Consider the following 144179-nt stretch of genomic DNA (forward strand, 5'->3'; position numbering starts at 1 on the left):
ATACCTGTGTAGCCCCTCCCCCCCCCCCGGATCATCGGAAGCCCAGGGTTGGACCAGACATACCTGTGTAGCCCCTCCCCCCCCCGGATCATCGGAAGCCCAGGATTGGACCAGACATACCTGTGTAGCCCCCCCCCCCCCCCCGGATCATCGGAAGCCCAGGATTGGACCAGACATACCTGTGTAGCCCCGCCCCCCCCCGGGATCATCGGAAGCCCAGGATTGGACCAGACATACCTGTGTAGCCCCTCCCCCCCCCCGGATCATCGAAGCCCAGGATGGACCAGACATACCTGTGTAGCCCCTCCCCCCCCCCGGATCATCGGAAGCCCAGGATTGGACCAGACCTACCTGTGTAGCCCCTCCCCCCCCCCGGATCATCGGAAGCCCAGGATTGGACCAGACATACCTGTGTAGCCCCCCCCCCCCCCCCCGGATCATCGGAAGCCCAGGATTGGACCAGACATACCTGTGTAGCCCCGCCCCCCCCCCCCGGATCATCGGAAGCCCAGGATTGGACCAGACATACCTGTGTAGCCCCCCCCCCCCCCCCCAATCATTATTCCTTGTGGTAATTCCTGTATTCCTCCTCCTCAGGGTTGTGGGCGGGTCCTCTAGTATTTGATGATGTCAGAGTGTGACTGGAGAGGCGGAGACAAGTGTCTCCAGGGAACCAATCACAGCCGGAGTGAGGAATACGGGGAATATTACAGCTCCTCCCCCTCCCCCGAGATTTACCTCAAGTGAGGGGAGGGGCCAACTTCACTGGTATTATTTCTGATGCTTTACTCCTTATAGACACCCCGTTTTATAGACACCCCGCTTTATAGACACCCCGCTTTATAGACACCCCGCTTTATGTACACCCCGTTTTATAGACACCCCGCTTTATAGACACCCCGCTTTATAGACACCCCGCTTTATGTACACCCCGCTTAATAGACACCCCGTTTTATAGACACCCCGCTTTATAGACACCCCTCTTTATAGACACCCCGTTTTATGTACACCCCGTTTTATAGACACCCCGCTTTATAGACACCCCGTTTTATAGACACCCCGCTTTATAGACACCCCGCTTTATAGACACCCCGCTTTATGTACACCCCGCTTTATAGACACCCCGCTTTATGTACACCCCGTTTTATAGACACCCCGTTTTATAGACACCCCGCTTTATAGACACCCCGCTTTATAGACACCCCGCTTTATAGACTCCCCGCTTTATAGACACCCCGCTTTATAGACACCCCGCTTTATGTACACCCCGTTTTATAGACACCCCGTTTTATAGACACCCCACTTTATAGACACCCCGCTTTATAGACTCCCCGCTTTATAGACACCCCGCTTTATAGACACCCCGCTTTATGTACACCCCGCTTTATAGACACCCCGTTTTATAGACACCCCGCTTTATAGACACCCCGCTTTATAGACACCCCGCTTTATAGACACCCCGCTTTATGTACACCCCGCTTTATAGACTCCCCGCTTTATAGACACCCCGTTTTATAGACACCCCGTTTTATAGACTCCCCGTTTATAGACACCCCGCTTTATAGACACCCTGCTTTATAGACACCCCGTTTTATAGACACCCCGTTTTATAGACTCCCCGTTTTATAGACTCCCCGCTTTATAGACACCCCGTTTTATAGACACCCCGTTTTATAGACTCCCCGTTTATAGACACCCCGTTTTATAGACACCCCGCTTTATAGACACCCCGCTTTATAGACACCCCGTTTTATAGACACCCCACTTTATAGACACCCCGCTTTATAGACACCCCGCTTTATAGACTCCCCGCTTTATAGACACCCCGCTTTATAGACTCCCCATTTTATAGACACCCCATTTTATAGACACCCCACTTTATAGACACCCCGTTTTATAGACACCCCATTTTATAGACACCCCATTTTATAGACACCCCGCTTTATAGACACCCCGCTTTATAGACACCCCACTTTATAGACACCCGCTTTATAGACACCCACTTTATAGACACCCCATTTTATAGACACCCCATTTTATAGACACCCCACTTTATAGACACCCCGCTTTATAGACACCCCGCTTTATAGACACCCCATTTTATAGACACCCCGCTTTATAGACACCCCGCTTTATAGACACCCCGCTTTATAGACACCCGCTTTATAGACACCCCGCTTTATAGACACCCACTTTATAGACACCCCATTTTATAGACACCCCACTTTATAGACACCCCACTTTATAGACACCCCGCTTTATAGACACCCCGCTTTATAGACACCCACTTTATAGACACCCCATTTTATAGACACCCCATTTTATAGACACCCCATTTTATAGACACCCCACTTTATAGACACCCCACTTTATAGACACCCCGCTTTATAGACACCCCGCTTTATAGACACCCCGCTTTATAGACACCCCGCTTTATAGACACCCCGCTTTATAGACACCCCGCTTTATAGACACCCCGCTTTATAGACGCCCCGTTTTATAGACACCCCGTTTAGGGACACCCCGCTTTATAGACACCCCGTTTAGGGACACCCCGCTTTATAGACACCCCGTTTTATAGACACCCCACTTTATAGACACCCCACTTTATAGACACCCCGCTTTATAGACACCCCGCTTTATAGACACCCCGTTTTATAGACACCCCGTTTTATAGACACCCCGCTTTATAGACACCCCACTTTATAGACACCCCGCTTTATAGACACCCCGCTTTATAGACACCCCGCTTTATAGACACCCCACTTTATAGACACCCCGTTTTATAGACACCCCGCTTTATAGACACCCCGCTTTATAGACGCCCCGTTTTATAGACACCCCGTTTAGGGACACCCCGCTTTATAGACACCCCGTTTAGGGACACCCCGCTTTATAGACACCCCGTTTTATAGACACCCCACTTTATAGACACCCCACTTTATAGACACCCCGCTTTATAGACACCCCGCTTTATAGACACCCCGTTTTATAGACACCCCGTTTTATAGACACCCCGCTTTATAGACACCCCACTTTATAGACACCCCGCTTTATAGACACCCCGCTTTATAGACACCCCGCTTTATAGACACCCCACTTTATAGACACCCCGTTTTATAGACACCCCGCTTTATAGACACCCCGCTTTATAGACACCCCGCTTTATGTACACCCCGTTTTATAGACACCCCGCTTTATAGACACCCGCTTTATAGACACCCCGCTTTATGTACACCCCGCTTAATAGACACCCCGTTTTATAGACACCCCGCTTTATAGACACCCCTCTTTATAGACACCCCGTTTTATGTACACCCCGTTTTATAGACACCCCGCTTTATAGACACCCCGTTTTATAGACACCCCGCTTTATAGACACCCCGCTTTATAGACACCCCGCTTTATGTACACCCCGCTTTATAGACACCCCGCTTTATAGACACCCCGTTTTATAGACACCCCACTTTATAGACACCCCGCTTTATAGACACCCCGCTTTATAGACACCCCGCTTTATGTACACCCCGTTTTATAGACACCCCGTTTTATAGACACCCCGCTTTATAGACACCCCGCTTTATAGACACCCCGCTTTATAGACTCCCCGCTTTATAGACACCCCGCTTTATAGACACCCCGCTTTATGTACACCCCGTTTTATAGACACCCCGTTTTATAGACACCCCACTTTATAGACACCCCGCTTTATAGACTCCCCGCTTTATAGACACCCCGCTTTATAGACACCCCGCTTTATGTACACCCCGCTTTATAGACACCCCGTTTTATAGACACCCCGCTTTATAGACACCCCGCTTTATAGACACCCCGCTTTATAGACACCCCGCTTTATGTACACCCCGCTTTATAGACTCCCCGCTTTATAGACACCCCGTTTTATAGACTCCCCGTTTATAGACACCCCGCTTTATAGACACCCTGCTTTATAGACACCCCGTTTTATAGACACCCCGTTTTATAGACTCCCCGTTTTATAGACACCCCGTTTTATAGACTCCCCGTTTATAGACACCCCGTTTTATAGACACCCCGCTTTATAGACACCCCGTTTTATAGACACCCCACTTTATAGACACCCCGCTTTATAGACACCCCGCTTTATAGACACCCCGTTTTATAGACTCCCCGTTTATAGACACCCCGCTTTATAGACACCCCGCTTTATAGACACCCCGTTTTATAGACACCCCGTTTTATAGACTCCCCGTTTATAGACACCCCGTTTTATAGACACCCCGCTTTATAGACACCCCGTTTTATAGACACCCCACTTTATAGACACCCCGCTTTATAGACACCCCGCTTTATAGACTCCCCGCTTTATAGACACCCCGCTTTATAGACACCCCGCTTTATAGACTCCCCATTTTATAGACACCCCATTTTATAGACACCCCACTTTATAGACACCCCGTTTTATAGACACCCCATTTTATAGACACCCCATTTTATAGACACCCCGCTTTATAGACACCCCGCTTTATAGACACCCCACTTTATAGACACCCGCTTTATAGACACCCACTTTATAGACACCCCATTTTATAGACACCCCATTTTATAGACACCCCACTTTATAGACACCCCGCTTTATAGACACCCCGCTTTATAGACACCCCATTTTATAGACACCCCGCTTTATAGACACCCCGCTTTATAGACACCCCGCTTTATAGACACCCGCTTTATAGACACCCCGCTTTATAGACACCCACTTTATAGACACCCCATTTTATAGACACCCCACTTTATAGACACCCCACTTTATAGACACCCCACTTTATAGACACCCCGCTTTATAGACACCCCGCTTTATAGACACCCACTTTATAGACACCCCATTTTATAGACACCCCATTTTATAGACACCCCATTTTATAGACACCCCACTTTATAGACACCCCACTTTATAGACACCCGCTTTATAGACACCCCGCTTTATAGACACCCCGTTTTATAGACGCCCCGTTTTATAGACACCCCGTTTAGGGACACCCCGCTTTATAGACACCCCGTTTAGGGACACCCCGCTTTATAGACACCCCGTTTTATAGACACCCCACTTTATAGACACCCCACTTTATAGACACCCCGCTTTATAGACACCCCACTTTATAGACACCCCGCTTTATAGACACCCCGCTTTATAGACACCCCGCTTTATAGACACCCCACTTTATAGACACCCCGTTTTATAGACACCCCGCTTTATAGACACCCCACTTTATAGACACCCCGTTTTATAGACACCCCGTTTTATAGACACCCCGTTTTATAGACACCCCGCTTTATAGACACCCCACTTTATAGACACCCCGCTTTATAGACACCCCGCTTTATAGACACCCCGCTTTATAGACACCCCACTTTATAGACACCCCGTTTTATAGACACCCCGCTTTATAGACTCCCCGTTTTATAGACTCCCCGTTTTATAGACTCCCCGCTTTATAGGCACCCCACTTTATAGACACCCCGCTTTATAGACACCCCACTTTATAGACACCCCGTTTTATAGACACCCCATTTAGGGACACCCCGTTTAGGGACACCCCGCTTTATAGACACCCCGTTTTATAGACACCCCGCTTTATAGACACCCCGCTTTATAGACACCCCGCTTTATAGACACCCCGTTTAGGGACACCCCGCTTTATAGACACCCCGTTTTATAGACACCCCGCTTTATAGACACCCCGCTTTATAGACACCCCGCTTTATAGACACCCCGTTTTATAGACACCCCGCTTTATAGACACCCCGCTTTATAGACACCCCGTTTAGGGACACCCCACTTTATAGACACCCCGCTTTATAGACACCCCGCTTTATAGACACCCCGTTTTATAGACACCCCGCTTTATGTACACCCCGCTTTATAGACACCCCGCTTTATAGACACCCCGTTTAGGGACACCCCGCTTTATAGACACCCCGTTTTATAGACACCCCGCTTTATAGACACCCCGCTTTATAGACACCCCGCTTTATAGCCACCCCGTTTAGGGACACCCCGCTTTATAGACACCCCGTTTTATAGACACCCCACTTTATAGACACCCCACTTTATAGACACCCCGCTTTATAGACACCCCGCTTTATAGACACCCCGCTTTATAGACACCCCGTTTTATAGACACCCCGCTTTATAGACACCCCGCTTTATAGACACCCCGTTTTATAGACACCCCACTTTATAGACACCCCGCTTTAGAGGCACCCCACTTTATAGACACCCCGCTTTATAGACACCCCACTTTATAGACACCCCGTTTTATAGACACCCCGCTTTATAGACCCCCCGCTTTATAGACTCCCCGTTTTATAGACTCCCCGTTTATAGACTCCCCGTTTTATAGACTCCCCGTTTTATAGACACCCCGCTTTATAGGCACCCCACTTTATAGACACCCCGCTTTATAGACACCCCACTTTATAGACACCCCGTTTTATAGACACCCCGCTTTATAGACACCCCGCTTTATAGACTCCCCGTTTTATAGACTCCCCACTTTATAGACACCCCGTTTTATAGACACCCCACTTTATAGACACCCCGCTTTATAGACACCCCACTTTATAGACACCCCGCTTTATAGACACCCCACTTTATAGACACCCCGCTTTATAGACACCCCGCTTTATAGACACCCCGCTTTATAGACTCCCCGTTTTATAGACTCCCTGTTTATAGACTCCCCGTTTTATAGACACCCCACTTTATAGACACCCCGTTTTATAGACACCCCGCTTTATAGACACCCCGCTTTATAGACTCCCCGTTTTATAGACTCCCCGTTTATAGACACCCCGTTTTATAGACACCCCGCTTTATAGACACCCCGCTTTATAGACTCCCCGTTTTATAGACTCCCCGTTTTATGTACACCCCGCTTTATAGACTCCCCGTTTTATAGACACCCCGCTTTATAGACACCCCATTTTATAGACACCCCGCTTTATAGACACCCCGTTTTATAGACACCCCGCTTTATAGACACCCCGCTTTATAGACACCCCGCTTTATAGACACCCCGTTTTATAGACACCCCGCTTTATAGACACCCCGTTTTATAGACACCCCGCTTTATAGACACCCCGCTTTATAGACACCCCGCTTTATAGACACCCCGTTTTATAGACACCCCACTTTATAGACACCCCGCTTTATAGACACCCCGTTTTATAGACACCCCGCTTTATAGACACCCCACTTTATAGACACCCCGTTTTATAGACACCCCGCTTTATAGACACCCCGTTTAGGGACACCCCGTTTAGGGACACCCCGCTTTATAGACACCCCGTTTTATAGACACCCCGCTTTATAGACACCCCGCTTTATAGACACCCCATTTTATAGACACCCCGCTTTATAGACGCCCCGTTTAGGGACACCCCGTTTAGGGACACCCCGCTTTATAGACACCCCGCTTTATAGACACCCCGCTTTATAGACACCCCGCTTTATAGACACCCCACTTTATAGACACCCCGCTTTATAGACACCCCGCTTTATAGACACCCCGCTTTATAGACACCCCACTTTATAGACACCCCGTTTTATAGACACCCCGCTTTATAGACACCCCGTTTAGGGACACCCCGTTTAGGGACACCCCGCTTTATAGACACCCCGCTTTATAGACACCCCGCTTTATAGACACCCCACTTTATAGACACCCCGCTTTATAGACACCCCGTTTTATAGACACCCCAGAAAATATATTGTTACAACATATCTCCTCCATCACACCTGGAAACCCCGATCTCTTCCTTCCGTCACAGAGGAGCCGCAGCAGCCGGCCTCACCCACTCTACCAGAGGAGAAGGAGCCTGGCATACCAGGTACGTCCTCGAATCTTAGATGAAGTATTTTAGGGCTTGTCCCCCTGTTCACAACTGGTCATCTCAACCATTATGCCAGGACTATAACTGGGAGTGGAGGAAGAGCGGGGGCATACCAGGTACGTCCTCGGATCTTAGATTACGTTTTTTAGGGCTTGTCCCCCTGTTCACAACTGGTCGCCTCAACCATTATGCCAGGACTATAACTGTGGGGGTGGAGGAAGAGCGGGGCATACCAGGTACGTCCTCAGATGACTTTTTTTTCTTTAGAGCTTGTCCTCATGTTCACAACTGGTCGCCTCAACTATTATACCAGCACAATAACTGTGGCAGTGGAGAAAGAGCAGGGCATACCAGGTACGTCCTCGGATCTTAGATTAAGTATTTTAGGGCTCCTTCATATTCACAACTGGTCGCCTCAACTATCATATCAGGACAACGGCTGTGGTTTTGTTACAACATATTCCTCTATGATACCTGGAAACCCTGCTGTCACAGAGGAGCTGTAGCAGCCGGCCTCAGCCACTATACCAGGGGAGAAGGAGCAGGGCATACCAGGTACGTCCTCGGATCTTATATTAAATGTTTTAGGACTTTCCCTCATATTCACAACTGGTCATTCTTAACCATTATACCAGCACAATGACTGTGTCTGGGGAGAACAGTGGGACATACCAGGTATGCCCTCTGATTGTAGACTAAGTAGTTTAGGGCTTGTCCTCATAGTCACAACTGGTCGACCCCAAACATATTATACCAGCACAACGACTGGCAGGGGACAAAGCAGGGCATATCAGGTACGTCCTCGGATCTTAGAAGTATTTTAGGGCTTTTTCTTGTGTTCATAACTGGGTCGCCTCAGCCACTATACCAGGACAACGGCTGGCAGGAGACAAAGAGCGGGGCATACCAGGTACGTCCTCGGATCTTAGATGAAGTAGTTTAGATCTTTCCCTCATGTTCACAACTGGTCACCTCAGCCAGCACAACAGTGGTGGCAGAGAAGGAGCCGGGCATACCAGGTACGTCCTCTGATTGTAGACTAAGTAGTTTAGGGCTTGTCCTCATGTTCACAGCTGGTCGACCCCAACCATTATACCAGCACAACAGCTGTGGCAGGGGAGAATGAGCCGGGCATATCGGGTACGTCCTCAGATCTTAAATGAAGTATTTTAGGACTTTCCTTCATATTCACAACTTGTCGGCCTTAACCACTATACCAGCACAGCGGCTGTGGCAAGGGAGAATGGTGGGACATTCCAGGTACGTCCTCTGATTGTGGACTAAGTAGTTTAGGGCTTGTCCTCATGTTCACAGCTGGTCGACCCCAACCATATCATACCAGCACAACGGCTGGCAGGGGACAAAGAGCAGGGCATATCGGGTACGTCCTCGGATCTTAGATGAAGTATTTTAGAGGTTGTCCTCGTGTTCACTCCCAACCATGATACCAGCACAACGGCTGTGGCAGGGGAGAAGGAGCCGGGCATACCAGGTACGTCCTCTGTAGACTAAGTAGTTTAGGGCTTTCCCAAAGTACCGCTACAGGGCAGAGGGAGAGCATGCGAAGAGGGGGAGTCCTAGCAACGTCCTAGCAACAAGGCAGGATGGGATGATGCTGTAGTACGGGTCTATGTTCATTATTGATTTACAAAGAACTATTCCTTATTATAAATCGGACCTTCAGTCGTTTCTTCATCTTTCCATCTATTAAATCTTCTGCCCAGAAAGTCCCTTATACAGCCCACTTCCTGTTTTCCTTATACAGACTACTTCCTGTTTCCTTATACAGCCCGCTTCATGTTTTCTTATACAGACCACTTCCTGTTTCCTTATACAGCCCACTTCCTGTTTTCCTTATACAGCCCACTTCTTGTTTTCCTTATACAGACCGCTTCCTGTTTTCCTTATACAGACCACTTCCTTTTTCCTTATACAGCCCGCTTCATGTTTCCCTTATACAGCCCACTTCCTGTTTTCCTTATACAGCCCACTTCCTGTTTTCCTTATACAGCCCACTTCCTGTTTCCTGTCTGGTCATTAGCCTAGTCTTATGACACCATGCGCAGCTCTCTCTCTCACTCACTCTCCTGAGAGTTTGCCAGGAAGGGATGAGTCATAAGAGGGCCAATGAGAGCTGTAAGGTGTGTCTGTGTAAATCCAGGAAGTGAACAGGCAGCAGCTTCAGCTGCCCACAGTTAAAATGGCTGCCGCCAGACTCGGTGGAGGGAGATTTCTTCAGCCTATTGGGCGAGTCCAGAATCACAGTATATATATATATATAAAATAATACGCAAAGTGTTTGGAGGGAAGCTTCAGAATGGCAAAGATGTTTTTATTACAATTGACGTCAGCAGACTGCAGTTCCTCTTTGTATGTAGAGTGGAACCTTCGGATTACGAGGATAATGCTTGTAATCCAAATCACTTGTATATCAAAGCGAGTTTCCTCATAGAAGTCAATGGAAACAAAGATAATTGGTTCTGCATTGACTTCTATTACATGCAATACTGCATGTGGCCAGAGGTGGGGGGGGGGGCGCCGGAGAGACTTGGAGACCGTTCGGATGCAGCCGGAAACCCTTGGGAAAAGAGTATTTCCAAGCATCTCCGAGCGGCACCGAGTGTCACCAGCGCCCCCCCGCACCTCTGGCCAAATGCGGTACTGCACACTGCAGAGGCTTGAATCCTGCTCGTTTCACAAGGTACACCTGGTCAATTGCAAATTTCTAATCAGCCAATCACACGGCAGCAACTCGATGCATCTAGACGTTGTAAAGACGACTTGCTGAAGTTCAAACTGAGCATCAGAATGGGGAAGAAAGAGGATTTAAGTGGCTTTGAATGTGGTATGGTTGTTGGTGCCGGATGGGCTGTGTGAAGGAACTGCCCATCACCCAGCTCGGGTGCCTCAGTCAAGATACGGCTTCCTCCAGTCTGGAACCAGATATTATAGCTGAATATTGCACCCAAGAATCTAGACGAGACTAGCTTAGGTGCAAACTGGAACTGAGGTTATTATAAATTCACACGGAATATATATACCGTGCACTAGGGTTGTACCGATACCAGTATCGGGACCGATTCCGAGTATTTGCGGGAGTACACGTACTCCCACAAATACCCCCGATACCGAAATAGAATACTTCCCCCCCCCCGCCGCGCCGCGTATAGACACTTCCCCTTGCTCGGGTGAACTGTCCAATCCCGAGCAAGGGGGAGTGTCTATGCGCGGCGCCAAAGACTACAGCTATTCAAATGAAAGCTGTAATGTTCCCCGCCCGTATTAACCAAGCGGGGATGCGGCAGCATGTACGGTAAGGGGGACATGGCTGGATATAAGGGGGACATGGCTGCATATGTGGGGGACATGGCTGGATATAAGGGGGACATGGCTGCATATGGGGGGGACATGGCTGGATATGGGGGGGGACATGGCTGCATATAGGGGGGGACATGGCTGCATATGTGGGGGACATGGCTGCATATGGGGGGACATGGCTGCATATGGGGGGGACATGGCTGGATATGGGGGGAGACATGGCTGGATATGGGGGGGACATGGCTGCATATATGGGGGGACATGGCTGCATATGGGGGGAGACATGGCTGCATATGGGGGGACATGGCTGGATATGGGGGGGACATGGCTGCATATGGGGGGAGACATGGCTGGATATGGGGGGGACATGGCTGCATATGGGGGGGGACATGGCTGGATATGGGGGGGGACATGGCTGCATATGGGGGGGACATGGCTGCATATGGGGGGGGACATGGCTGCATATGTGGGGGGACATGGCTGCATATGGGGGGGACATGGCTGCATATGGGGGGGGACATGGCTGCATTTGTGGGGGGACATGGCTGCATTTGTAGGGACACATTTAAAAAAAAGTATCGGTATTCGGTATCGGCGACTACTTGAAAAAAAGTATCGGTACTTGTACTCAGTCCTAAAAAAGTGGTACCGGGACAACCCTACCGTGCACGATCAGATACGTGATCACATTATCCCAAACAATGCAAACTGTAAACGGGAATATAATAACAAAGCTAAGGAAGAGCCACCTACACATCAATCGAATTCATCGACACAAGCCTGTGCGACTCAGTGCCCACCCAGAGGATGCCAGAGATCCCACCCCCAGCTCAGAGTGTCCGGCCCACCACCCTCAATGCACAAAGTACATTACACATAATCACATGACCTCTCCCGGTTCCCATGTCTTCGTCTTGGTGGCTGTCATGTGACTACATCGGAACGGCTTTGTTGGTGTTCAGCAGTTCTTCTTTTTCCCCCACAATGGTTCCGTCAGAAGGGAAAGGGGTCTCGATATCAATCTCATCTCCAAGAGAGGATCAGACAGACAGAAACAACAGGTGACTCAATAAACAATGGGAGTGCAGACCTAGGAGGCACACAATGGGAGAGACGTACGTAAAAAAAAATAAACACATAACACCTCAATAAATAGACTAGATCAGGAGGCCCGGGGATAAGGAGGCCCCATGATAAGGAGACCCCAGGATCAGGAGGCCCCAGGATCAGGGGGGCCTAGGATCAGGGGGGCCCATGATCAGGCGGGCTTAGGATCAGGAGGCCCAGGGATCAGGGGGGACTAGGATTTAGGAGGCCCCAGGATCAGGGGCCCCAGAATGAGGAGACCCCAGGATCAGGGGGGCCTAGGATTAGGAGGCCCCATGATCAGGAGGCCCCAGGATCAGGGGGCCTAGGATTAGGAGACCCCATGATCAGGAGGCCCCAGGATCAGGGGGCCTAGGATCAGGAGGCCCCAGGATCAGGGGGGCCTAGGATTAGGAGACCCCAGGATCAGGGGCCCCAGAATGAGGAGACCCCAGGATCAGGGGGGCCTAGGATTAGGAGACCCCAGGATCAGGAGGCCCCAGGATGAGGGGGGCCCAGGATCAGGAGGCCCCAGGATCAGGGGGGCCTAGGATCAGGAGGCCCCAGGATCAGGGGGGCCTAGGATTAGGAGACCCCATGATCAGGAGACCCCAGGATCAGGGGCCCCAGAATGAGGAGACCCCAGGATCAGGGGGGCCTAGGATTAGGAGACCCCAGGATCAGGAGGCCCCAGGATCAGAAGGCCCCATGATAAGGAGACCCCAGGATCAGGAGGCCCCAGGATCAGTTTGGGTTGAGATGATCATAGTAACATCTACTCAGAGTCTCACAGTCTAAGACCCCTTTCACACTGAGGAGTTTTTCAGGCGGTAGAGCGCTGCTATACCGCCTGAAAAACTCCTGCCCAGCCTTTCACACTGAGGCGATGCGCTGGCAGGAGAGAAAAAAATCTCCTGCTAGCAGCATCTGAGGAGCGGCGTGTATACCCCTCCTTCCCTTTGAAAACAATGGGAAACCGCGGCAATACGCCTCTGCAGAGGCGCATTGCGGGCGGTATTAACCCTTTATAGGCTGCTAGCGGGGGTTAATACTGCACCGCTAGCGGCCGGATCCCGCGGCAAATCCGACGGTATAGCGCCGCTATACCGCCACCACGGCCCCCGCCCCAGTGTGAAAGGGGCCTTAGGCAGTCATTGCTGGTTTCGGCACAAAGACCCCAATATGTACCCTGGGCCTCGATTCCCAGAGTCTGTGTGTTTCGGGGAGATGATCCAAAGCAAGACGACTTCAAGGGTCCCCCAGTCACACCCCCCCCCAAAAATAGAGCCCCCTTCAAAACCAGGGCCCATGGTAGGCAAGAGGCCCCTGTCCTGGTTGGGTCTGTCACAGGCTGGTCTGAGTATTTCTGGGGTTTTCACACACAACCATCTCTCGGGATTACAAAGAATGGTGGGAAAAGAGAAAATATCCAGTGAGTGGCGGTTGTGTGGAGGAAAATGCCTTGTTGAGGTCAGAGGAGAATGGGCAGATGATAGAAAGACAACAGTAATAAAATAACCACTTGTTACCCCCCCAAGGTATGCAGAATACCATCTCTGAGCGCACAACACACCCAACCTTGAAGCAGATGGGCTACAGCAGCAGAAGACTAGACTCCACACCTAGTTGGAGGCCAGGCTTAGGTTGCCACTCTATTCACTTCTCTAGGACACCTTAGATGTGTGACTTCCAGAGGTTCCCCTTAAGCCCTTGTAGGAGCCAGGACGTTCTCCATCCCCTTGTCCGCACTCTATCAGCAGCTAAGGACGTTCCGTTTGCACCCCCCCTCTCTACTGAGCACCACACCCACCCTTTCTAGGTCAAAGGGAGCGCCTCCGGTGGGCTACTGTGGACGCATCCGCCATCGGCAGTTCCGGACGGTCTGGTGACAATCAGGAGGTCACCCTCATCGCCTGTATCAAAGATCCAACTGAGCTACGGCGCTGCGGGGGTGTGCTGCCGACTCGCGCCGTCCCCTGAGCACATCATCCACAGGAGCCTGCGGGGGTGTGCTGCCGACTCGCACCGCCCCCTGGGCACAGCATCTGCAGGAGCCTGCGGGGGTGTGCTGCCGACTCGCACCGCCCCCTGGGCACAGCATCCGCAGGAGCCTGCGGGGGTGTGCTGCTGACTCGCGCCGCCCCCTGGGCACAGCATCCGCAGGAGCCTGCGGGGGTGTGTTGCCGACTCGCACCGCCCCCTGGGCACAGCATCCGCAGGAGCCTGCGGGGGTGTGCTGCCGACTCGCACCGCCCCCTGGGCACAGCATCCGCAGGAGCCTGCGGGGGTGTGCTGCTGACTCGCGCCGCCCCCTGGGCACAGCATCCGCAGGAGCCTGCGGGGGTGTGCTGCCGACTCGCACCGCCCCCTGAGCACATCATCCGCAGGAGCCTGCGGGGGTGTGCTGCCGACTCGCTCCGCCCCCTGAGCACAGCATCCGCAGCTTTTGGTTGGCGTGGAGGAGAAGCCCCGCCCTCTTTACACCCCAGGAGACACTGCATGCTTCGCCTTCCTCTCTGAAGCCACATAAGGAGACACTTCCATCCACTATTGCAATATTTGGGGGCCACTATCCAGAAATTACATTGGGCCCCCCTTTGCTGAAGACCCGGGACATCTGCAACCAAGGACTCCCCTGCCCCCCACTAGAAGGAACGTTGGGTACCTTACCAGCCCATATTACCAAAGAACTCTTTTCTTAGAGACCCGGGTCTTTTATTTTGGGTACAACCTGTGAATATTATTGGGATTCTGTGTTCTTTGGGGTTGTGGCGCCATGAAACGAGTCGGACGGTAGTATTACACTTTCCTAAGTCACATCCTGTTGATTTTTGGCAACTGCCAAACTTTAACCACTTCCCACCCGGCCTATGGCAGAATGATGGCCGGGTGGTGGTTCAGGTATCCTGACTGGGTGTCATATGACGTCGAGCAGCATAACAGCCGCCGCGTGCCCCGGCGATCAGTGGTGCAGTGTCCGATGGAGGCTCTTTACCACGTGATCAGCCGCGTCCAATCACGGCTGTAACGGAACCCCAAACGGGACAGGGGTTACCGCCATTTAAGATATTCCATTCCGAACCCAAGGTAGCTACCGACACTCCACAATCCGGCGAACGCGACCCATACGGATTCCCCCAGTAACGAGACACACAGCTCTGTTCTCTGGTTCAAAATGAATAGACTCTTTATTGAGAAAATCAGGCTCTTATATACAGTTAGTAACCAAAATGAACAATGACCCAACTCCACCCACATCATCACACAATGAGCCCCAATACACATCTTTCTTGGTAGACATTCTGGCACCATCTCTGACATGATTTACATGAGCTAATTAACTAATCATTCATCCAGACAAGGCTCCCCTCACCTGCTATACAATACACATTCTTTTAGTAGACATCTGGCCTTTAGACTGTCTGTTAACTTGCAATACACACATTTATCATCAATAGACCTTCACACAATACAGGGTCAATTAGCACAACACAACGGAGGACCCTTAGGAGCCATCCTAGATTCATTTACATCACAACAGACAACATTAACACCTAACAGACCCGTGTTAAAGCAATCCAAGATATCATTCCTCAGTCATCCTATGCCCCTAGTGGACATAAGAGTCATCGGGGAAGCTGAAACAGGAGCATCTCATACTTTTGAAGAGCTTCTGGGTCCCTCGGGCCCTCCCCGTTACAACGGCTGATCACGATGTAAACAGGAAGAGCCGTTGATTGGATTTTCCTCACTCGCATATAACAGACATGAGTAGAGGAGAGCCGATCAGCTGCTCTCCTGAAAGGGGGGGTCTGTGCTGATTGTTTATCAGAGCAGCCCCCCTTGGATGCCTGCCCAGGACCACCAGGGATGCCACCTAGACCACCAGGGAAATGCCAATCAGTGCCCATCCCCAATGCCTGCCAGTGCCATCAGCGATGCCTATAAATGCCACATATCAGTGCCCAGCAGTGCCACCTATCAGTGCCACTCATAAGTACCCAATCACTGCAACCATTTAGTGCCTATCAATGTCACCTATCAGTGCCCACCAGTGTCACCCATCAGTGCCGCCTACCAGTGCCCATTGGCGCCACCTCATCAGTGCACATCATCAGTGCTGCCTATCAGTGCCACCTCATCAGTGCACATCGTCAGTGCTGCCTACCAGTGCCTATTGGTGCCACCTCATCAGTGCACATCGTCAGTGCTGCCTATCAGTGCCCATTGGTGCCACCTCATCAGTGCCGCCTTATCAGTGCCCAGCAGTGCCACTCATAAGTACCCAATCACCGCAACCATTTAGTGCCTATCAGTGCCCACCAGTGTCACCCATCAATGCCCATCAGTGCCGCCTATCGGTGCCACCTCATTGGTGCCACCTCATCAGTGCCCATCGTCAGTGCTGCCTATCAGTGCCACCTCATCGGTGCCGCCTTATCAGTGCCCATCAGTGAAGGAGAAAAACTTACTTATTTACAAAATTGTATAACAGAAACAAAAGAAAAAGTTTTTCGGTACTTTTTTTATTTATTCAGCAAAAAATTAAAACCCGCAGAGGTGATCAAATACCACCAAAGGAACGAAATGATAAAATGTCAGTTTGTGTACAGTGTCGTACGACCGCGCAATTGTCATTTAAATCGCGAGTTCACCCGAAAAAAAATAATTTACCCTTAGATTGAGGCTCATTTTGTGAAGGGGAATCGGCTAGTTGTTTTTAAATCGAAGCCGTACTTACCGTTTTAGAGAGCGATCTTCTCCGCCGCTTCCGGTCTTCGGGACTGGGCGTTCCTATCTGATTGACAGGCTTCCGACGGTCGCATCCAGCGCGTCACGAGTAGCCGAAAGAAGCCGAACGTCGGTGCGGCTCTATATGGCGCCTGAGCACCGACGTTCGGCTACTTTCGGAAAATCGTGACGCGCTGGATGCGACTGTCGGAAGCCTGTCAATCAAATAGGAACGCCCAGTCCCGAAGACCGGAAGCGGCGGAGAAGATCGCTCTCTAAAACGGTAAGTACGGCTTCGATTTAAAAACAACTAGCCGATTCCCCTTCACAAAATGAGCCTCCACTTTAAACCTCCACTTTAAACAGCGACAGTGCTGAAAGCTGAAAATTGGCCTGGGCAGGAAGGGGGTGTAAGTGCCCCCCCCCCCCGGTATTGAAGGGGTTAAGTAAAGACTTATTTGATTTCTGTGTCCTAGCTTGGAGTCTGTGGACTAGATTCAGATAGGTTAGCGGATCTTTAGATCAGTAGATACGCCGTCGTAACTCTGAATCCACGCCGTCGTAAATTTAAGTGTATTCTGGAAACCAGATACGCTTTAATTAGGCTAAGATACGAGCGTCGTAAGTCTCCTACGCCGTCATATCTTAGGGTGCAATATTTACGCTGGCCGCTAGGTGGCGCTTCCGTTGAGTTCGGCGTAGAATATGCAAATGACCTAGATACGCCGATTCACGAACGTACGTGCGCCCGTCGCAGTAAAGATACGCCGTTTACGTAAGGTGATTCCCGGCGTAAAGTTAGTCGAACAGATAGCTGGACTAGCCAATGTTAAGTATGGACGTCGTTCCCGCGTCGAAATTTAAAAAATTTACGTCGTTTGCGTAAGTCGTCCGTGATCGGGGCTGGACGTCATTTACGTTCACGTCGAAACCAATACGTCCTTGCGGCGTACTTTGGAGCAATGCACACTGGCATATGTACACGGACGGCGTAAAAACGTCAATCACGTTGGGTCACCAATCATTTACATAAAACACGCCCCCCTCATCCTCATTTGAATTAGGCGCGCTTACGCCGGCCCCCGTTTACGCTACACCGCCGTAACTTAGGAGGCAAGTGCTTTGTGAATACAGCACTTGCCTCTCTGACTTACGTAAATACGATACGCTGCGCCGCCGTAAGAAGGGGCGCAGTTACGTGAATCTAGCCCAATATATTTTGTTCTATCACATTCACCTCTTCCCTCCCCCTTTAGTATTCATTTTATCCACTTTTTTCACACAGGGGTCTATTCACCCAGTCCATGGGTTCTACGTTGTTCCCTCGTTATAGTCAGTAGACCCACCGCGCTTCACCACCACCTATCTCCACAGCGCTTCACCACCACCTATCTCCACAGCGCTTCACCACCACCTATCTCCACCGCGCTTCACCACCACCTATCTATATTTCTTTTCTGTGTAAGGCAGACTATCCAGTGATTGCAGCAGTGCCCCCTAGTGTTCAGTATCGATAGCGCAAGAGTCTCACCACTTTCACATGCTTTACATTATATCACAAGGCATAATAAAATGCTCTTTGTTATAAATCTCTCATTCCAAGTCCCCAACTAACTCCCCCCTTTTGTGTTGGAACCCAATTTACGTAACTTTCTCCTATTGAGTGTGACTAGTACAGATCATAGTGGGGTTCTCGGTCCCCCTATTAGAGACACGGGGGGATCTACACATAAGAGGGTCCAGGGAAGCTGGACAAGGAGCCTCCAGAGCTATCCAGGGCAAGCTGAGCCCCACAAACCCCCCACCCAAAGTGACCCCCGTCACAGCCCCCACCCAAAGTGACCCCTGTCACAGCCCCCCACCCAAACCCCCGTCACAGCCCCCCACCCAAAGTGACCCCCGTCACAGCCCCCCACCCAAACCCCCTTCACTGCCCTCCACACAAACCCCCGTCACAGCCCCCCACCCAAAGTGACCACCGTCACAGCCCCCCACCCAAAGTGACCCCCGTCACAGCCCCCCACCCAAACCCCCGTCACAGCCCCCCACCCAAAGTGACCCCCGTCACAGCCCCCCACCCAAAGTGACCACCGTCACAGCCCCCCACCCAAAGTAACCCCCGTCACAGCCCCCCACCCAAAGTGACCCCCGTCACACAGGTATTGCTGGTCCTCACATCATCTGCTCCAGACAAATCCAATGCCTTGTACCCAGGGAGGGGATTATTATAACCATACTTCATATAACATGACAACCTGGAGAGGCTGGAGAAGGGAGGCCCCAATAACCATTTATGGGAGGCTATAAAATATGGAAATGGAGTATATGCCGTTTATCCCGAAATATGGAAATGGCCCCCCCCCCCGCCCTGGAGGGGGTGTTCCTTGTGTTTTCTACAATCATTAGGGATGTGGTGACTGACAAACATGGCCCGTTTTTCCCAATAACCATTTATGGGAGGCCATAAAATATGGAAATGAAAGCTGTACATAGTCTGTAAAAACCACCATGTATGCAAAACGTATATTGTTGTCACTCCTCAGTATACGTACATCGTATTGTCATGGCTGCGCAGGAGGAGGGGCACCCGGTGTGATGATGACACAATGTGTATAATGTACAGATATCCCCCATCCCTCCTCATCTCCTGTCATTATCACCTCGGACTGTCCGGTATGCTGAGCTCTGCCATCCTCCTCACCCTGCTGTGCCTCCAGCTGGCACCCCCTATACAAGGTACCCTCCCCCTCCTACAAACCAACTCTTTAAAGGGCTTCTGGGTTACTATTTGGTATGGTTTTTAGGATCATTGATACAGGAAATATTGTTGGGTGCATGATGGGATCATGTGATGAGTTCTGTGGGTGACGGGATCATGTGATGAGTTCTGTGGGTTACGGGGGTCATGTGATGAGTTCTGTGGGTGACGGGGGTCACGTGATGAGTTTTGTGGGTGATGGGGGTCATGTGATGAGTTCTGTGGGTGATGGGGGTCATGTGATGAGTTCTGTGAGTTACGGGGGTCATGTGATGAGTTCTGTGGGTGACGGGGGTCATGTGATGAGTTTTGTGGGTGATGGGGATCATGTGATGAGTTCTGTGGGTGATGGGGGTCATGTGATGAGTTCTGTGGGTCATGGGGGTCATGTGATGAGTTCTGTGGGTGACGGGTCATGTGATGAGTTCTGTGGGTGATGGGGGTCATGTGATGAGTTCTGTGGGTGATGAGGGTCATGTGATGAGTTCTGTGGGTGATGGGGGTCATGTGATGAGTTCTGTGGGTGATGGGGGTCATGTGATGAGTTCTGTGGGTGACGGGGGTCATGTGATGAGTTCTGTGGGTGATGAGTTCTGTGGGTGATGGGGGTCATGTGATGAGTTCTGTGGGTGATGGGGGTCATGTGATGAGTTCTGTGGGTGATGGGGGTCATGTGATGAGTTCTGTGGGTGATGGGGGTCATGTGATGAGTTCTGTGGGTGATGGGGGGTCATGTGATGAGTTCTGTGGGTGACGGGGGTCATGTGATGAGTTCTGTGGGTGATGAGTTCTGTGGGTGATGGGGGTCATGTGATGAGTTCTGTGGGTGATGGGGGTCATGTGATGAGTTCTGTGGGTGACGGGGGTCATGTGATGAGTTTTGTGGGTGATGGGGTCATGTGATGAGTTCTGTGGGTGATGGGGTCATGTGATGAGTTATGTGGGTGACGGGGGTCATGTGATGACTTCTGTGGGTGACGGGGGTTATGTAAAGAGTTCTGTGGGTGACGGGGTCATGTGATGAGTTCTGTGGGTGATGGGGTCATGTGATGAGTTCTGTGGGTGATGGGGGTCATGTGATGAGTTCTGTGGGTGACGGGGGTCATGTGATGAGTTCTGTGGGTGATGAGTTCTGTGGGTGATGAGTTCTGTGGGTGATGGGGGTCATGTGATGAGTTCTGTGGGTAATGGGGGTCATGTGATGAGTTCTGTGGGTGATGAGTTCTGTGGGTGATGGGGTCATGTGATGAGTTCTGTGGGTGATGGGGTCATGTGATGAGTTCTGTGGGTGACGAGGGTCATGTGATGAGTTCTGTGGGCGATGGGGGTCATGTGATGAGTTCTGTGGGTGACGGGGTCATGTGATGAGTTCTGTGGGTGACGGGGTCATGTGATGAGTTCTGTGGGTAATGGGGGTCATGTGCTGAGTTCTGTGGGTGATGGGGGTCATGTGATGAGTTCTGTGGGTGATGGGGGTCATGTGATGAGTTCTGTGGGTGACGGGGGTCATGTGATGTGTTCTGTGGGTGATGGGGGGTCATGTGATGAGTTCTGTGGGTGATGGGGGGTCATGTGATGAGTTCTGTGGGTGACGAATGAGAAGAGGACACTGGGGGGAATGAGAAGAGGACACTGGGGGGAATGAGAAGAGGACACCGGAGGGAATGAGAAGAGGACACTGGGGGGAATGAGAAGAGGACACCGGAGGGAATGAGAAGAGGACACTGGGGGGCATGAGAAGAGGACACCGGGGGCAATGAGAAGAGGACACTGGGGGGCATGAGAAGAGGACACTGGAGGGAATGAGCGGTTGGCAGTGGTGGAAGGAATAAGTAACAGATAATAGAGAGAATGAACAGCAACCAAAGAGATTGTAGAGGAATGATCTGCCCCTGGAAGGGTTCTATGTCACCCTGATTGGAGTGGTGTCAGGAGGAAGGGGTGACCCTCCATCAGAGATTGTAGAGGAATGATCTGCCCCTGGAAGGGTTCTGGGTCACCCTGAGTGGAGTGGTGTCAGGAGGAAGAGGTGACCTTTCATCATAGAGATTGTAGAGGAATGATCTGCCCCTGGAAGGGTTCTGGGTCACCCTGAGTGGAGTGGTGTCAGGAGAAATGGGGTGACATTCCATCACAGAGATTGTAGAGGAATGATCTGCCCCTGGAAGGGTTCTGGGTCACCCTGAGCAGAGTGGTGTCAGGAGGAAGGGGTGACCATCCATCATAGAGATTGTAGAGGAATGATCTGCCCCTGGAAGGGTTCTGGGTCACCCTGAGCAGAGTGGTGTCAGGAGGAAGGGGTGACCTTCCATCACAGAGATTGTAGAGGAATGATCTGCCCCTGGAAGGGTTCTATGTCACCCTGAGCGGAGTGGTGTCAGATTGTGGAGGACAATCTGGTGCTACAAGACACTGGCTGGGAGGGAAACAAATACAGTGATCGGTGATAATACTATGCACTGTACTAATGACCCTGGCTGGGAAGGGGATAACATCAAGGGGGGATCTCGGGGTTCACTGTGACCTGACAATGTGCATTGTGGGTAATATGTGTGATGCTTTTACTCACAGATCTGGTTGTGTTTGAATCCTGAGAATGAACTGAATTCTCTTTGCAGGTTCTTCTCTCGTCTCCAACACTTCTGCAGATGACGGAATAAGTGGTGATGGAGATGGTGAGTGTTTTCTATTTCTACACATTCCAGGTTTAGGTGGAAATATCTCGATGTACATTGGGCGGGGCTTCCTCCATTACTGACACGCCCTCTGTAATTCTATTGGTGTTCCTCATTATACCGTCCAATAGGATTCTCAGATCCCCAATACCTTCTCATTGTGTCCCTGAAGAGGCGATCATTGTCCAGGGAGTAATGAGGGGGGGATGGGAGCCTCCGCCTCTCCACCTTCCATCCAGGTCTGATCTGGGATTGATCCCGGAGTTATCTATAGAAAGGAGATCAGGACGTCAGGATAATACGCTGTCCTTTTCCCGTATACTTCTCCGCTAATCCCGCCCCCAGAGCGTACTGATCACATGACCCAACACCTCCAATGAGTGAGCGCTCTGAGATCCTAACCAATCCCCAACAGATGGCTTGGCAGGGGGCAGGCCCCCTAAAATACTCGAGGTCAGCCCAGCTGGGGGCAGTGGAGTTTGAGTCGAAGATGGAGTGTTAGGCTTTTGGTGGCCCTAGATGGAGCCCCTAGTCTGGGGAGGGGGGGGTGACCTCGGGCCTTGGCCGTGTGGGCCAAAACCCTTTCATAAATTTGGACCAAACCTTTAATGAGTGGGCCAAAACCCTTTCATGAATTTGCACCCAAACATCTTCACGATCACCCCCACAAACATAAATTTCCTCTGCAAGACAAAATTCTCCCCAAACGAAAATGTGATTATTGATTTTTTATTTACCCTATTTTTGGTGTTTACTGTGTAATGTAAATTGAATCCAGACTAACTTCTAAGGATCTTTCATTGTGGCTTGTGCTAATTGACCCTGTAATTGCGTGAAGGTCTATTGATGATAATGTGTATTGTAAGTTAACAGACAGCCTAAAGGTCAGGTGTCTGAGTCATCAGCTGTAGTTAATTAGCTCATGTAAATTAGGTCAGGTCCCGGAGCCAGAGTGTCTGCTAAAGAGATGTATTGAGGGGGCTTGTTAGGTAACTATTGTGTGATATTGTGGGTGGAGTTGGGGCATTGTTAATTTGGTCATTGTTCACCTGATTGTGGACGGTCGGTAGCTGCCTTGTGTTCGGGAATGGAATATCCTAAACGGCTTTAACCCCTGTCCCATTTGGAGTGCCGTTACACTACTCTTTGATTAATTTAATTGTTGTGATATACATTTTTGTAATTAATAAAGTCTTTTTGTATTCATCCAAAGTGTTTTGGTATACCCACCTGAGAGAACTATATTCTCTCCTTCTGTATAAAGTGACTTTTATATCAATGGAAGATCAAACCTAACTCTGTGTCTTCTCTTCTCTTATTCTCAGTTCCCGTGGCCCTTCCAGGTAAGGAGCTTCATTATTATTCGTCTATTTATGTTTCCATCATTCCGTAACAGTAATGTCACTTAAAGCAGAACTCCAGCCAAAGTTTTCTTGTTTCTTGGGTGGAGTGTGGAAAGGTAAGTGTCTGTGTGGAGAAGATCCCGGTCTGCTGTCACAGCGAGGATCGGGTGGGTGGGGGATGTTGGACGAGAAGGCCTGGCTCGCAGTCGCCTCTCTAATTCATCCCAAAGGTGTTCTATCGGGGTGAGGTCAGGACTCTGTGCAGGCCAGTCTAGTTCCTCCACCCCAAACTCGCTCCTCCATGTCTTTATGGACCTTGCTATGTGCAATGGTGGGCAAGTCATGTTGGAACAGGAAGGGGCCGTCCCCAAACTCCCCCCACAAAATTGGGAGTATGAAATTGTCCAAAATGTCTTGGTATGCTGACGCCTTAAGAGTTCCCTTCACTGGAGCTAAGGGGCCAAGCCCAACCCCTGAGGAGCCAAACCCAACCCTGAAAAACAATCCCCCATCCCTCCGCCCCACACCATTACACCATGTGTAAAGGGGTGTAATAGCGAGATTTTAGCAGTCTCATATAATGCGTCTCCAGTCTAGGACTGCCCCCTGAATATTATTTGTGGCCCTTTGGTAATGTCAGGGGCCCTCTAGTTCAAGAACTTTGACCACCATTGATATAAATGATCCTCAGATTTTACAACAAATCAGAGGTGTGAACACCAGAAGGGCCTCATTGACAAAAATCATATCTACTATCATGTGACCCCAGTGAGCTGAGATCTGATTGGTTGCTGTGGCTCAGGTCACATGGTACATCCTCATTACTCTGTATAAAGTGACTTTTATAGGAATGGAAGATCAAACCTAACTCTGTGTCTTCTCTTATTCTCAGTGGCCATGGTCCCCCCAGGTAAGGAGCTTCATCATTAGACGTCTTTTTCTGTTTCCATCATTCTGTAACCATAACATGTAACATGGTGGGAAAGGTGAACTTATCCTGTAACTGTGTTGAGTAGTTTCTGTGATTATGTGCCTACTAGGGTGACCACGTGTCCCGGATTGCCCCGGGATAGTCCCGCATTTTGCGTCCCGGGCACCTTCATTCCAGGACAATACAGTGTCCCAGAATGAAACTGATACAGCCACTCCTCGGGCCAATCTGATGCCCCCAAAAAAGGCTGCCACATCACCGCTGTCACGTCACCTGTGGCCAGGTGACAAGTGCACCCAGTTGGGGTCAGGGATGCACCTCAGGGTAGTGAACCCTATAGCCGACTGCTGCTATCAGAGAGGGAGCATGAACCCAAGATCGCCCAGGGCGCGGAGTCTAAGACCCAGCTTTGTGTTCACCAGAGCCTCTAGTGGTGAGGATGGCCTTTGTTGCAGCTGGATCCAGGTCGCGACCCTTGGGATCATCTAGGTCACCCTCCGCAGGGAGAGAGGGGAAGCAGCAAGCAGGACTAACGGAAGTGATGGGTAAGCTGAGGTCAGGGCAAAAGGCAGACAGGGTAACCGAGGGACAGGCAAAAGGTCAAGGGCACAGGCAAACAGGAGAAGTCAGGGATGAGCCAAAAATGTTACACAGGGAGGTAATCGTAAAACACACTGCAGACAGGAACTTAAGCAAACACCACTGTTGAACAGCACTGCAGGCCTGTAGTGCAATGGTTAATATAGACTTCCTGGGATGGCCTGGGTGGGGCCATACAGGAAGAGGAAGTGATAAAAAGGCAGCCAGAAGAGGGTCAGGCCTCTTAAAAGACAGATGGAAACAGGTAAGCTGCCAGACTATTGCATATCCATGACAACCGCTTTACTCACTGACAGTACTTGTCCTGGCCGGGAATGCCTGGAGGAGCACAATCCCCGCCCCCTGCTTGTGATTGGAGAAATCATAAGTCCCACCTCTTGTGTCCTATCACTGTTATGTGATTCGTTACAGCACAAGCTGATTTTTGGGAAGGGGGGTGTCCTTGAATGGTAGTTTGGAAATGTTGTCACCCTAGTGCAGTGGTCTCCAAACTGCGGCCCCGGGGGCCAGATGTGGCCCTTTGCTTGATTTCATCTGGCCCTTGGGGGGCTTTTTTATTTATTGGCACCAATGATAGGGCAGAATTTCTCCCAATGATGGGGCAGAATTCCTCCCAATGACACCAATGATGGGGCAGAATTACTCCCAATGACACCAATGATGGGGCAGTATTCCTCCCAATGATGGGGCAGAATTCCTCCCAGTTATGGGGCAGACTTTCTCCCAATGACACCAATGAAGGGGTCCAATGGCACAAATGATAGGGGATTTTGTACTCCTGATGGCCACAGTCCGTCCCCCTTAAAGTCTGGAGGACAGTAGTCCGGCCCTTTGTTTCATGAATTTGGACCAAACCTTTAATGAGTGGGCCAAAACCCTTTCATGAATTTGCACCCAAACATCTTCACGATCACCCCCACAAACATAAATTTCCTCTGCAAGACAAAATTCTCCCCAAACGAAAATGTGATTATTGATTTTTTATTTACCCTAATTTTGGTGTTTACTGTGTAATGTAAATTGAATCCAGACTAACTTCTAAGGATCTTTCATTGTGGCTTGTGCTAATTGACCCTGTAATTGCGTGAAGGTCTATTTTATTTTTTATCTGTGCCTAAAAAATATATGCCGAAGCATGGGGGCAATCCGCCCCTAATGTTGGGGGCAATCCACCCCTAATGTTAGGGGCAATCCGCCCCTAATGTTAGGGTCAAATCGCCCCTGCGTGAAGGTCTATTGATGATAATGTGTATTGTAAGTTAACAGACAGCCTAAAAGTCAGGTGTCTGAGTCATCAGCTGTAGTTAATTAGCTCATGTGAATTAGGTCAGGTCCCGGAGTCAGGGTGTCTGCTAAAGAGATGTATTGAGGGGGCTCGTTAGGTAACTATTGTGTGATGTTGTGGGTGGAGTTGGGTCATTGTTCATTTGGTTACTGCAGGATCCTAATTGTATATAAGAGCCTGTATTTCTCAATAAAGAGTCAGACCTGTTTGAACTCCATACAGAGCGTCGTCTCGTATTATCCTTATGGGTCCCGTTCACCTGATTGTGGACGGTCGGTAGCTGCCTTGTGTTCAGGAATGGAATATCCTAAACGGCTTTAACCCCTGTCCCATTCGGAGTGCCGTTACACTACTCTTTGATTAATTTAAATTGTTGTGATATACATTTTTGTAATTAATAAAGTCTTTTTGTATTCATCCAAAGTGTTTTGGTATACCCACCTGAGAGAACTATATTCTCTCCTTCTGTATAAAGTGACTTTTATATCAATGGAAGATCAAACCTAACTCTGTGTCTTCTCTTCTCTTATTCTCAGTTCCCGTGGCCCTTCCAGGTAAGGAGCTTCATTATTAGACGTCTATTTATAAAAAGGAGTTAGCATATATTAGGGGAAGACAATTCCTCTCCGAATATAGGGATTTTTGATGTGAGGTGTGTTGCTCTTGGTATCAAAGGTAGGCGCACAAAACACAAGGTTTTTAGTAGTATCAAAAATAATTTAATTATATAAATATAAAATATCATATTTCATACAGTTATTAACATAATGAGATATATATATGGTCAAAACCACAGTTTCATGATAAACAAGGTAAAGGGGAGACAGGTTATTTGAAGGAAAATTGATGCGAGTTTGCCAACTAGTTTCGCACTATGTGTGCTTCATCAGGGCTTGCATAATGTTCCTGTTCCTTTAATACATGTAGTGGTCTGTGTATGACATAAAGGTTCATCATTAATACAGATATAATGCAATAATTTAATATTTTAAACTTTGAAAAAATGTGTGTTTAACACATGTATATACAAAAGGGGTATAATGCGCTTACCACTTCCGTTAAAAAGCTCTGAGAACCGGGCAGAAAGACCTGCCTGAGAGTCAGCAGAGAGGCACTGGATGCAATCAGGAGATTCGTTACTCCACTTGTAATCAATGGAAGCCAGATCCACTTGATTTTGGCAGGTGCGGACAATGAAATGTTTGTGAGGAGTTCAACACACAAAGAAGGAGAAGATACAGATAGCAAATAGTTGTATCTATATCTTTCCTAAAAGCAAGCAAAAAGAAGAAAAAGGATTGAAGTAATAATAAGGAATATTGAAAAATATGTGTATATATATATTTTATATAGATAACAAAAATGTCTATGCATTTAGTAATTATGGAAACGAGTATATCCAATGAAAACTCAATGGAGATGTTACCTCAATAGTAGCAAAGTTAGACTTAATGCTGCCAGATGGATCCAAAGAGGTTCCCAATAGGTTTCCACAAAATTCTATAGGTAAAAAGTAAGTATATATATATATATATCAAAAATTAATAATTATCCTATAAATAAGTAAATGAACACAGTGCCTGTGACTAAATGTCATAGTGAGGCGACTGTCTGTATATGAGGAGATGGAGAGGTAAGGGAAAGTTTTTTACCTTAAGTAGTGATAGAAAGAATATAGTAATGTATCCTGTTATAATCAGGGGATGTAGTGCCTCCGTTGAATTACAATTAAGGGTAAGGGTAAGGATAATTTACAAACTTCCCCAGCAGTATGGGCCTTTCTTAAGCAAACAAGGAAACAAATTGAAAATCTAGTAATCCCTAAAATTTCTGATAACAATTTATCAAGACAGCAACAACAAGCACTTACCCAACTCACTAGCAACAGCGATTTGGTGATAAAACCTTCTGATAAAGGGGGTAATGTAGTTGTAATGACCAAGACTCAGTATATTAGAATGTGTGACAAAATCTTATGTAATGGTAACTGGTATAAAATAATATCGGAAGATGATGTTCCAAAAGCCAGATCCAATTATATTTCTTTGATCTCGTTAGCATTTCAACAAGGTCTAATTGATCAAGACCTTAGGGAATATCTAGAGATTAAGTGGCCCATAACTCCTACGTTTTATTCACTGCCAAAAATACATAAGGACATCAGGGTTCCACCTGGCCGTCCTATCATCTCGGGTATAGGCAGCCATACGGAAACTGCAAGCAAGTATGTCGATATGCAATTGAGACCTCATGTGATGGCATTGCCATCATATCTAAAAGATACATTGGAACTTCTTAAAATAGTGGAAGGTATGAGCGTACCCCCAGGATCAATTTTGGCAGCAATAGACGTGGAGGCCCTCTACTCTAGTATCCCTCATACAAAGGGGATCCAAGTTATTTCTCAATTCTTGCGTGAACAAGATCACAATAACTGGAAACTGTGTAATTTCATTACAACTCTATTGGAGCATATACTGACTAACAATGTTTTTGTTTTTAATGGCTCAACCTACCTCCAGGTACAGGGTGTGGCGATGGGGACTTCTTGTGCCCCATCGTATGCCACCCTGTACCTGGGGGGTTGGGAAAGAGCCATCTTTTCGGATGACTCTGCCGCGATATACCTCCGCCACATTTTACTGTGGCGGAGGTACATCGACGATGTTTTAGTCGTCTGGACTGGTGGCGCGGACCTACTAGGTAAATTTATGGAATATTTATCCATTAATGATTACAATCTAAAATTTACTATCCAGTCAGATACCAAAAGCATCCCTTTCCTCGACCTAACAATCTCGATAAATGATGACGGTACCCTATACACTAACCTGTATAGAAAAGAAACAGCAGGAAATACTATTCTTCACTACTCTAGCTCGCATCCAAGATCTTTGGTGCGAAGCATCCCTTACAGTCAGTACCTAAGACTTCGGCGTAATTGTGCAAAGGAGGAGGATTTTGAAAAAGAGGCATCTGCCCTCTATTCACGACTCCTATTGAGAGGATATAGTAAAAAGGTTCTGAAACAAGCATATATAAAATCTAAGACAAATACTAGAGATGCATTATTATTTAAGCAGAGGGAAAAAGAGCATAACCCGACAACCAAACTCATAACCACATTCAGCTCTGATCAAAACATCTTCCGCCAATTGGTCAATCATAATTGGCATTTTCTTGCCGAAGACCCCATTATCTCAAAATACATCTCCCAGAGACCTGAAATTGTTTATAGGAAATGTAGGTCCATTAAGGACGGCCTTACACACAGTCATCTGGTACCTGATGCTCCGGATCCTCAGGAGCCTGAGATACCAGGTACCTATAAGTGTGGACAATGTGATGTCTGCCCTTGGATTGAGGAAGGAGACGGCTGTTCCCTCCCTAGAGGAGGTTTCCTTAAGTCCAAGAGGCATGCTAATTGTACAACCATAGGCATTGTATATCTTGCTAAATGTCGCTGTGGCGCATTCTATATAGGAAAGACGAAAAGAACCTTTGCGAGAAGAATTAAGGACCACCTTTATTACTTAGACGCGGGACTGCTCTATACTCCTATTTGCAAACATGTAGGCCTGCACCACAGCTATGACCCCTCTTTTATTTCTTTCTTTGCGTTGGAAGTCATTCCCCTACCAGAAAGAGGTGGGGATTTTGACAAAAAAATCCTCCAACGCGAGGCTCGTTGGATTTTTGACCAACGAGCCACATACTCACCAGGGCTCAATACATCTCTGTCATTCAAACCCTTTTTATAGGCAAGCCTATGAGCTATCTATTACTATTCCTCTATATGATAACTGGTTGTCACTGCTTTTGAATCACAGAGATGTCATTTAAAGACCCTGTATATATAATCTATTATCAGTTGCTACATATGGGTCATCAGTAGGTCTGTCTCTATATTGTTCCTGCATATATCCAGTGGATCCTCCGATAGATATATGACTCTTTATCTATTTTGATGGTTCTATTGCTTCGCCCTCTGCGTTTAACTTATATATTTTTGTATTTTTGTATCTATGGTGTTTTGGTTTGTTTTGTTTGGTTCTGCTTTATTTGACCTTGTTCTGCTTCAGTTTGTATTTACTTTGCATCTATTTTGATTATTTCTCTTGCTCTGTCCGGCTGTATGATAAAATAGCTGGACAGCATTAAAATCTCTAACAACTGTTACTATTATGGACACTGCCTCTATCAATTTTCTCCTCAGATTAGGCAATGTAAAAATGAACCCTTATTGGATGTTTAATTGTGAAAAATTAAGAACACACTCTGGTTTGTTTCTCTGGAGTTAAATATACGTTTAATTGTACATGTTTTACTTATTATTCTATATCAAATTATTATTTCCGTTTTCTGAGCTCTGAGCCGTGCGATTCATTATGCAGGGGGCTTCTTGATGCAAAGGGAGGTTGGACTCTACACAAGCGTGGTGCGGCCAATCACAGGTCCCAACACAGGGGGCGCGGTCTCTTAGACGCCTCTTTTTTCCCATCAGCATCATCAGATGGGACGCGCACGCACATCCAGCCAATCGTTCGCCCTTGGCTGGTAAGAGACAGCTAGGTTATGTCTCTCCCCTATGCGCTCCAGCATACGTCATCATGCTGGAGCGCATCACCTGCGTGCGCATTTGTTTTGGGACACGTGAACCGGAGGTGATGCCAGGGGTCAGTCTTGAATCTTTTCACTTCCGGTGGAAATGGGGCTATTTAAGTCAGCGCTGACGATACACATGTCAGACGCTGACTTGGACGGCTGAAGGGAGGACAACACAACTACATGCGAGACGCTAGCATACGGCCTCACTCTTCCTCACGCTGTTACTATCCAGTAAAGGTAATCACTCTCTGATCCAAGGAATTAGTGCTCCACTTAGGCTATTTAGCAACATGCACTATTCTAATACATTAATTTCTCTTCTTTATCTATTTCTTTTTAGAATCTAAGTGGAAATATATAGTACTGTCCTTGGACCACTTTGCTAGTATTACCCTTAATTGTAATTCAACGGAGGCACTACATCCCCTGATTATAACAGGATACATTACTATATTCTTTCTATCACTACTTAAGGTAAAAAACTTTCCCTTACCTCTCCATCTCCTCATATACAGACAGTCGCCTCACTATGACATTTAGTCACAGGCACTGTGTTCATTTACTTATTTATAGGATAATTATTAATTTTTGATATATATATATATATACTTACTTTTTACCTATAGAATGTTGTGGAAACCTATTGGGAACCTCTTTGGATCCATCTGGCAGCATTAAGTCTAACTTTGCTACTATTGAGGTAACATCTCCATTGAGTTTTCATTGGATATACTCTTTTCCATAATTACTAAATGCATAGACATTTTTGTTATCTATATAAAATATATATATACACATATTTTTCAATATTCCTTATTATTACTTCAATCCTTTTTCTTCTTTTTGCTTGCTTTTAGGAAAGATATAGATACAACTATTTGCTATCTGTATCTTCTCCTTCTTTGTGTGTTGAACTCCTCACAAACATTTCATTGTCCGCACCTGCCAAAATCAAGTGGATCTGGCTTCCATTGATTACAAGTGGAGTAACGAATCTCCTGATTGCATCCAGTGCCTCTCTGCTGACTCTCAGGCAGGTCTTTCTGCCCGGTTCTCAGAGCTTTTTAACGGAAGTGGTAAGCGCGTTATACCCCTTTTGTATATACATGTGTTAAACACACTGTGACGGTATCGGTATGATATCCCCGTCAACGTTCCCTTCTTCCCATAACGAAAATCACCCCAATATTCCACGAGGAGGGATATCCCTGGAATCGCCCAGAAAGCCACACATGAGACCAGCTTACTGCTTGAACAACACAGACTTTTATGTTATAACACACAGCTTATATGTCATTTCCAAAACTGTTACAATGACAAATCTCCGCCCCCCTCACACTGGGGCTTCCATACAGATGAGTAGGTAGACACGACGGGGCCGATGCTGAAACACATTTTCTTTAGACAATGACATCAATGACGCTGAGCACTAGCTGTACTGAATACATCAACCAGACCGCTCGACCCCGCATATAGAGAGATAATTACCACAATGAAGCAATCAGAATAATTAACACAAGCCACTTAAACCCAGCTCTCCTTCACACAACACAATAGATCAATTAACCTTTAGAAATAGTGAGGGGACATTAGCACATCAATAACCTGGCTAGCAGGGAGCAGTAAACTGAGACATATAGGCAAATGTATCACAATGGCCCCCCTTTTGCTCCCTGCTCCGGCAAACCCGGTTGGACCTTCCCTGGTCCAGTAGGGTTGACGGGTTCAGAGCTATTAGTCAGAGGTTAACTCCGTTTGGCATGACTGACCTCCCTTGGCAACTGCTTCAGACTCAGGTATGTCACCGGGTCGTCAGATCACACGCCGGTCAGTCCCCAAGTCTTTGTGCGATCTGCAAAGTCACCAGAAGTCAGTGTGAAGACAGCAAATGGGTCTGTGCGCCGCCGTCTAGGTGTCCCGCTATGGGAGGGGCAGGTTATGGCTCTGAAGTGACAATCCCAGGAGATTCATAAAAAGAAAAAAGTTATATTTGTTGAAATGCTGTAGCACTGGTGCTCAGAGTCCGGGGGGGGGGAGGGGAATCAGAGCCCCATAAGGTCAGCCACCCCCTGCTCCCTCCGCAGCCGCCGGTTCTCCTCTTGGAGCTTCTCCAGCTCCATCTCCAGTTCATGCTGCTGTGACCTCAGGTGGTTGTTCTCCTCCTCCATGCGGCTTATGCACTCCTCCAGCTCTATGTACTCACGGATCAGCTCCTGCTTGCTCATGTCCTGCAGGCTCTCCACGTGGTCCTTCATCATCAGGAACTGGGTGGTGGTGTAAGGGGCCACCGGTGGGCCCTTGGCGAACATCTCGGCACGCATCTGGGACGCCCGCTGCGACTCCCTCTCCTCCAGTCGCTTCTTCTCCTCCCAGGTCAGCTTGTTATACGGCTTCCAGGACCTCTTCTTCTTGAAGGGTGGCCGGCGGTGCCTCTTTCTGCCCAGCTCCCTCCAGGGCCCCTCCGGCTCAGGGCTGTCGCCCATGACCAGCTGACAATGGTGTTCCCTGTTGTCCGTAATAACAGATTGTACCATGAGGGCTTCGTAAGGGGTGCCCAATGGTTCTTCCTGACCCAGCTCCTTTGGATCCCAAGCCGAGTCTACACAATGGGCTGCTGCTGGTGGGCGGTACCCAGGTTGAGACCAATTTGACCTGGTGTTGTCATTCATGGGGCAATTATGCTTGAAGTGACCCAACTGTTTGCACCGGAAGCAGCGTTGTTCATTGTCCTCCTGGCGTGGGTAGCGAGGGCTATATGTCATCGGTCTGTTAGGCGGTTGGTATCTAGCGGCTGGTGGGTGTGAGGGCGCCGTTGGTTGTGGGGGTTGTACCCGTGGTGTGACCTGGTTTGTCTTGCGAGTATCCGCATATTCATCCGCCAACTTCGCGGCCTCTGGTAGAGTCATGGGCCTGCGATCTCTCACCCAATCCTTGACGTCCGTCTGGATGTGATTGTAAAATTGCTCCAGGAGCATTAGTTGCAAAATGTCCTCTGCGGTGGTGGCCTGGCTGCTGTTAACCCAGTTAGAGGCCGACAGGGACAGCTGGCATGCCCATTCTGCGTAAGAGTCTTCCGTGGTTTTGCGTGAGTCCCTGAACTTCTGTCGGTGGGACTCTGGGGTTACTGCATAACGAGCCAGGAGCGCTTCTTTAACCCTGGCGTAGCTATGGATATCCTGATCTGGCACGGTCCGGAAAGCATCAGAAGCTTTGCCTGATAGTTTGCCTGACAATATTGCGACCCACTCTCTTCTAGCTATTCGGTGCAGGTTACATTGTCGCTCAAAGTCTGCCAGGTAGTTATCAATCTCACAGTCCTTTTCATCAAAAGCTTTAAAAGCGCTAAACGGAATCTTCCTTGCGTCTGCTGTGCTGTACTCACTGTTCGTAGAAGGTGCGGCTGCTTGTTGGACTGCTGCCAGTTTTAACTGTAGCTCTGCGTCCCTTATTTGTTTATCCTTCTGTAGTTCTGCGTCCCTTATTTCTTTATCCTTCTGTAGCTCCGCGTCTCTTATTTCTTTAGCCTCCTGTAGCTCTGCGTCTCTTATTTCTTTAGCCTTCTGTAGCTCTGCGTTTACTAACATGTCCATCACTTTCAGTACCACATCTGGCGTTGGGTTCGGGCCGAACCACGCTAGCTTCTCTCTCATTAGCTTGTTGGCTGGCGATTCCTCCTCCTGAATCACTGGTGTCTCCATCTCTTGTACTGCTGGCGTTGCTGCAATCCCGTCCTCCTGGTCTAGCTCCATTGATTCTGCCATGATGACCCGCTTGGTTTTGTTGCTAGCAATCCTTCCACGAACTTCCAGTAGTTCTTCCAGTGTCTGCTTGGAATCCGGGTGTGAAGGGGAATAGAAGGGAAAAATCCCACTGCTACCAACCAATTGTGACGGTATCGGTATGATATCCCCGTCAACGTTCCCTTCTTCCCATAACGAAAATCACCCCAATATTCCACGAGGAGGGATATCCCTGGAATCGCCCAGAAAGCCACACATGAGACCAGCTTACTGCTTGAACAACACAGACTTTTATGTTATAACACACAGCTTATATGTCATTTCCAAAACTGTTACAATGACAAATCTCCGCCCCCCTCACACTGGGGCTTCCATACAGATGAGTAGGTAGACACGACGGGGCCGATGCTGAAACACATTTTCTTTAGACAATGACATCAATGACGCTGAGCACTAGCTGTACTGAATACATCAACCAGACCGCTCGACCCCGCATATAGAGAGATAATTACCACAATGAAGCAATCAGAATAATTAACACAAGCCACTTAAACCCAGCTCTCCTTCACACAACACAATAGATCAATTAACCTTTAGAAATAGTGAGGGGACATTAGCACATCAATAACCAGGGAGCAGTAAACTGAGACATATAGGCAAATGTATCACACACACATTTTTTCAAAGTTTAAAATATTAAATTATTGCATTATATCTGTATTAATGATGAACCTTTATGTCATACACAGACCACTACATGTATTAAAGGAACAGGAACATTATGCAAGCCCTGATGAAGCACACATAGTGCGAAACTAGTTGGCAAACTCGCATCAATTTTCCTTCAAATAACCTGTCTCCCCTTTACCTTGTTTATCATGAAACTGTGGTTTTGACCATATATATATCTCATTATGTTAATAACTGTATGAAATATGATATTTTATATTTATATAATTAAATTATTTTTGATACTACTAAAAACCTTGTGTTTTGTGCGCCTACCTTTGATACCAAGAGCAACACACCTCACATCAAAAATCCCTATATTCGGAGAGGAATTGTCTTCCCCTAATATATGCTAACTCCTTTTTATTTTCTACAAACTTTGATGGGATTGTGAGTGACTGTTGCTCGAGAGGAAGTCATTCATTCACTTACACAATTTATCTCTAGACGTCTATTTATGTTTCCATCATTCTGTAACAGAAATGTCACTTAAAGCGGAACTCCAGCCAAAGCCAGATTGCTGTCTGTGTACAGAGGTCTGTGTGTTTGTAAACATGGAACTCTGTGCTGTGATCAGCAGGTATACAGCCAAATTCATTGACTGAAAACCTGCTGACCCGGGAACAGGCGGCGATGTCACCTCGCCTGTAGATGCCCCCCACCCACGTGCAGTAAATGTACCCTGGGTGAGGGGCAAGTGGTTTAAGATAAATGATATCCAACAAAAGTAAAGGAGAAATGTTGAATCCTGAGAATGAACTGAATTCTCTTTGCAGGTTCTTCTCTCGTCTCCAACACATCCGCAGATGATGGAATAAGTGGTGATGGAGATGGTGAGTATTTTCTATTTCTACACATTCCAGGTTTAGGTGGAAATATCTCGATCTACATTGGGCGGGGCTTCCTCCATAACTGTAATTCTATTGGTGTTCCTCATCATACCATCCAATAGGATTCTCTGATCCCCAATACCTTCTCATTGTGTCCCTGGAGAGGAGATCATTGTCCAGGGAGTAATGAGGGGGGGATGGGAGCCTCCACCTCTCCACCTTCCCTCCAGGTCTGATCTGGGATTGATCCCGGAGTTATCTATAGAAAGGAGATCAGGAGGTCAGGATAATACGCTGTCCTTTCCCCGTATACATCTCCGCTAATCCCGCCCCAAGAGAGTACTGATCACATGACCCAACACCTCCAATGAGTGAGCGCTCTGAGATCCTAACCAATCCCCAACAGATGGCTTGGCAGGGGGCAGGCCCCCTAAAATACTCGAGGTCAGCCCAGCTGGGGGCAGTGGAGTTTGAGTGGAAGATGGAGTGTTAGGCTGTTGGTGGCCCTAGATGGAGCCCCTAGTCTTGGGGGGGGGTGACCTCGGTCCTTGGCTCGGGTGTGGAAGGGACCTTGAGCTAATTTATCAGAGTTGCATTAAGACATTGGTGGGCCCAGGGCAAATCTTTTCTGGAGGGGCACCGACCATTTCATGAGTGGGCCAAAACATATACATGAGTGGACCCCAACCCTTTCATGAGCACCCAAAGCCCTTTCATGAATTTGGACTAAACCTTTAATGAGTGGGCCGGAACCCTTTCATGAATTTGGATCAAACCTTTAATGAGTGGGCCGAAACCCTTTCATGAATTTGGACTAAACCTTTAATGAGTGGGCCGAAACCCTTTCATGAATTTGGATCAAACCTTTAATGAGTGGGCCAAAACCCTTTCATGAATTTGCACCCAAACATCTTCACGATCACCCCTACAAACATAAATTTCCTCTGCAAGACAAAATTCTCCCCAAATGAAAATGTGATTATTGATTTTTTATTTACCCTATTTTTGGTGTTTACTGTGTAATGTAAATTGAATCCAGACTAACTTCTAAGGATCTTTCATTGTGGCTTGTGCTAATTGACCCTGTAATTGCGTGAAGGTCTATTGATGATAATGTGTATTGTAAGTTAACAGACAGCCTAAAGGTCAGGTGTCTGAGCCATCAGCTGTAGTTAATTAGCTCATGTAAGTTAGGTCAGGTCCCGGAGTCAGGGTGTCTGCTAAAGAGATGTATTGAGGGGGCTCGTTAGGTAACTATTGTGTAATGTTGTGGGTGGAGTTGGGTCATTGTTCATTTGGTTACTGCAGGATCCTAAATTGTATATAAGAGCCTGTATTTCTCAATAAAGAGTCAGACCTGTTTGAACCCCATACAGAGCGTCGTCTCGTATTATCCTTATGGGTCCCGTTCACCTGATTGTGGACGGTCGGTAGCTGCCTTGTGTTCAGGAATGGAATATCCTAAACGGCTTTAACCCCTGTCCCATTTGGAGTGCCGTTACACTACTCTTTGATTAATTTAATTGTTGTGATATAAATTTTTGTAATCAATAAAGTATTTTTGTATTCATCCAAAGTGTTTTGGTATACCCACCTGAGAGAACTATATTCTCTCCTTCTGTATAAAGTGACTTTTATATCAATGGAAGATCAAACCTAACTCTGTGTCTTCTCTTCTCTTATTCTCAGTTCCCGTGGCCCTTCCAGGTAAGGAGCTTCATTATTAGACGTCTATTTATGTTTCCATCATTCTGTAACAGAAATGTCACTTAAAGCGGAACTCCAGCCAAAGTTTTCTTGTTTTTTGGGTGGAGTGTGGAAAGGTAAGTGTCTGTGTGGAGAAGATCCCGGTCTGCTGTCACAGCGATGATCGGGTGGGTGGGGGATGTTGGACGAGAAGGCCTGGCTCGCAGTCACCTCTGTCACGTACCCGGTAGTGGAGTCCAACGTGCAGGGAGCGGCCTCTCGTAAGCCTCTGACTCAGGAGCCCCTGGTAGAGTAGACAGGGGTCAGGAGTTCAGAGGGACACAAGTGCCTAGTTAGTAAGCTGAGTAGCGGGCTGGATGCGGTAGTAGAAAAGAGGACCGAAGTCCTGGCAGGATACCAACGGCAAGCTGGAGCAGAAGCGTGGCACTCGTGGGACAGGAACGAAGCAGGTGAAGCAGACCGGGTCAAACACAGACGGGCAGATCAGGAGCCAGAACGAAATCCAAGGGGTAGTCAAAGTCTAGGCCGGGTCAGTATAACAGGCGGGCAGAGAACAGAGCAAGGGGCTGAGCAAGTGCGGTGGTCAAATGTAGCTGGGATCAGGGACAGGTGGCAGGCAGGAGTGGTCAGAGGAAGCCGGGTCTGGTAATCAGGATACAAACAGGTACACAGATGCAGGATACTCCAGGGACACACTGTAGACTGGACAGCAAGTTGGTGAGGGATCAGGCTGCTTAAATAGAGAGTTTTGGCGCCAAACAGCATCACTGCGCGCACGTTCCAGCCGCACGTGCAATGTGAGCTGCTGCCGCGCGCACACGCATTCCAATGCGCGCGCCGACGGGCGCCACCACGCACGCACCGGGACTGGACTCTCCTGCCATTGTTACTGCTGGAACGCCTTCCATGACAACCTCTCTAATTCATCCCAAAGGTGTTCTATCGGGGTGAGGTCAGGACTCTGTGCAGGCCAGTCTAGTTCCTCCACCCAAAACTCGCTCCTCCATGTCTTTATGGACCTTGCTATGTGCACTGGTGGGCAGTCATGTTGGAACAGGAAGGGGCCGTCCCCAAACTCCCCCCACAAAATTGGGAGCATGAAATTGTCCAAAATGTCTTGGTATGCTGACGCCTTAAGAGTTCCCTTCACTGGAGCTAAGGGGCCAAGCCCAACCCCTGAGGAGCCAAACCCAACCCTGAAAAACAATCCCCCATCCCTCCGCCCCACACCATTACACCATGTGTAAAGGGGTGTAATAGCGAGATTTTAGCAGTCTCATATAATGCGTCTCCAGTCTAGGACTGCCCCCTGAATATTATGTGTGGCCCTTTGGTGATGTCAGGGGCCCTCTAGTTCAAGAACTTTGACCACCATTGATATAAATGATCCTCAGATTTTACAACAAATCAGAGGTGTGAACACCAGAAGGGCCTCATTGACAAAAATCACATCTACTATCATCTGACCCCAGTGAGCTGTGATCTGATTGGTTGCTGGGGCTCAGGTCACATGGTACATCCTCATTACTCCGTATAAAGTGACTTTTATAGGAATGGAAGATCAAACCTAACTCTGTGTCTTCTCTTATTCTCAGTGGCCATGGTCCCCCCAGGTAAGGAGCTTCATTATTAGACGTCTATTTATGTTTCCATCATTCTGTAACCATAACATGTAACATGGTGGGAAAGGTGAACTTATCCTGTAACTGTGTTGAGTAGTTTCTGTGATTATGTGCCTACTAGGGTGACCACGTGTCCCGGATTGCCCCGGGATAGTCCCGCATTTTGCGGGTCTGTCCCGGGCACCTTCATTCCAGGACAATAGAGTGTCCCAGAAAGAAACTGATACAGCCACTCCTCGGGCCAATCTGATGCCCCCAAAAAAGGCCGCCACATCACCGCTGTCACGTCACCTGTGGCCAGGTGACAAGTGCACCCAGTTGGGGTCAGGGATGCACCTCAGGGTAGTGAACCCAATAGCTGACTGCTGCTATCAGGGAGGGAGCGTGAACCCAAGATCGCCCAGGGCGCGGAGTCTAAGACCCAGCTTTGTGTTCACCAGAGCCTCTAGTGGTGAGGATGGCCTTTGTCGCAGCTGGATCCAGGTCGCGACCCCTGGGATCATATAGGTCACCCTCCGCAGGGAGAGAGGGGAAGCAGCAAGCAGGACTAACGGAAGTGATGGGTAAGCCGAGGTCAGGGCAAAAGGCAGACAGGGTAACCGAGGGACAGGCAAAAGGTCAAGGGCACAGGCAAACAGGAGAAGTCAGGGACGAGCCAAAAATGTTACACAGGGAGGTAATCGTAAAACACACTGCAGACAGGAACTTAAGCAAACAACACTTTTGAACAGCACTGCAGGCCTGTAGTGCAACAGTTAATATAGACTTCCTGGGATGGCCTGGGTGGGGCCATACAGGAAGAGGAAGTGATAAAAAGGCAGCCAGAAGAGGGTCAGGCCTCTTAAAAGACAGATGGAAACAGGTAAGCTGCCAGACTATTGCATATCCATGACAACCGCTTTACTCACTGACAGTACTTGTCCTGGCCGGGAATGCCTGGAGGAGCACAATCCCCGCCCCTTGCTTGTGATTGGAGAAATCATAAGTCCCACCTCTTGTGTCCAATCACTGTGATGTGATTCGTTACAGCACAAGCTGATTTTTGGGAAGGGGGTGTCCTTGAATGGTAGTTTGGAAATGTGGTCACCCTAGTGCAGTGGTCTCCAAACTGCGGCCCGGGGGCCAGATGTGGCCCTTTGCTTGATTTCATCTGTTCCTTGGGGGGCTTTTTTATTCATTGGCACCAATGATAGAGCAGAATTTCTCCCAATGATGGGGCATGATTCCTCCCAATGACACCAATGATGGGGCAGTATTCCTCCCATTGATGGGGCAGAATTCCTCCCAATGATGGGGCAGTATTCCTCCCAATGATGGGGCCGAATTCCTCCCAGTTATGGGGCAGACTTTCTCCCAATGACACCAATGATGGGGTCCAATAGAACAAATGATGGGGTCCAATGACACAAATGATAGGGTATTTTGTCCTCCTGATGGCCACAGTCCGGCCCCCTTAAAGTCTGGAGGACAGTAGTCCGGCCCTTTGTTTCATGAATTTGGACCAAACCTTTAATGAGTGGGCCAAAACCCTTTCATGAATTTGGACCAAACCTTTAATGAGTGGGCCAAAACCCTTTCATGAATTTGGACCAAACCTTTAATGAGTGGGCCAAAACCCTTTCATGAATTTGGACCAAACCTTTAATGAGTGGGCCAAAACCCTTTCTTGAATTTGGACCAAACCTTTAATGAGTGGGCCAAAACCTTTTCTTGAATTTGCACCCAAGCATTTTCACGATCACCCCCACAAACATAAATTTCCTCTGCAAGACAGAATTCTCCCCAAACGAAAATGTGATTATTGATTTTTTATTTACCCTATTTTTGGTGTTTACTGTGTAATGTAAATTGAATCCAGACTAACTTCTAAGGATCTTTCATTGTGGCTTGTGCTAATTGACCCTGTAATTGCGTGAAGGTCTATTTTTTTTATCTGTGCCTAAAAAATATATGCCGAAGCATGGGGGCAATCCGCCCCTAATGTTGGGGGCAATCCACCCCTAATGTTAGGGGCAATCCGCCCCTAATGTTAGGGTCAAATTGCCCCTGCGTGAAGGTCTATTGATGATAATGTGTATTGTAAGTTAACAGACAGCCTAAAGGTCAGGTGTCTGAGTCATCAGCTGTGGTCAATTAGCTCATGTAAATCAGGTCAGGTCCCGGAGTCAGGGTGTCTGCTAAAGAGATGTATTGAGGGGGCTCGTTAGGTAACTATTGTGTGATGTTGTGGGTGGAGTTGGGTCATTGTTCATTTGGTTACTGCAGGATCCTACATTGTATATAAGAGCCTGTATTTCTCAATAAAGAGTCAGACCTGTTTGAACCCCATACAGAGTGTCGTCTCGTATTATCCTTATGGGTCCCGTTCACATGATTGTGGACGGTCGGTAGCTGCCTTGTGTTCGGGAATGGAATATCCTAAACGGCTTTAACCCCTGTCCCATTTGGAGTGCCGTTACACTACTCTTTGATTAATTTAATTGTTGTGATATAAATTTTTGTAATTAATAAAGTCTTTTTGTATTCATCCAAAGTGTTTTGGTATACCCACCTGAGAGAACTATATTCTCTCCTTCTGTATAAAGTGACTTTTATATCAATGGAAGATCAAACCTAACTCTGTGTCTTCTCTTCTCTTATTCTCAGTTCCCGTGGCCCTTCCAGGTAAGGAGCTTCATTATTAGACGTCTATTTATGTTTCCATCATTCTGTAACAGAAATGTCACTTAAAGCGGAACTCCAGCCAAAGTTTTCTTGTTTCTTGGGTGGAGTGTGGAAAGGTAAGTGTCTGTGTGGAGAAGATCCCGGTCTGCTGTCACAGCGAGGATCGGGTGGGTGGGGGATGTTGGACGAGAAGGCCTGGCTCGCAGTCGCCTCTCTAATTCTTCCCAAAGGTGTTCTATCGGGGTGAGGTCAGGACTCTGTGCAGGCCAGTCTAGTTCCTCCACCCCAAACTCGCTCCTCCATGTCTTTATGGACCTTGCTTTGTGCAATGGTGGGCAAGTCATGTTGGAACAGGAAGGGGCCTTCCCCAAACTCCCCCCACAAAATTGGGAGCATGAAATTGTCCAAAATGTCTTGGTGTGCTGATGCCTTAAGAGTTCCCTTCACTGGAGCTAAGGGGCCAAGCCCAACCCCTGAGGAGCCAAACCCAACCCTGAAAAACAACCCCCCACCATAAACCCCCCTCCCTCCCCCCCACACCATTACACCATGTGTAAAGGGGTGTAATAGCGAGATTTCAGCAGTCTCATATAATGCGTCTCCAGTCTAGGACTGCCCCCTGAATATTATGTGTGGCCCTTTGGTGATGTCAGGGGCCCTCTAGTTCAAGAACTTTGACCACCATTGATATAAATGATCCTCAGATTTTACAACAAATCAGAGGTGTGAACACCAGAAGGGCCTCATTGACAAAAATCATATCTACTATCATGTGACCCCAGTGAGCTGAGATCTGATTGGTTGATGGTACATCCTCATTACTCTGTATAAAGTAACTTTTATATCAATGGAAGATCAAACCTAACTCTGTGTCTTCTCTTATTCTCAGTGGCCATGGTCCCCCCAGGTAAGGAGCTTCATTATTAGACGTCTTTTTCTGTTTCCATCATTCTGTAACCATAACACAAGGATCCTCAAACTACGGCCCTCCAGCTGTTGAGGAACTACACATCCCATTAGGCATTGTAAAACTCTGAAATTCACAGACATGACTGGGCATGATGGGAATTGTAGTTTTCTGAACAACTGGAGGGCCGTAGATTGAAGACCCCTGCCATAACATGTAACATGGTGGGAAAGGTGAACTTATCCTGTAACTGTGTTGAGTAGTTTCTGTGATTATGTGCCTACTAGGGTGACCACGTGTCCCGGATTGCCCCGGTATAGTCCCGCATTTTGCAGGTCTGTCCTGGGCACCTTCATTCCAGGAAGATTCAGTGTCCCGGAATGAAACTGACACAGCCATCCCCCGGGCCAATCTGATGCCCCCAAAAAAGGCCACCACATCACCGCTTTACTCACTGACAGTCCTGGCCGGGAATGCCTGGAGGAACACAATCCGCGCCCCTTGCTTGTGATTGGAGAAATCAAGAATCCCGCCTCTTGTGTCCAATCACTGTGATGTGATTCGTTACAGCACAGTGGCGGCTGGTGCTCAAAATCTTTGGGGGGGCGCAAACAAAAAAAATATATATTGCAGCCTCACTATGCCCATCGAACGCAGCCACTGTGTCATCAATTGTCACCACTGTGCCATGCCATCAAACGCAGCCACTGTGTCATCAATTGTCACCACTGTGCCATGCCATCAAACGCAGCCACTGTGCCATCAATTGTCACCACTGTGCCATGCCATCAAACGCAGCCACTGTGCCATCAATTGTCACCACTGTGCCATGCCATCAAACGCAGCCACTGTGCCATCAATTGTCACCACTGTGCCATGCCATCAAACGCAGCCACTGTGCCATCAATTGTCACCACTGTGCCATGCCATCAAACGCAGTCACTGTGCCATCAATTGTCACCACTGTGCCATGCCATCAAACGTAGCCACTGTGCCATCAATTGTCACCACTGTGCCATGCCATCAAACGCAGCCACTGTGCCATCAATTGTCACCACTGTGCCATGCCATCAAACGCAGCCACTGTGCCATCAATTGTCACCACTGTGCCATGCCATCAAACGCAGTCACTGTGCCATCAATTGTCACCACTGTGCCATGCCATCAAACGTAGCCACTGTGCCATCAATTGTCACCACTGTGCCATGCCATCAAACGCAGCCACTGTGCCATCAATTGTCACCACTGTGCCATGCCATCAAACGCAGCCACTGTGCCATCAATTGTTACCACTGTGCCATGCCATCAAACGGAGCCACTGTGCCATCAATTATCACCACTTTGACATTTGTCACCACTGTGCCCTTTAATTGATGCCACTGTGCCCTTTGACGCCACTGTGCCCTTTGTCACCACTGTACCCATTGATGCCTCTGTGCCCATTGTCGCCGCTGTGCCCTGTAAAATGCACTTACCTTTCTGCTTCCACGTCCCTCGATGTCCTCTCCCGCCCTCGATGACGCTTCAGCCAATCAGGTTACCGATAACCAGAATCGGGGAACCTGATTGGCTGAGACGGCCGTCAGTCTTATCCAAGGAACGCACCCCCCGTACTTTCCGAGGATAAGACATCCGGGAGCCGAGGGCTGTACTCAGAAAGCCTATCAGAGCCGCTGGCTCTGATAGGCACTTCCGCACAGCCAACCAGCTGCCGTTATTCAGGTGGTCGGCGCTCAATGTCCGGCCATCTGAATAGACCAGCGGCAGCGGCGACAATAACATACACTCACGCAATTCATGAATGTATGTTATTTGCGAGAGCCAGAGGGGGCGGCGCTCCAGTCAATATTAGTAAAAACGACATTCTTAAATTCTTAAAGGGCCCATTTTTTTTATGACTACAGGAGGGGGGGAAAGCATATCTTATACACAGTAAAAGAGGAGGTGCCTACCTCCGGCTCATATTACTCTGGAAAACACCTGTGACCAGAATCCTAATTAACATGAGCTCATTAACTAATCCCTTTAGACAGCCTAGGCTGACCTTTGAGTTCCTAGCCTGGCCGTCTCCTAAACTACAACACACATTATCATACATATCAACACAGAACTCCTTCATACAATTGCAGGGTCAATTAGCCCAGACAACAATGGGTGACAGAGAAGTCACACTAGTGACATGACCTTGCAGTAATAGCTTCATGCCTGTCTGTCTCTTACCTGGTCTGTGTATCAGCCTTAGGGCTTGCCTTCTCACACCTGCATGGTTAAGTAATCTTCCCACAGTGTGGCTCCACCCCCCGGCCTCAACAGGAACCACTATTTAACACTGTGTTCTCCAAGCCTGCCTTGCCATGCAATATTGTGTGTTTGGTTTCCTGTTCCCTGCTCTACGTTTGTCTCCGTTACCGATCTTGGCGTGTTCCCGACCATCCCGCTGCGCAAACTGTTGGCGCTATATAAATCCTGTATAATAATAAAAATAATAATAATCCCCGCCTGCTTGTGACCCTGACCTTTGGCGCGTTCTCGACTATCCCTGCCTGCTTGTGACCCTTGGCCTTTGGCTTGTTTACCGTTTATCCTTGTCTGCTTGTCGCCCCGACCTTTAGCTTATCCTCCTATAGCCTACCTTGAGCGTGAGCTAGGAGACCCCAGGGGGAGTCAGCTGCAGCGCAGTCCATCCTCACCACTAGAGGCTCTGGTGAACACCAGCTGGCTCTTAGACTTCGCACCCTGGGGAATCTCGCGTTCTAGCTCCCTGTGGGATCCGTGTTGGTGCACCTGCCTTCCTGCACCACCCAGGGTTCCAACCGCAGCAGCCAGCCATAGGGTCCACTATCATAGCAGTGCACTCCTGACCCAATGGCGTGCCGATGTCACCTGGCCTCAGGTGACCTGACACCTAGACTCATTTACATTATAAACTAGGGGATCAATGAATCCACAAACACATTCGGACTGCCGGTAGTAACTAGGGGATCGATGAATCCTCAAACACATGCGGATGTCATCCAAACAGATAAAGTACCGAAAAGGATAAAGACTCACCATACTGAAATTCCGTTGAATGTATACATTTTCTTAATGAAGATAAAACAACGTACAAATTAAGCAAACACCCGTCCACTCGGACTAGAACGCGATGACGTCAGCACGTCTCCTCCTCCCGACGCGCGTTTCGTCACACAAATGACGTCGTCTGGGGCACTTTTGGTGTGTATTTTCACCTTTTAGTTGCGGCTTATTTATTTTTTTCACATATAGCGCGGTATTTTTTTCATTTATAAAATGATTGATCATTGTTTTTAATAAATCAATACATTTTATACTTACTGTATCATTATTGTCTGTTATTTGTTCCAATAAATTATGTACTTTTTTTTTTTACATACTTTACTGTTTTTGGTCCTTCAAAGTCCCATTTTGAGGAATTTTCTTTGTACTAATTTAGAATAGTTTTTCAAATTCAAATAGTTTTCCAATTTCCAAAGAGAATAAAATAAAAGGAATAGAATATATATTTTTTTATTTTTCATTTCTATTCCTTTATTTTCTATTCTATTTTATTCTCCTTGGAAATTGGAAAACTATTCAATTTCGAAAAAGTGTTTGTAAACAATTCGAAACCTATTTATTTTTTTCGCAATTTCGGATGAGTTTAAATTTTTTACTTTTCTAATTTCGGAAATTCAGATACATCCGAATTTCCCAAAAACAGAAAATGCATCCAAAATTTAAATTCGGAACGAAACAAACCGCGCGCGTCTAGTGGGTGAGGGGCAAGTGGTTTAAGATAAATTATAATAAACAAATATAAAGGAGGAATGTTGTGTTTTGGGTGTAAAGATGAATCCTGAGAATCAACTGAATTCTAAATGATTTTCTCTTTGCAGCTCCTCCCGAATTTGACCCGTATGATATTCCACCTGACAACAGTGAGTATCGGATTGTAGACACTTTTCTCTTCTATTTCTACACATTCCAGGTTTAGGTGGAAATATCTCGATGTACATTGGGTGGGGCTTCCTCCATAACTGACACGCCCTCTGTAATTCTATTGGTGTTCCTCATCATATCATCCAATAGGATTCTCAGATCCCCAATACCTTCTCATTGTGTCCCTGGAGAGGAGATCATTATACAGGGAGTAATGTGGGGGGGATGGGAACCTCCACCTCTCCACCTTCCATCCAGGTCTGATCTGGGATTGATCCCGGAGTTATCTATAGAAAGGAGATCAGGAGGTCAGGATAATACGCTGTCCTTTCCCGTATACATCTCCGCTAATCCCACCCCCAGAGCAAACTGATCACATGACCCAACACCTCCAATGAGTGAGCGCTCTGCTTCCACTTCCTGCTCCTCTCTGAACGGAATTGGTTGCTGCCAATGGCTGTAGACTTCTATTGTCCTGATTGGTAGAGGTGAACAGGAGCTGAGAACTGCCCCCGCCGGCTGGTATACACTATATTATATTTATTAGGCTAAAAAATAAGAAATATATATTTTCTTAATTATTTTTTCTTAGTTCTGAACATCAGGAAAGAAAATATATTGTACATATAGAGCATCGTTCATTTCCTAAATACAGTAACTGTAACGTGCTGTTGGAGGAATTCTCCCCCCCTCCCCTCTCACATCTAATATACATATACACATCCCATAATAGCCAAGGCAGACAGACACAATAGAACAATGGAACACAGTCACACCCCATAAAACCCAAGACAGAGCACAGCATAGTATGAGACAATACACAATACATATATATACAGTGGAACCTCGGTTTAAGACTGTAACGGAACGTCCCACACTGCGCTTGAGTACTTCCGTCATATACCGCTTCCTATCAGTCTGGATATAGATATCGGATATTCCAGCTGCTCACAACACACAACGAGACCAGACTTGTTTGTCTGCTGAACATATTGGGCCAGATTCTCGTAGAATCGGCGTTGGCGTAGTGTAAGCCATTTACACTACGCCACCGCAACTTACTGGAGCAAGTGCCGTATTCTCCAAACACTTGCTCCGTAATTTGCGGCGGCGTAGTGTAAATGGCCCAGCGTATGGCCGCGTAATTCAAAGGGGGCGGCTTGTATTCAAATTAAGCGCGCCCCCGTGCCGATTGAACTGCGCATGTGCCGGGCTGAAAAATAGCCCAGTGCGAATGCTCCAGCTTACGACGGAAAACGTCAATGACGCCGACGTGAGCTTCATTGACGTAAAGTCGTTTTCAAGAATGACTTAGGAAAACAACGTAACCGACGGAAAAAGCCGACGCGGACCCGACGCCATACTTAACATGGCTTACGGCGGACTGGCGTAAGGTTACCCCTCATATAGCAGGGGTAACCTTACGCTTACGGAAACGACGTACGCGACGAGTACGCGACGCAAATTCGTTCGGGAATCGGCGTATCAGGCTCATTTGCATAGTCAAATGAGACCTTAAAGTAAACGCTACCTAGCGGCCAGCGTTGTATTGCATTTAGGATCTGACGGTGTAAGTGACTTACACCAGTCGGATCCTAGCCTAATTCCGGAGTATCTTGTTTTGTGAATACAAAACAATGATACGCCGGCGGGAATTTCGAATTACGCCGGTGTATCAGTAGATACACCGGTTTAACTCTTTTGAGAATCTGGCCCGGAGTGTTTAATAGAACCAAGAATACAATCTTATATACAGTTTAAAGAGGAGGTAACCAGAACATAAATTAACATGAGCTAATTAACTAATAGATATGACCTTTCAAGGTAGACGTCACGTCTCTTGGCTCACCTGCTATACAATACACATTATCATAAGTGTAAACACAGGACATCTTCACACAATAGCAGGGTCAATTGGCACAAAGAACTGAGAGATGGCTGGAGGTGAGGACATTAGCATCTAACATTATGAATGAGTCACTCTTAGGCCCCGTACACACGACCAAACATGTATGCTGAAACTGGTCCGCGGGCCAGTTTCAGCATACATGTTCGGTCGTGTGTAGGCACGAGCGGGCCGAATTCCAGCAAACATTTGCCCGCCGGGCCTTTTCCCAGCGGGCAAATATTCCTGGACGTGTTTTAAAACCGTCCGCTGGAATCCTGCCCGCTCGGACATGTACGGTCGTCAGTACAGACCTACCGTACATGTCCGAGCGCCCGCCGTCCCTCGCATGCGTCGAATGACTTTGACGCATGCGTGGAAGCCTTTAAATGGCAGGCCCGCCCACGTCTCCGCGTCATCGCCCTGGCGACGACGCGGACACGCCCCGCGTATTGTTTACGCGCGGACTTCTATACGATGGTTAGTACAGCCATCGTACAGAAGTCCCCGGGGCAGACATGTACGGTGAAAACGGTCCGACGGACCGGTTTCATCGTACATGTTTGCTCGTGTGTACCGGGCCTGACAATTAACCTGTTAAGTTCAGAATCAACAACCAGTAAATATATTTACAGATATCCAGGGATATATTGTGGATAATAATTAAGTAGTCCAAGATATAATTTCTCAGTCATCCTATGCCCCTAGTGGACATAGGATGATTTTAGATATAAGAGGGTCCGAGTCTGTCACAAAGAGTAACTTGGTTTGAGAGCGCTTTGATTTGCGAGCAACTTTTTTTTTTATTCTGACTCGGTTTGCGAGTGTTGACAGTGAGTCCGATTACTACAGATCAGACTGGGGTTCTTGGTTCCCCTGTGCCCCTATTAGAGACACAGGGTGACTTAGACATAGCAGGTGTGACGGGAGGGCCAGTGGAAACCAGAAACCCTTGGAGAGGTTGGGAAACCCTTGTTTCAGCTCCCTGTGCACCTCTTATGTCCATCCTGGCACAGGGTCACTGAGAAAATATGTCTTGGATTACTTAAAATGGGACAAAAATATTTCTCCACAATATCTCCCGGGATAGATGTAAAGACTATTCTTGGTTTGTTTGATTCTGAACTCCACATGTTAGGTGAGAGAGCCGATCACATTGGCCTCTGTACAATGTAGGAGACGGGATGACTCCTGCTGGAGCTCCTGCTATTGTGAGAAGGTGTCCTGTGTTTATACTTATGATAATGTATCAATCTACTGTGTGACGCTCGGTGACAACAAGTCTGACCTGTAGTGACATCCTGATTTATCATAACAATGCCCAGGAGGGCACAGAGTAACATCGGCTGCTTTAAGGGATTAGTTAATTAGCTCATGTTAATTTATGTTTCTGGTCACAGGTGTATTGTTAGAGTAATATGAGCAGGAGGGGGAACCTCCTCTTCTACTGTATATAAGACTTGTATTATGGTGCTAATAAACAGTCCATGTTGAGCAATCAAACGAGTATCGTCTTGTTTGTTGTTGATAGCGGTTGGAATATCTGATATCTATATCCAGACTGGGAAGAAGCCGTGTAAAAGCACTCAAGCGGAGTGTGGGGGACGTTTCGTTACAGCAGGTGCATGTAGAGCTGAAACAAGGGTTGACCACCTCTATTATATAGAAGGTCCTCAGATTATACAACAAATCAGAGCCATGAACACCAGAAGGGCTCATTGACAAAAATCATATCTTCTGTCATGTGACCCCAGTGAGCCGAGATCTGATTGGTTGCTGGGGCTCAGATCACATGGTACATCCTCATTACTCTGTATAAAGTAATATTTATATCAATGGAAGATCAAACCTAACTCTGTGTCCTCTCTTCTCCTTATCAGTGACCATGCTCTATCCAGGTAAGGAGCTTCATTATTAAATATCTTTTTATGTTTCCATCATTCTGTAATCAAAATGTTGCTTGAAGTGGAACTCCAGACATAAAGTTCTTGCTTCTTGGGTGGAGTGTGGAAAGGTAAGTGTCTGTGTAGACTTTCAGTCCTTGTGACACCATATCAGACTTTTATTTTTAATGTGGTGTCACCTGGAGATAATGTGAGGGGAAAATCACCCAGCAGGGACACAATCAGCAATAAAAAACATTTCCTGAGCCTTCCAAAGTTTGTCTGGAGATACACTTTAAAGAGTTGTTATATGCTATGTGTAGGAGGAGCAGTCATGACAGTACCAGAAGAGAAGTCCATGGCCCTCCCGTGCTACCCAACACTGTGATCTCTCTTCCATCATCCTTCAGTACAGCTCTGTGATCTCTTCCATCATCCTCCAGTACAGCTCTGTGATCTCTCCCATCATCCTCCAGTACAGCTCTGTGATCTCTCTTCCATCATCCTCCAGTACAGCTCTGTGATCTCTTCCATCATCCTCCAGTACAGCTCTGTGATCTCTTCTATCATCCTCCAGTACAGCTCTGTGATCTCTCTTCCATCATCCTCCAGTACAGCTCTGTGATCTCTCTTCTATCATCCTCCAGTACAGCTCTGTGATCTCTTCTATCATCCTCCAGTACAGCTCTGTGATCTCTTCCATCATCCTCCAGTACAGCTCTGTGATCTCTCTTCCATCATCCTCCAGTACAGCTCTGTGATCTCTTCTATCATCCTCCAGTACAGCTCTGTGATCTCTCTTCCGTCATCCTCCAGTACAGCTCTGTGATCTCTTCCATCATCCTCCAGTACAGCTCTGTGATCTCTTCTATCATCCTCCAGTACAGCTCTGTGATCTCTCTTCTATCACCCTCCAGTACAGCTCTGTGATCTCTCTTCCATCATCCTCCAGTACAGCTCTGTGATCTCTTCTATCATCCTCCAGTACAGCTCTGTGATCTCTTCCATCATCCTCCAGTACAGCTCTGTGATCTCTCTTCTATCATCCTCCAGTACAGCTCTGTGATCTCTCTTCTATCATCCTCCAGTACAGCTCTGTGATCTCTTCCATCATCCTCCTGTACAGCTCTGTGATCTCTCTTCCATCATCCTCCAATACAGCTCTGTGATCTCTTCCATCATCCTCCAGTACAGCTCTGTGATCTCTTCCATCATCCTCCAGTACAGCTCTGTGATCTCTTCTATCATCCTCCAGTACAGCTCTGTGATCTCTCTTCCATCATCCTCCAGTACAGCTCTGTGATCTCTTCTATCATCCTCCAGTACAGCTCTGTGATCTCTCTTCTATCATCCTTCAGTACAGCTCTGTGATCTCTTCTATCATCCTCCAGTACAGCTCTGTGATCTCTCTTCCATCATCCCCCAGTACAGCTCTGTGATCTCTCTTCCATCATCCTCCAGTACAGCTCTGTGATCTCTTCCATCATCCTCCAGTACAGCTCTGTGATCTCTTCTATCATCCTCCAGTACAGCTCTGTGATCTCTTCCATCATCCTCCAGTACAGCTCTGTGATCTCTTCCATCATCCTCCAGTACAGCTCTGTGATCTCTTCTATCATCCTCCAGTACAGCTCTGTGATCTCTCTTCCATCATCCTCCAGTACAGCTCTGTGATCTCTCTTCTATCATCCTCCAGTACAGCTCTGTGATCTCTCTTCTATCATCCTCCAGTACAGCTCTGTGATCTCTCTTTCATCATCCTCCAGTACAGCTCTGTGATCTCTTCTATCATCCTCCAGTACAGCTCTGTGATCTCTTCTATCATCCTCCAGTACAGCTCTGTGATCTCTTCCATCATCCTCCAGTACAGCTCTGTGATCTCTTCCATCATCCTCCTGTACAGCTCTGTGATCTCTCTTCCATCATCCTCCAATACAGCTCTGTGATCTCTTCTATCATCCTCCAGTACAGCTCTGTGATCTCTTCCATCATCCTCCAGTACAGCTCTGTGATCTCTTCCATCATCCTCCTGTACAGCTCTGTGATCTCTCTTCCATCATCCTCCAATACAGCTCTGTGATCTCTTCCATCATCCTCCAGTACAGCTCTGTGATCTCTTCCATCATCCTCCAGTACAGCTCTGTGATCTCTTCTATCATCCTCCAGTACAGCTCTGTGATCTCTCTTCCATCATCCTCCAGTACAGCTCTGTGATCTCTTCTATCATCCTCCAGTACAGCTCTGTGATCTCTCTTCTATCATCCTCCAGTACAGCTCTGTGATCTCTTCTATCATCCTCCAGTACAGCTCTGTGATCTCTCTTCCATCATCCTCCAGTACAGCTCTGTGATCTCTCTTCCATCATCCTCCAGTACAGCTCTGTGATCTCTTCCATCATCCTCCAGTACAGCTCTGTGATCTCTTCTATCATCCTCCAGTACAGCTCTGTGATCTCTTCCATCATCCTCCAGTACAGCTCTGTGATCTCTTCTATCATCCTCCAGTACAGCTCTGTGATCTCTTCCATCATCCTCCAGTACAGCTCTGTGATCTCTCTTCTATCATCCTCCAGTACAGCTCTGTGATCTCTTCTATCATCCTCCAGTACAGCTATGTGATCTGTCTTCCATCATACTCCAGTACAGCTCTGTGATCTCTCTTCCATCATCCTCCAGTACAGCTCTGTGATCTCTCTTCCATCATCCTCCAGTACAGCTCTGTGATCTCTCTTCCATCATCCTCCAGTACAGCTCTGTGATCTCTCTTCTATCATCCTCCAGTACAGCTCTGTGATCTCTTCTATCATCCTCCAGTACAGCTCTGTGATCTCTTCCATCATCCTCCAGTACAGCTCTGTGATCTCTCTTCTATCACCCTCCAGTACAGCTCTGTGATCTCTCTTCCATCATCCTCCAGTACAGCTCTGTGATCTCTTCTATCATCCTCCAGTACAGCTCTGTGATCTCTTCCATCATCCTCCAGTACAGCTCTGTGATCTCTCTTCTATCATCCTCCAGTACAGCTCTGTGATCTCTCTTCTATCATCCTCCAGTACAGCTCTGTGATCTCTTCCATCATCCTCCTGTACAGCTCTGTGATCTCTCTTCCATCATCCTCCAATACAGCTCTGTGATCTCTTCCATCATCCTCCAGTACAGCTCTGTGATCTCTTCCATCATCCTCCAGTACAGCTCTGTGATCTCTTCTATCATCCTCCAGTACAGCTCTGTGATCTCTCTTCCATCATCCTCCAGTACAGCTCTGTGATCTCTTCTATCATCCTCCAGTACAGCTCTGTGATCTCTCTTCTATCATCCTTCAGTACAGCTCTGTGATCTCTTCTATCATCCTCCAGTACAGCTCTGTGATCTCTCTTCCATCATCCCCCAGTACAGCTCTGTGATCTCTCTTCCATCATCCTCCAGTACAGCTCTGTGATCTCTTCCATCATCCTCCAGTACAGCTCTGTGATCTCTTCTATCATCCTCCAGTACAGCTCTGTGATCTCTTCCATCATCCTCCAGTACAGCTCTGTGATCTCTTCCATCATCCTCCAGTACAGCTCTGTGATCTCTTCTATCATCCTCCAGTACAGCTCTGTGATCTCTCTTCCATCATCCTCCAGTACAGCTCTGTGATCTCTTCTATCATCCTCCAGTACAGCTCTGTGATCTCTCTTCTATCATCCTCCAGTACAGCTCTGTGATCTCTTCTATCATCCTCCAGTACAGCTCTGTGATCTCTCTTCCATCATCCTCCAGTACAGCTCTGTGATCTCTCTTCCATCATCCTCCAGTACAGCTCTGTGATCTCTTCCATCATCCTCCAGTACAGCTCTGTGATCTCTTCTATCATCCTCCAGTACAGCTCTGTGATCTCTTCCATCATCCTCCAGTACAGCTCTGTGATCTCTCTTCTATCATCCTCCAGTACAGCTCTGTGATCTCTTCTATCATCCTCCAGTACAGCTATGTGATCTGTCTTCCATCATACTCCAGTACAGCTCTGTGATCTCTCTTCCATCATCCTCCAGTACAGCTCTGTGATCTCTCTTCCATCATCCTCCAGTACAGCTCTGTGATCTCTCTTCCATCATCCTCCAGTACAGCTCTGTGATCTCTTCTATCATCCTCCAGTACAGCTCTGTGATCTCTTCCATCATCCTCCAGTACAGCTCTGTGATCTCTCTTCTATCATCCTCCAGTACAGCTCTGTGATCTCTCTTCTATCATCCTCCAGTACAGCTCTGTGATCTCTTCTATCATCCTCCAGTACAGCTCTGTGATCTCTCTTCTATCATCCTCCAGTACAGCTCTGTGATCTCTTCCATCATTCTCCAGTACAGCTCTGTGATCCCTTCTATCATCCTCCAGTACAGCTCTGTGATCTCTTCTATCATCCTCCAGTACAGCTCTGTGATCTCTTCTATCATCCTCCAGTACAGCTCTGTGATCTCTTCTATCATCCTCCAGTACAGCTCTGTGATCTCTTCTATCATCCTCCAGTACAGCTCTGATCTCTCTTCTGTCATCCTCCAGTACAGCTCTGATCTCTCTTCCATCATCCTCCAGTACAGCTCTGTGATCTCTCTTCTATCATCCTCCAGTACAGCTCTGTGATCTCTCTTCTATCATCCTCCAGTACAGCTCTGTGATCTCTCTTCTATCATCCTCCAGTACAGCTCTGTGATCTCTTCTATCATCCTCCAGTACAGCTCTGTGATCTCTCTTCCATCATCCTCCTGTACAGCTCTGTGATCTCTCTTCTATCATCATCCAGTACAGCTCTGTGATCTCTTCTATCATCCTCCATTACAGCTCTGTGATCTCTTCTATCATCCTCCAGTACAGCTCTGTGATCTCTTCTATCATCCTCCAGTACAGCTCTGTGATCTCTTCTATCATCCTCCAGTACAGCTCTGATCTCTCTTCTGTCATCCTCCAGTACAGCTCTGATATCTCTTCTATCATCCTCCAGTACAGCTCTGTGATCTCTTCCATCATCCTCCAGTACAGCTCTGTGATCTCTCTTCTATCATCCTCCAGTACAGTTCTGTGATCTCTCTTCATCATCCTCCAGTACAGCTCTGTGATCCCTCTTCCATCATCCTCCAGTACAGCTCTGTGATCTCTTCTATCATCCTCCAGTACAGCTCTGTGATCTCTCTTCTATCATCCTCCAGTACAGCTCTGTGATCTCTCTTCTATCATCCTCCAGTACAGCTCTGTGATCTCTCTTCATCATCCTCCAGTACAGCTCTGTGATCCCTCTTCCATCATCCTCCAGTACAGCTCTGTGATCTCTTCTATCATTCTCCAGTACAGCTCTGTGATCTCTCTTCCATCATCCTCCAGTACAGCTCTGTGATCTCTCTTCCATCATCCTCCAGTACAGCTCTGTGATATCTCTTCTATCATCCTCCAGTACAGCTCTGTGATCTCTTCTATCATCCTCCCGTACAGCTCTGTGATCTCTCTTCCATCATCCTTCAGTACAGCTCTGTGATCTCTTCTATCATCCTCCAGTACAGCTCTGTGATCTCTTCTATCATCCTCCAGTACAGCTGTGATCTCTCTTCTATCATCCTCCAGTACAGCTCTGTGATCTCTCTTCATCATCCTCCAGTACAGCTCTGTGATCCCTCTTCCATCATCCTCCAGTACAGCTCTGTGATCTCTTCTATCATCCTCCAGTACAGCTCTGTGATCTCTTCCATCATCCTCCAGTACAGCTCTGTGATCCCTCTTCCATCATCCTCCAGTACAGCTCTGTGATCTCTTCTATCATCCTCCAGTACAGCTCTGTGATCTCTCTTCCATCATCCTCCAGTACAGCTCTGTGATCTCTCTTCCATCATCCTCCAGTACAGCTCTGTGATCTCTCTTCCATCCTCCAGTACAGCTCTGTGATCTCTCTTCCATCATCCTCCAGTACAGCTCTGTGATCTCTCTTCCATCCTCCAGTACAGCTCTGATCTCTCCTCCATCATCCTCCAGTACAGCTATGTGATCTCTCTTCTATCATCCTCCAGTACAGCTCTGTGATCTCTTCTATCATCCTCCAGTACAGCTCTGTGATCTCTCTTCTATCATCCTCCAGTACAGCTCTGTGATCTCTCTTCTATCATCCTCCAGTACAGCTCTGTGATCTCTTCTATCATCCTCCAGTACAGCTCTGTGATCTCTCTTCCATCATCCTCCTGTACAGCTCTGTGATCTCTCTTCTATCATCCTCCAGTACAACTCTGTGATCTCTCTTCCAGCAGCACTTTATTGTACTCTCACATCAGTCTCTACCATTAGGTATCTCACCATCTAAGTCTCGTCTTCTCTCACCGGCACATTTTGTTTCCAGTTTAGACCGATTGATGGGGCACACTGGCGGCAATTGATGGGGCACACTGGTGGGAATTGATGGGGCACACTGGCGGCAATTGATGGGACACAAAGGCGGCAATTGATGGGGCACACTGGCGGCAATTGATGGGCACACTGGTGGGAATTGATGGGCACACTGGCGGGAATTGATGGGGCACACTGGCGGGAATTGATGGGGCACACTGGCGGCAATTGATGGGCACACTGGTGGGAATTGATGGGGCACACTGGTAGCAATTGATGGGGCACACTGGCGGCAATTGATGGGGCACACTGGCGGCAATTGATGGGGCACACTGGCGGCAATTGATGGGGCACACTGGCGGCAATTGATGGGTACAGTGGCGGCGATTGATGGGGCACACTGGCGGCAATTGATGGGCACACTGGTGGGAATTGATGGGGCACACTGGTAGCAATTGATGGGGCACACTGGCGGCAATTGATGGGGCACACTGGCGGCAATTGATGGGGCACACTGGCGGTTATTGATGGGGCACACTGGCGGTAATTGATGGGGCACACTGGTAGCAATTGATGGGGCACACTGGCGGCAATTGATGGGGCACACTGGTAGCAATTGATGGGGCACACTGGCGGCAATTGATGGGGCACACTGGCGGCAATTGATGGGTACAGTGGCGGCGATTGATGGGGCACACTGGCTGCAATTGATGGGGCACAATGGCGGCAATTGATGGGGCACACTGGCGGCAATTGATGGGGCACACTGGCGGCAATTGATGGGACACAAAGGCGGCAATTGATGAGGCACACTGGCGGCAATTGATGGGTCACACTGGCGGCAATTGATGGGGCACACTGGCAGCAATTGATAGGGCACACTGGCGGCAATTGATGGGTACAGTGGCGGCGATTGATGGGGCACACTGGCGGCAATTGATGGGGCACAATGGCGGCAATTGATGGGGCACACTGGCGGCAATTGATGGGGCACACTGGCGGCAATTGATGGGACACAAAGGCGGCAATTGATGAGGCACACTGGCGGCAATTGATGGGGCACACTGGCGGCAATTGATGGGGCACACTGGCAGCAATTGATGGGGTACACTGGCGGCAATTGATGGGTACAGTGGCGGCGATTGATGGGGCACACTGGCGGCAATTGATGGGGCACACTGGCGGCAATTGATGGGACACACTGACGGTTATTGATGGGGCACACTGGCGGTAATTGATGGGGCACACTGGTAGCAATTGATAGGGCACACTGGCGGCAATTGATGGGGCACACTGGTAGCAATTGATGGGGCACACTGGCGGCAATTGATGGGGCACAGTGGTGGCAATTTATGGGGCACAGTGGCGACAATTGATGGGCACACTGGCTGCAATTGATGGGGCACAGTGGTGACAATTGATGGGCACAGTGGCTGCAATTGATGGGGCACAGTGGTGACAATTGATGGGCACAGTGGCTGTGTTTGATGGGGCACAGTGGCTGCAATTGATGTTTTTTTTTTCAGTTAGTTTGCACCCCCCGAAAATTTTTGAGCACCTCTGGTCTTGGGAATCTGGGAGGAAACCCATGCATGTACAGGGAGAACACGGAAACTCCATGCAGATAGTGTCCTGGTTGGGATTTGAACAAAGGACCTCAGTGCTGGAGGGCAGAAGTGCTAACCACCAAGTCTCCGTGCTTCTCCCTGTGATTTACACTGACATCTATCAGCCACATGTTACACAATTGGCCAGATTCAAGTAGGGCGCCGCATCTTTAAGGCGGCGTAGCGTATCGTATTTATGCTACTCTGCCTTAAGTCAGAGAGGCAAGTGCTGTATTCACAAAGTTCTTGCCTCCTAACTTACGGCGGCGTAGCGTTAATGGGGCCGGCGTAAGCGTGCCTAATTCAAATGAGGATGAGGGGGCGTGTTTTATGTAAATTACTCGTGACCCGACGTGATTGACGTTTTTTACGAATGGCGCATGCGCCGTCCGTGTACATATCCCAGTGTGCATTGCTCCAAAGTATGCCGCAAGGACGTATTGGTTTCGACGTGAACGTAAATTACGTCCAGCCCTATTCACGGACGACTTACGCAAACGGCGTAAAATTTTCAAATTTCGACGCGGGAACGACGGCCATACTTAACATTGGCTAGGCCAGCTATTTGATGGAATAACTGTACGCCAGAAAACGCCTTACGTAAACAGCGTATCTTTACTGCGACGGGCGCACGTACGTTCGTGAATCGGCGTATCTAGGGATTTACATATTCTACGCCGAACTCAACGGAAGCGCCACCTAGTGGCCAGCCTAAATATTGCACCCTAAGATACGACGGCGCAGGCTGTCGTATCTTAGCTAGGTTTAAGTGTATCTCAGTTTGAGAATACACTTAAACTTACGACGGCGCAGATTCAGAGTTACGCCGGCGTAAATCTTTCTGAATCCAGCTAAATATATACAATGTGAGATGACTGTAGTTTGTTTCCGGACACAATGAGAAATTTCTGTGTATTTCCGGTCCTTGTGTTGTATCTGAAGATCCTCACATCCAATGTTCTCACTCAATGATGCTTTTCTATTATGTTCTTGTAGATGACCCTGGGACATCAGATGAGGCAATGGCCAATGGGATTGTAGGTAAATACCTTAAAACGTTTTATGATGAATATGTATCCAATCAGCCTTCATTAAACTCATCTCACATAGCAGGACAAGGAGGTGGAGGCATCTCATTGGCTTACCAGTTTATAATGTGATCTTGGACCTTTGTACATTGGAGGACACAACATCTGGTCTCTGGTATACACTCTGCTCTAGGAAGGACGGACACTGGGGTAACCAAAGGCACAGCTGGTCCTGGTGCCTATAACCCGACAGGTACTGAGTAAGCCCAGGTTGTCCTAATGTCCTCTGGAGGTTGGACTTATTTGTCCAAATTTCCTGCATCAGCACAATGAAGCTGAAGGTTTCCTCACACTCCTCCATGATCATCAATAAACATCTGCTGGTGATGTCATACTGGACTCTCAGGAACGGACATCTGTTGGAGCACTTTATTGCCCTGGCAGCTGTCCAAAAGCCATATCAGTCCGTTATCCAAGCATACAGCCCGACAGACCAGGAAAAGAAGAGGGGGTTGAAGGAGCACCCCCCTCCTTAACTGTACCATGCCATATTCCCTCAACATGGGGGGTGCTTTGCAGAACAGGGGGTTCCTCCAAGCACCTTGTCCCTATGTTGATGGGGACAAGGGCCTCTTCCCCACAACCCTGGCCCAGTGGTTGTGGCTTATTGGAATCTGGAAGCTCCCTTCAACAGCCCCCTATGTGAATGAGTATGGGGCCCCACTTGGTGACCCCGCCCCCATGTTTACCTGTTATTTGAGGAATGAGACGTGCCTGATGACAGGTAGACATGGGCGACATCACCAGGTAAGCTCACCCTCATATTTTCCTGTCATTTGGCTGTGTCCCTCGACAGGACTGATTTTGGCTGGCTTAAATCAGGTTTGATCTCCACCCAGAAATTGGCTACATCAATCACCTTTGCAGGACCTCGCAAATATGCCAAGCATCTCCTTCTAGTCTCCATCCACTATGTCCAGAGCATTCTCCAATGTTCCAGAGAACAGCCTCCCCGAGTCACTCAGCCCTGAACCAAATTCACACCCAAGTCGGGCTCTCAGCCAAGCCAATTTTCCTACACTAACAACTGTAACGGCACCCCAAATACAAAAGGGGTTAAAGCTGTTTAGGATATTCCCTTTCTGAACACAAGGCAGCTACCGACACAGTCAGGTCGAACGAGACCCATAAGAATAATTCCCCCTCAATAACGAGACAAACGCTCTGTCTTGAGGTTTAAGCAGGAAAAGACCCTTTATTGAGAAATACAGGCTCTTATATACAATATAGGATCCTGCAGTAACCACAGGAGATGTGACCCGGATCCACCCACAACATCACACAACAGTTACATAACAAGCCCCCCCAATACACATTATTCTGAGTGTCAATACATCCCTTAGCAGTCAAAATGACTCAGAGACCTGACCTTTGAGTTCCCTAGACTGGCCCGACTCCTAACTTACAATACACATTATCATAAATACACCTTCACACAATACAGGGTCAATTAGCCCAATCCACAATGAGAAGATCTTTAGAAGTTAGTCTGGATTCAATTTACATTACACAGGCAGCCAGGTGGCTGGAGGTGATGACATTAACATCTTTCAATTTACCTGTTAAGTTCAGAATCAAGGTAGTCCCATCTCAGGTAGTCCAAGATATCATTCCTCAGTCATCCTATGCCCCTAGTGGACATAGGACGATTTTAGACATAATAGGGTCCGGGGAAGCTGAAACAAGGGTATCTCATACTTTTTAAGAGCTTTTGGGTGCCACGGGACCTCCCATTACAACAACCAACAACCTATTTACATCTAGCACACTAGAGGGTGCTACACTAATAACAAACATTAGCACTTAAAGAGGAGGTCCAAACAAAAATGGAACCTCCGCTTTTCAGAACCCTCCCCCTCCGGTGTCACATTTGGCACCTTTCAGGGGGGGGGTGCAGATACCTGTATAATACAGGTATTTGCACCCACGTCCGAGCATAGACCCGGTTACGCCACTTCCCGTACCCCCCCATTGTCTTCTGGGAGACACACAGGTCCCAGAAGACAGCAAGGACCATTTCGATTGCGCAGTGCAAGTCGCACATGCACAGTTGGGTTACCAGGCTGTGAATCACTTCCTGATTCCCTTACCAAAGATGGCAGCGGCAGCATCCGAGTACCGCGGGACGAGTCGGCCTCGAGTGCCGACATCGGGGGCACCCAGGACAGGTAAGTGTCCTTTTTTTAAAAGTCAGCAGCTGCAGTATTTGTAGCTGCTGACTTAAAAAAAACAAAAACATTTTGGCGGCCCTCCGCTTTAATATAACTTATTACCTAATGGACGCTCCCGGTGCGGAGGGACTTTGATTTGTTTTCCCTCTCTACCTACAACTATGGGCTGCTTCCCCAGCACCCAATTGTAGCCTCTCGCTCCCAAAGAAAGACTTTGCCACTGCGGGAAGGTTTGTTTCGATATTACCCACATGGATACGGCAAGACAGAAAAAAAAATGTACTTACCAATCTGGTAGGAAAGATCCCACTTCTGACACCAGGAAATCTGTTAGCTATGATGACCATCTGTTGATTCTATCTGTCAATCCGTTTTTCTTATCTATTGCAAATAAAACTGTTAACGGAGTGTTACGATCAGGCGTCAGGCTTGAAGGCCAGTTGCTATAGCGGTTAAAGAGAGGTATACAGACAGTCACACGGGGTCACCTGAGGTGCGGAGTCTCAGGCCCCGTACACACGACCGAGTTTCTCGGCAGAATTCAGCCAGAAACTCGATGGGAGCCGTATTCTGCCAAGGAAACCGGTCGTGTGTACACTTTTGGCCGAGGAACTTGTCGAGCCAAATAGAGAACATGTTCTCTATTTCCTCGTTAGTCAATGGGGAAACTTGGCTCACCGAGATCCTCGGCGGCTTCACAAGGTACTCGACGAGCAAAACGATGTGTTTTGCCCGTCAAGTTTCTCGGACGTGTGTACGGGGCCTAAGCGCTAACTGGTGTTCACCAGAGCTCCTGATGGTGGAGATGGATTTTTCTGCGTGTAAGCACCAGGTTCGCAGTCCTCAGGATCGCCCCACCAGGAGGTGAGCAAGCCGGGGTACAATAGCAGATGAGCAGGTAAGGATCAAACAGAAGCGTGGTCGGTAAACAAGCCAAAAGATCGGTAACGAGTAGTTGCAGGTTGGGATCAGGCAGAAGCGTAGTCGATGAACAAGCCAAGGGTCGATAACGAGCAGTAGAAAATATGGACGGCAGCAGGGAAGACAGGAGCGAGATACAGGCTGGAGATAGCACACTATTCTGGCAAAGAGGAAGTGGCTTATATCAGGAAGTTCGTGGGAGGAGCAAAGAGTTCAAGGTTCAGCTGAAATCAAGGTACAAGGCAGGATTGTCTAAAGGATCTGACAAGGCGCTGTCCAGCATCTCAGATCGCTCAACGAGAAGGTTCATTGCCAGACACAGCTGAGGTCCCCGGGTCAAGTCCAGGTCCTGACAAGGCGTTGTAAAGGAAAACAATGTTTTGGCTAAAATGAATGTGTGCGCGGTAGACAGACAGAATTGTGTAACGATTCTGTTATTAAATTCCTTCATCTATATCACCTCCGGCGTTCTAGTTTCTGTTCTCTCATTCACTTCCTGGTTTGCGGTGCTCGTTCACGTAAGAACTACATTTACCAGTATGCATTGCGGCACACCCAGTAATTCACACCTCCTAGAAGTCTCTAATGGCGCGTACACACAATCGTTTTTCGGGTTCCAAAAAATTACGTTTTTCAGGCTCTAAAAAAAACGATGTTTTTTCTAACCCGATCATTAAAACGACGTTGCCCACACACGATCGTGAAAAAATGCTCTAGCAAAGCGCGGTGACGTACAACACATACAACGGCACTATAAAGGGGAAGTTCCATTCGAATGGCGCCACCCTTGGGGCCGCTTTAGCTGATTCCGTGTTAGTAAAAGGTGATTCGCGCTTTTCTGTCTGTTACAGCGTGATGAATGTGCGATCTCCATTACGAACGCTAGTTTTACCTGAACGAGCGCTCCCGCCTCATAACTTGCTTCTAAGAATGCGCGGATTTTTCACGTCGTAAAAGCCCACACACGACCATTTTTTACAACCCGAAAAACAACATAATTTAAAACATTGTGAAAAAATAGAGCATGTTCGAATTTTTTTTTGGATGTTTTTCAGAACCCCGAAAAATGCTCTGAAGTCGTTTTTAACCACTTAAGCACCGCCTCCTGCACATATACGTCGGCAGAATGGCACGGCTGTCAAAATTGTCCGAAGGGTCAGCCATAATGTCGCAGTCACGAAAAAACTCGCTGATGCGTAGTAAAAAAATTTTTTTTTATAAAAATGCAATGAAACTATCCCCTATTTTGTAAACGCTATACATTTTGCGCAAACCAATTGATAAACGCTTATTGCGATTTTTTTTACCAAAAATAGGTAGAAGAATACCTTTCGGCCTAAACTGAGGAAAAAAAATAATGTTTTATATATTTTTGGGGATATTTATTATAGAGAAAAGTAAAAAATATTGACTTTTTTTCAAAATTGTCGCTCTATTTTTGTTTATAGCACAAAAAATAAAAACCGCAGAGGTGATCAAATACCACAAAAAGAAATCTCTATTTGTGGAAAAAAAGGACACCAATTTTGTTTGGGAGCCACGTCGCATGACCGCGCAATTGTCAGTTAAAGCGACGCAGTGCCGAATGGCAAAAACTGGGCAGGTCCTTTAGCTGCCTAAAGGTCCGGGTCTTAAGTGGTTAATGACATAAAAAAAACGTCATTTTTTAGAACCCGAAAAACGATCGTGTGTACGCGGCATTACACGTAGAGAGCTTCCTGCTGCACAGATGTAGTTCCCAGGTGGGGGCGAGCATGTGACTGACCACCGCAGTAAAGCCTCCCGTCACGGTGGTGAGTTACAATCAGACAAGCAGGAAGTGAACAAAACAGAGAAGAAATAGAGAAACTTCTGAGCAAAAAACAACAATGAGGAAGTGAGAAGAGGAATGTCTGCAGGTAAAGGATGATTATTATAAAAAAACATGTTTTCCTTTACAATCCCTTTAAGGCCTCGTACACACGGGCAAACATGTACGATGAAAACGGTCCGTCGGACCAGTTTCTGCGGACATGTTCGGTCATGTGTAGGGCCGACCGGACAATTTTCCGGCCGACCGGACAGGTTTCCAGCGGACAACTGTTTCTTAGCATGCTAAGAAACATGTCCGCTGGAAGCCTGTCCGCCGGACATGTCCGATGGTCAGTACGACTCATCGGACATGTCCGCTGGCCCGAGAACCCGCGCATCGCGTCAAAGTGATTCGACGCATGCGTGGAAGCATTGAACTTCCGGGTTCGCACACGTCGCCGCGTCATTGTCGCCGTCACGTCGCCGAGTCGTCACCGCGTATTCTGTCTGCGCGGAATTTGGTCTGATGGTGTGTACAGGCATCAGACCAAATGATCCCAGCGGACATGTCCGATGAAAACGGTCCGTGGACCGCTTTCATCGGACATGTTGGGTCGAGGCCTAAGACGTTAAGGCAAGACGTAGCTCACATCCTGACTCCATGATTGTGGGTGGCTAAGCAGGAAATAAAAGCTATGCAAACTTATAAAAGCAACTTTTACAAACCATTGTTAAAGCAGAGGTTCACCCAAAAGTGAACCTCCGCTTTTCGGAACCCCCCCCCCCCCCACCCGGTGTCACATTTGACATCTTTAGGGGGGGTGCAAATACCTGTATAAAACAGGTATTTGCACCACTTCCGGGTATTGACTCCCACGGGAATCCGGCCCCTCCGCGTCACCGACCCCCCCCCCCCCGTTGTGTTCTGGGAAACACTCGGCTCCCAGAACACAACGGGAACCAGTGGAACTGCACAGCGCGACTCGCGCATGCGCAGTAGGGAACCGGGCAGAGAAGCTGCAGCACTTCACTTCCCGATTCCCTTACAGAGGATGTGTTCTACAGAAAAAAAATTGTAGGTGAACCCCCCACTTTAAAGAAGAAGTACTCCAACACCTACCAGCGTGTCTTTTGAATCTGGGAGGAAACCCACACAAGCACAGGGAGGACATGTAAACTCAATACAGATAGTGCCATGGTTGGAATTCAAACTAAGGACCCCAGTGCTGCAAGGCAGAAGTGCTAACCACCAAGTCTCTGTGCTGCTCAATGTGATATACACCGACATCCATCACCACATACTACACAATACATACAAGGTGAGATGTTCTGCCTATTTCCTGTCCGTGTCTTGTATTGTATCCGAAGAACTACACATGCAATATTCTCACTCAATGATGGTTTTCTATTATGTTCTTGTAGCAGAAAATGACTTCATGCAGGAACCAGATATGATCAACTTCATTGAGATCTCAGGTAAAGACATTATTATTCTGTTTCTTATATTATTTTATGATGAATATGTATCCAATCAGCCTTTGGTAAACTCCTCTCACATAGCAGGACAAGGAGGTGGAGGCATCTCATGGGCTTACCAGTTTATAATGTGATCTTGGACCTTTGTACATTGGAGGACACAACATCTGGTCTCTGGTATACACTCTGCTCTAGGAGGACGGACACTGGGGAACCAAAGGCACGGCTGGTCCTGGTGCCTATAACCCGATACATACTGGGTAAGCACAGATTGACCGAATGTCCTCAAGAGAAAATCAAAGGCACGGCTGGTCCTGGTGCCTATAACCCGCCACATGTGCTGAGTAATCCCAGTTTTACCCAATGTCCTCAGGAGGTTAGACTCTAGGAAAATCTGGTCCTGGTGCCTATAACTGACGCATACTGGGTAAGCCCAGGTTAACCGAATGTCCTCAGGAGGTTAGACTCTAGGAAAATCTGGTCCTGGTGCCTATAACTGACACATACTGGGTAAGCACAGGTTGACCGAATGTCCTCAGGAGGTTGGACTTCTCTGTCCAAATTTTCTGGATCAGAACAATGAAGTTAAAGGTTTCTTCACTCTCCTCCATGATCATCGATAAATATCTGCTGGTGGTGCCATACTGGACTCTCAGGAACGCACATCTACTGGAGCGCTTTATTACTCTGGCAGCTGTCCATTCCCAGCTGTGGTAGGGAGCAGTGTGGTGCGCCACATCACATGGCTCCCTTTTTTTGTACAAACTTTATATGACTAAATGTACACTTCTTTTATGACACTGTACAAGAATGCGATGTGCTATGCTGTTGTTCACTGCCACGCGATTCGGTACGGTGGTTATCAAGGTTTCCCTGGTAAGTTTATATGTCCTTCTGTGAAGTTATTACCCTGCTTACCTTTGTGTCATCAGATTTATTCCAACCTCTATATCATTTATGAATAAATTAAACAGGATTGGTCCTTTGGACAGAGCCCCGGGGTATCCCACTTATAACTCCAGACCATTCTGAAGCTATTGATCACCACCCATTGGGCACGCCCCTGTGACCAGTTTTTTTTTCCAGGTACATACACTATCGTCAATGCCAACAGACCTCAATTTGTGGATTAAGCATGTACGGGGTACCGTGTCCAATTCTTTGGTGAAGTCTAGATACACCACGTCCTTTCCTTATCCAGATTACAGCTCACTTCACGGACTTTGGGCTGCAGGAGAACCTTGGCCTGGAGAACTCTTTGTTTATAATGTGTTCTTAGAGCTGGTCACTAATTGCTTGTGCATGTTAGTCCTATGGGTGAGCCGGACTGTCTAAGGAGGTCATTGTTATGATAATAGGACTAGCTCTACTGTGTAAGGTGATCATTGTCTGAAATAATGGGAGTAGTCCTTATCTGATGGTTTTCTGTATAAAGTGGACAGACTAAAGCAGGAGGCCCCAGGATCAGGTTGGTTTGCGCTGATTATATTGACATCTTCTCCGAGTCTTACAGTCTAATACAGTTATTGCTGGTTTGGGCACAAAGGACCCAAATCGGTGTGTTTCGGGGAGACATGGGCCCAAATCCGAAGCAAGGCCTCTCCAGGCACACATCTCCCAAACAGTAGTGTTCCCTTAAAAGCCAGGGCCCATAGTCAGTAGGCAAGAGACCACCCTGCAGTCCCCTCCAAAAGCCCCTGTCCTGGTTGGGTCTGTCACACAATTATTACCGTATATACTCTAGTATAAGCGGACCCAAGTATAAGCCGAGGCACCTCATTTTACCACAAAAAACTGGGAAAACGTATTGACTCAAGTATAAGCCTAGGGTGAGAATGCAGCAGCTACTGTAAGCAGAAAAGAGGGTCAACAATGCCCATTTTCAGCTTCACTGTGCCCATTTGCACGCCTCACTGTCCCCATTGCAACCTCACTGTGCCTATTGCAGCCTTACTGTGCCTATTCTCACTGTGCCCATTGCAGCCTTACTGTGCCCATTCTCACTGTGCCCATTGCAGCCTTACTGTGCCCATTGCAGCCTTACTGTGCCCATTCTCAATGTGCCCATTGCAGTCTTACTGTGCCCATTCTCACTGTGCCCTTTGTAGCCTTACTGTGCCCATTATCACTGTGCCCATTACAGCTTCAGTGTACCTGTATTCTTGACAGGCTGCGGGAATCCATTTTTCAAAAGTCGCGGCTTCCTCCTGGTCCCGTTCTGTTCCTTGATGTTCAGTGTACCTGTCGGGTCGCGGGCATCCATTTTTCAAAAGTCGTGGCTTCCTCCTGATCCATGATAGGCATTGACAACGTGTGTTGGGCTACCGCCTATCACGGAGGTCCTCTCATCCTCGGACATCGGTTTCCCAGCAGACACTGTGTTCGGTGTTCCGCCAATCACGGCCCTTCTTTCATCCTCGGACAAGAGGACGTCCATGATAGGCAGAACACTGAACACAGTGTCTGCTGGGAAAGTCCGACGGTAAGAGAGGACCTCCGTGATAGAACACAGTGTCAAATGCCCATCACGGACCAGGAGGAAGCCGCGACTTTTGAAAAATGGACGCCCGCGACCCGACAAGTACACTGAATCGAGTATAAGCCATGGGGGGTATTTTCAGCCCTAAAAAAAGGGCTAAAAAACTTGGCTTATACTCGAGTATATACGGTACGTTAAAAAAAAAATAGGATTATTTTTACTTATTTCAGCTTTGCATCTCTTGTGGCCTATTTTTGCTGCCCTGATTGCTCTCTTACATTCTTTAGTGCATTCTTTGTAGTGCTGGAATGTTGATGGTGTCCCCTTATATTTTTTAAAGGACAGTTTTTTTTCTTTAATGTGCCTTTTACACTAGAATTTTGCCGCCCAGGTTTAGCCTTAGTTCTTTTATATTTGTTGCCCAATGAAAAACACTGGCTAATGCCAAAGCATATGCCCAGAGATCTGCAGGGCATTTTGATTTGCCTAGTGTCCAACCTTCTAGAGCTGACATATATACCCAGAGGTCTGAAGGGCCTTTTGGTTTAAAAAAAAAAAGGGGGATTAGAGATCACCAGAAAACCTCATTGTAACGGTCATCACCGTTTACGATTTTCCATTCCACCAACCACGACAGCTTATCCGACAATCCAGCCGACAGGACCAATTTCATTTCCCAGAATAACGAGACTTCACACACAGCTCTGTTACTGGTTCCAAAATGAATGAATACTTTTAATGGTTCCTTAGCTTTCTTATATACAGTACAAACATGTTACAGTTAATCAAAGGAACAAAGAACTCTCCACCCCACAACCAGACAGACATTCTGTCTCCGCATTTAGAGGAGGTAATTACTACAGTTAACAAGTCACATTCCACATGTAATCATCAATAGGCTTTTCACACAAAACAGTGTCATTAGCATCTGCAATGAAAGGTCTTTCAGAAGCCAGACTCAATTAACACCTCAAAGTTAGACATCTGACCTTTACAGACTTAATTAGTACAATGGACACAGAATGTAATCACAGCAAGATACTTAAAACATCCCATAATAGCCAGCCAGGCTGTCGCTCAAGCTTCAATCCACATCACCACAGTAGCAGACTTAATTAGCATCTCAACAGTCTATGTTAAGCATTGAAGGGGACATTCTCTTATTGACCTGGTGTGGGTCAGCATGAAATCACCTGTAATATGTCCAGATCTCCTGCAATACATGAATTATCATTTCTCAGCCATCCTATGCCCAAAAGGGGCATAGGATGACCCTAGACCCAAGAGTCATTAGTGACGCTGGCACAGGAGTACCCCCCATCCTTCAAAGGTCTCTGGGTGTCACGGGCCATTCCGTTACACTCATAAAGAAATGTTATGGACTTAAAAAAATCAACTTTATTGAATATGGTAAAATGAATTAGTGTAAAAAAAACTACCACTAACAAAAACATTAACCACTTTCATACCGGGCCTATTCTGACACTTCTCTCCTACATGCAGAAATCATATTTTCTTTTGCTAGAAAATTACTCAGAACCCTAGGGAATAAAATGGCGGTCATTGCAACTTTTTATCTCGCACTATATTTGAGCAAAACATTTTTTACCGCCTTTTTTTGGGGAAAAAATGGTTTTATGAATTAAAAAATAACAAAACATTAAAGTTAGCCCAATTTTTTTGTATAATGTGAAAGATAAAGTTACGCCAAGTAAATAGATACCTAACATGTCACCCTTCAACTTTGCACGCGCTCGTGGAGTGGCGCCAAACTTCGGTACTTAAAAATCCTCATGGGCGATGCTTTAAACATTTTTACTGGTTACATGTTTTGAGTTACAGAGGTGGTCTAGGGCTAGAATTATTGCTCTCGCTCCACATGTGTGGTCTGAACACCGTTTTCATATGTGGGCGGGACTTACATATGAGTTTGCTTCTGTGTGTGAGCTCGAGATACGTCGGCGTAAGTGCTTTGTGAATCCGGGCCATAGTCTATAATATGAAACTTATTCACAGAGACGTATGATCATACAAAATAGCTACATTTATTGGTTGACAAAAATATGAATATTTACATGAAATTTAAAATACCAATTGCGTTACATGAACGACTTGAAAATCAATAAAAATACCCCCAAATTGGGCATGCAGTACACTTGACATGTGTGTCATGATATATTCTCAATGTGGTTCAATAACCTTGTGTAAATGACAATGAAACAGAACGTCTATTTCACACGTCCAACCGTTACTATACTGCAGGTAAGTAAGTGGTTAACAATGTGAAATACATTGGACATTTGTTTTGTCACTAAAATTGGAATTATGCAAAAAGAAAAATATGATGAAAAATGTACTCTTTAGAAAAAAATCTACCAGTTATTGATTAATGGGAATAAATCATAATTGCAAAATATTCAATACTTCAATATTTTAGAGAATAACAATAGATTCAAGATAAAATCAAGAATGACATAATTACCCATTCCAAAATGGCTATTTCCTACTGGCAAGTGAGTTAAAAATTGGCTGCAGTGGCTTTCTACGGATATTCATGGGATAAGAATATGTCTTCATGCATTATGCAAGTGTACCAGAGTGCCCCCTTTCTGTGGGAGTTCGTCTCCCATCAGCCTGAGTCTCCTCCTGCCTCCCTTTTTGAGTTCACGTCCCTCTCTTTTTCTTGCCTTCCTTTCATCTAATTGTCCTCCACTTAAGTACCCCTCCGGACAATAAGACTATAAAGTTTTTACTAAGTTCTGCCCAACCGGTATGTGTCCTTATCTCATAGGTTGGTTGCACATATGGGAGTTACTGTGGTAACCAAAGATTTTCGGGTATGGCGTGCGGTGACCAGATGGAGGGCTGAAGAGCACGCTGGGACGCAACAGCGTTAGGGAGGAATGATGTCACAGGCCCAGAATGCAACGCGTTTCGGTGCATGCGCCGTGAATACTGGGGGATCACAGCGTTCACCTTCATCAAGCTTCATCAAGCTCCAGCCCGCCATCTGGTCACCGCACGCCATACCCGGAAATCTTCGGTGGTTGAACTGGCTCCTGCGCCTCTACATCAGTGGAATACACAGCAGCAACTACTTCAGGGACTTCATCACAGCGGCTGAGATATCGACTGTCTTCTGGACCCTAACTAGATGCCTGTACACTACAACTTCCATGTGAGTGCTTTGATGCTGTCTGCTCATTAAAGTTTAACAGTTTTTTCTAAGTGGCGCCTGTTTTGTTGTTTTCTCTATCTCCTGTTTGATGTAATGTACTAAATGCTGCAAAGTATTTTTTTCAGACAATAACTTCATCTCATATTTTGATGTTTCCAGGTAATGAAACTACGATGAACTCAACCGAATCAATCAAGGTCTACATACTGAAACTAAAGTTTGTAAATGAATTTAAAAAGTATATGAACAGCTGGTGGGTGACGAAGCTTGTTCCCTCCATCTACACCGTGGTTCTCCTCGTGTCTCTTCCTCTCAATATAATGGGGATCATCGTGTTCTTGGTGAAGGTGAAGGTGAAGAAGCCGGCAGTGGTGTATCTGCTGAATCTAGCCGCTGCTGATGTTCTCTTTGTTTGTATTCTTCCTTTCCACATCGTGTACCGATTCTCAGGAAATAACTGGCTATTGGGGGAAGGGATGTGCCGATTTGTCACTGCCGCATATTCCTGTAACATGCGTGGATCCATCCTGCTGATGACGAGTATGAGTCTGGACCGGTTCCTGGCTCTGGTCTACCCGGTCCAGTCCCTTCCCTGGCGCACAATGAGACAAGCCTGGCTGGTGTGTTGCGGCATCTGGGTGATATCGGTGGTCACCACTGTGCCGATTCTCATAGCACAACAAACCCGTCATTTTCCCAGCCTAGATATCACAACTTGTTATGATGTTCAGGATGTCAAAGTGGCTGAAAGGTCTCAGATTTTTGTCTATTTCCCCATTTATATGGCACTTTTATATCTCTTACCTTTAACTATTACCACCTTCTGTTACATTAGAATCATCCGCACTCTCAGCGCACCGAGCATGGGAGGCGCCCAGAAGAGATCCCGAGCCGTCCTCCTGACTGTGGTTGTGTTGTGTGTGTTTGTCCTCTGCTTTGGCCCAGCCAATGTTATTTGGTTCACATTTTTCCTGCAGGTCTCTAATGATGGCGGTAACTTCCTGTACGTCGTCTACATCGTCAGTGTCAGTGTGAGCAGTGTCAGTTGTTGTCTGGATCCTCTGATCTATTACTTTGCGTCCTCACAGTGGCAGGCACACATCTACAGCCTCCTGGGATGTAAGAGAAAACACACATTACTAGAAAACACCACAAACGTGACACTAGAAACCACCTGAAACTCCCAGGCTTATAAACTGAGCTGATAATATTTCCCCCCTCCTGAAGTTACCATAGAGATCAATAGCAGAACCATTGGTCCCTCCATGCATGCCTGGGTGCTAGGTGTAAGCCTAGACTCTGACCTCACCTTCACACATCATATCCAGTCACTGGCTAAATCTTGCCCCCTTAATCTCCATAACACTTCCAAAATCTGCCCCTTTTTTACTAATGACACCACAAAACAGCTTATTCATCTCTTGCCTTGACTACTGCAACTCTCTTTTTCTTGGTCTTCTAGACAGACGACCCCCCCCCCCTTCAGTCTACCATGAATGCTGCTGCTAGATTTATCCGCCTTACTCACTTATCTGTATCTGCTGCCTGACTCTGCCAATTCCTCTATTGGCTTCCAGTAGTCCAGTGTATGAAATGCAAAAAACTAACTATACCTACAAAGTCATCCACAACTCTACCCCCAGCTACATCACCAACCTCATCTCGAGATATCGCCGAATAATCCACTCCACTCTTTCCAAGACCTCTTGCTCTCGAGCTCTCTCTCATCTCCTCCTCCCTTGCTCCCCTCCAGACATCTCCAGACCCCCCCCCCCCATCCCCTGGAACTATGGACTATGTCCAGTCATCTCCTCCCCTGTCTGCCTTTAGGTGATCCTTCAAAAAGTCATTTATTCAGAGAAGCCTTCCCCACCTCCATCTAATGCGGTCGGTATTGACGATGGAAAAATTCCTGATGGGATCTTTTCATCGGATATTCCGACCGTGTGTATGTCCTATTGGACTTTTCCCGTCAGAATTTCCGATGGACGTAGATTGAGAGCAGGTTCTCTATTTTTCCCTCGGAAATTCCGACTGAGTTTTGCCCGTGGCAAAGTCCGGCCTTGTGTACACGGCATAAGAATTGTATGTTGACGACCTCCATCAGTTCATCCCCCACATGTTTTACCTTTTGTACCACCTCTCCCTCCCCTTTAGATTGTAAGCTCCATGATCAAGGTCTTTCTAATCCTCCTGTATTGAACTGTATTGTAATTGTACTATCTCCCTTTTTTATTGAAAAATGCTGTGCAAACCATTGGGTCTATATTCATCCTTGAAGGAAAAAAAGGAAATCCTGGACGGCCGCACACCGTAGAAAGCATCTTTAGTGATAAGATAAAAATAAAATCCAATGCAGTCAATTCATTTACAGGACAAACAGGAGAAGGTCAGCTAACATACATTTGGAGTGGCAATCTTTCTTCTATATACATCGGCCCAGATTCACAAAGCACTTACGCCGACGTATAACAAGTTAGGCCGACGTAAGTGCAAATGTGAGCCGTCGTATCTGTGCGCCAGACCCACATACAGATATGCGCCTAAAACCAGGTAACACCCCGCCGACGTAGCTTTCTTACGCCGGCGTAGGGTGGGCGCACTTTTAGGCTGTGTGCATGGTGCCGCTCCCATTGATTAGCCATTCAAACATGCAAATGAGGGAAATACGGCGATTCACGAACCTGCGTGCGCCCGACGCAGGCTACGCGAGGTGCGCGTAAGTTGTACGTCCGGCGTAAAGTTATTCCCCATAAAGGAGGTGTAACCCGGCAACAGACATGCAAAGGTCTGCACCAGGGAACACAAGCCGGCGTATTTTACGTTGGACGTGTGTCTGGCTGGGCGTAGGTTACGTTCACGTCGTACGCAGTGATTCGGCGTAGTTTAGGCAGTTGTACCGACGTGGTTGTGAGCAGGCGCAGGGGAATGCGTCCACGTCACGGCGCATGCGCAGTTCGTGATAGGTATCTGTCTGGCGCTCGGTCCATCATTTGCATGGGGTCACGCCTCATTTGCATGGGTCACGCCCACTTAAACCTTTGCCGGCGTACGCCTTTGAATCCCACGCCACACTGGCGCAGCGTTGGGAGCACTGGCTTGCTGAATGCATTGCTTGCCTCTCTGTGCTGCGTCGGCGTAATGTGCGCCCACACTCTGTGAATCTGGGCCAATCTGTGTAATAATAATAACTTCATGTCACAAGCCGTAACTCAGTGTGGGGTGAAAAACATCAGACTCTTTATTCAAACACATGTAACAACAGATATACAACTCAGGGACACTCCCCCCAGCCTTGGATTCAGTGCGGGGTAAAATGTCCAATAACAATAGACACACAGGTCAGATGTATTCAAACTTCTCATCAGTAAACAGTGTCATCAGCAGGGAGGGGCTGCCAGAGGAGTCCCGCCCCTTCCACATAGACGTACATCCCATAATATACCTTTCTCCCAAGGCCGACAGAGTCAACAGAACAATGGAATACAACCAAACCCAAAGGGACTCCCATCACAGTGACACTTGTAGGGCTGGTGCTGGGGAACAGTAGGGCAATCGGGGGAAGTAGGGTCCCCGTGACACCTTTTATTAAGAAAAATTATTCATATAAGTTTTACTAATGGTTCAATATTAAGTGCTGACAGTATATACTGGTGGTGTTTTTTTTTATATAACAGTTTTGTTTGTTAGAAATTAGTTTGCAAATAGATGTTTTTTAGAATGTCCATAGACTGTCTTGTTAGAATGTCTTTGGATGGTGTTGTTGTGCAGTGTGTAAAGAGGTTGTCTCCTAATATTGTACAGAGAGACGCTTCACAGTCATGTTCAAGCTTCCAAAACAACAGAAATGAATGTCTCTTGTGATTGTTATTTGTGTTACTTGTGCAAACTCCTCAGTGAATGTCTTAAAATGATATATTTTGGGAATTCATATATTGTAACTGTCCTGGATTAAAGATTAAAACTCTTGGCACATTGACTGTGTCCAACCTCCATGGGTGTGTTCTAATTTCTCTACTTTATCATTTTTACTTTCTAACACTTCTCTTCGAAACTTTCATATCTGATCACTGTGATCAGAGGTTATTCAGCCTTCTTTTGGGGGGTTTTAAGAAACGACCCCCCCCCCCCCCAATAAGAATGTTACACTAAACCTGCAGGTGAATAACCAAGAGCCAAAACCTTCACTAAGTTAAAGAGTGGGATAAATAATAAAGTTGACAGTGCCTCCACCCAGGATAGTGCCTCCACCTAGGACAGGACCCCCACCCAGGACATGGCCTCCACCTAGGACAGGGCCCCCACCCAGGACATGGCCTCCACCCAGGACAGGGTCCCCACCCAGGACAAGATCTCCACTAAGGTCAGGGCCCCCATCCAGGACAAGGCCCCCACCCAGGACAGGATCTCCACCCAGAACAGGAGCTCCACTAAGGTCAGGGCCCCCATCCAGGACAAGCCCCCACCCAGGACATGGCCTCCATCCAGGACCCCCGCCAAGGACAGGGCCTCCACCCAGGTGAGGGGCTCCACCCAGAACAGGGCATCAACCCAGGACAGGACCCCAACCCAGGACAGGACCTCCACCAAGGTCAGGGCCTCCGCCAAAGACAGGGCCCCTGTGAACAGAGGGGATTGCCTTTGTGGGAAATTAATCAGTAATCTAATTAGTCATTGGGGGCAGAAAAACTACTGCAACCAGCATATAACACTAACCATAAGTAAACAGATTTTCACCAGCATAGAAATATCACAAGCTTTATATAAGAAAAGATTAATAATAGTACATACATTAAATGTACAAACAGATATTATCAGCTCCAATAGGAGTCCTGGTGGAATTGTGCCCATATACCTGGGTATATATAGTTATTAATAGGGATACCTCCAGATGAATGTTGCAGCAAAGTCAATGTGCAGGGCCCCCCGGAGGATGATGTGGCATCTGTCCTTGTGTCAGGGACCTGAAGACATTATATGCAGTCATGATGAGATCCTCCAGTGGTTGTCCAACCAGCCTGGAACAGAGCTTCTCACCAGCAGGAACTGTGGTAAGGCACTGGAACTCAGAATCAGCCTATCTACTCAGTCCCTCCTTAATCATTTCTAACCTGACCAGACCTCTAAGTTAATCATACCAACGTGACCCGTGGAAGCCTATTTTGGCTCTAGCCCATGCTGGTAATCGAGACCTAAGCTAAAACTAGCAGACAAATCCCAGACCAGAAGAGACAGGGTTACCTAGAATAATAGGACCTGCATATAAACTCTTTTGTAATTAACAGGTTCACCTACTAATATACTGGAAGACGACCATTACACACATACAGGAGTTATCTGAAACTGTGCATGTGAGATAATAACAATAGGATAGAGATACTCTGTATGTCACAAGGATTTAGATACACACTCAAGAAGTTATGGACAGTTGCAGTTAAAGTTGTTGTAAGGGACATGTTTTTACCTTAATTCCTTTTCTGCATTCAGTCCTCACTGGATTCAGCGCTGTGCCCATCTGTAATGGCTCTCTTCTCTCTCTCCCTGCATTCACAGGACTGGGGCAGCAACAAAAACCATTGGCTCCTGCTGATGACAAACAAATCATGTGAGCAGGGAGTGTGGAGTGGGTGTCAGGGCCTAGTCGCACTGTGTGTGTGTCTATAGATGCACGCAGCCCAGCTTGATAGTAAGCCTGTATGATAGTAAGCCTGTAGGAAGTGGCTGAGTTCTCTTTCTCTTCACTTCCTCCTTCTAGGTTTTCAAAGCCTCTCCATGAGACAGGAAGGGGTAATCCAGGGGTTTACCTGACACTGGGATATCAGCAGTGTAACGGCTACCCAGCTAGTGAGAGGGTATCAGCCGTTGGAGACGTCCTTTTCCCTGGCAAGTTGCTGTATGCAAGTAAAACCGGTATCATCCCATCCACAAGATCCAGAGAGAGAGTCAGGCTCCGCTGTGAAAGGAGCAGATTAATAGTCCCATAGAGTCCCCTTTCAAGAACGAGACAGGGCTGCGTGTTGAAGGGTAAAAAAATATAATTTAATGGTACATTTCTGCTGGTTTATATCTGGTTACAAGCTGTTACAGGAACAATGACAATTTCCGCCCCCCTCACACAGGGGGGCTTCAATACAGATACTTTGAAATAATGTCATCCCCTTAAGCTAATCACTTAATCAGTCTCTAGACACTTCGGCTCCGAGCTATGTTTAACATGACCTGATCAGACACATTCCTTTATCAACAGAATTAAATTAACCTTTAGAACAATACACACTCACAGATAATCCCATCAGCATACACCTGACAGGAGACTGCTTAACTGGTAGTACAATACACAAAAGAGAGTCAATTAGCTGAAGAAGGGGACATTAGAAAAGAGTCACTCTACAATTAACCCTTTGAGCTCAGAATATAATGTGGTAAATCCAATTGTAACAAGTCATGCAGTTCTTTGTATGCCTCACTGCATGATTATTCTAGATGTCCAGGCAGAATACATAGGTCCGTTACACTGCTCCCCTTTTGTGGAACACTCCGGCAGACCCGGATTGATCCTTTTCGGGTCAACTTGGGGATGTCCGGTCTGCTGTTAGGGTAAAAGTTCCATTTGCCGGGATAAACCATCAGCATTGCCATTTGGCTTACCAGGTCGGTAGCTGATGGTGAAGGTGAATAATGGAATTCAGTTCTGGAACAGTCACTTGCTTTGCTCTCTCAATGGCTCCCAAAACCTGTTGCTGATGCTCTTGGGACAGATACGGCACCACCTGGATGCAAATCCCATTTAATCTTTTGACAATTTCCGCCTGTTTGTACATTTCAATGTTCAAGCCACGGGACATCTCATAATACATGACATAGTGTCGTTGCATCTCTGATTTCTCACTGGCCAACTTGTCACATTCCCATTTTAGACTGTGATATTGTGCCGGATCTACAGTACATGTCGGGGAAGGTAGTCTTACCCGGGTCTCAGCAGCAAGCGAGTTGATTCCAGCAACGCGGGTGGTCACGGGACAAGCAGCAGCAGCCGAAGTCAGAGGGCCAATGTTGTTGCCCAGCACAACCTCGGCAGGTAGGTTGTCCATGATACCAACTGTGGTCTTTCCTGACCCGGCCCCCCAGTCTAAGTGCACCCGGGCGGTGGGTATGCGAAATACAGCACCCCCTGCGACCCGGACGGCAACTGTGCGAGTAGACACATTTTCTGGCTTTACCAGATGTTTTTGAATCAGAGTGATAGTAGTCCCAGTGTCTCTTAGGCCTTGTGCTACTTGTCCATTCACCCGTACCTCCTGACGGTGATGCTGACGGTTATCCGGAGAGGCCGCTTGTATTGGGTCTGCCTCATACAAAATTCCCAGACATTCCTCAGGGCCCACCTCGGTCTCCAGGCAGTGGGCCGCAGAGGGACGTGATGGAGTGACTTCTGTGTTGGGTGTTGTGCGTCTCCAGTTGTTATTGGTAGCTCTCAAAGGGCAATAACGAGCAATATGTCCCGTGTCGCTGCAGTGATGGCACGTCACCCTAGGCGAATCCCGGGGGTAGTTGTTAGGCCCCTGAGGACGTGGTGGTCCTGGTGGGACTGGAGCCCGAAACTCTGGGCGTGGGGTGACGGTTGGAGTACGCGGTTCTACCTTATGAACCAGCCGTGTAGTACCCTGGCTTACTTTCCTTGTTTCTGCATACTCATCTGCTAGCCGAGCCGCCTCATTTAAGTTAGCGGGACGGCGATCTCGTACCCAGTCTTGTATGTCTCCGGCCAGGTCTTGGAAGAAATGTTCCATTAGGAACAGCTGCAATACTTCCTCCCCGGTGTTGACCTTGCACCCTTGGACCCAAAGAGATGCCACCCTTTGTAACTGGTTGGCCCATTCCATGTGGGAGTCCACAGCCTTCTTCTTGGACTCCCGGAAGCGACGGCGGTAGGCTTCTGGCGTTACGGCATATCGGGTTAGCAGCGCCTTTTTAACTTGCTGATATTGTAAAATATCCTCTGGAGCGAGAGCCCGAAAGGCTTCATTGGCTTTGCCCGACAATTTCCCCGACAAAATAGTGACCCATTGGTCTGGTGGTACCTGGTGTAGTGAGCACTGCCTCTCAAAATCCGCCAAATATCCATCGATTTCCTCCTCACTTTCTACAAAAGCTTTAAATGCAGTGAACGGTATTTTCTTTCCTGTAGCAGCAGGTGGGGGGGTAGGAACTGCAGGTGTAATGGGCTGTCTCGCTCTTACCAGTTCCAGTTCTTGTCCCCTCTTCGTTTGTATCTCTTCCCTTGCTTCCCGGAACAGCTGGTTGATTAGTTCCACGGACGTTTCTGGATACAAGGATAATCTCCGCTGTACAATCCCAGTAATTACATCTTCCTCGCTGACCAGTGCAAGGGGCTCAGTTCCTAGTAAGTAACTTTAAGTAACCTTACTAGTGCATATTTGTTCATTCATTTAGTTGCAAATCAATTTGCATACACTTTTGCGTATGCAACCCTTTTACTGCTATGTTATTTATGTCTTGTAGCGACTTTTTCAACATTAAATAATTTTGTAAAAATTTCATAACCACGTGTATAGCCCTTCCTTACCTATAGTAGCCCCTTGTTACCTATAGGATACCCATATCTTGAGGCTCCCCATTAGGTATATTTTGTTTTTTGTGCTTATATTTTGGCTACGGTAAAGACCCCTTATTTGGGGGAGAGACTACACAGGTTAGTCGCTACTACATTGTAGCAGTTTATTCTGCATGGGACACACTGCTCTTCCCCTTTTTGTCCAAAAGTGTCCCTTTATGTCAAAAATGGTTTTAGAGCAGCTAGAAAACAGCGATAATAAATTATAATCACTTGCAGAATTGAGCGATAGCGATTTGTGGGGAAATTCGTCATAAAAAAATAAAAGTAATGACAGCGACAATTCTGCAACTGAGCAAATTTCAGTGATTTTGAGTTGATTACATTATTGAATAATTTTTATTAGAATTATATTATTATTTGTTATAATTATTTATTATATTATTGTGACGATATTGGTATGATATCCCCGTCAACGTTCCCTTCTTCCCATAACGAAAATCACCCCAATATTCCACGAGGAGGGATATCCCTGGAATCGCCCAGAAAGCCACACATGAGACAAGCTTACTGCTAGAACAAGACACTTTAATGACACAAAAACTCAGCTTATATGTGGTTACAGCCTGTTAGGAACGCCCCCCTCACACAGTGGGGTTTCCCATACAGATTATAGGAGACAAGTCGGAGCCGACCATGCAAACACGTTTCTTTAGATAAAGACATCAGTGGAGTTAATTAATACACTGAATCAATCAGAATAATTAACATACTACTTCTCTAATCATTTAGCCTGATGATACAATACACATCTTTTAAGGGTAAACACAGATCTTCTTCACACAACACAATAGATCAATTAACCTTTAGAATAGTGAGGGGACATTAGCACTTCAATAACCTGTCAGAGGAATGAATCACACATGAAATTCCTTTCTACCTCTACCCATATGGCTAGCAGGGAGCAGTAAACTGAGACATATAGGCAAATGTATCACAATGGCCCCCCTTTTGCTACCTGCTCCGGCAAACCCGGTTGGACCTTCCCTGGTCCAGTAGGGTTGACGGGTTCAGAGCTTTTAGTCCGAGGTTAACTCCGTTTGGCATGACTGACCTCCCTTGACAACTGCTTCAGACTCAGGTATGTCACCGGGTCGTCAGATCACACGCCGGTCAGTCCCCAAGTCTTTGTGCGATCTGCAAAGTCACCAGAAGTCAGTGTGAAGACAGCGAATGGGTCTGTGCGCCGCCGCCTAGGTGTCCCGCTATGGGAGGGGGCAGGTTATGGCTCTGAAGTGACAATCACAGGAGATTCATAAAAAGAAAAAGTTATATTTGTTGAAATGCTGTAGCACTGGTGCTCAGAGTCTGGGGGGGGGGGGAGAGGGGACTCAGAGCCCCATAAGGTCAGCCACCCCCTGCTCCCTCCGCAGCCGCCGGTTCTCCTCTTTGAGCTTCTCCAGCTCCATCTCCAGTTCATGGAGCCTGGGGGGGTCAGCCCGCTGTGACCTCAGGTGTTTGTTCTCCTCCTCCATGCGGCTTATGCACTCCTCCAGCTCTATGTACTCACGGATCAGATCCTGCTTGCTCATGTCCTGCAGGCTTTCCACGTGGTCCTTCATCATCAGGAACTGGGTGGTGGTGTAAGGGGCCACCGGTGGGCCCTTGGCGAACATCTCGGCCCGCATCTGGGGCGCCCGCTGCGATTCCATCTCCTCCAGTCGCTTCTTCTCCTCCCAGGTCCGCTGGTTATATGACTTCCAGGACCTCTTCTTCTTGGAGGGTAGCTGGCGGTGCCTCTTTCTGCCCAGCTCCCTCCAAGGCCCCTCCGGCTCATGGCTGTCGCCCATGACCAGCTGACAATGGTGTTCCCTGTTGTCCGTAATAACAGATTGTACCATGAGGGCTTCGTAAGGGGTGCCCAATGGTTCTTCCTGACCCAGCTCCTGGGGATCCCAAGCCGAGTCTACACAATGGGCTGCTGCTGGTGGGCGGTACCCAGGTTGAGACCAATTTGACCTGGTGTTGTCGTTCATGGGGCAATTCTGCTTGAAGTGACCCAACTGTTTGCACCGGAAGCAGCGTTGTTCGTTGTCCTCCTGGCGTGGGTAGCGAGGGCTATATGTCATCGGTCTGTTAGGCGGTTGGTATCTAGCGGCTGGTGGGTGTGAGGGCGCCGTTGGTTGTGGGGGTTGTACCCGTGGTGTGACCTGGTTTGTCTTGCGAGTATCCGCATATTCATCCGCCAACTTCGCGGCCTCTGGTAGAGTCATGGGCCTGCGATCTCTCACCCAATCTTTGACATCCGTCTGGATGTGATTGTAAAATTGCTCCAGGAGCATTAGTTGCAAAATGTCCTCTGCGGTGGTGGCCTGGCTGCTGTTAACCCAGTTAGAGGCCGACAGGGACAACTGGCATGCCCATTCTGCGTAAGAGTCTTTCGTGGTTTTGCGTGAGTTCCTGAACTTCTGTCGGTGGGACTCTGGGGTTACTGCATAACGAGCCAGGAGCGCTTCTTTAACCCTGGCGTAGCTATGGATATCCTGATCTGGCACGGTCCGGAAAGCATCAGAAGCTTTGCCTGACAGTTTGCCTGACAATATTGAAACCCACTCTCCTCTAGCTATTCGGTGCAGGTTACATTGTCGCTCAAAATCCGCCAGGTAGTTATCAATCTCACAGTCCTTTTCATCAAAAGCTTTAAAAGCGCTAAACGGAATCTTCCTTGCGTCTGCTGTGCTGTACTCACTGTTCGGAGAAGGTGCGGCTGCTTGTTGGACTGCTGCCAGTTTTAACTGTAGCTCTGCGTCTCTTATTTGTTTATCCTTCTGTAGTTCTGCGTCTCTTATTTGTTTATCCTTCTGTAGTTCTGCGTCTCTTATTTCTTTAGCCTTCTGTAGCTCTGCGTCTCGTATTTGTTTATCCTTCTGTAGTTCTGCGTCTCTTATTTCTTTAGCCTTCTGTAGCTCTGCGTTTACTAACATGTCCATCACTTTCAGCACCACATCCGGCGTTGGGTTCGGGCCAAACCACGCTAGCTTCTCTCTCATTAGCTTGTTGGTTGGTGACTCCTCCTGAATCACTGGTGTCTCCATCTCTTGTACCGCTGGCGTTGCTGCAATCACGTTCTCCTGGTCTAGCTCCATTAATTCTGCTATGATGACCCGCTTGGTTTTGTTGCTAGCAATCCTTCCACGAACTTCCAGTAGTTCTTCCAGTGTATTTCTTTTAAGCAGGGTGTAGCAGCCTTCCATTCACTGTTCCCAGTGTCTGCTTGGAATCCTGGTGTAAGGGAGAGTAGAAGGGAAGATCCCGCTGCTGCCAACCAATTTGTGACGATATTGGTATGATATCCCCGTCAACGTTCCCTTCTTCCCATAACGAAAATCACCCCAATATTCCACGAGGAGGGATATCCCTGGAATCGCCCAGAAAGCCACACATGCCAAGCTTACTGCTAGAACAAGACACTTTAATGACACAAAAACTCAGCTTATATGTGGTTACAGCCTGTTAGGAACGCCCCCCTCACACAGTGGGGTTTCCCATACAGATTATAGGAGACAAGTCGGAGCCGACCATGCAGACACGTTTCTTTAGATAAAGACATCAGGGGAGTTAATTAATACACTGAAGCAATCAGAATAATTAACATACTACTTCTCTAATCATTTAGCCTGATGATACAATACACATCTTTTAAGGGTAAACACAGATCTTCTTCACACAACACAATAGATCAATTAACATTTAGAATAGTGAGGGGACATTAGCACGTCAATAACCTGTCAGAGGAATGAATCACACATGAAATTCCTTTCTACCTCTACCCATATGGCTAGCAGGGAGCAGTAAACTGAGACATATAGGCAAATGTATCACAATTATAATTTATAATTTTGTTTTTTTTTAAAAATCATACCCGGGATGCCTATTACACTCTTGTTTGGACAGATTTAAGTGAGTTATTCCTAAGAATTGCAGGCCTACAGTATAAAACGCCAAATTTCCTTGCAAAAAAATTGTACCGCTTTTGGTACGTAATTCCAGACAGAATCATACCGCCAGGGAGGTTAAAGTGGAGGTTCACCCAAAAAATTAATTTTTAACATTACATTCAGCCGAGTTGTCCTAATGACAATCGGCTGTTTTTTTTTTTTTTCCCGTACATACCGTATTTTCACCGCCGCTTCCGGGTATGTCTTCTGCGGGACTGGGCGTTCCTATCTGATTGACAGGCTTCCGACCGTCGCATACTGCGCGTCACGAGTTGCCGAAAGAAGACAAACGTTGGTGCGCAGGCGCCGTATAGAGCCGCATAGACGTTCGGCTTCTTTCGGCAACTCGTGACGCGCTGTATGCGACGGTCGGAAGCCTGTCAATCAAATAGGAACGCCCAGTCCCGGAGAAGACATACCCGGAAGCGGCGGTGAAAATACGGTATGTAGGAAAAAAAAACAAAAAAACAGCCGATTGTCATTAGGACAACTCGGCTGAATGTAATGTTAAAAATTTATTTTTGGGTGAACAATCTGGATCAGAGTTTAACTACACTCTGATCTACACTTAAATTTAACCAGCACCGGTACTGTAAAGTACACAGGCGCTACAGCAGGGGTGCCCAACCTTTTGAAGAGGGAGGGCCACTTAAGCAACTTGGTAACCAGTCGAGGGCCACAATGAGCGGAGCGGGCAGATGTCAGGTCACGGCTACTCTATAGGCCCTCCTATCCACCCAGATGAAAGGGGATGAATTCTCTTCTGGTTTTCAGATTGGAGGTACAGAAGGTGGGCGTAAACAGACATCTGTCTCTCTATAGAGGTGAATTAAGGGTCCCATTTGGTCGGGCCAATCGTGTGAAAAGGGCCTAAGACTGCTTTCACACTGATGTACTGTTGGTTACCCACACTTTGGGTGCAGCATAGTGCACCTGTGTCTATCCTGCGAGTTAGCTGAACTTTGCCATAGACTCCACTTGTGGCAAAAGCCGGCGCTGTAGAGGAAGCATCGGCTTATGGGGCTCTGCTGCTGCTTTCTTCCACTACCACCAGCTTCATTCACAACACTGATGATGTGGTATAGCGGGTCGGCAAACCTGCGATCTGGCCTTGCCAACCCTCCATTCCAGAGAAGGAGGTCGCGGGCCACATCCGAGGGCTCCGGGGGCCACATGTGGCCCCCGGGCCACTTGTTGGCCACCCCTGCGCTACAGTATATTCCTTGGAAAGACCATTTGGCCTTTGTTCTGTACTATATATTTTTTCTAGATGCATCCATTGTATTCATGTATTATTACATTTTTTTTATATTCTAATGTGCCTACAAAGTCCAATTCTTCTTATAATGCTTTTTTCTTTAACCCATATATTCTAGGATGTGGCACTTATTATTCATAGGGTGTTTGATTACCACCCCAGGGCAATTATAATCAACTTAAAATCAACTCTCATAGTCTTCAGCATAATACATCCAGCCTTGAATAAGGTGCGGGTGGTGGTTGGAAGTTCCAATCAGGAGGAGTGACCCTAGTGAAGTGCTGAGTGTTGGGAGACCCCAGGGATGGTGATCGGAGAATTATAGAAGGACAATAATAATAGAAGGACAATGTCTGAGACCTCGGAGGATATTCATCACCAGATTTACTCAGAATTCTTCATCTAGATTACAGACAGACGTTGAGCAGCTTCAGATCTTCCAGATACAGAAAGTCAGTCAGAGGAAGATCAGCTGAGATATTATCAGACTTTCCACGTCCTCTGATCGTCTGCTGACCACCAACAACTACATACAACTTTCCTGGCCCTAATGTATTATAGGGAGAGAAATATACAATAAAAACCTTGATTTCATCCTCATCAGTGCCGCCCAACAAGCTCATATCCATTACTACACCTACAAAACCAACTATGACATCATCATCCTCCTGATTGGTGCTGGACACATACATAACTCCCAACTGTCCCTGATTTGGAGGGACTGTCCCTGATTCAGAACAAGGTCCCTCTTTCCCCCTCATTTGTCCCTCATGTCGGTCTGATCTGTAGAGTTGTTTATAAAATGTACTTTTTATCTTTCAAAAAGTGTTTTCCAGCGCTAAACCTTTCCTCCGATTTCTATATTGCTGCATGTGTCAAAATCCAAAATAAAGGAATAGTTCTTGTGACGGACCCCCGTACTCAAAATGAGTCTGGCCTCTTTGCTTGTTCGGAGTACACATGTGTAAAAATAAAAGATAAAATAAAGAAGAAAAAAAATGTTTTTTAAACGCGCCCCGTCCTGCCGAGTTCACGTGCAGAAGCGAACGCATACGTGAGCGGCGCCCGCATATAAAAAGCGGTGTTCAAACCGCACATGTGAGGTATCGCTGCGATAATTCTAGCCCTAGACCTCCTCCTCTCGGAATTTCTGACAACAAATGTTGAGGATGTGAGCTTGTTTTCGGAAATTTCAACCGTGTGTAGGCTCCATCGGACATTCTTTGTCGAGATTTCCAACAACAAAAATTTGAGAGCTGTTTCTCAAATTTTCCGACAACAAAATCTCGTAAATTCCGATCGTGTGCCTCCATCACGACCACCACCTCCATCTCTCCGACAGAACTTCCATCACTGACCACCACCTCCACCTCTCTGACAGAACCTCCATCACCGACCACCACCTCCACCTCTCCGACAGAACCTCCATCACGACCACCACCTCCACCTCTCCGACAGAACCTCCATCACCGACCACCACCTCCACCTCCCTGACAGAACCTCCATCACCGACCACCACCTCCACCTCTCCGACAGAACTTCCATCACCGACCACCTCCACCTCTCCGACAGAACTTCCATCACCGACCACCACCTCCACCTCCCTGACAGAACCTCCATCACGACCACCACCTCCACCTCTCCGACAGAACCTCCATCACCGACCACCACCTCCACCTCTCCGACAGAACCTCCATCACCAATCACCACCTCCACCTCTCCGACAGAACCTCCATCACGACCACCACCTCCACCTCTCCGACAGAACTTCCATCACCGACCACCACCTCAACCTCTCCGACAGAACCTCCATCACCGACCACCACCTCCACCTCTCTGACAGAACCTCCATCACCGACCACCACCTCCACCTCTCCGACAGAACTTCCATCACCGACCACCACCTCCACCTCTCCGACAGAACCTCCATCACCGACCACCACCTCCACCTCTCTGACAGAACCTCCATCACGACCACCACCTCCACCTCTCCGACAGAACTTCCACCACCGACCACCACCTCCACCTCTCCGACAGAACCTCCATCACCGACCACCACCTCCACCTCTCCGACAGAACTTCCATCACCGACCACCTCCACTTCTCCGACAGAACCTCCATCACCGACCACCACCTCTCCAACAGAACTTCCATCACCGACCACCACCTCCACCTCTCCGACAGAACTTCCATCACCGACCACCTCCACTTCTCCGACAGAACCTCCATCACCGACCACCACCTCTCCAACAGAACTTCCATCACCGACCACCACCTCCACCTCTCCGACAGAATTTCCATCACCGACCACCACCTCCACCTCTCCGACAGAACCTCCATCACCGACCACCACCTCCACCTCTCTGACAGAACCTCCATCACGACCACCACCTCCACCTCTCCGACAGAACTTCCACCACCGACCACCACCTCCACCTCTCCGACAGAACCTCCATCACCGACCACCACCTCCACCTCTCCGACAGAACTTCCATCACCGACCACCTCCACCTCTCCGACAGAACTTCCACCACCGACCACCACCTCCACCTCTCCGACAGAACTTCCATCACCGACCACCACCTCCACCTCTCCGACAGAACTTCCATCACCGACCACCTCCACTTCTCCGACAGAACCTCCATCACCGACCACCACCTCTCCAACAGAACTTCCATCACCGACCACCACCTCCACCTCTCCGACAGAACCTCCATCACCGACCACCACCTCCACCTCCACCTCTCCGACAGAACTTCCATCACCGACCACCACCTCCACATCTCCGACAGAACTTCCATCACCGACCACCACCTCCACCTCTCCGACAGAACCTTTATCACCAACCACCACCTCCACCTCTCCGACAGAACTTCCATCACCGACCACCACCTCCACATCTCCGACAGAACCTCCATCACCGACCACGACCTCCACCTCTCCGACAGAACCTCCATCACGACCACCACCTCCACCTCTCCGACAGAACCTCCATCACAACCACCACCTCCACCTCTCCGACAGAACCTCCATCACCGACCACCACATCCACCTCTCCGACAGAACTTCCATCACCGACCACCACCTCCACCTCTCCGACAGAACTTCCATCAACGACCGCCACCTCCACCTCTCCGACAGAACTTCCACCACCGACCACCACCTCCACCTCTCCGACAGAACCTCCATCACCGACCACCACCTCCACCTCTCCGACAGAACCTCCATCACGACCACCACCTCCACCTCTCCGACAGAACCTCCATCACCGACCACCACCTCCACCTCTCCGACAGAACTTCCACCACCGACCACCACCCCCCACCTCTCCGACAGAACTTCCATCACCGACCACCACCTCCACCTCTTCGACAGAACCTCCATCACCAACCACCACCTCCACCTCTCCAACAGAACCTCCATCGCCGACCACCACCTCCACCTATCCGACAGAACCTCCATCACCGACCACCACCTCCACCTCTCCGACAGAACCTCCATCACCGACCACCACCTCCACCTCTCCGACAGAACTTCCATCACCGACCACCACCTCCACATCTCCGACAGAACTTCCATCACCGACCACCACCTCCATCTCTCCGACAGAACCTCCATCACCGACCACCACCTCCACCTCTCTGACAGAACTTCCATCACCGACCACCACCTCCACCTCTCTGACAGAACCTCCATCGCCGACCACCACCTCTCCGACAGAATCTCCATCACCGACCACCACCTCCACCTCTCCAACAAAACCTCCATCACGACCATCACCTCCACCTCTCCGACAGAACCTCCATCACCGACCACCAACTCTCCGACAGAACTTCCATCACCGACCACCACCTCCACCTCTCCGACAGAACTTCCATCACCGACCACCACCTCCACCTCTCTGACAGAACTTCCACCACCGACCACCACCTCCACCTCTCCGACAGAACATCCACCACCGACCACCACCTTTCCGACAGAACTTCCACCACCGACCACCACCTCCACTTCTCCGACAGAACCTTCATCACTGACCACCACCTCCACCTCTCCGACAGAACTTCCATCACCGACCACCACCTCCACCTCTCTGACAGAACTTCCATCACCGACCACCACCTCCACCTCTCCGACAGAACCTCCATCGCCGACCACCACCTCCACCTCTCCGACAGAACCTCCACCACTGACCACCACCTCCACCTCTCCGACAGAACTTCCATCACCGACCACGACCTCCACCTCTCCGACAGAACCTCCATCACGACCACCACCTCCACCTCTCCGACAGAACCTCCATCACGACCACCACCTCCACCTCTCCGACAGAACCTCCATCACCGACCACCACCTCCACCTCTCCGACAGAACTCCCATCAACGACCACCACCTCCACCTCTCCGACAGAACCTCCATCACGACCACCACCTCCACCTCTCCGACAGAACCTCCATCACAACCACCACCTCCACCTCTCCGACAGAACCTCCATCACGACCACCACCTCCACCTCTCCGACAGAACCTCCATCACTGACCACCACCTCCACCTCTCCGACAGAACTTCCATCACCGAACACCACCTCCACCTCTCCGACAGAACTTCCATCACGACCACCACCTCTCCGACAGAACTTCCATCACTGACCACCACCTCCACCTCTCCGACAGAACCTCCATCACCGACCACCACCTCCACCTCTCCGACAGAACCTCCATCACCGACCACCACCTCCACCTCTCCGACAGAACTTCCATCACCGACCACCACCTCCACCTCTCCGACAGAACTTCCATCACCGACCACCACCTCCACCTCTCCGACAGAACTTCCATCACCGACCACCACCTCCACCTCTTCGACAGAAACTCCATCACGACCACCACCTCCACCTCTCCGACAGAACCTCCATCACCGACCACCACCTCCACCTCTCCGACAGAACTTCCATCACCGACCACCACCTCCACCTCTCTGACAGAACCTCCATCACGACCACCACCTCCACCTCTCCGACAGAACTTCCATCACCGACCACCACCTCAACCTCTCCGACAGAACCTCCATCACCGACCACCACCTCCACCTCTCCGACAGAACTTCCATCACCGACCACCACCTCCACCTCTCTGACAGAACCTCCATCACCGACCACCACCTCCACCTCTCCGACAGAACTTCCATCACCGACCACCACCTCCACCTCTCTGACAGAACCTCCATCACGACCACCACCTCTCCGACAGAACCTCCATCACTGACCACTACCTCCACCTCTCCGACAGAACTTCCATCACAGACCACCACCTCCACCTCTCTAACAAAGAACCTCCATCACCGACCACCACCTCCACCTCTCCGACAGAACCTCCACCACTGACCACCACCTCCACTTCTCCGACAGAACCTCCATCACCGACCACCACCCCCCAGTAAAGAGACGACACCTGAGTTTGGAGTAAAACTTGGCCATAGCAGCCTTTTTATTAAACAAAATAATTAACCGATTAATTATTTAAATATTTTAAATATTTTCCAATAAATTCAAATAATTTCAAACAACAATTTTAACGGCAAACATAACACAGCCTGTTGGTCTTTGACGGTACCCCCAACATTTTACCTTACCACCACTACACTGCGGGACCTTTTACCATACCAGGCCTCCAGCCGTAAAAGCTCGGAGACACCCCCTTTCCCACAGTGCAACCAATACCCGTATTCCAGCAGACACTGTTCCACTGGAATACCCCAGAGGGGCCCATAACACCGCTGGACCCCCCACCACTTCCGTCATATCTGTTCACTTCACCATCAAAGACCAAAGGACACCGCCGCTACCACTGCTATGACGACCCGAATCCGTGACCTGAAAGAAAGAAAACAAAACGGACAACACAAACACAAGGGAGGGTGGGTGGATGGGAAAAACTGCCTCCTTCTTCTCTCGTCTTCCTGACTGTGCCCCCTGAAGCTCCGCCTCTTCCTTTTATACTGCCCCACCCCCTTAAAGCAAACTTACCATTAACGCCACCCCTCTCATTAACCAGCCATTAACCCTGGTCATGCCAGCCCTACGTTATTTTTTCCTTTTGGTCTTTTCACTCCGGGCTTTTCTTGTCATGCGACATGAGCTCCCGATGTCGGAGCGTTTGTCGGACCAGTGTGAACCCGGCCTAAAAAGATGAAAGCCAAAAAATAAAATAATTTGGGGGGTATGTGCAGCATGCACGAGGTCTGCATCGGGTTTAATAGGAACTTCAAACAAGCAGCTCAGGCCGGGTTCACACTTGTCCGACAAACGCTCCGACATCGGGAGCTCATGTCGCATGACGTGTGAATATCAATGTTTCCCTATGAGAGCGTCTTACCTGGTCCGGCTTTGAAAATGCTCCCTGTACTACTTTGGTCCGACTTCAGTGATATTCAATGGAGTGAAGTAGGATCAATGTAGGACCAAAGTAGTACAGGGAGCATTTTCAAAGCCGGACCAGGTAAGACGCTCTCATAGGGAAACATTGATATTCACACGTCATGCGACATGAGCTCCCGATGTCGGAGCGTTTGTCGGACAAGTGTGAACCCGGCCTAATTCAAAGAATTTGTGATTCTTCTCAGCTGATATTATGATCCAGAAAGCACTGCCAGAGAGCACAGCCAGATCCTCAACCTGCGCGGCAGCAGGACACACCCCTAGCTAATTGGCTCGCTGTCTGATTGCTGCTCTGCGGAAGGAACCTACAGAAGTCCGGTATTTGTTACATTAGAAAATACAATATAAATACATTATTATTATTATTATACAGGAATTATATAGCACCAACAGTTTACGCAGCTCTTCACAATTGTAGCACTACCCCCGCAGGAGCTGCTTGAATATATGTGCCCGAGTCTCCCACTGATTGAGCTATAGCCAGTCACAGGGTATTTTCATTCAGCCAGGTGCACACACTCCGCTCGTGTCAGTCAGGAGGCATCATGGAGGAGGAGGGTGAGCCAGGCATAGGAGGTGAACAGAGGGCACAGGGCGCATTCTTTACAGTGGCCAGGAAATGGCATGGGCAGAAGGGATACCTACCCCGGGAGCGGGCTTAATCTTTATGGAGAAGGGCGTGCTGGGAATTTCAGCATCCTCCTCCTCACTGAATGGGCAGACTGTCATCCTTCCTCGGTCTCACGGCCCAACTCCTCTGCTCCAGCAGCCCAAACTCTTCCTTATCTCTCCTACTTGTTGCAGCTGTTATTCACTCTGCTCCTTAACTACGCTCCACTCTGCTGTCAGCGTGCTCTCCTTCGCTGTGTGAGTCACTCTCACTTTGTCCGACTCATTTCACCTCCATCCTCCCTGTATGTACACCTCTCTGTCTTCCCTGCAAAACCATGTGCAAGTAGTCAGCCCCGATCCTCCTGTTTTATTTTCTGTCTTCTTCATATATCTGCACTACACACATTCTGCAGCCTCTTGTCTCAGCTCTGGGCATTCCACCCCCCCATCTGTATGACACCCTTTCCACCCCAGTTTACTTCTATTTCTACTAAATGTCCTGTCACTATCATGCAGTCTAGCACATTCTCTCCTGTCCGCTGTTCCCCTCCTGTAACACTACCCCCCTCCTGTCCCGCTGCTCCCCTTCTGTCCCGCTGCCACCCTCCTGTCTCACTGCCCCCCTCCTGTCTCGCTGCCCCCCTCCTGTCTCGCTGCCCCCCCTGTCCCGCTGCCCCCTCCTGTCTCGCTGCCCCCCTCCTGTCTCGCTGCCCCCTCCTGTCCCGCTGCCCCCCTCCTGTCTCGCTGCCCCCCTCTTGTCCCGCTGCTCCCCTCCTGTCCCGCTGCTCCCCTTCTGTCCCGCTGCCACCCTCCTGTCTCACTGCCCCCTTCCTGTCTCGCTGCCCCCCTCCTGTCCCGCTGCTCCCCTCCTGTCCTGCTGCTCCCCTCCTGTCCCGCTGCTCCCCTCCTGTCTCGCTGCCCCCCTCCTGTCCTGCTGCTCCCCTCCTGTCCCGCTGCTCCCCTCCTGTCCCGCTGCTCCCCTCCTGTCTCGCTGACCCCCTCCTGTCTCGCTGCCCCCCACCTGTCTCGCTGCCCCCTCCCCCCTCCTGTCTCGCTGCCCCCTTCCTGTCTCGCTTCCCCCCTCCTGTCTTGCTGCCCCCTCCTGTCCCACTGCTCCCCTCCTGTCCCGCTGCCCCCTCCTGTCCCGCTGCTCCCCTCCTGTCCCGCTGCTTCCCCCTGTCTCGCTGCTCCCCTCCTGTCCCACTGCCCCCTCCTGTCCCGCTGCTCCCCTCCTGTCCCGCTGCTCCCCTCCTGTCCCACTGCCCCCTCCTGTCCCGCTGCTCCCCTCCTGTAACACTCCACACTCCTCTCCTGCACATACTACCCACCGCCATGCACTCCTCTCCTGCACATATTACCCACCACCATACACTCTACGCCCCTCTCCTGTACATACCACCCACCACCATACACTCTACGCCCCTCTCCTGTACATACCACCCACCACCATACACTCTACGCCCCTCTCCTGTACATACCACCTACTGCCATACACTCCACACAGTCACAATTTAACATTAGCACATTCTGCATTGCTGGGCACTGGTAGGGCTGCATTGCTGGGCATAGGTGAGGCTGCATTGCTGGGCACTGGTAAGGCTGCATTGCTGGGCATAGGTGAGGCTGCATAGATTGGCACAGCTGAGCCCTGCATTCTTTATGTAGTGCACTCCTGAACTCTGCACTCTGGGCAATATTCTCAGAAGAGTTACAACGGAGTATCTCAGGAAACTCCGTCGTATCTCTGTTTTTTGACCCGTGTATCTATGCGAGTGATTCCTAGAATCGTTTTTGCATAGATACGGCCAAGATCCGACAGGTGTGAGTGACTTACACTGTCGGATCTTAAATGTAATTCGCCGCCGGCCGCTAGGTGGCGTTTACGTTAAGGTCTCATTTGTCTATGCAAATGAGCCTGATACGCCGATTCCGGAACAAAATCGCGTCGCGTAACCGTCGCTTACGTCGTTTGCGTAAGCGTAAGATTACCCCTGCTATATGAGGGGTAACCTTACACCAGTCCCACGTATGCCATGTTAAGTATGGCGTCGGGTCCGCGTCGTCTTTTCCCGTCGGGTACGTAGTTTTCGTAAGTCGTTCTTGAATACGACTTTACGTCAATGACGCACACGTCGGCGTCATTGACGTTTTCCATCGAGAACTGGAGCATGCACACTGGGCTATTTTTAGCCCGGCGCATGCGCAGTTCGATCGGCACGGGGGCGCGCTTAATTTAAATATAAGCCGCCCCCTTTGAATTACGCGGGGATACTCCGGGCCTTTTACACTACGCCACCGCAAACTACGGAGCAAGTGCTTGGAGAATACGGCACTTGCTCCAGTAAGTTGCGGCAGCGTAGTGTAAATAGCTTACGCTACAGCCGCGGGAAAACTACGAGAATCTGGCCCTCTGTTTTTTCTCTGTCTTATCTTCATCGCATTTGGTAGTCATATCTCAAAACATTCTAAGCAGTATCTTTTTTTATCTTTATTTATGGACGAAATGAGAGAAATAACATATCATACAATCATTCCATAAACACATACACTACATATATCATTTGAGGATAATATGCTTATAAAATAGATTACCATTTGCCAATAAAAAAATGTCCCCGGATTTCATTTAAAAAATCTGGTCACCTTATTCTTCAGTCAGCCCTCCATGGGTTGCAGCTTCAATGTTTCAAGCCCTCGGGTCACCCACCTGAGGCGAAACATGGCAGCCTGCACTGAGGAGGGGCAGCAGCCCTCTTCCCGCTTGGACCTCTCTCTGTAGAGGAAGACCCAGAGCCCATGTGCTCATCAAATATATATACGGTCACCCAGCATGCACTAGGGCACATCCCCTTCTAATTGGCCAGGGCTGCATGGACATTCATGCTCTCATCTGCATGGGTTCCACCCACTGCCCAGTACATTCCATGGCCACTAGACCAGTGCGAAACCTCTGAAGACAGCATGAGCAGCACCAGAGCACACTGAGCAGACTCCACCAAACGATCACAGCCTCTGTTCAGCAGACAGCACATACATTCGCCTAGCTGTCTCCCAGTTAGAGCGGAGGTTCACACAAAAAGTGAACCTCCGCTTTTTGGATGCCCCCCCCCCCCCCTCCAGTGTCACATTTGGCACCTTTCAGGGGGAGGAGGGTGGGGCAGGAGGTACACAAGATTATAACTGTGGGGAATGAGCTGATGGAAGTGATAAACGATTAGTTGGAGGTGGGATAGGCTTCCCTGATGAGAAGAATTATCAGGGATTGCCTAAAGGCAGCCAGAGTAGGAGATAGCCGGACAGACTGAGATAGAGAGTTCCATAGGATGGGAGAGGCTCTGAAGAAGTCCTGGAAACGAGCATGTCACAATCAGGCGTCAGGCTCAATGGCCAGTAGCTATAGCATGATGACAGGTATACAGACAGTCACTTCTGGCAGATGACACAGGCTCACCTGAGGTGCGGAAGTCTAAGCGCTAACCGGTGTTCACCAGAGCTCCTGATGGTGGGGATGGATTTTGCTGCGTGTTAGCACCAGGTCGCGGTCCTCAGGATTGCCCCACCAGGGTGTGAGCAAACCGGGGTACAGTAACAGATAAGCAGACAAGGATGAAACAGCAGCATGGTCAGTAAACAAGCCAAGGGATTAATCACGAGTGGCTGCAGGTTGGGATCAAACAGAAATGTAGTCAAAGAACAGGCCGAGGGTCAAACACGGGGGGTTGCAGATTGGGATCAGGCAGATGAGTAGTCCAGGGACAGGCTGAGGGTCAAACACGGGGGGTTGCAGATTGGGATCAGGCAGATGAGTAGTCCAGGGACAGGCTGAGGGTCAAACACGGGGGGTTGCAGATTGGGATCAGGCAGATGAGTAGTCCAGGGACAGGCTGAGGGTCAAACACGGGGGGTTGCAGATTGGGATCAGGCAGATGAGTAGTCCAGGGACAGGCTGAGGGTCAAACACGGGGGGTTGCAGGTACAAATGGCAGCAGAGCAGACAAATAGCAAGGCACTGGCTGGGAAGGCACAATAACCTGACAAGGAGGAAGTGCAGAGACAAGGCTTATATAGGAAGTTCATGGGAGGAGCTAGGGGTTCAAGGCAATCAAGACACCAAGCAGAGCAGTCTAATGGATCAGGTAGGTTTATCTAGCAGATCAGACAGGGAATGTCCGGCATCCCCGACAGCTCAATGGGAAGAGTTAATGCCGGACACATGACTAGGGCAGCCGGATAACTTACTGCACCAAACAATACAAGCATCTACCCCTTACCCCTGTAACCTTCCCAATAACCACACTGACACCTGCTGGATTAAAATGTCCTGACAGGCCTTTATTAACAAAATACAAAATAACTGAATATATATATATATATATATATATATATATATATATATATATATATATATATATATATATATATATATATACACAATTATATATATATATATCACCCAACTTTAAATCTTTAACATATTACTATTTATTAAACCTTTTAACCATACCTTGGTTGTCAGACCCCCTGACAACCCCTGATCACTCTTTTTGGGCCTGTGGTACCATCGTAGCTAGCAACATGTCCCCAGTCGCAACCACCGCCTCGAGGACCCTAGCTGACCACAGACCCACCCACTTCTCCCCTGGTGGTCCAGACTGACACCAGACCACCAAGGCAGACACTATCCCTGCAACTATGCCCCCCACCGTTTTACCGAACCACCGACTATTTCGACAAAACTTCAAGGGAACCCACCGCCACCGCGGCACAAGTGGGACCACCTCACACTTGGGCCTGCCGCCACACCAAGAAAGCCCTCCTGATGCCCTCCTCCAGTCCCAGAGCCCAAAGATCGATCCCGATCGGGTTGAGATGCACCCCGTCCCCTCTCAAATACCTCCAAGTCTCAACTTCCAACTCCGAATGGCGAACCGCTATCCCGCCTTGTTGAACCACAAACCTGCCCACCTCTCTATTCACTTTTATCCGGGCCTTGTCCAACCGTTCTAGCGACCTAGCCTCCCTCCAGGCCATGCGAGCCACAATATCTGACCAAACGATGATCAGGTCAGGGAAAGAGGCCCGCAGGCGGCGTATGTCCCATTGGATGTCCTTAATCACCTGGCGCCTCGGCCGGATGCCCAAGTCATTCCCGCCTGCATGGATCACTAAAATGTCCGGGACCCGATATAAGCTGGCCCCCCTGTGAACCTCCGGCACTACCTTCTGCCACATGAGCCCCCTAATACCAATCCACCCTCTCTAGGCACACCCAGCTGCCTCCCCCCGGGCTTGACATCCGCCCTTCTCGCCCCCCAGAACACATAGGAATGTCCCAGGATCCAAATCAGACAACCTTGGGGATCTGTAAAGACACAAAATGAAAAGACAATACCCAGCAGAATAAATCCCCACCCCCCCCCACATCTCAACAGTCAATTTTTAAAACCCAGCACACTTCATATTCATAGCAAATGAGGACGCACATACAGTTTGTATCTGTTAGACTCCCATCTGCCAATCCGCTTTACAGAATCTGCAGGCAACCCACCCCTCGCCGCCTCTGTCGATGCCCCTATGCGGAACGAATGAGCTGAATATTCCTCCGGGACCAAGCCCCCTGCCTTCAAACATTTACGGAAAACTGTCGTAAATTGGAATCTCGACAGATACTCCCCTTTCTGATGAATGAACAAAGCATCCCCCCCTTGCGGTCGAATGCCCAAGAATTGTCCTACCACCGCCACCGGGCATGTCAACGGGCAGTTCCCCTGGAATAGCTCTACTTTCATGCCCCTACCCTGCTGATCCGTCTTCGAGCGCCTGAGCCAGAGCACTACCGATTCGTCCAGGCACCTAACGTCCCGCAATTGCAGACCCCCCCCCCACCGACTTGGAGGGGGAAACTAATTCTCCCACCCTGAACGCCCCAAAAAATGCCAGCACAAAGACGGCCCGAAAAAGTATCTGTTCATAGGACGATGTACACTCTGTCTCCAACTTTCCCAATACCGTATCCAACACCGCGAACGACACCGGGCGTCTAGAATCCCGTGCCGAACCGCCCTTCCTATACCCCTTTAACACTCGGCGTACCACAAAGGATTTTGTAAAATCCCTGAAGCCCGCCATTTGGAATAAAAAGGCCAACGCTGCCATTTTCTTGCTCATGGCGCCCCCCGAGGTTCCTCGCTCGTAATTGCTACACACAAAAAACAATACCAACGCCTGCATGTCTTCCGGATCCTCCGACCCTCCTACCTCCTCCCTCAGTGCGGACCATTCCTGCCACACCTTAGAGTAAGCTCTCCACGTTCCCTCGCTGAGCGACTGCCGAATCAATCCTGCGGCGACTCCAGTGCAATGTCCCACAACTTCTGTGGGCAGGGCTCCCCCTGCCCCTCCGCCCCCGGCGCCAGGATCCGAAATTCCTCCCACTGGAAACGAGATAAAGCATCCGCCAATCTGTTATCCACCCCAGGAATATGTACCGCATAGATCAAGGCATTTACTCTAAGACATTGAAGCACCAAGTACCGCAGCAGCCTAATCACGGGGGGCGAGGACGCCGATATGCTGTTAATAGCCCACACCACCCCCATGTTATCGCAATTGAAGCGCACCTTCCTATTCCTGAAGGACTCCCCCCACAATTCCACCGCCACCACAATGGGAAATAACTCCAGCAGCACCAAGTTCCGGAGGAAACCGGCTTCCTTCCAGGACTCTGGCCAGGGCTCCGCGCTCCACCGCCCCTGACAATACGCCCTATATCCCACAGACCCCGCTGCATCAGTAAACAGGGCCAAGTCAGCATTGCTGACCGGCCCCGTCTGCCACATCGAGCGACCATTGAAAGAGTCCAGGAACGTGCCCCAGACCCGCAAGTTGTCCCTCAACTCATTGGTCAGGCGCACAAAGTGGTTCGGCACCCGAACCCCCGCCGTGGCAGCCGAAAGCCATCGGCTGAAAATGCGGCCCATCGGAATAATCCGACAGGTGAAATTTAACTTCCCCAACAATGATTGGAGTTCCTTCAATCGAATCTTCCTCTTGTCCTGGGCAGCACTGACCTCCGCCCGCAGCGCCACCACTTTTGTCTCCGGCAACCTACATTCCATTGCTACCGAATCAATAGTGATCCCCAAGAACACCAGCTCAGACGCAGGGCCCTCCGTCTTGTCCGGCGCCAAGGGGATGCCGAATCGCTCCGCCAAATACTGTACCGTGCCCAACAATACCCCGCAACAACGGGACTCCGGGGGGCCTATGCACAGGAAGTCATCCAAATAGTGGATGACGGAATTTACCCCCGCTACCTCCCTGACAGCCCATTCGAAAAATGAGCTAAAAGTCTCAAACAAAGCGCAAGATATGGAACAACCCATTGGCAGGCAACGGTCAACAAAATACTCCCCTTGCCAATGGCACCCCAACAAACGCAAACTCTTAGGGTGCACCGGTAAAAGCCTGAACGCAGCTTCCACGTCCGTCTTAGCCATCAAGGCCCCCTTTCCGTACTTCCTAACCCAAGCCACCGCCGCATCAAACGATGTATAGGTAACCGCGCAACTCTGCGGATCAATACCATCGTTCACCGACCCGCCTTTAGGGTGGGACAGATGATGAATCATCCTAAATTGACCCGCCTCTTTTTTAGGAACTACCCCCAAAGGGGAGGTCACCAGACCCCCCAATGGTGGCACCTGGAACGGGCCGGCCATCCGGCCGAGCGCCACCTCCTTGGCCAGCTTGGCCGACACTACCCCTGGATGTCCCAGAGCCGACCGCAAATTGTCCGCCACCGGTGGAACCTCCGCCAGCGAACTTGGAATCACAAAACCCTCCCTGAACCCCATCTCCAGCAACCGCGCCGCCGCCCGATCCGGATACTTACTTAGAAAAGGCAGCATCCTTTCCAGTCTCACCGGCGTCGTTCCCTTTTCCAGCGCCTTCTCCGGACCGCCCCTTTCCCTGTTTAAAACACTTATTGAAGGCGTGCGACCCACCACACCCCGAGCATTCATGTTTGAATCGGCACGATCCTCCGAACCGGCAGGTTCCGTCATTGAATTGCCAACACACCCCTTTCTTTTTAAGGGCCGGCGATCCCGCGGAGGAAGCGCCGCCGGCCCCCCCAGGAAAAGACTGGCCCGCAGCCCTGGTCGAGGTCATCAACCTCATCCACAGGCTGATGTCCTTATGGTCCCAACGAATGGAGGGACGAACTGCCTTCCGTTGACGGAATTGCTCATCGTACCTCAACCATGCCAAACCCCCATATACCCTATGCGCTTCGTGAATAGCATCAAGGTAACAAAACAAAGCTGAGCAGTTCTCGGGGGCCTTTTCCCCGATCACACTAGCCAGAATCGCAAACGCTTGGAGCCAATTTGTAAATGTCCGCGGAATAAGCCTGTACCTGCGTTTCTCCTCCTCATCCTTTTTGCTCTCGTCCGGCTTCACCCGATCGAGATTAAATTTCTCCAACGGGAGCAGGGAAAAAATTTCCACAAACTCATCCTTCTGTATTTTTTCCCTCACCTCCGGCTTCAGATGGGCACCCAACGGCCCTTCAAAGCAAATGTAAACCTCCCCCCTAGCCGCATCATTAAGGCACACCCTCTCACCGTCCTTGTCCTTGTCCTTACGCTCCGCCGCCGCTCCCACGCCGTCCTTGTCCATCTGCGTCCCTGCCACGCCCGTCGCCGGAGATGTCTGCGCAGGGGGGGTAACAACTGCCAATGGCAGCGCCTGAACGGCAGGGGCAGGCAACACGGGGGGACTGGCCGGAACCGGGGGGACCCATGGACCCAGTGGGCCCGGAACCTGAGGAGCATTCCCATCTAACCTACGCAACAATTCCCGTAAGGCATCCCACACCCCCCCTCCCCCGAGGGACTAAGGACCGCAACCCCCCCACTAATGTCCTGCGCACTCACCCCCTCCCTACCCCCCGCAACAGAGATGTTGTCTTACCAGTTCGGCGCGGCCGTGAAGGTCCTCCAGCCGAAGCGTTCGTCGACCGTCCATCCTCCGCAGGGTCCTCCGGCAGCTCCCCCTCTTCACTGCTACTGGATCCCGATGCCGCCTGCCCGTGTGGTCGATGACGCACCTCCGATCTCTCTCCTCGACCGCTGGACACAGCTGGCAATGTGACAGGTATGGGAGCAACCACCCCCCGAGGGCTCTCGTCTCCATCGCTGCTGAACTCCTCGATCAGTTCGTCCCTCAGCACTGCAGCCGCAGCCTGAGCTCCACTGCCCCTCCGGCCTACCCTTCCAGGCTCCGATCGGGGCCTGGAGGCGGGACCTCCCGACTGACGCGAATGGCCTGGTGTCGATCTCTCACCCTCTTTAGTCCCTTCCCCACCACGTGAGAGGCCACCGCCTGCGCTGCGAGAAAGGCCGGTGCCTGTTGGAGGATCCTTCCCTCGCCGGGCCGCCCCCCCGACCGGAACATCGCCAACAGGGGCAGCCGCGTGTACCTGGGCCCGCACCAGCACAGGGGAATTAGGCCTGGACACTCGAGAAGCCTCCCCGCGCTGCGCGCTTCCCGCCCCCCGCACGTGCAGCTGAAGTCTGTGTGTGTTTCGCGGGGGGGCCCGACGGGGGCCTACTGGGGCTCCGCACCCAACGCTGGGACCTGGGGGTGTTATCGGGGCTGAAGCGCTCCGCGGGATAGACCGCCTCGTGCGCGTGGATGCAGGCCTCGTGCCGACCGGGGCCTGCTGAACCCCCCGCAGAGTGGCGGTGATCTGGCTTTGTAGCCAGTCCGCGCCGTGGACCTCCGCCGCAGCCTGAAGCTGCGCTAACAAGCTGGCTACCTCAGACATCTCACCCTCGCTCTCTAACACTCCACAGATGACCTGGACGACGCTGACCCAAACAGACTTTCTCTCCTTGCTTCTTCCTCCAGACTGACGCTGCCCCTCCTCCTCCTTCACCTAGTTATCCAGCCACTCCTCCCACCTTCTCACCTCCTCCAATCGGATAATTTCTCAGCACCCTTAGCCACCCCCATAACTCTTAACCCCTTCTTCACTTAAGTTCCCTACACCCTGTCATGTTGTCCTCCGCCTCCATTTCCTTACAGCTCCGAACTTGTCTGAAGAGGTCCCAGGTTCAAGCCCAGGTCCTGACAAAGCATTGGAGGAGGAGACAAGGGAGATGGAGAGGACGGTTTGGGTGATATTTGGAGACATGATTGGTGATGTAGCTTGGGGCAGAGCATTGGAGGAGGAGACAAGGGAGATTGAGAGGAGCGGAGAGGGTGGGTTGGGTGATATTTGGAGACATGATTGGTAATGTAGCTCGGGACAGAGCATTGGAGTAGGAGACAAGGGAGATTGAGAGGAGCGGAGAGGACGGGTTGGGTGATATTTGGACACATGATTGGTGATGTAGCTCGGGGCAGAGCATTGGAGGAGGAGACAAGGGAGATTGAGAGGAGCGGAGAGGACGGGTTGGGTGATATTTGGACACATGATTGGTGATGTAGCTCGGGGCAGAGCATTGGAGGAGGAGACAAGGGAGATTGAGAGGAGCGGAGAGGACGGTTTGGGTTTCCGTGTTCTCCTCAGACCGATCCCCCACCGAACAGCACCCAGCTTGGGATCTTCTCAATAGGTATGGGAACCCAGTAAGTCACTGGGGTCCCCTGGCAGCATCAGTTGCTCCGGGCTATGAGAGCCCAGAGTCAGGAACTCCGCTTAGTACATGACCCCGGCCTGGTAGGCCATAGTGGCGGGGCCTGTGATGTGCGCACACTCTAAAGGTGGGTGCCGCACCTGGAACCAGGAACCCGTGAAGAACCCCAAACAACGGCCTCCGCCACAGAAATACCCCTCCCCAACATGCCCCGTGAGGAAAAACTCCTCTAATTGGCTGCTGAGAAGAAGCGGCTCCGCCTGGACCCCCTCTGGCGCCACCTGCCACCCAGAGATGAGACCGCATCTCTGGGGGGCACAGACTGACCCACAGGACAATCCAGATTTGGCGAGAGCCAAATTTGACAAATCAAATAATAATAATAATGTTGTTGTATGTATTTAAATGACCCTGATGGAAGGGTTATCCTGTGGTCAGATCCTTATATGGTCATCTTCCTATGTGAAGGTGACATGCTGTGACATCACTTCCTGTTAACTTCTTTTTGTGATGGTGACATCACTTCCTGTGGGGATTTAATAAAAGATCGAGGCAGACTGGGCTCTAGTCAGTCATGCTGGCATGGTGAGATGAACATAACAGTTTGGTGATGTCTGGTTTTTGTAAGGATTGGCAGTGAGGGTTGGCAGACGCTGAGGGGTTGGTAAGGTAGATAAGCCTGGCAGCAGCATTCATGATAGACTGAAGAGGGGAGGGGCCTATGGAGTGGTAGGCCAATGGGAAGAGAGTTGTAAAAGTCATGGTGAGAGATAACGAGGGAGTGAATGAGGAGTTTGGTGGAATTATTTGTTTAAAGGGGCGAATTTTAGAGATGTTACGGTGGTGAAGTCTACAAGTCTTGGGCAGCTATTGGATGTGGGGTTAAAAGGAAGGGTCAGAGTTCAGAATTAGACCGAGTACCCTGGCATGAATAGAGGGATTTATGGTTCCATTATTGATGGAAAAGTCATGGAGGGGGCACGGGTGGGGGGGAATATTACCAGCTCGGTTTTAGAGAGATTTCGTTTAAGGAAGTGGTGGGACATCCATGCTGAGATGTCAGTAAGTTAGAAATGCGAGAGGAGACTGAAGGAGTAAAGTGAGGAGTAGACAGACAGATTTGAGTGCTATCAGAGTAGAGATGGAATTGGAAGCCGTGGGCGGTTATCAAGTGACCAAGGGAGGAGGTGTAGGTAGAGAATAGAAGGGGTCCAAGAACAGAACCTCGGGGGACCCCCACAGAAAGAGGAAATGGAGAGGAGGAGACCTAGTTGTAGGTAACACTGAAGGAGCGCTGTGATAGGTAGGAGAAGAACCAGGATAGAGCGGAATGTTGGAGGCCAAGGGAATGGAGTTTATTGAGAAGGAGCGGGTGGTCAACAGCATCAAAGGCCGCAGAGAGGCCCAGTAGTAGGATTGTGGAGTAGTGGCCGTTGGTTTTAGCAGTTAGTAAATCATTAGTGAGTTTTAGTAAAGCGGTTTCTGTAGATTATATTTTTTTATATGAACCTGGATTCTAAGACGTTGTCCACCGTGACATGCACAGGGTGCCTGGGCTCCGGGCCCTTATGTCTATATAACAATGGTATTTATTGCAGCTTCAAGTTGGCTTAAAGCTGCTGGCTATCATATATGGAAATCATGTTTCCGAAGATCACCAAATCTGTGCTTAGATAATCTCAACTGCCATCTCCTCCAACTCAGATAAAGGACCCAACCCGTCATCTACAGAGAAGATTCTCCACTATTCTTGGTGATTTCACTGCGCAGAGATGGAGCTCCGTCTGCCTCTCATCCTTCTGTGTGTGTCCTCCTCTCTCTCCATAGAGGACAATGAGACGGAGGGTGAGTACCCCCATTTCAGTATTGTAGGGTGATATCATGTATTGTGTGTGTCCTCCTCACTCTCCATAGAGGACAATGAGATGGAGGGTGAGTACCCCAATTTCATTATTGTAGGGTGATATCATGTATTGTGTGTCCTCCTCACTCTCCATAGAGGACAATGAGACGGAGGGTGAGTACCCCCATTTCAGTATTGTAGGGTGATATCATGTATTGTGTGTGTCCTCCTCTCTCTCCATAGAGGACAATGAGATGGAGGGTGAGTACCCCCATTTCAGTATTGTAGGGTGATATCATGTATTGTGTGTCCTCGCTCTCCATAGAGGACAATGAGACGGAGGGTGAGTACCCCAATTTCATTATTGTAGGGTGATATCATGTATTGTGTGTCCTCCTCACTCTCCATAGAGGACAATGAGACGGAGGGTGAGTACCCCCATTTCAGTATTGTAGGGTGATATCATGTATTGTGTGTGTCCTCCTCTCTCTCCATAGAGGACAATGAGATGGAGGGTGAGTACCCCCATTTCAGTATTGTAGGGTGATATCATGTATTGTGTGTCCTCCTCACTCTCCATAGAGGACAATGAGACGGAGGGTGAGTACCCCCATTTCAGTATTGTAGAGTGATATCATGTATTGTGTGTCCTCCTCACTCTCCATAGAGGACAATGAGATGGAGGGTGAGTACCCCCATTTCAGTATTGTAGGGTGATATCATGTATTGTGTGTCCTCCTCTCACTCTCCATAGAGGACAATGAGATGGAGGGTGAGTACCCCCATTTCAGTATTGTAGGGTGATATCATGTATTGTGTGTCCTCCTCACTCTCCATAGAGGACAATGAGACGGAGGGTGAGTACCCCCATTTCAGTATTGTAGGGTGATATCATGTATTGTGTGTCCACCTCTCTCTCCATAGAGGACAATGAGATGGAGGGTGAGTACCCCCATTTCAGTATTGTAGGGTGATATCATGTATTGTGTGTGTCCTCCTCTCTCTCTCCATAGAGGACAATGAGACAGAGGGTGAGTACCCCCATTTCAGTATTGTAGGGTGATATCATGTATTGTGTGTGTCCTCCTCTCTCTCTCCATAGAGGACAATGAGACGGAGGGTGAGTACCCCCATTTCAGTATTGTAGGGTGATATCATGTATTGTGTGTGTCCTCGCTCTCCATAGAGGACAATGAGATGGAGGGTGAGTACCCCCATTTCAGTATTGTAGGGTGATATCATGTATTGTGTGTCCTCCTCACTCTCCATAGAGGACAATGAGATGGAGGGTGAGTACCCCCATTTCTGTATTGTAGGGTGATATCATGTATTGTGTGTGTCCTCCTCACTCTCCATAGAGGACAATGAGATGGAGGGTGAGTACCCCCATTTCAGTATTGTAGGGTGATATCCTGTATTGTGTGTCCTCCTCACTCTCCATAGAGGACAATGAGACGGAGGGTGAGTACCCCCATTTCAGTATTGTAGGGTGATATCATGTATTGTGTGTGTCCTCCTCACTCTCCATAGAGGACAATGAGATGGAGGGTGAGTACCCCCATTTCAGTATTGTAGGGTGATATCATGTATTGTGTGTCCTCCTCACTCTCCATAGAGGACAATGAGATGGAGGGTGAGTACCCCCATTTCAGTATTGTAGGGTGATATCATGTATTGTGTGTGTCCTCCTCTCTCTCTCCATAGAGGACAATGAGACGGAGGGTGAGTACCCCCATTTCAGTATTGTAGGGTGATATCATGTATTGTGTGTCCTCCTCACTCTCCCAAGAGGACAATGAGATGGAGGGTGAGTGTGACGGTATCGGTATGATATCCCCGTCAACGTTCCCTTCTTCCCATAACGAAAATCACCCCAATATTCCACGAGGAGGGATATCCCTGGAATCGCCCAGAAAGCCACACATGAGACCAGCTTACTGCTTGAACAACACAGAGTTTTAATCGTAAGAAACCAGAGCTTATATGTGGTTACAACTGTTACAATGACAAATCTCCGCCCCCCCCCTCACACAGTGGGGGGTCTTCAATACAGCTCCCTTGAAATAAAGATATTTCTTTGAACTACTCAGTATCTAGCCGGTTCGGCACCGCATATAGAGAGATAATTACCACAATGAAGCAATCAGCATAATTAACATGAGCCACTTATCTAATCACAGTAACCAGTAAACACAGGGCTAGAACAATTAACATTTGAAACAGGGCTGGCTGCAGAAGAGTAAATACAATTAACAGCCTTAAACAAGCAGGGAGGATTAAACTGAAGCATATAGGTAAAAAGTCCATCACAGTGAGTACCCCCATTTCAGTATTGTAGGGTGATATCATGTATTGTGTGTGTCCTCCTCACTCTCCATAGAGGACAATGAGATGGAGGGTGAGTACCCCCATTTCAGTATTGTAGGGTGATATCATGTATTGTGTGTCCTCCTCACTCTCCATAGAGGACAATGAGATGGAGGGTGAGTACCCCAATTTCAGTATTGTAGGGTGATATCATGTATTGTGTGTCCTCCTCACTCTCCATAGAGGACAATGAGACGGAGGGTGAGTACCCCCATTTCAGTATTGTAGGGTGATATCATGTATTGTGTGTCCTCCTCACTCTCCATAGAGGACAATGAGACGGAGGGTGAGTACCCCCATTTCAGTATTGTAGGGTGATCTCATGTATTGTGTGTGTTCTCCTTACTCTCCATAGAGGACAATGAGACGGAGGGTGAGTACCCCCATTTCAGTATTGTAGGGTGATATCATGTATTGTGTGTCCTCCTCACTCTCCATAGAGGACAATGAGATGGAGGGTGAGTACCCCCATTTCAGTATTGTAGGGTGATATCATGTATTGTGTGTGTCCTCCTCACTTTCCATAGAGGACAATGAGACGGAGGGTGAGTACCCCCATTTCAGTATTGTAGGGTGATATCATGTATTGTGTGTCCTCCTCACTCTCCATAGAGGACAATGAGATGGAGGGTGAGTACCCCCATTTCAGTATTGTAGGGTGATATCATGTATTGTGTGTCCTCCTCACTCTCCATAGAGGACAATGAGACGGAGGGTGAGTACCCCCATTTCAGTATTGTAGGGTGATATCATGTCCTCACTCACCACAGAGGACAATGAGATGGGGGGTGACCTTCCATCACAGAGGTTGTAGAGGAATGATTTGCCCCTGGAAGGGTTCTGGGTCATTCCTCTGGGGTCAGTTGTATTTCAGATTTCTGATGTTATTGGGTGAGAGGACGGTGCTGATTGGTCGCTCACATTCTGACTTTTCTCCTTCTTACAAACACCGGCCCGATAATTATAACATGGAGATTTGTTTTTATTCTGCATATTATGGAAGGTCATTAAAATGAAAACATAAATTGTAGATTTTGTATAGAAATATAAATCCTGAGATGGACGGAATTCTAAATGATTTTCTCCTTTCAGGTCTTCCCATATCTGTCCTGAACGTCTCTTCTGAAGATTATGAATGGAGACATATTTTAGACGGTATGTAATGTATTGTATATTCTACAAATTCCAGTTATAGATGAGGAAATATCTCGGTGTAGAGAAGGTCGGGGGCTCTTCATGACTGATGGGACCTCCGGAGTTCCATTTGTGCTCCTGTTTATCATCCCGTCTAATTTCAGATATCCAATGACTCCTCATTGCCCCCATCCCATGTCCTCTATGGTGTCTGTCCCTGGAGAGGAGATCATTGCCCCCATCCCATGTCCTCTATGGTGTCTGTCCCTGGAGAGGAGATCATTGCCCCCATCCCATGTCCTCTATGGTGTCTGTCCCTGGAGAGGAGATCATTGCCCCCATCCCATGTCCCCAATGGTGTCTGTCCCTGGAGAGGAGATCATTGCACCCATCCCATGTCCTCCACTGGTGTCTGTCTCTGGAGAGGAGATCATTGCCCCCATCCCATGTCCTCCACTGGTGTCTGTCTCTGGAGAGGAGATCATTGTACCCATCCCATGTCCTCTATGGTGTCTGTCCCTGGAGAGGAGATCATTGCCCCCATCCCATGTCCTCCACTGGTGTCTGTCTCTGGAGAGGAGATCATTGCCCCCATCCCATGTCCTCCACTGGTGTCTGTCTCTGGAGAGGAGATCATTGCACCCATCCCATGTCCTCCACTGGTGTCTGTCTCTGGAGAGGAGATCATTGCACCCATCCCATGTCCTCTATGGTGTCTGTCCCTGGAGAGGAGATCATTGCCCCCATCCCATGTCCTCTATGGTGTCTGTCCCTGGAGAGGAGATCATTGCCCCCATCCCATGTCCTCTATGGTGTCTGTCCCTGGAGAGGAGATCATTGCACCCATCCCATGTCCTCCACTGGTGTCTGTCCCTGGAGAGGAGATCATTGCCCCCATCCCATGTCCTCCACTGGTGTCTGTCCCTGGAGAGGAGATCATTGCCCCATCCCATGTCCTCCACTGGTGTCTGTCCCTGGAGAGGAGATCATTGCCCCATCCCATGTCCTCCACTGTCTGTCCCTGGAGAGGAGATCATTGCCCCCATCCCATGTCCTCTATGGTGTCTGTCCCTGGAGAGGAGATCATTGCCCCCATCCCATGTCCTCTATGGTGTCTGTCCATGGAGAGGAGATCATTGCACCCATCCCATGTCTCCAATGGTGTCTGTCCCTGGAGAGGAGATCATTGCCCCCATCCCATGTCCTCCACTGTCTGTCCCTGGAGAGGAGATCATTGCCCCCATCCCATGTCCTCCACTGGTGTCTGTCCCTGGAGAGGAGATCATTGCACCCATCCCATGTCCTCTATGGTGTCTGTCCCTGGAGAGGAGATCATTGCACCCATCCCATGTCCTCTATGGTGTCTGTCCCTGGAGAGGAGATCATTGCCCCCATCCCATGTCCTCTATGGTGTCTGTCCCTGGAGAGGAGATCATTGCCCCCATCCCATGTCCTCCACTGGTGTCTGTCCCTGGAGAGGAGATCATTGCCCCATCCCATGTCCTCCACTGTATGTCCCTGGAGAGGAGATCATTGCCCCCATCCCATGTCCTCTATGGTGTCTGTCCCTGGAGAGGAGATCATTGCCCCCATCCCATGTCCTCTATGGTGTCTGTTCATGGAGAGGAGATCATTGCACCCATCCCATGTCTCCAATGGTGTCTGTCCCTGGAGAGGAGATCATTGCCCCCATCCCATGTCCTCCACTGTCTGTCCCTGGAGAGGAGATCATTGCCCCCATCCCATGTCCTCCACTGGTGTCTGTCCCTGGAGAGGAGATCATTGCACCCATCCCATGTCCTCTATGGTGTCTGTCCCTGGAGAGGAGATCATTGCCCCCATCCCATGTCCTCCACTGGTGTCTGTCCCTGGAGAGGAGATCATTGCCCCCATCCCATGTCCTCCACTGGTGTCTGTCCCTGGAGAGGAGATCATTGCTCCCATCCCATGTCCTCTATGGTGTCTGTCCCTGGAGAGGAGATCATTGCCCCCATCCCATGTCCTCTATGGTGTCTGTCCCTGGAGAGGAGATCATTGCACCCATCCCATGTCCTCTATGGTGTCTGTCCCTGGAGAGGAGATCATTGCTCCCATCCCATGTCCTCCACTGTCTGTCCCTGGAGAGGAGATCATTGCCCCCATCCCATGTCCTCTATGGTGTCTGTCCCTGGAGAGGAGATCATTGCCCCATCCCATGTCCTCTATGGTGTCTGTCCCTGGAGAGGAGATCATTGCACCCATCCCATGTCCTCTATGGTGTCTGTCCCTGGAGAGGAGATCATTGCCCCCATCCCATGTCCTCTATGGTGTCTGTCCCTGGAGAGGAGATCATTGCACCTGTAGCATTACCCCCGGAGGAGCTTCTGGTTGTTTGGGCGGCGTGTTACCTCGTGGCTCCCCCCGAATTTCTAGGGGTGAATGATGCGTATTGCATTTAGTAGTAGTAAAGGAATGTCAAGACAGGTGCTCTTTGCTGTGCTCTTTATTACCCAGCCGGGGAAAAACAGTAAACTTGTGGTGAGGAAAGTAAAGTTAAAGAAGAAAGGAGAACAGCAGATTCAGGCGTGATAATAGGAAACAGTCCTGTTCCCAAACGTAACACTTCTCTGCGCCACTCCCGCCGGAATGGGTTTAGTGTACCCGGACAGGCCCCTCCCACTGACCTGACAGCTGGAGTATCAGTTGGACAGTTGTAGGATACAGTCTCTCCCACATACCCTCTCTGATTCGTAGTTACGGAGATGATCCTCCTTAAAATGAGTTACGTCTGGATCTCCATCAACTTGTCGCCCAGGTACCGACTGACAGGTGATCAATCCCTCGGTGTCCTCAGACTGACTCCCCACCGAACAGCAGTAGCTTGGGATCTTCAAGAATTGGAACCCAGTCACTCACTGGGTCCTCGTCGCTGTTCAGATGCTCCAGGTCAGCATGGCCCCCGTAAACCAGGAACACCACGTGGCACACACGCCCTGGCCAGGTAGGCCATAACGCCGGGGCGCCGTGATGTGGTCACCCTAAAGGTGGGTGCCACACTCGAAGAAGAAGACCCAGAACCAATGGCGTCTGCCCCATAAATACCCCTCCCCAGCATGCACAGTGAGGTCAAACCCTCCTGATTGGCTGCTGGGAAGAGCACCCAAACCTTGACTCCACTGCTGCCACCTGCAGCACCGGGGTTAGAAGAACACCCCAGTACAATAGAATAAGCCTACAGCACAGCCAAGCTGAGACAGAGACCCTGTTTTGCATTTAACAATGTGGATCAGAGTTCAACTACACTCTGATCTCCCTCTAAATTTACCTATCACCGGTATTATAAAGTACACAGGCGCTACACACTCCCCCACCTGAATAGACACTTGGGTAGATTCAGTAAGATCTCCGTAACTTTGCGTTGGCGTAGCTTAAGGAATTTAAGCTACGCCGCCGTAAGTTAGCGAGGCAAGTACATAATTCACAATGGCCCAGATTCAAGAAGCTATTGCGCCCGCGCAACCATAGGTTGCGCGGCGCAATAGCTGTTTTGCTCCCGCGTAGCGAATGCTCCTGATTCAGAAACATCGCTACGCGGACTGCAGCCTAGGATATGACAGACATAAGCCTCCTTATGCCTTCATATCTCAGGCTGCATTCTTGCGACGTCATTTGCCGCAATGCACGTCGGGAAAGTTTCCCGACGGAGCATGCGCTGTTCGCTCGGCGCGGGAGCGCGCCTAATTTAAATGATTCCCGCCCCCGGCGGGATCATTTACATTAGGCAGCCTTGCACCCGGCTGCTTAGCATATTGCCCGCGAAATTTACGGAGCTACTGCTCCGTGAATTGTGGGCAAATCGAAATATTTGCGTGGGCGCAGAGCAAAAATCGTTGCCCTTTGCCCACGCAAATATTGCGCGGATCTACCTGAATCTGGGCCCATGTATTTGCCTGCTTAGTTACGTCGGCGTAGCCTGAATCGGCGGGCGTAAGGGCGCCTAATTCAAATGTGTTGGGGGGGCGTGTTTAATGCTAATGAGGCTTGACCTCACGTTTTTTACGTTTTTTTTAACCTCTTGACCACCGCCCCATGTCAAAAAGACGTCCTCTTTTTAAAGTTGAATATCTCGATAACGGCAGCAGCTGCTGCCAGCTCCCCCCTCCCGCCGCTCTCCCGCGCCCTCCGCTGCTTACCGGAGCCGTCGGTAGCGGCGGAGGGGATCGGATGTGTCCGGCAGCTGAGCGGGGACGAGACTGAAGGAGAAATCTCCTTCACCCGTCCTCCTAGCTCTGCTGGGCGGAAGTGACGTCAAAACGTCAGTCCCGCCCAGCCTCTTAAAGAAACATTTCTTTTTTTTGTCATTTGAAAAAATGACATTTTTTTTTTTTTATTTTTTTTTTTGCATTTAAGTCTAATTATGAGATGTGAGGTCTTTTTGACCCCAGATCTCATATTTAAGAGGACCTGTCATGCTTTTTTATATTACAAGGGATGTTTACATTCCGTCTAATAGGAATAAAAGTGATCAATTTTTTTTTTTTTTTTTCAGTGTAAAAAATTATAAAACTAAATAAAAATAAATAAGAAAACCAAAAAAAAATTTTTTAAAGCGCCCCGTCCCGACGAGCTCGTGCGCAGAAGCAAACGCATACGCGAGTAGCGCCCGCATATGAAAACGGTATTCAAACCACACAAGTGAGGTATCGCCGCGATCGTTAGAGTGAGAGCAATAATTCTAGCCCTAGACCTACTCTGCAACTCAAAAAATGCAACCTGTAGAATTTTTTAAACGTCGCCTATCGAGATTTTTAAGGGTAAAAGTTTGACGCCATGCCACGAGCGGGCGCAATTTTTAAGCGTGACATGTTGGGTATCATTTTACTCGGCGTAACATTATCTTTCACAATATATAAAAAAATTGTATTGTTGTCTTATTTTTTAATTCAAAAAAGTGATTTTTATCCAAAAAAAGTGCGCTTGTAAGACCGCTGCGCAAATACGGTGTGACAAAAAGTATTGCAATGACTGCCATTTTATTCCCTAGGATGTCTGCTAAAAAAATATATATAATGTTTGGGGGTTCTGATTAATTTTCTAGCAAAAAAATTGTGATTTTCACATGAAGGAGAGAAGTGCCAGAATTTACCTGGTGGGCAAGTGGTTAAAGTGCGCATGCGCCGGGTGCCTACATTTCCCAGTGTGCATTGCGGCTACGTACGCCGCGCGGGCCTATTGATTTCAACGTGGACGTAAACAACGTAAATCCCGATTCGCGGACGACTTACGCAAACGACGTAAAAAAATTTAATCTCGCGGCGGGAACGGCGGCCATACTTTAACATTGTTATTCCACCTAATATGTGGAATAACTTTAGGCCTGCTAATGCCTTACGGAAGCGGCGTAAAACTACTGCGGCGGCAGGGCGTACGTTCGTGAATCGGCGTATCCCCTCATTTACATATTCTACGCCGACCGCAATGGAACCGCCACCTAGCGGCCATCCAAAATATTGCAATCTAAGATAGGACGGCGCAAGCCATCGTATCTTAGATATGTTTAAGCGTATCTCTGTTAGAGAATACACTTAAACATAAGTCAGCGTAGATTCTGAGTTAGGTCGGCGTATCTACTGATAAGCCGGCCTAACTCTTACTGAATCTACCTGTATGTCCTCAGTGTCCCAACAGAAAGTATTCACTCCTGAACACCAAACCTGAATCTGCGTTACAATATAAAAGGATAGTAGAAGGGAGAAAATAGGAAAGTACAACATTTTAAACATTGTCATGTATGCATTTTTATAGAGTAAAATTGTAACTTTTTACACTCCTGACTATCTATTCTGCCCCATTCTCTGAGGCCTCGTACACACGACAGAGTTTCTCGGCAGAATTCACCGAGAAACTCGGTCAAAACCTGGATTCTGCCGAGAAACTCTGTCGTCTGTACAGTTTTGGCTCGATGGAGCCGCCGAGGAACTCGACGAGAAAATAGAGAACATGTTCTCTATTTTCTCGTTGTCCGCGTTGTTCTATGGGAGAAGGCGGCCCGCCGAGCTCCTCGGCGGCTTCATCCCAAAACTCGACGAGGAACTCGACGTGCCAAGCACGCCGAGTTCCTCTGTCGTGTGTACGGGGCCTGACAGTTTTGATAGCTGGTCAACCACAGGTGAAACAAAAAATTGAAAGAAAAGCATGTACCAGTATACATGAACTATTATTAATATACAACAACGATTATACATATACAGCCCCTGAGGTTGGAATTGAGACTGCACCTTCTCGTCAGAAGGCGAAATTTCCCTTCCTCCCAGAGAGACATATCCAAATAAGTGCTGAGGCATGTCAACCAATAGTCATATTTATGGCAGTTTATTTTTTCTGCTGCAAGGCTAAAGAACATGAATACATATGTACAACAGTCTTTCTGCGCTGGTAGAAGTTGCAGAACACTGCCCCTAGTGGTCACTGCGCTGGTAGAAGTTGCAGAACACTGCCCCTAGTGGTCAATGCGCTGGTAGAAGTTGCAGAACACTGCCCCTAGTGGTCAGGGCGCTGGTAGAAGTTGCAGAACACTGCCCCTAGTGGTCAATGCGCTGTAAGAAGTTGCAGAACACTGCCCCTAGTGGTCAGGGCGCTGGTAGAAGTTGCAGAACACTGCCCCTAGTGGTCAATGCGCTGGTAGAAGTTGCAGAACACTGCCCCTAGTGGTCAATGCGCTGGTAGAAGTTGCAGAACACTGCCCCTAGTGGTCAATGCGCTGGTAGAAGTTGCAGAACACTGCCCCTAGTGGTCAGGGCGCTGGTAGAAGTTGCAGAACACTGCCCCTAGTGGTCAATGCGCTGGTAGAAGTTGCAGAACACTGCCCCTAGTGGTCAATGCGCTGGTAGAAGTTGCAGAACACTGCCCCTAGTGGTCACTGCGCTGGTAGAAGTTGCAGAACACTGCCCCTAGTGGTCAGGGCGCTGGTAGAAGTTGCAGAACACTGCCCCTAGTGGTCAGGGCGCTGGTAGAAGTTGCAGAACACTGCCCCTAGTGGTCAGGGCGCTGGTAGAAGTTGCAGAACACTGCCCCTAGTGGTCAGTGCGCTGGTAGAAGTTGCAGAACACTGCCCCTAGTGGTCAGTGCGCTGGTAGAAGTTGCAGAACACTGCCCCTAGTGGTCAGGGCGCTGGTAGAAGTTGCAGAACACTGCCCCTAGTGGTCAGGGCGCTGGTAGAAGTTGCAGAACACTGCCCCTAGTGGTCAGGGCGCTGGTAGAAGTTGCAGAACACTGCCCCTAGTGGTCAGGGCGCTGGTAGAAGTTGCAGAACACTGCCCCTAGTGGTCAATGCGCTGGTAGAAGTTGCAGAACACTGCCCCTAGTGGTCAGGGCGCTGGTAGAAGTTGCAGAACACTGCCCCTAGTGGTCAGGGCGCTGGTAGAAGTTGCAGAACACTGCCCCTAGTGGTCAATGCGCTGGTAGAAGTTGCAGAACACTGCCCCTAGTGGTCAGGGCGCTGGTAGAAGTTGCAGAACACTGCCCCTAGTGGTCAATGCGCTGGTAGAAGTTGCAGAACACTGCCCCTAGTGGTCAATGCGCTGGTAGAAGTTGCAGAACACTGCCCCTAGTGGTCAGGGCGCTGGTAGAAGTTGCAGAACACTGCCCCTAGTGGTCAATGCGCTGGTAGAAGTTGCAGAACACTGCCCCTAGTGGTCAGGGCGCTGGTAGAAGTTGCAGAACACTGCCCCTAGTGGTCAGGGCGCTGGTAGAAGTTGCAGAACATTGCCCCTAGTGGTCAATGCGCTGGTAGAAGTTGCAGAACACTGCCCCTAGTGGTCAGGGCGCTGGTAGAAGTTGCAGAACACTGCCCCTAGTGGTCAATGCGCTGGTAGAAGTTGCAGAACACTGCCCCTAGTGGTCAATGCGCTGGAGAAGTTGCAGAACACTGCCCCTAGTGGTCAATGCGCTGGTAGAAGTTGCAGAACACTGCCCCTAGTGGTCAGGGCGCTGGTAGAAGTTGCAGAACACTGCCCCTAGTGGTCAATGCGCTGGTAGAAGTTGCAGAACACTGCCCCTAGTGGTCAATGCGCTGGTAGAAGTTGCAGAACACTGCCCCTAGTGGTCAATGCGCTGGTAGAAGTTGCAGAACACTGCCCCTAGTGGTCAGGGCGCTGGTAGAAGTTGCAGAACACTGCCCCTAGTGGTCAATGCGCTGGTAGAAGTTGCAGAACACTGCCCCTAGTGGTCAATGCGCTGGTAGAAGTTGCAGAACACTGCCCCTAGTGGTCAGGGCGCTGGTAGAAGTTGCAGAACACTGCCCCTAGTGGTCAATGCGCTGTAAGAAGTTGCAGAACACTGCCCCTAGTGGTCAATGCGCTGGTAGAAGTTGCAGAACACTGCCCCTAGTGGTCAGGGCGCTGGTAGAAGTTGCAGAACACTGCCCCTAGTGGTCAGGGCGCTGGTAGAAGTTGCAGAACACTGCCCCTAGTGGTCAATGCGCTGGTAGAAGTTGCAGAACACTGCCCCTAGTGGTCAATGCGCTGGTAGAAGTTGCAGAACACTGCCCCTAGTGGTCAATGCGCTGGTAGAAGTTGCAGAACACTGCCCCTAGTGGTCAGGGCGCTGGTAGAAGTTGCAGAACACTGCCCCTAGTGGTCAATGCGCTGGTAGAAGTTGCAGAACACTGCCCCTAGTGGTCAATGCGCTGGTAGAAGTTGCAGAACACTGCCCCTAGTGGTCAGGGCGCTGGTAGAAGTTGCAGAACACTGCCCCTAGTGGTCAGGGCGCTGGTAGAAGTTGCAGAACACTGCCCCTAGTGGTCAATGCGCTGGTAGAAGTTGCAGAACACTGCCCCTAGTGGTCAATGCGCTGGTAGAAGTTGCAGAACACTGCCCCTAGTGGTCAATGCGCTGTAAGAAGTTGCAGAACACTGCCCCTAGTGGTCAATGCGCTGGTAGAAGTTGCAGAACACTGCCCCTAGTGGTCAATGCGCTGGTAGAAGTTGCAGAACACTGCCCCTAGTGGTCAGGGCGCTGGTAGAAGTTGCAGAACACTGCCCCTAGTGGTCAGGGCGCTGGTAGAAGTTGCAGAACACTGCCCCTAGTGGTCAATGCGCTGGTAGAAGTTGCAGAACACTGCCCCTAGTGGTCAGGGCGCTGGTATAAGTTGCAGAACACTGCCCCTAGTGGTCAGGGCGCTGGTAGAAGTTGCAGAACACTGCCCCTAGTGGTCAGGGCGCTGGTAGAAGTTGCAGAACACTGCCCCTAGTGGTCAATGCGCTGGTAGAAGTTGCAGAACACTGCCCCTAGTGGTCACTGCGCTGGTAGAAGTTGCAGAACACTGCCCCTAGTGGTCACTGCGCTGGTAGAAGTTGCAGAACACTGCCCCTAGTGGTCACTGCGCTGGTAGAAGTTGCAGAACACTGCCCCTAGTGGTCACTGCGCTGGTAGAAGTTGCAGAACACTGCCCCTAGTGGTCAATGCGCTGGTAGAAGTTGCAGAACACTGCCCCTAGTGGTCAATGCGCTGGTAGAAGTTGCAGAACACTGCCCCTAGTGGTCAGGGCGCTGGTAGAAGTTGCAGAACACTGCCCCTAGTGGTTAGGGCGCTGGTAGAAGTTGCAGAACACTGCCCCTAGTGGTCACTGCGCTGGTAGAAGTTGCAGAACACTGCCCCTAGTGGTCAGGGCGCTGGTAGAAGTTGCAGAACACTGCCCCTAGTGGTCAGGGCGCTGGTAGAAGTTGCAGAACACTGCCCCTAGTGGTCAATGCGCTGGTAGAAGTTGCAGAACACTGCCCCTAGTGGTCAGGGCGCTGGTAGAAGTTGCAGAACACTGCCCCTAGTGGTCAGTGCGCTGGTAGAAGTTGCAGAACACTGCCCCTAGTGGTCAGGGCGCTGGTAGAAGTTGCAGAACACTGCCCCTAGTGGTCAATGCGCTGGTAGAAGTTGCAGAACACTGCCCCTAGTGGTCAGGGCGCTGGTAGAAGTTGCAGAACACTGCCCCTAGTGGTCAGGGCGCTGGTAGAAGTTGCAGAACACTGCCCCTAGTGGTCAATGCGCTGGTAGAAGTTGCAGAACACTGCCCCTAGTGGTCAGGGCGCTGGTAGAAGTTGCAGAACACTGCCCCTAGTGGTCAATGCGCTGTAAGAAGTTGCAGAACACTGCCCCTAGTGGTCAATGCGCTGGTAGAAGTTGCAGAACACTGCCCCTAGTGGTCAGGGCGCTGGTAGAAGTTGCAGAACACTGCCCCTAGTGGTCAATGCGCTGGTAGAAGTTGCAGAACACTGCCCCTAGTGGTCAATGCGCTGGTAGAAGTTGCAGAACACTGCCCCTAGTGGTCAGGGCGCTGGTAGAAGTTGCAGAACACTGCCCCTAGTGGTCAATGCGCTGGTAGAAGTTGCAGAACACTGGCCCTAGTGGTCAATGCGCTGGTAGTAGTTGCAGAACACTGCCCCTAGTGGTCAATGCGCTGGTAGAAGTTGCAGAACACTGCCCCTAGTGGTCAATGCGCTGGTAGAAGTTGCAGAACACTGCCCCTAGTGGTCAATGCGCTGGTAGAAGTTGCAGAACACTGCCCCTAGTGGTCAATGCGCTGGTAGAAGTTGCAGAACACTGCCCCTAGTGGTCAGGGCGCTGGTAGAAGTTGCAGAACACTGCCCCTAGTGGTCATTGCGCTGGTAGAAGTTGCAGAACACTGCCCCTAGTGGTCATTGCGCTGGTAGAAGTTGCAGAACACTGCCCCTAGTGGTCACTGCGCTGGTAGAAGTTGCAGAACACTGCCCCTAGTGGTCACTGCGCTGGTAGAAGTTGCAGAACACTGCCCCTAGTGGTCACTGCGCTGGTAGAAGTTGCAGAACACTGCCCCTAGTGGTCACTGCGCTGGTAGAAGTTGCAGAACACTGCCCCTAGTGGTCAATGCGCTGGTAGAAGTTGCAGAACACTGCCCCTAGTGGTCAATGCGCTGGTAGAAGTTGCAGAACACTGCCCCTAGTGGTCAATGCGCTGGTAGAAGTTGCAGAACACTGCCCCTAGTGGTCAGGGCGCTGGTAGAAGTTGCAGAACACTGCCCCTAGTGGTCAATGCGCTGGTAGAAGTTGCAGAACACTGCCCCTAGTGGTCAGGGCGCTGGTAGAAGTTGCAGAACACTGCCCCTAGTGGTCAGGGCGCTGGTAGAAGTTGCAGAACACTGCCCCTAGTGGTCAATGCGCTGGTAGAAGTTGCAGAACACTGCCCCTAGTGGTCAGGGCGCTGGTAGAAGTTGCAGAACACTGCCCCTAGTGGTCAATGCGCTGGTAGAAGTTGCAGAACACTGCCCCTAGTGGTCAATGCGCTGGTAGAAGTTGCAGAACACTGCCCCTAGTGGTCAGGGCGCTGGTAGAAGTTGCAGAACACTGCCCCTAGTGGTCAGGGCGCTGGTAGAAGTTGCAGAACACTGCCCCTAGTGGTCAGGGCGCTGGTAGAAGTTGCAGAACACTGCCCCTAGTGGTCAGGGCGCTGGTAGAAGTTGCAGAACACTGCCCCTAGTGGTCAATGCGCTGGTAGAAGTTGCAGAACACTGCCCCTAGTGGTCAAGGCGCTGGTAGAAGTTGCAGAACACTGCCCCTAGTGGTCAATGCGCTGGTAGAAGTTGCAGAACACTGCCCCTAGTGGTCAGGGCGCTGGTAGAAGTTGCAGAACACTGCCCCTAGTGGTCAATGCGCTGGTAGAAGTTGCAGAACACTGCCCCTAGTGGTCAGGGCGCTGGTAGAAGTTGCAGAACACTGCCCCTAGTGGTCAGGGCGCTGGTAGAAGTTGCAGAACACTGCCCCTAGTGGTCACTGCGCTGGTAGAAGTTGCAGAACACTGCCCCTAGTGGTCAGGGCGCTGGTAGAAGTTGCAGAACACTGCCCCTAGTGGTCAATGCGCTGGTAGAAGTTGCAGAACACTGCCCCTAGTGGTCAGGGCGCTGGTAGAAGTTGCAGAACACTGCCCCTAGTGGGCAATGCGCTGGTAGAAGTTGCAGAACACTGCCCCTAGTGGTCAGGGCGCTGGTAGAAGTTGCAGAACACTGCCCCTAGTGGTCAATGCGCTGGTAGAAGTTGCAGAACACTGCCCCTAGTGGTCAGGGCGCTGGTAGAAGTTGCAGAACACTGCCCCTAGTGGTCAGGGCGCTGGTAGAAGTTGCAGAACACTGCCCCTAGTGGTCAATGCGCTGGTAGAAGTTGCAGAACACTGCCCCTAGTGGTCAGGGCGCTGGTAGAAGTTGCAGAACACTGCCCCTAGTGGTCAATGCGCTGGTAGAAGTTGCAGAACACTGCCCCTAGTGGTCAATGCACTGGTAGAAGTTGCAGAACACTGCCCCTAGTGGTCAGGGCGCTGGTAGAAGTTGCAGAACACTGCCCCTAGTGGTCAGGGCGCTGGTAGAAGTTGCAGAACACTGCCCCTAGTGGTCAGGGCGCTGGCAATGCGCTGGTAGAAGTTGCAGAACACTGCCCCTAGTGGTCAGGGCGCTGGTAGAAGTTGCAGAACACTGCCCCTAGTGGTCAGGGCGTTGGTAGAAGTTGCAGAACACTGCCCCTAGTGGTCAATGCGCTGGTAGAAGTTGCAGAACACTGCCCCTAGTGGTCAGGGCGCTGGTAGAAGTTGCAGAACACTGCCCCTAGTGGTCAATGCGCTGGTAGAAGTTGCAGAACACTGCCCCTAGTGGTCAGGGCGCTGGTAGAAGTTGCAGAACACTGCCCCTAGTGGTCAATGCGCTGGTAGAAGTTGCAGAACACTGCCCCTAGTGGTCAGGGCGCTGGTAGAAGTTGCAGAACACTGCCCCTAGTGGTCAGGGCGCTGGTAGAAGTTGCAGAACACTGCCCCTAGTGGTCAGGGCGCTGGTAGAAGTTGCAGAACACTGTCCCTAGTGGTCAATGCGCTGGTAGAAGTTGCAGAACACTGCCCCTAGTGGTCAGGGCGCTGGTAGAAGTTGCAGAACACTGCCCCTAGTGGTCAGGGCGCTGGTAGAAGTTGCAGAACACTGCCCCTAGTGGTCAATGCGCTGATAGAAGTTGCAGAACACTGCCCCTAGTGGTCAGGGCGCTGGTAGAAGTTGCAGAACACTGCCCCTAGTGGTCAGGGCGCTGGTAGAAGTTGCAGAACACTGCCCCTAGTGGTCAATGCGCTGGAAGAAGTTGCAGAACACTGCCCCTAGTGGTCAATGCGCTGGTAGAAGTTGCAGAACACTGCCCCTAGTGGTCAGGGCGCTGGTAGAAGTTGCAGAACACTGCCCCTAGTGGTCAATGCGCTGGTAGAAGTTGCAGAACACTGCCCCTAGTGGTCAGGGCGCTGGTAGAAGTTGCAGAACACTGCCCCTAGTGGTCAATGCGCTGGTAGAAGTTGCAGAACACTGCCCCTAGTGGTCAGGGCGCTGGTAGAAGTTGCAGAACACTGCCCCTAGTGGTCAATGCGCTGGTAGAAGTTGCAGAACACTGCCCCTAGTGGTCAATGCGCTGGTAGAAGTTGCAGAACACTGCCCCTAGTGGTCAGGGCGCTGGTAGAAGTTGCAGAACACTGCCCCTAGTGGTCAATGCGCTGGTAGAAGTTGCAGAACACTGCCCCTAGTGGTCAATGCGCTGTAAGAAGTTGCAGAACACTGCCCCTAGTGGTCAATGCGCTGGTAGAAGTTGCAGAACACTGCCCCTAGTGGTCAGGGCGCTGGTAGAAGTTGCAGAACACTGCCCCTAGTGGTCAGGGCGCTGGTAGAAGTTGCAGAACACTGCCCCTAGTGGTCAATGCGCTGGTAGAAGTTGCAGAACACTGCCCCTAGTGGTCAATGCGCTGGTAGAAGTTGCAGAACACTGCCCCTAGTGGTCAATGCGCTGGTAGAAGTTGCACAACACTGCCCCTAGTGGTCAATGCGCTGGTAGAAGTTGCAGAACACTGCCCCTAGTGGTCAATGCGCTGGTAGAAGTTGCAGAACACTGCCCCTAGTGGTCAGGGCGCTGGTAGAAGTTGCAGAACACTGCCCCTAGTGGTCAATGCGCTGGTAGAAGTTGCAGAACACTGCCCCTAGTGGTCAATGCGCTGGTAGAAGTTGCAGAACACTGCCCCTAGTGGTCAATGCGCTGGTAGAAGTTGCAGAACACTGCCCCTAGTGGTCAATGCGCTGGTAGAAGTTGCAGAACACTGCCCCTAGTGGTCAATGCGCTGGTAGAAGTTGCAGAACACTGCCCCTAGTGGTCAGGGCGCTGGTAGAAGTTGCAGAACACTGCCCCTAGTGGTCAATGCGCTGGTAGAAGTTGCAGAACACTGCCCCTAGTGGTCAGGGCGCTGGTAGAAGTTGCAGAACACTGCCCCTAGTGGTCAATGCGCTGGTAGAAGTTGCACAACACTGCCCCTAGTGGTCAATGCGCTGGTAGAAGTTGCAGAACACTGCCCCTAGTGGTCAATGCGCTGGTAGAAGTTGCAGAACACTGCCCCTAGTGGTCAGGGCGCTGGTAGAAGTTGCAGAACACTGCCCCTAGTGGTCAATGCGCTGGTAGAAGTTGCAGAACACTGCCCCTAGTGGTCAATGCGCTGGTAGAAGTTGCAGAACACTGCCCCTAGTGGTCAATGCGCTGGTAGAAGTTGCAGAACACTGCCCCTAGTGGTCAGGGCGCTGGTAGAAGTTGCAGAACACTGCCCCTAGTGGTCAGGGCGCTGGTAGAAGTTGCAGAACACTGCCCCTAGTGGTCAATGCGCTGGTAGAAGTTGCAGAACACTGCCCCTAGTGGTCACTGCGCTGGTAGAAGTTGCAGAACACTGCCCCTAGTGGTCAATGTGCTGGTAGAAGTTGCAGAACACTGCCCCTAGTGGTCAATGCGCTGGTAGAAGTTGCAGAACACTGCCCCTAGTGGTCAGGGCGCTGGTAGAAGTTGCAGAACACTGCCCCTAGTGGTCAATGCGCTGGTAGAAGTTGCAGAACACTGCCCCTAGTGGTCAGGGCGCTGGTAGAAGTTGCAGAACACTGCCCCTAGTGGTCAGGGCGCTGGTAGAAGTTGCAGAACACTGCCCCTAGTGGTCAGGGCGCTGGTACTACCAGCGTAAGGCAGTCCATGGCTCGTTTAGAGCGATTAATAGAAAAAGAAATATGAAAAAAAAAATCTTCTTCTTCTTTCTTTTTGTTGTAAAGAAGCCGGCAAGACCCTATTCTCACTAACTTATCAAACCCCCCGAAGTTCTGCACCAACAACAAAATGTGGATCCGGTGGAATAAAAAACAAAACTGAAAAAGGGGCGATCATTCCCGTCCGTAACTTCCTTAAAGCAGCAAACAAAGGTGACAACGCAGGCATGGGGCCTACTTGTAGAACCTTGGATCCGGCAGAGTGACAATGTCCCCTCGGTGATTTGTAGTGGTGACAGAGAAAACTTGATCCACTTTCCCGGGACATTCAAGAACCACTCGCTGAAGATGTACCGTCCAGGGCTCCAGTCTCTCAAGCAATCTTCAAACCGATGGCTCAAATGAATGAAGGTATAGTCCGTGCCACCGGCAGCCCTGGGCACATTCAAGCGTTCCCGAATTGCGTCCTGGTACCAGTCCTCCCTCTTCTTTTCAATCACGGACATAAGGGCTGGAGGCACATCGGGATATTCCCCCCCGTAGTCCATGGCTACCTTTCTCATGAAGATGCGTTGCAGGCGGGCCAATTTCGGCAAGGGACGGGGGTTTCCAAGTCCTTGTAGGACGACAGCGTCAGGAACTCTCTTTAATACAGGCAGAAGAGCGGGCATGGGGTTAATGACACCGGTGCTTGGCACTCCAACTTCCCATGTTAGCTGTGGGATGTTCGCAGGTGGTGCGGCATCCCTGGAGTGTTTCCTGCGTCTACAGGGCTTGTTGGAGCTTTTTACCCCACTGCGACTCGGGAAACTCAGGTTCGAACCATTTATTATCCCCATCATCAGATAGATAGCTGGATTCAGGTAGATGGGCGCATCTTTCAGGCGGTGTAGCGTATCGTATTTACGCTACGCCGCCTTAAGTCAGAGAGGCAAGTGCTGTATTCACAAAGCACTTGCCTCCTAAGTTACGGCGGCGTAGCGTAAATGGGGCCGGCGTAAGCGCACCTAATTCAAATGAGGATGAGGGGGGCGTGTTTTATGTAAATGATTGGTGACCCGACATGATTGCATGCGCCGTCCGTGTACATATCCCAGTGTGCATTGCTCCAAAGTATGCCGCAAGGACGTATTGGTTTCGACGTGAACTTCGTATCTTAGGGTGCATATTTACGCTGGCCGCTAGGTGGCGCTTCCGTTGAGTTTGGCGTAGAATATGAAAATGACTAGATACGCTGATTCACAAACGTACGTGCGCCCGTCGCAGTAAAGATACGCTGTTTTCCGTAAGAGGTACGCCGGCGTAAAGATAAAGCTGCCGCCTAGGTGGCGTAGCCAATGTTATGTATGGCCGTCGTTCCCGCGTCAAAATTTGAAAACTTTACGTTACGTCCAGCCCCATTCACGGACGACTTACGCAAACGACGTAAAGTTTTCACATTTTGACGCGGGAACGACGGCCATACTTAACATTGGCTACGCCACCTAGAGGGCATCTTTATCTTTACGCCGGCGTACCTCTTACGGAAAACAGCGTATCTTTACTGCGACGGGCGCACGTACGTTTGTGAATCAGCGTATCTAGTCATTTGCATATTCTACGCCAAACTCAACGGAAGTTCCACCTAGCGGCCAGCGTAAATATGCACCCTAAGATACGACGGCGTAGGAGACTTACGCCGCTCGTATCTTAGCCTAATTTAAGCGTATCAAATTTATGACTGCGTAGATTCAGAGTTACGACGGCGTATCTACTGATACGCCGGCGTAACCCTACGTGAATCTAGCTAAAAGAGTCCAAGTCCGATGTGTCATACTCCTCAGCAGGCAGGCATGTACGCTCTCCAGCAAAGGTACTAACTTTGTCATGCTTGCGCACAGGCAGGCCTCGACCACAGCCGCGGGAGGCCTGAGCGGGGCCCATCTTGGCGATAACGTGCCACACAGAGACCACATTGGTCAGTGCTGTCTCTGTTACAGCATCCACTTCCACCACTGGCATATACTCGTCAGCATCCGCATCGCTTACCTCCGGTGATACGGTTGGGGTAACAGCCGATGGCAGAGTCAATGTGGACGAGACGATCACGGTCTCGGGATCAGCGATCCCAGCAGTTGAAGAGGGCTCCGGCCATGGGGCCTCCTCCTCAGCGGGCACTGTCCCATAAATCCAATCCACCTTATACTTCCGAGGAGGTTCAGTCGGTGGTTCCACTTGGAATAAGTAACTCCGGCATTTCTTGCACCTAGCAAAGGGCAAAAGACGGACGGCCAGCTCCGAACAGCGGGGGCAGGACCAGGGGCGGACTGACAACTCATGGGGCCCCCGGGCAATAGAAGATTATGGGCCCCCCCGGGCTTACAGATGGCCACCACGCCAGGAGGCAGTGCAGAGGCAGGGCAGCTAAAATCTCAGGATTTCGGACATATCGGGGACAGATGTAAAAAAAACACAGATTTTTACATACTGTCCCTGGTTTTATTGAGCCTGGCAACCCTGATGGGGCCCCCAAGTGGCATGGGGCCCTCGGGCAGTACCCGAGAGCCTCAATGGTCAGTCCGCCCCTGGGCAGGACAGTCCGAGGGCCTCCATGCTACCACTGGAGAATAGGACAAACTTCCCCTGGGTACGCATTCGAATTCTGGTATCTGTCAGGGGGACTCCGGCGGTAGCAGACATCGCGTTGACCCCTGGCACAGACATCAAATAAATGAACAAGTAAGCACATATGCGCCATCTAGAGGCAATTAACATAATAGTTACAGAAATATTGTGTTTGCCAGTACACCTTAGTCTGCCTGTAAAGTAGCGCATCTTTCCCGTGTTCATAACAGTACCGCAGCAAAATGACATTTCTAAAGGAAAAAAATTAAATTTTAAATTGTTTGTGGCTGTAATGTATTGCTGGATCCCGACAACATACATAAAAAATCATTGAAAAAAACAGTCCTTCAGGTCTGGCATAGATTTTAAGGGGAACCCCACACTAAAATGAAAAAAAAAAAATGGCATGGGGGTCCCCCCAAAATCCACACTAGACCCTTATCTGAGCATGCAACCTGGCGGGCCTCAGGAAAAGGGGGGACAAGAGAGCGGCCCATCTCCTGAACCGTACCAGACCACATGCCCTCAACATGGGGAGGGTGATTTCTGGTCCCCCCAAAGCACCTTGTCTGCCATTTTTTTCTATGATTTTTATGTATATTGCTGGGATCCGGCAATACATTACAGCTGCGAGCGAGGTTTAAATAATTTTTTTCCGTTTAGAAATGTAATTTTGCTGCTCTCATTCATTACACTATGTACAGCCTCTATATAAGCAGTCTTACATAGTGTGGGGTGTGATTGGCCAAAGGCACCCTGCTTTTGGCCAATCATGGCATGGAATGTGATGCATTCTTGTGTGACTTTTAGACCCCCGATGTCCCACCTGCCCCCTATTGAAGATAATGGAGAGCAGATCACTCTCCTTTAGATCCAAAGTGACAGAAGGACTGGGAATTGACATGTAAAATGTTACTTCTGGGTTCTTAGTAGGAAGGGGAGATCAACGAACAGAAGTTTAATGATCTTCTTCCTCTCTACCCAGCATGCTGGTCCTGGATCTGCTGATAGGATTGCAGAGCCCTGAAAACATGGCTGGGGGATCGACTGTTACCAGGTTGTGTGAAAAGAGCGGCTGAAGCAGGGCCGATCCTAGGCAGGGTGCGCAGGGTGCTCCGTACCCAGGCGTCTGTGACCCTAGGATCGGCCCTGGGCTGAAGAGCCACCCAACTGCTTCCACCTAACAGTTGGTTTACAAGGCAAGTGCCAATGTTGCCTTGAGCTAGCGTCGGCCCTGTATGGGATGCCCACTTGATTGAAGATTGGAAATTTAAGGACTACTTGTATAGACAACCTCTTCTCTTCTTCTCCAGCACATACACTTGCTTGCAGACTATCACTCCCAGGACCAACTAGTGGTTGGGGCTTGACACTGGCTCAGCCAGGCCCAAAGCAAATGCCCTTTGCAGGCAGGGACCGCGGGTCCTTATGGTGTAGCTAAATGGTAATAGTTCTTAGTGCTAGCTGTCCCACATGTGGCTACTGCTCCCAGTACCACCTCTCCAGGCCCTGCCAGCCCTCCTGGCTGCAGCTGCCTCTTTCCACTGCCTGTGCTACCGTAGTTCTCCTGACTGGCTCTGCACCTATCCCAGACTGCGCCATCCCTCTCCTCTCAGGCGTGACTCCCAGTCCTACTGACTAGCCAGACTGTTGCTCCTGGAGACTTGCCCAGCAGTATTCTCCCACTGTCCTATCCTTGCTCCCAGTGCCTCCTGTCCAGGACACCTCCATGTGTCTTGAGAGGGTCCTGTCCACACCCGAGCCCAAGCCCAAGGTCACCCCCTAGACTGGAGAGCTCCCTCAAAGGCAACAACAGCCTAACACTCCATCTTCAGCTTCCACCTGAACATCTCCTCCCCAGCTGGGCTGACCCGGAGTATTTGAGGGGGCCTGCCCCCTGCCAATCCAAGTTGGGGATAGGTCAGGGTCCTCAGACTACGCCAGGCAGCTCCACCTCTTCTCCCCTCCCATTCTTCTAGAAGGTACCAGAACATTTGATAAGTAAGGGGAGATGCTGCCTTTGAGTCATCCAGCTCTCCTTGGATTTCTACCCAACCCAGGACAAAAACAGACAGGTTTGGCTGCCAGCCAAGCCTGCATACATTTACCTGTACTATAAAACAATTGTAGCACTTCCCCCGTAGGAGCTTTTGGTTTAGTTTTGGGTCTACACTCTGCCTATCAACCCCAGAAGTGTGGCACGAACCCTCCCCTGGCACACCTGTACAATAACTTGATTGTGGGACCCACTAGCAGTGGAGAACCACAATAATACCATAGAGTACTATACCAGTATATGTGTAAAGGAAAACCGTTACCTTGTTGCTGGTTTCCTGCTCCACGCATGCGACAGACAACGCCTCACACACAAGAGATAACCTAACCAAGGATGCGTAGTTTACTTGGTGAAGAAATAAAACAAAGTTTTACATTTGGCTTCAAACAGGGCCCTGTAAGAGTCAATGGTATAGAGTTCTGTAACGGAACGTCCCACACTCCGCTTGAGTGCTTCTGTCATACACCGCTTCCTATCAGTCTGGATATAGATATCAGATATTCCAGCTGCCCTCAACACACAACGAGACGAGACTTGTCTGTGTGCTGAACATGGAGGGCCCACAGTTCACAGTGGACTTACGACGGCGTATCTCCACGTACGCCATCGTAAGTCAGAATGCGAGCCGTCGTATCTATGCGCCTGATTCTTAGAATCAGTTACGCATAGATTTGGCCAAGATCTGAGCGGTGTAAATCTCTTACGCCGTCGTATCTTGGGTGCATATTTACGCTGGCCGCAAGGGGCGCCTCCGTAGATTTACGCATCGAATATGTAAATTAGGTAGATACGCCGATTCACGAACGTACTTGCGCCCGCTACCCTGTTTACGTTAGGCTTACGTCCGGCGTAAAGTTGCCCCTGCTATATGAGGCGCAGCCAATGCAAAGTATGGACGTCGGCAAGCGTATCTTTTTACGTTGTTTACATAAGTCGTACGTGAATGGGGCTGTGCGTAGGTTACATTCACGTCACAGGCATTGGGCCTGGCGTATCTGTGACGGTATCGGTATGATATCCCCGTCAACGTTCCCTTCTTCCCATAACGAAAATCACCCCAATATTCCACGAGGAGGGATATCCCTGGAATCGCCCAGAAAGCCACACATGAGACCAGCTTACTGCTTGAACAACACAGAGTTTTTAATCGTAAGAAACCAGAGCTTATATGTGGTTACAACTGTTACAATGACAAATCTCCGCCCCCCCTCACACAGTGGGGGGTCTTCAATACAGCTCCTTTGAAATAAAGATATTTCTTTGAACTACTCAGTATCTAGCCGGTTCGGCACCGCATATAGAGAGATAATTATCACAAGGAAGCAATCAGCATAATTAACATGAGCCACTTATCTAATCACAGTAACCAGTAAACACAGGGCTAGAACAATTAACATTTGAAACAGGGCTGGCTGCAGAAGAGTAACTACAATTAACAGCCTTAAACAAGCAGGGAGGATTAAACTGAAGCATATAGGTAAAAAGTCCATCACAATGGCCCCCCTTCTTCTCCCTGCTCCGGAAAACCCGGTTGGACCTTTCCTGGTCCAGTAGGGTTGACGGGTTCAGAGCTTTTAGTCCGAGGTTAACACCGTTTGGCGTGACTGACCTCCCTTGGCAACTGCTTCAGACTCAGGTATGCCACCGGGTCGTCAGATCACACGCCGGTCAGTCCCCAAGTCTTTGTGCGATCTGCAAAGTCACCAGAAGTCAGTGTGAAGACGGCGAATGGGTCTGTGCGCCGCCATCTAGGTGTCCCGCTATGGGAGGGGCAGGTTATGGCTCTGAAGTGACAATCACAGGAGATTCATTAAAAAAAAAAAAAAAAAAGTTATATTTGTTGAAATGCTGTAGCACTGGTGCTCAGAGTCCAGGGGGGGGGAGAGGGGACTCAGAGCCCCATAAGGTCAGCCACCCCCTGCTCCCTCCGCAGCCGCCGGTTCTCCTCTTTGAGCTTCTCCAGCTCCATCTCCAGTTCATGGAGCCTGGGGGGGTCAGCCCGCTGTGACCTCAGGTGGTTGTTCTCCTCCTCCATGCGGCTTATGCACTCCTCCAGCTCTATGTACTCACGGATCAGATCCTGCTTGCTCATGTCCTGCAGGCTCTCCACGTGGTCCTTCATCATCAGGAACTGGGTGGTGGTGTAAGGGGCCACCGGTGGGCCCTTGGCGAACATCTCGGCCCGCATCTGGGGCGCCCGCTGCGATTCCATCTCCTCCAGTCGCTTCTTCTCCTCCCAGGTCCGCTGGTTATATGACTTCCAGGACCTCTTCTTCTTGGAGGGTAGCTGGCGGTGCCTCTTTCTGCCCAGCTCCCTCCAAGGCCCCTCCGGCTCATGGCTGTCGCCCATGACCAGCTGACAATGGTGTTCCCTGTTGTCCGTAATAACAGATTGTACCATGAGGGCTTCGTAAGGGGTGCCCAATGGTTCTTCCTGACCCAGCTCCTGGGGATCCCAAGCCGAGTCTACACAATGGGCTGCTGCTGGTGGGCGGTACCCAGGTTGAGACCAATTTGACCTGGTGTTGTCATTCATGGGGCAATTCTGCTTGAAGTGACCCAACTGTTTGCACCGGAAGCAGCGTTGTTCGTTGTCCTCCTGGCGTGGGTAGCGAGGGCTAGATGTCATCGGTCTGTTAGGCGGTTGGTATCTAGCGGCTGGTGGGTGTGAGGGCACCGTTGGTTGTGGAGGTTGTACCCGTGGTGTGACCTGGTTTGTTTTGCGAGTATCCGCATATTCATCCGCCAACTTCGCGGCCTCTGGTAGAGTCATGGGCCTGCGATCTCTCACCCAATCCTTGACGTCCGTCTGGATGTGATTGTAAAATTGCTCCAGGAGCATTAGTTGCAAAATGTCCTCTGCGGTGGTGGCCTGGCTGCTGTTAACCCAGTTAGAGGCCGACAGGGACAGCTGGCATGCCCATTCTGCGTAAGAGTCTTTTGTGGTTTTGCGTGAGTCCCTGAACTTCTGTCGGTGGGACTCTGGGGTTACTGCATAACGAGCCAGGAGCGCTTCTTTAACCCGGGCGTAGCTATGGATATCCTGATCTGGCACGGTCCGGAAAGCATCAGAAGCTTTGCCTGACAGTTTGCCTGACAATATTGAAACCCACTCTCCTCTAGCTATTCGGTGCAGGTTACATTGTCGCTCAAAATCCGCCAGGTAGTTATCAATCTCACAGTCCTTTTCATCAAAAGCTTTAAAAGCGCTAAACGGAATCTTCCTTGCGTCTGCTGTGCTGTACTCACTGTTTGGAGAAGGTGCGGCTGCTTGTTGGACTGCTGCCAGTTTTAACTGTAGCTCTGCATCTCTTATTTGTTTATCCTCCTGTAGCTCTGCGTCTCTTATTTGTTTATCCTTCTGTAGTTCTGCGTCCCTTATTTGTTTATCCTTCTGTAGCTCTGCGTTTACTAACATGTCCATCACTTTCAGCACCACATCCGGCGTTGGGTTCGGGCCGAACCATGCTAGCTTCTCTCTCATTAGCTTGTTGGTTGGTGACTCCTCCTGAATCACTGGTGTCTCCATCTCTTGTACTGCTGGCGTTGCTGCAATCCCGTTTTCCTGGTCTAGCTCCATTAATTCTGCTATGATGACCCGCTTGGTTTTGTTGCTAGCAATCCTTCCACGAACTTCCAGTAGTTCTTTCAGTGTATTTCTTTTAAGCAGGGTGTAAAGGAGAGTAGAAGGGAAGATCCCGCTGCTGCCAACCAATTTGTGACGGTATCGGTATGATATCCCCGTCAACGTTCCCTTCTTCCCATAACGAAAATCACCCCAATATTCCACGAGGAGGGATATCCCTGGAATCGCCCAGAAAGCCACACATGAGACCAGCTTACTGCTTGAACAACACAGAGTTTTTAATCGTAAGAAACCAGAGCTTATATGTGGTTACAACTGTTACAATGACAAATCTCCGCCCCCCCTCACACAGTGGGGGGTCTTCAATACAGCTCCTTTGAAATAAAGATATTTCTTTGAACTACTCAGTATCTAGCCGGTTCGGCACCGCATATAGAGAGATAATTATCACAAGGAAGCAATCAGCATAATTAACATGAGCCACTTATCTAATCACAGTAACCAGTAAACACAGGGCTAGAACAATTAACATTTGAAACAGGGCTGGCTGCAGAAGAGTAACTACAATTAACAGCCTTAAACAAGCAGGGAGGATTAAACTGAAGCATATAGGTAAAAAGTCCATCACAGTATCTTATGGAGTAAATTCAACGTGATACTGAGCATGCGCCCGCATGCGCCGTTCGTTAGGCACGTCATTTACGTGGGGTCACGATTCATATACATACAACACGCCCCCTACCAGCCTATTTTGAATTAGGCGGGCTTACGACGTACAATTTACGCTACGCCGCCGCAACTTACAGAGCAAGTGCTCTGTGAATACTGCACTTGCCTGTCCAAGTTGCGGAGGCGTATCGTAAATAGGATATGCTACGCCCGCACAAAGATACGGCCAGATACGTGAATTTGGCCTGGAGTGTTTAATAGAACCAAGAATACAACCTTATATAAAGTTTAAAGAGGAGGTAACCAGAACATAAATTAGCATGAGCTAATTAACTAATCATTTACCCAGACTAGACGACTCATAGATATGACCTTTCAGGGTAGACGTCTCCTCGCTCAACTGCTATACAATACACATTATCATAAATGAAAAAACAGGACATCTTCACACAATAGCAGGGTCAATTAGCACAGAGAACAGACAGATGGCTGGAGGTGAGGACATTAGCATCTAACATTATGTGTCCCAACAGTATGAATGAGACACTCTTACAATTAACCCGTTGAGTTCAGAATCAACAACCAGTAAATAGTTCTTTACAAATATCCTGGAATATATTGTGGATAACAATTACATAATAATCCCATCTCAGGTAGTCCAAGATATAATTTCTCAGTCCTCCTATGCCCCTAGTGGACACAGGATGATTTTAGACATAAGAGGGTCTGGGGATGTCCCGGGTGAGTCTGTCACAAGGTCTATAACAGGCTCAGAATTAGGCTATACAAAAGGGTCCTAGTAACACAACCTGAGGTCGGACCTGAATAAGTACACAGTGGAGGAATCCCCCAATGCAATGATGCCAGCAATGGGGCACCTCTCCACCAGGTCTCACCCAGCTCCCTGAAATGACAAATAACAATACAAATGAATACAAGCAGTTATATCCCGCATATGAGTTTGTAAGCTCTTTGGCTCCCTCCAGTGGGCAGTTCCACCAACACGTGTCCTGTTGTGTCAACATAGGCAACAAACTGAAGTAATGATGGTTCCTTCAAGTTTAGGATAGTCTTCTGCTAGCTTTAGTTGGTGCACTTTAGTGATTTGTAATCCACCAAGAGATATGAAGAAAAGAACAAAAACTTAAAGGGCCAGATTCATAAAGAATTACGCTGGCGTATCTATGCGCTGATTCTCAAAACTAGATACGCCTGAATTTTGACAAGATACGACCGACGTAAGTCTCCTACGCCGTCGTATCTTGGGTGCATATTTACGCTGGCCACTAGGGGCGCTTACGATGATTTACACGTCGAATATGTAAATGAGCAAGATACGCCGATTCACGAACGTACGTACGCCCGTCGCAGTAAGCTACGCCATTTACGTAAGGCGTACGTCCGGCGTAAAGATAAAACACCTCTGTAGGTGGAGCAACCCATGCAAGGTATGGACGACGGAACAGCCATCGAATTTTACGTCGTTTACGTAAGTCATACGTGAATGGGGCTGGGCGTAGGTTACGTTCACGTCGAAAGCATTGAGCCGACGTATCTTAGGAAGTATATGCAACGTGATTCTGAGCATGCGCGCGCATGCGCCATACGAACGGCCCTTCATTTACATGGGGTCACGGTTAATTTAAATGTAGCACGCCCACTACCTGCCTACTTTGAATTATTTGGGCTTACGCCGGCCCATTTTCGCTACGCCGACGTAAATTACGGTGCAAGAGCTTTGTGAATACTGGCCTTGCCTCACTATGTTACGTCGGCGTAGCGCAAATGAGATGCGCTACGCCGGCCAAAAGATGCTCCCTCTTCCGTGAATCTGGCCCAAAGTATGTAGTGTGAGGGCAATAAAGGCGCTGATCCTCCCAAAGTGCAATGTCACTCCCGGGTGCAATGTGTCCCTACTTGTGGCACGGCAACTTCCAGAAAGTGTAAGTGAGACTATGGGAACCACCTTCCTGCAACACAGTTATTCATGTTGGTGGGCAGATGCCCTTCCACCAAATGAGGCCTCACCTCGCCGGTATATTCCGTCTGGACTCTCTTGGTTCTCAGTCTCTCCGCAGCTTCTGGTCCCTGGTCCTCCGCGCAGCCGCTCACAAGGTGCCGGTGGGTAGGCGACTCCGGATGCTGTGGAGTGTGGGTCGGTTCCTCTTCCAGGTCCGATCAGCAAAGCTGTGGTAAGGATCCCTCCGTCAGGTTATCCAGTCGCCACAACTTTAGGCCCAGGCTTCTCCGGCCTAAGCTCACTCAATCAAGGCCTCTTGCCTGTTGAGAGACGGCGTCCCAAGAGTCCAGAACAAAGCCTTCCCTCGCCTTAAATAAGTTCTCCCAGCAGGCTGTGCGTGGCGCAATGCACTTTGGTAGCACAGTGGCGCTGTGGGCATTGTAGTCTATTTCCAATCCACAGTAATAGAGTCTCTGTACTACAATGTCCATCATGCATTGGTCCCATCATAGCTGAACCAAACAAACTGCAGCAATATAATAAATGGACACCAGAGGGAGCTGAGTTCCTGTTGGGCACAAACTGTAGTCTATAAGCTACGTTCACAAAGTGACACCTTGCTACACAACATATTTACACTTCTAGCACTAGAGGGTGCTACAACTATAAATCCTGAGAATAGACTGACTTGTAATTGATTTTCTCTTTTCAGGTCGTCCCGTACCCGCCCTCTCTGAAGACTATGGGAGCGCACTTTATTTTGATGGTTAGTAATGTATTGTCCAATGTTCTGTGTTGACAGATGGAGGAACATCCATGTAATAAGAAGGTGGGAAACCCTCTATAACAGGAGTTTTATTGTGGGCCCCCTCAGCATTGTGGTTTCCCCCAAAGGGCCGACTGTATCTGTAAGATTAGATGTCCAGAGGGAACCAAACCCTGCTTACATCAGATTACAAGAGCCTCTCCAACATCAGAACTCAGGAGTCCCCCACCCTCACTTAGATGACAGTGCACCCACCTTACTTTGTACTGCTGCCAGGAGGAAGAAGAAAGTGCAGGGTCTGGAGGAGGACCAGAGGAAGGTTGGAGTCAGCTGCCAGAGTCTGCTGAATGCCGAAACCAGAGGAGGCAAAGACGAGGGAGTGCTACAGTTGCACAGAGAGGTGTCAGATCTGTAGGAGGAGTTCTGTCCTCCTCTCTGTCTCTACTGCTGAGACGGGATCAGAAATGAGTGGTTTTGCGGCTCCATGGAAAAGTGCAGGATTTGGTGGAGGAGTTCTGTCCTCCTCTCTGCTGCCAACTGCTGAGATGGGGGCATAGATGAGGGGGGGCCACAGCTGCAGGAGATGTGCAAGGGCCACATGAAATGGCCTGGTAGGACACATTTGGCCTGCAGGCCTTGTGTTTGACGCATGTACTCTATAATACTAGAGCAGAGTGAAGGAGGTTGCAATGTTAGTCCATCGCCACCAAGCATACTCACATATACAGAATCATTAAAGTGGGTCACATATGTGGGTACTTATTGATATGATCAGGACCCAGAAGGTTTCAGAAGGAAAGGGTGACCTTCCATTATAGAGGTTGTAGAGGAATGATTTGCCCCTGGAAGGGTTCTGGGTCACCCTGAGCGGAGTGGTGTCAGGAGGAAGGGGTGATCTTCCATCACAGAGATTGTAGAGGAATGATCTGCCCCTGGAAGGGTTCTGGGTCACCCTGAGCGGAGTGGTGTCAGGAGGAAGGGGTGATCTTCCATCACAGAGATTGTAGAGGAATGATCGGCCCCTGGAAGGGTTCTAGGTCACCCTGATTGGAGTGGTGTCAGGAGGAAGAGGTGACCTTCCAATACAGAGATTGTAGGGGAATGATCTGACCCTGGAAGGGTTCTGGGTCACCCAAAGTGGAGTGGTGTCAGGAGAAAGGGGTGACCTTCTATCACAGAGATTGTAGAGGAATGATCTGCCCCTGGAAGGGTTCTGGGTCACCCTGAGCAGAGTGGTGTCAGGAGGAAGAGGTGACCTTCCATCGCAGAGATTGTAGAGGAATGATCTGCCCCTGGAAGGGTTCTGGGTCACCATGAGTGGAGTGGTGTCAGGAGGAAGGGGGTGACCTTCCATCACAGAGATTGTAGAGGAATGATCTGCCCCTGGAAGGGTTCTGGGTCACCCTGAGTGGAGTGGTGTCAGGAGGAAGGGGTGACCTTCCATCACAGAGATTGTAGAGGAATGATTTGCCCCTGGAAGGGTTCTGGGTCACCCTGAGTGGAGTGGTGTCAGGAGGAAGGGGTGACCTTCCATCACAGAGATTGTAGAGGAATGATCTGCCCCTGGAAGGGTTCTGGGTCACCCTGAGCGGAGTGGTGTCAGGGGGGAGGGGCGACCTTCCATCACAGAGATTGTAGAGGAATGATCTGCCCCTGGAAGGGTTCTGGGTCACCCTGAGTGGAGTGGTGTCAGGAGGAAGGGGTGACCTTCCATCACAGAGATTGAAGAGGAATGATCTGCCCCTGGAAGGGTTCTGGGTCACCCTGATTGGATTGGTGTCAGGAGGAAGGGGTGACCTTCCATCACAGAGATTGTAGAGGAATGATCTGCCCCTGGAAGGGTTCTATGTCACCCTGAGAGGAGTGGTGTCAGGAGGAAGGGGTGACCTTCCATCACAGAGATTGTAGAGGAATGATATGCCCATGGAAGGGTTCTATGTCACCCTGAGTGGAGTGGTGTCAGGAGGAAGGGGTGACCTTGCATCACAGAGATTGTAGAGGAATGATCTGCCCCTGGAAGGGTTCTGGGTCACCCTAAGTGGAGTGGTGTCAGGATGAAGGGGTGACCTTCCATCACAGAGATTGTAGAGGAATGATCGGCCCCTGGAAGGGTTCTAGGTCACCCTGAGATGAGTGGTATCAGGAGGAAGGGGTGACCTTCCATCACAGAGATTGTAGAGGAATGATCTGCCCCTGGAAGGGTTCTGGGTCACCCTGATTGGATTGGTGTCAGGAGGAAGGGGTGGCCTTCCATCACAGAGATTGTAGAGGAATGATCTGCCCCTGGAAGGGTTCTGGGTCTCCCTGAGTGGAGTGGTGTCAGGAGGAAGGGGTGACCTTCCATCACAGAGATTGTAGAGGAATGATCTGCCCCTGGAAGGGTTCTGGGTCTCCCTGAGTGGAGTGGTGTCAGGAAGAAGGGGTGACCTTCCATCACAGAGATTGTAGAGGAATGATCTGCCCCTGGAAGGGTTCTATGTCACCCTGAGTGGAGTGGTGTCAGGAGGAAGGGGTGACCTTCCATCACAGAGATTGTAGAGGAATGATATGCTCATGGAAGGGTTCTATGTCACCCTGAGTGGAGTGGTGTCAGGAGGAAGGGGTGACCTTGCATCACAGAGATTGTAGAGGAATGATCTGCCCCTGGAAGGGTTCTATGTCACCCTGAGTGGAGTGGTGTCAGGAGGAAGGGGTGACCTTCCATCACATAGATTGTAGAGGACTGGAAGGGTTCTGGGTCACCCTGAGTGGAGTGGTGTCAGGAAGAAGGGGTGACCTTCCATCACAGAGATTGTAGAGGAATGATCTGCCCCTGGAAGGGTTCTGGGTCACCCTGATTGGAGTGGTGTCAGGAGGAAGGGGTGACCTTCCATCAGAGATTGTAGAGGAATGATCGGCCCCTGGAAGGGTTCTGGGTCACCCTGAGTGGAGTGGTGTCAGGGGGGAGGGGCGACCTTCCATCAGAGATTGTAGAGGAATGATCGGCCCCTGGAAGGGTTCTGGGTCACCCTGAGTGGAGTGGTGTCAGGGGGGAGGGGCGACCTTCCATCACAGAGATTGTAGAGGAATGATCTGCCCCTGGAAGGGTTCTGGGTCACCCTGAGCGGAGTGGTGTCAGGGGGGAGGGGCGACCTTCCATCACAGAGATTGTAGAGGAATGATCTGCCCCTGGAAGGGTTCTGGGTCACCCTGAGCGGAGTGGTGTCAGGGGGGAGGGGCGACCTTCCATCACAGAGATTGTAGAGGAATGATCTGCCCCTGGAAGGGTTCTGGGTCACCCTGAGTGGAGTGGTGTCAGGAGGAAGGGGTGACCTTCCATCACATAGATTGTAGAGGAATGATCTGCCCCTGGAAGGGTTCTGGGTCACCCTGATTGGAGTGGTGTCAGGAGTGACCTTCCATCACAGAGATTGAAGAGGAATGATCTGCCCCTGGAAGGGTTCTGGGTCACCCTGAGAGGAGTGGTGTCAGGAGGAAGGGGTGACCTTCCATCACAGAGATTGAAGAGGAATGATCTGCCCCTGGAAGGGTTCTGGGTCACCCTGAGAGGAGTGGTGTCAGGAGGAAGGGGTGACCTTCCATCACAGAGATTGAAGAGGAATGATCTGCCCCTGGAAGGGTTCTGGGTCACCCTGAGTGGAGTGGTGTCAGGGGGGAGGGGCGACCTTCCATCACAGAGATTGTAGAGGAATGATCTGCCCCTGGAAGGGTTCTGGGTCACCCTGAGTGGAGTGGTGTCAGGAGGGAGGGGCGACCTTCCATCACAGAGATTGTAGAGGAATGATCTGCCCCTGGAAGGGTTCTGGGTCACCCTGAGCGGAGTGGTGTCAGGGGGGAGGGGCGACCTTCCATCACAGAGATTGTAGAGGAATGATCTGACCCTGGAAGGGTTCTGGGTCACCCTGAGTGGAGTGGTGTCAGGAGGAAGGGGTGACCTTCCATCACAGAGATTGTAGAGGAATGATCTGCCCCTGGAAGGGTTCTGTGTCACCCTGAGTGGAGTGGTGTCAGGAGGAAGGGGTGACCTTCCATCACATAGATTGTAGAGGAATGATCTGCCCCTGGAAGGGTTCTGGGTCACCCTGATTGGAGTGGTGTCAGGAGTGACCTTCCATCACAGAGATTGAAGAGGAATGATCGGCCCCTGGAAGGGTTCTGGGTCACCCTGAGAGGAGTGGTGTCAGGAGGAAGGGGTGACCTTCCATCACAGAGATTGAAGAGGAATGATCTGCCCCTGGAAGGGTTCTGGGTCACCCTGAGAGGAGTGGTGTCAGGAGGAAGGGGTGACCTTCCATCACAGAGATTGTAGAGGAATGATCTGCCCCTGGAAGGGTTCTATGTCACCCTGAGTGGAGTGGTGTCAGGAGGAAGGGGTGACCTTCCATCACAGAGATTGTAGAGGAATGATATGCTCATGGAAGGGTTCTATGTCACCCTGAGTGGAGTGGTGTCAGGAGGAAGGGGTGACCTTGCATCACAGAGATTGTAGAGGAATGATCTGCCCCTGGAAGGGTTCTATGTCACCCTGAGTGGAGTGGTGTCAGGAGGAAGGGGTGACCTTCCATCACATAGATTGTAGAGGACTGGAAGGGTTCTGGGTCACCCTGAGTGGAGTGGTGTCAGGAAGAAGGGGTGACCTTCCATCACAGAGATTGTAGAGGAATGATCTGCCCCTGGAAGGGTTCTGGGTCACCCTGATTGGAGTGGTGTCAGGAGGAAGGGGTGACCTTCCATCAGAGATTGTAGAGGAATGATCGGCCCCTGGAAGGGTTCTGGGTCACCCTGAGTGGAGTGGTGTCAGGGGGGAGGGGCGACCTTCCATCAGAGATTGTAGAGGAATGATCGGCCCCTGGAAGGGTTCTGGGTCACCCTGAGTGGAGTGGTGTCAGGGGGGAGGGGCGACCTTCCATCACAGAGATTGTAGAGGAATGATCTGCCCCTGGAAGGGTTCTGGGTCACCCTGAGCGGAGTGGTGTCAGGGGGGAGGGGCGACCTTCCATCACAGAGATTGTAGAGGAATGATCTGCCCCTGGAAGGGTTCTGGGTCACCCTGAGCGGAGTGGTGTCAGGGGGGAGGGGCGACCTTCCATCACAGAGATTGTAGAGGAATGATCTGCCCCTGGAAGGGTTCTGGGTCACCCTGAGTGGAGTGGTGTCAGGAGGAAGGGGTGACCTTCCATCACATAGATTGTAGAGGAATGATCTGCCCCTGGAAGGGTTCTGGGTCACCCTGATTGGAGTGGTGTCAGGAGTGACCTTCCATCACAGAGATTGAAGAGGAATGATCTGCCCCTGGAAGGGTTCTGGGTCACCCTGAGAGGAGTGGTGTCAGGAGGAAGGGGTGACCTTCCATCACAGAGATTGAAGAGGAATGATCTGCCCCTGGAAGGGTTCTGGGTCACCCTGAGAGGAGTGGTGTCAGGAGGAAGGGGTGACCTTCCATCACAGAGATTGAAGAGGAATGATCTGCCCCTGGAAGGGTTCTGGGTCACCCTGAGTGGAGTGGTGTCAGGGGGGAGGGGCGACCTTCCATCACAGAGATTGTAGAGGAATGATCTGCCCCTGGAAGGGTTCTGGGTCACCCTGAGCGGAGTGGTGTCAGGGGGGAGGGGCGACCTTCCATCACAGAGATTGTAGAGGAATGATCTGCCCCTGGAAGGGTTCTGGGTCACCCTGAGTGGAGTGGTGTCAGGGGGGAGGGGCGACCTTCCATCACAGAGATTGTAGAGGAATGATCTGACCCTGGAAGGGTTCTGGGTCACCCTGAGTGGAGTGGTGTCAGGAGGAAGGGGGTGACCTTCCATCACAGAGATTGTAGAGGAATGATCTGACCCTGGAAGGGTTCTGGGTCACCCTGAGTGGAGTGGTGTCAGGAGGAAGGGGTGACCTTCCATCACAGAGATTGTAGAGGAATGATCTGCCCCTGGAAGGGTTCTGTGTCACCCTGAGTGGAGTGGTGTCAGGAGGAAGGGGTGACCTTCCATCACATAGATTGTAGAGGAATGATCTGCCCCTGGAAGGGTTCTGGGTCACCCTGATTGGAGTGGTGTCAGGAGTGACCTTCCATCACAGAGATTGAAGAGGAATGATCGGCCCCTGGAAGGGTTCTGGGTCACCCTGAGAGGAGTGGTGTCAGGAGGAAGGGGTGACCTTCCATCACAGAGATTGAAGAGGAATGATCTGCCCCTGGAAGGGTTCTATGTCACATATTAATGTATAGCTAAGGGCCAGGGGCGGACTGACAACTCATGGGGCCCCCGGGCAATAGGAGATTATGGGGCCCCCCAGCAAGCTGCATGCTGTGGGGGCACTCGATAGGAGGGAGGGGCCAGGAGCAGCGAAGAGTGACCCGAGAAGAGGAGGATCCTGGCTGCTCTGTGCAATACCAACTGCACAGATGAGGTAAGTATAACATGCTTGTTATTAAAAAATAAATAAAACAAGATTTTACAACCCCTTTAATAAAAACCAGCAACTGTTGAGACAACACCTTGGTCAGGTCTATGTACAGTGTAATGTACAGAGTATGTGGGTCAGGAGTAACAAACAAAACAACATATAGAGTATAGCAGTCAGGATGAGCGCCACGTTCACATCAGAGTCCTCCCTTACATCAAAGTCCCAACATTCTCCCTCTACATCACAGGCCGCAGGGTCAGTCCCCCCTTACATCAGAATCTCCCCTTACCACAGAGCCCCAACAGTGGCACCCTATGGCAGAGCCCCCCCCCCCCCAGTGTGTCACCTTTTATCTGTGTCCCTTTACACACACCTTTGCACATTAGTGCTTGGCAGGCAGCTGGCAGGTAAAGGCTTTAAAAATCCACTTGTTGCCACCTCCAAACTGCACAAGTGAGTCATGGAGCCAGCTGAATAGTGAACTGCTGTGGTTGGCCACAGATTGGGCATTAAGGCATGTGATTAAAGGCCATGCTTGATGGGTGCCATGATGTCACTGCCCAGGTGTGCACCCAGACCTGTTGCCGGATCCGAGGCCGAGCTCAGCAGTTCACCAATCAGATGGCTCCAAATGGCAACAAGTGCATTTTTCATGGGCATGGGATTGTTAGATTGACTTCTGTTGAGTGGCAGGGAGCACACATGAAACATACAGTCACAATATACAGACATGGACACACACACACACACACAGTATACAGACATGGACACACACACACACACACACACACAGTATACAGACATGGACACACACACACACACACACACACACAGTATACAGACATGGACACACACACACACACACACACAGTATACAGACATGGACACACACAGTATACAGACATGGACACACACACACACACACACACAGTATACAGACATGGACACACACAGTATACAGACATGGACACACACACACACACACACACACACACACACACACACAGTATACAGACATGGACACACACAGTATACAGACATGGACACACACACACACACACACAGTATACAGACATGGACACACACACAGTATACAGACATGGACACACACACACACACACACACACAGTATACAGACATGGACACACACAGTATACAGACATGGACACACACACACACACACAGTATACAGACATGGACACACACAGTATACAGACATGGACACACACACACACACACACACACACACACACACAATATACAGACATGGACACACACAGTATACAGACATGGACACACACACACACACACACACAGTATACAGACATGGACACACACAGTATACAGACATGGACACACACACACACACACACACACAATATACAGACATGGACACACACAGTATACAGACATGGACACACACACACACACACACACACACACAATATACAGACATGGACACACACAGTATACAGACATGGACACACACACACACACACACACACACACAGTATACAGACATGGACACACACAGTATACAGACATGGACACACACACACACACAGTATACAGACATGGACACACACAGTATACAGACATGGACACACACACACACACACACACACACAATATACAGACATGGACACACACAGTATACAGACATGGACACACACACACACACACACACAGTATACAGACATGGACACACACAGTATACAGACATGGACACACACACACACACACACACACACACACAATATACAGACATGGACACACACACACACACACACACACAATATACAGACATGGACACACACAGTATACAGACATGGACACACACACACACACACAGTATACAGACATGGACACACACAGTATACAGACATGGACACACACACACACACACAATATACAGACATGGACACACACAGTATACAGACATGGACACACACACACACACACACACACAATATACAGACATGGACACACACAGTATACAGACATGGACACACACACACACACACACACACACACACACAGTATACAGACATGGACACACACAGTATACAGACATGGAC

At 49.3% G+C, this 144179-nt stretch overlaps 1 protein-coding gene across 3 annotated transcripts; it reads left to right on the top strand.

Moving 5' to 3' along the window:
- Positions 1-19653: 19653 nt before the first annotated feature.
- Positions 19654-74677, top strand: LOC120924744 (proteinase-activated receptor 1-like). 3 transcript variants are annotated; one of them, XM_040335766.1, is made up of 10 exons: positions 36372-36512; positions 38199-38216; positions 39812-39829; positions 42485-42502; positions 43392-43409; positions 47306-47347; positions 51114-51131; positions 60061-60105; positions 66458-66511; positions 72328-74677. In XM_040335766.1, exons 3-10 carry the CDS (start codon positions 39817-39819, stop codon positions 73344-73346), a joined length of 1227 nt encoding a protein of 408 aa, XP_040191700.1. In that variant the 5' UTR covers positions 36372-36512; positions 38199-38216; positions 39812-39816; the 3' UTR covers positions 73347-74677. The 3 variants fall into 3 exon arrangements, with proteins under 3 accessions (XP_040191699.1, XP_040191700.1, XP_040191701.1); XM_040335765.1 differs by lacking the exons at positions 36372-36512; positions 38199-38216; positions 39812-39829; positions 42485-42502; positions 43392-43409 and adding exons at positions 19654-19746; positions 22387-22443; positions 23769-23786; positions 24679-24696; XM_040335767.1 differs by lacking the exons at positions 42485-42502; positions 43392-43409 and having other exon boundaries at positions 36373-36512.
- Positions 74678-144179: the final 69502 nt, after the last annotated feature.

Source organism: Rana temporaria, chromosome 1 (assembly GCF_905171775.1).
Source record: "Rana temporaria chromosome 1, aRanTem1.1, whole genome shotgun sequence".
Classification (NCBI taxonomy): Eukaryota; Metazoa; Chordata; class Amphibia; order Anura; family Ranidae; genus Rana; species Rana temporaria.

What these genes read in the sequence shown, in the direction of transcription:
- LOC120924744 (XM_040335765.1), top strand. Translation starts at nt 19,686, where the DNA reads ATGCTGAGCTCTGCCATCCTCCTCACCCTGCTGTGCCTCCAGCTGGCA. An exon ending in GCTGGCACCCCCTATACAAG is followed by an intron (nt 19,747 to 22,386) that starts GTACCCTCCCCC and finishes TTCTCTTTGCAG; the next exon opens with GTTCTTCTCTCGTCTCCAAC. An exon ending in CAACTTCATTGAGATCTCAG is followed by an intron (nt 66,512 to 72,327) that starts GTAAAGACATTA and finishes TGATGTTTCCAG; the next exon opens with GTAATGAAACTACGATGAAC.